Here is a 117,136-nt window from a genome sequence, read left to right as displayed (position 1 = left end):
ATAGTAATCACTAGCTGGAGTACCCGGCGTTGCCCGGGAATTTATGAAGCGTCAGTGGGACTCCACCTGCCTGCCACGTGTGAGTCGGCCTCACACCGAATGCTTTCACAACGCCTGTCTGCGGCCCAGAAATGTAACTAATCACAAAGAAAACAGCCACTTCCTCCATAATCAAAACTGACTCCAGCTCTTTTGATATTCCGTTACGATTTAATTATTGTTTTCCTACTTCTTCTGATTTTAAACATGAAAATAATTAACTGTAATTGCCACTCTTCTGGGTTTTGTTAATGCAAGCACTTGTGTGTCAGAAGCTTTGCGAGCAGTCGCGGCCTCCGCGCTTTAGCGGACCAGCGGTATCGGCTGCACCACTCACTGGGGTGGGTGGCACGGGAGGGAGTCGCCGCAGGTACAGGTGGCAAAATAACGATTAACAACTCTGGAGCAAATGATTAAAAAGACCCGAAAGAAATGCTTACTGTAGGCAATCAATGAACCCGTTAGGTGTGCATGAACTCATGTGAAATCGAACCAACATTTTTCTGATTGACATTTTATTGTAATATAAGTGGTCATTTTAGAGGCATTGGATACAGTATATTTTTTGTGTTCTCGTGGGGTTCTGAAAATGAACAAATTGTGAGGATTGCCCACAGTAGCACTTCAGCCTTAGTAATTCACATAGCAAAATCCAAACGAATAGGAAATTGTAGCCTTTTGAAATCAAAGGTTAAATCATTCGGAATCAGTGGAATTCTTTGTATGAAAACATGTTGACATCTTGCGCAAGGTTTGAGACGGTCTTGAAACAGACTTTTTAGTGGCATCGGAAGTGGACTTTTGAATGCCATGTCTTATTTTTGGTGGCATGGGTCACATGGTATTACGTACGGAATAAGTACCAGAGTGAGATGAATATACGTTATTTACAATACGTTGGAAAGCGAATAAATAGCACCAGTCAGTCAGAAAGACCAAGAGTGAAATCTGACTGTGAGTCGGATGGGTCGTTCATGTTTTACATCCATACGGCAGTTCCCCTTCACGCGATGAAAGCAGTCGGCTTCGCATACTTGGACACTTCCGCAATGTCTTGGCAATTTAAAGAAACATTGGTAAAGAGGGATGCACAGAGACCAACGTGCCGCTAGATGGCGCCGCCGTTAACGTCTGTTGCAACTTGCGGCCATCTTGTCGATGTAAGTACGGGGACTTTTTGCGAACACTGTGTCGGTCAAAAGATGTCCTGCACTTGACAAAGGACATTTTTCCCAACCAAACATATCCCATGACCACCTCCTGGTCACAAGGCAGCCCCATGCCCAGTTTAGTGGCGATCGGACGCCCAGTGCAGATTTTTATAGCGGATAAACATAGACTCTGCTTTATATATTAGATTATGTTGTTGCTATTATTATTATTATTTCACAGGATCTCGTGTTTTCTGACTCTTGGGAGAGCCTTTTAAGGTTCGTTTTGATTGGTGATACTCTACATAGCTAATTCTCTTCCCTTTTAAGGTCCCATTATGCGGTCATCAAGATGCAAAGATTGGTTTGTACTACTCCGTACCAGCCATTAAAGTACAGTATGTGTACCGGTGACAGCTGCAGCTGCAATGACCTGTACACTTTGTTACCAACGTACAACCAAATGGCCAGTCCCAAATGGAGATGAAAGTCTGTGCATGACTGTAGTTTAATAAACAGTATAGCCTAACTTAAAACAACATTCAAAATTTGACTGGATGTTATTTTGGAGGAATTAGGTGGACAGCTTTGTTGAGCTGAATGGTCAGTTCTGGCCTAAATTTTTTATAATGTTGTAATGTACATGACATTGTAAAGTGCTGTTAAAAAGCATGGATTTACTATTCTCTACTAGCTCATGTAATTTCATTCTATTAGTTTTATGTGAGACTCACTGTTACAGAAATATATAATAAATAAAAATGTGTTTCTTTGATCAAGTAACTACAAAACATAAAATGCTTCCAAATCAATTAACCAAGTCCATGAATGCACCTGAATGTTACACCATGCACTTCTAACTTGCTTATCAATAGAACATTACCATTCACAACCCTTTTTCCAGATATTCTGGCTTTTATCATGCACTTGTGTGACTATGAAGCTAGCAATTAAAGACAAATCTGTTGTCACAGGTGGGAAACGCCCTAATAGCCAATTCATACTTGCCAAAATTATGGCTCCTCATTCTGAATTTTGTGCATGCAGACTAAATGGCATCACTTTGATATCAATATGTATGACTACCATCCAAAGACTGATTATGTATGGGCTGCAAATGACAAAGGCGCAGAGGAATCAGTCAAGGTGTTGCTCCCCTTTCCAGCCCCCAATCTCCCAAGTTATATTCTACTCTGGTTATTTAAAGAAGCAAATCTAAAGACACGGTTATATATTAAGAGACCTTATTTCAAAGAATAGTGAAGAATACCCACAAAGTCTTACAACAGAAATTATATTTGATCTTACGTCTACCCAAAATACTAAACAACTCTTACTTAAGACTTAAATATGGAGGAAATGCACACCAAAAATGAGAGGTTAGGTTTTTTGATGTGATTGCATTTATTAATACAATATATTTGATGGATTAAAAACTGTGAAAGCTTAATACATGTGGAAGTTAGCCAAGACTGAATTCCAGCTGCCAGAGGTGCTGCTGGCTACCCAGCTTCTGTCGGCCGCTTGCTTTGGCTTTCCCCGAGATTCAGACTTTGCTGGACTTACTCACCATGCTGAAAGAAGACCTGTGTCTCCTAATCAACCTATTTTTTGACTTATTCTGGTCAGAAATTGGGTCCTTCAAGGAAGGATATTCTAATGGATTTTGTTTTTCTTATATTGCTAGCTTGCTGTCTGATCTTGCTCTGCTGGTTGTATCCAAAGCATAATGGCTAAAAGATGTGTTGTTGGAAACTGGAAAAATAAAGTTTACTTAACAGAGCATGCCTGGGTATACTTTAGAATTCCATGTCCTCCTTGGGTACAGCACCTTTATTAATCCCCAGGAAAACTGGCCTGTTTAAAGCTCATATTTTTTTCGTGTGTGTCTGCCATTCAATAGAAAAAATGGGCTGGATATATGAAAAAGGAAAACAACACAGTTTATCGTATTAATGTATTACTTAGAATTGTAATTATTGTTACAAAAACCTGGAAAAGGAAAGTTTAAATGAATACTGTAGTTGAAGTGTTTTGATGTAATATACTGTACTCAGGTTAGTTTTCCAAACTAGGCAATATGAAAGTCTAAGGTTGCAGCTTCTGATCTTATCAAATTATGTTCACTGGTTTGGAGATGTGCCTCTTAATAAAATCTGTGCCAGGTACTGAGATCAGAGTATTAAAATAAGCATTTGGTAGTAGTGGAAAAGAAGATAAAAAACAGTGAAAAACAACTTTATATATAGTTATCTAATTTCAGTTTTTGTAACAGTGAATGTGAACGGAGTGACTAGAGTATTGAAAATTAATTTGTCGGCCTAATGCCTTGTCCAGTGCTGCTCACAATGTTGCATGGATAGGCCTTTGCTGTCTGTGACTTTAGCTGTATTGAGCAGATTCACTAAATGGATTCAGAAATTCAAGAATTAGACAACAAACAAACAAATAAATAAAGAGATAAGCCCTAATCCTCATCTTCCCTATTTAGTGACGGGTTCTAAAAAACCTTTAAATGGCATATGGCCCTAGCATATTTTTTTTTATTCAGTGTTAATTCAAACTTTAAAAGAGGTTCACCAATTGACTCCAGGTTACATGGTTTGCCAGTCTTCTAGCTGTGAAAAATAATATATTCAACAATAATGTCATTCTTTGGTACTTGTAAAGCATCTTGGAATGGTATTACTAAAAATATGATATATGAAAGAAAGGGCACTCTTAATACATCAATGCTAAAGAAACAGACTTACAAACATGCAAATTCAGGAATTACTTTAATTTGACAATAGCTATCTGCGTATTAAAAAAAGAAAACCATAAACATAAAATACACTTAAAAAGCATATTATACTGTACACATTTTACAGTTATGTATATTACACTCCTAACATGGAAGACATAACATTTAAAGTGGTGCACCCATGACCTCAATACAAAATATGAACACTTGCAAGCACCACTGTTAACATTATCCATAGGCTCAGATGTTTACGGAAACAGAAGATGGCTACAGAAGTAATGAAATCAAAAAATGCAAAGTCAGACCATGACAAAAAAAAAAAAACTTACAAATTAACATTTATTTTTAAAACATGCAAGGGTCTTCCATTTATTAGACCCAATAACTGATTCTTTAAGATGGTTTGGTCTTCTTTCAGAAAGCAGTAGACTCCAATGGCACATGTCAACAAATACCCCAGAATAGAAGCCTGGCACACCAAGCTGATAAGCGGCCCCTGCTTCAGTGTTCCTTCACAGCTTCTAATGGAAAGCCATCACCAGGGAACTGTACAGTGCATTATAGAAGCAAACACAGATGACAACTTTCTTGTATTTAATGTCATGGAATGTCCAGAAATTCATCAAAACGAGGTTTCCAAAAAAAAAGTTGATTAAAGAGGTTAAGGCAGATTTGAAAATATCACACATTATTTTTAAGGTGTAATTGTTTGGGAACTTTAACGTTTTCCAACCTTGATTCTTTAAAGGCCATTTCATTACATGTATTGACAGACACTATTAAAATATATTACAATATCACTGGAAAACGAGTGGGTGGCACGGTGGCGCAGTGGGTAGTGCTGCTGCCTCGCAGTTAGGAGACCCAGGTTCACTTCCCGGGTCCACCCTGCGTGGAGTTTGCATGTTCTCCCCGTGTATGCGTGGGTTTCCTCCCAAAGTCCAAAGACATGCAGGTTAGGTGCACTGGCGATTCTAAATTGTCCCTAGTGTGTGTGTGTGGGTGTGTGCCCTGCAGTGGGTTGGCGCCCTGCCCAGGGTTTGTTTCCTGCCTTGCACCCTGTGTTGGCTGGGATTGGCTCCAGCAGACCCCCGTGACCCTGTAGTTAGGATATAGTGGGTTGGATAATGGATGGATGGATGGAAAACGAGTAGGACCAAAACACTTTGATCCATTTACGCCAAGTGCATCAAGGCATAAATAAACAATAAATAAACAAAACACTTTGGTTTAGCCACAGTGTAATGACATCCTTGCAAATAACTAGCATGATTGAAAACAGTATTTTTACTCCTGGACTTGGTTTGTTAAAGAGTTTTTTTTTTTTTTTTATTAAAAAGCAATACTATCAATGCAAACAGGGTGCTGTAGGAGGCTGGCCCAGCAACCATCTGTGTAGATGTTCTCCTTTTTGTCTGGGAGGGATAAATCTAAATCAACATGATGTGGCTGTGTATGTTTATGTCCTGCGACAGTCTGGCACTTCCTACAAAGGGATGGCTGAAGCTTGCAGCCCAGTGTTGCTACCTGTGAGTTTAAACATGAATTTAGAAGGTTTAGAAAATGGAGGGATGGATGGCTGTTTAATTAATTTTTCAAATAAGTCAGGGTCTATAATCAGGATGTTTTTTGATTGTAACTTACTTTAACCAGTGTTAAAATGCAATTAACTTTTTACAATGGGGAAGAAATAAAGATTGCATTTATTTGGCAACTAAAATCTTATTTTACATCCAAATTGCTTGAATAATGTCTTCTTTTTCTTGTGCATAGTCAAATAGCTCTAGAAACATCAAGCGGCCTGGAAAGTGTTCTTTCCTTGAAAGAAACCAATAAAAGTAATCATGTTAGGGAAAAATAAAATTTCACAATAAATTATTTATATTAATTCTCACAAATCAAAGTAAGCAGCAAAAGATTAAGTCATTTCAACATATAATGGATTTGTGGTTACTATACTGACTATTCTATTTTTGGCACACAATAATGGGATATAATGAAAGACAACTACTTGATCTTTGGTGTCTGGATAAGGCAGGGGTTCCAACAGGTTTTCATTGGCACTCCCTTTCAAAGAGTTTGTGTTCTCCTCTACCCTCTACAGACTATGAGGGGTTGCTCCTTGCTAATATTCTAGCAGCAGTTGTGGGTAAGGCATTAAAAGAATAGAACACAGCCTAATTAAAAACGTTTTCAAAACATGGTTCACATTTATCAAAATATAATTTCCTCCTATCAAAATACCATTTCATGTTCTGTCAGCCCTTTAGTAATGTTGTCATTTTAGAAGGATGGTCAAAAAACAATCTAAATGTAACAAAAATTTTGAACAACTATATTTACAAATAATCAATGAAAAAGACTTTGTAATGCACTATATTATGTACATTTGATGTGTTTTAAACTAAGTTATTGATGTAGAAATGACCACACGATCATCTCATATCTGTTACAAAGAATATTCCTGTACATCACATAAATAAAACACTGAAACTAATAATCAAAATAATAATAAAATAAAAATGTGTCATGCACTACAACACACTTTATATAACTGGATGACCTGTTGACATGTTTTGGTGTTTCACCAATTCTTCATAACTCCAGCTTACTTAAGAGTCTATTCTTCTACACTCACATGCAGATTTGGATAGTTATAATAAACTTTAATATCCCAAATTTTAATTAACCTCCAAACTATGTAAAGCACTAATTTAACAACATATGTAAAAAACTAAAGTACTGAATGTCAGAAACTAAATACTATACAAAAATACAAAGAAACTATTCTTAAGCCAGAATGCTTACAAGAATTTTGGTCGCCTGATTTAATGACTATATTTTCAGCATTAATTGTTCCTGCTTTCTAAAACTGACAGCATCAGACAACATTAAAATTTCTTAAATTGTGCTTGAAAGGCAACTAGTGAGGACAGTGATTCCAGGACCTAAATGACTATCTCAAAAGCTGAAAGTTCATACAATTTTTGGCTTGTTAGCCCCTAACTGAATATTTCATATTAAAGATGGAGAAAGTTGATCTGAAAGAGATGGAGTGCAACTGTGTTAACAGACAAGAGCCTGTTGCAGTCACTCTTCTCCCCAGTGAAGCCACTGTTCCACTGTTTTCTGGCAATTTATATAAAAATGGCTGTATCGCTTCACACCATGTCTTTTTTTTTTAATATCCCATCATGAAAACTGATGTCATTTTTGAGTAATCTAACTATCAAATTGTTATTCAGGATTTACAGGGAATTCATGTGGAGCATTAAACTGACACCATATTTTGGCAGTATTCTGTCTCTCTGTGAATGGCCTACAAAAAAAACTACAGCTGCAATTCATGAGGCCACACTTCATAAAGTTAACTACAAATAAAGTACATTTTCATTACCTAAATTATAAAGTAATTTTTAGATATCAATTAAAAACTTCAATTCACCATGTGATGCCTCAACATTGAGCACCTAGGGCCCTGAATGGTTGGTCACACAGGTCCTGAAATCACATTCTTACAATTTCTTCCAAGGGCAAATATTTACAAGAATCTTCAATAAAATCAAAATGATTAGCTTCAATGTGAGATTGACTTTCATTTACAATAACCTTTAATGTAGCACGGATCATTTCAGAATATTATAGAAATACTAAGTTGACATAAACATTACATTAAAGGATGCATATTCACTGCCTAAGAAACTGAAATAGTTATTTCATCTCTGTAAAAGAAAAAATAATATTACATTACTAAAAAAAATCTGCAAGTTCCAAAATATCAGTAGACTTTAGACATTTACGGTTTTATTTTTAGATTATGACCAATTCCATTTGATGAATTTCTATTAATAAAAATGAGCCACAAATAATATTAATAATGAAAAATGCTGTACAGGGTAGGTTTTTTCCTTTTTCAATGTTTCTAAAAAAATAATGTAACACAATTATGTACTGTATAGACATAAAAGCAGCAATTCAAAAAATGTCTTTAACCAAAAATCTCTTTGTGCACATGAAGCTTCTTTATACACGTCTACAAAATACAGACAGCAATATACACATCACAGTGTGAACGTCGGAAGTTCCAACCAACTTTAGTGTCATTTCAAAATGCTGAACAGCCTTCAATGAGCAATGCCACACTAAGCATTTGGCTGGCTGCGCAGTGAACACAGAGCTTTCCCGTCTCTGGAAAATCGTGCTGAAAGCAGCATGCACGTAAATACAAACATTAATCAATAATTAAACGGTGGACAAATGTGATAATGATTATGCTGGCTCTACCACATTTTAAGTGCTAGGACATCTGTCGCTCTTTATACCATTCCACAAATTCATCCAGCAAGACTGGCCCTAAAAGCAAAGTAAACAAAACAAGAATATTATTTGAAGTAATAACCCATATAAATAAGTCTCCAAGACACCACTAATATTTCAGGAGACTAGAAAATTCAACAAAGCCCTGGATCAGAAAGTTTAAAAATTCAGCTAAAAGAGCAGGTAAAGATTACCCTTCTACAACATGAGAAATAAATCCAGTATATCTGTTGAAGATGCACCTCTGTGGTTACTGGCTACAAATTAAAAATCATAATGAAAGTCTGTTACCAATCAACTATTCACTAGTTTTTCTGAAGAGAGAAAAAAACTAGCTCAAAAGTCATAATCACTTTAACAAACCTAAATTAACTTATATTAAACCAACATCTGTTGAATTTGGTCAGTGGGAATTTACACAACTGTGCAGTAGTTTGGCAAAAAAAAAAAATACTTTTGACCTTGAGGGTAAAAACAAGCAGAATGTGCATCAGTAGTGAAAGATAATGTTCATGCCAGGAAAGTTTAAAAGGAAGTTCACAGCCACATCTTAACAGTTGATACTTTGGCCTGCAGTGCTACAAGGCAGTATACTAAAGTCTGAAGGCAGAAACAAAGGGTACATAAACAACAAAACATAAGTAAAGATTGATATCTGCAGTGTGTCAGACCTTGCTTTCAAGCTTCACAAAACTTCAAGGTCTCAAATTTGCAGTATTTTATTCATTTTTTGTATCCTTAACTTAACATGTAACAATGACAAAAATGAATGTATCATAAAATAAAATAAGTGACTCCTAGACCTAATACTGAGAAAAACATAAATTATGAGCAACAGTCACAAAATGTAACAACTGTCTATGTGGGTCTTTCTTTCTACATTCCAAAAACATTCAGTTTTGACCCTTTATATATGAATGTGTGTAGTGTACATGAGTGTGCCTTATGTTGTACGGTCCCTTACATTTAGAGTTGGTTGTCATCTTGTATGCAGTGCTGTTCCAATATGCTCTAGCTTCCACAAGCTATTAATGGATAAATAGGATTTAAAATGGATGGATGGAATAATATTAAATTTGTATCCCTAGCATGTAGCGAGTGTAGTATAGTTTTGTTTACCTCCTCTCTCTTCCTGTGCAATTGGGATGGAGGAACAACCTGCAACCACTGAAGCCCTATAGGGCTGACTGTGAGAACCCCACCTGAATTAGAGTAAGCAAACACCTTGAACTACAGTATTTTATTGCAATGACCATTTTAGTTTGAATTAAAATATTATGCGACAGGGATGGTCTCTGGCTCCCCATGATCCTGTACAAAAGAAGAAGGCTAAGAAAATTAAGTTAATTTATTTTATATACATTTTGAGACACCTTGTATTTCTTGCTTCCATTTCACAATGGCACTCTAAAGATTAACTGCTGAGATTTAAAGTAAATGTCACATTCTAAGACTGTCACAAAATGTTTCAATGAAACAAATGCTGATAAGCTTTCTCCTTTAAGTTGTGTCTAGCTAATTGGGAGGTACACTACAGCAACACTATTTAAGTAAAGGAAGAAACAAATACATATCCACCCATTCTCTGAATCCAGTTTTTTAAATCCAGAGGTGCAGGAGCCTGGAGCCTATGTGATTCAGAAAGCAACTTATAATAGAATGCCACTGCATCACAGCATGTTTTCACAGACAAACACAGTTATACATGGTAGTTTATATTGAAATGCAAACCATGTTTTCCTACTGGGTGGTATCCACAGCCCCAAGTAAATCTACATAAACATGAGCAGAACATACAAGCTTCACAGACAGAGGGTGGAGTAGAACAGGGCTGCAAAGTGCTGAAGGGTACCACTTGTGCCACCTCAATAATAACCAATATATAGTAAAAATGTGAAGAGCTAAAAATCTTTAAAACTATAAATGTGTTCACTATAATAAAACCAAAAATATTATGAAGTTAATTTTGGATAAAATTGGGTCATTTCTTTTTCAGTTAATTCTTAATTTCAGTGTTAATTCTGTTAGTCAGAGCCTACCCCAGGGGCTTTTAGTAGTATAAAAAGGTAATTGAGACCAAACATTTGTGTGAAATAAATTTTTCTTGTTTGTTCTACTCAAAGCACTAACCCCATGCCAGATATAAGATCTACAGACTATTAGAATCTTCAAAAATGACATGACAAATAAATGGGTGAGCAAAGATTTTTAAACAGATAAGAGACAGAGAGCACACTTGTCGTGGGTATACTAATATCAGAGTGCCCAACCCAAAAGCTTAAAATAAGTTTAGGAAATGTGGACAATCAAAAATATGGTATTCAACAACTTAATCAGTTGCAAGATGGGAAAACTAAAGATGGCAAAGTCTGAGAAAGAAAAACAACTACTGGCAACACACATATTTTAAACAAAAGGTGAAGAAGATTTAAAGTTTAAGGCCATAGCCATTAGCCTGTACTCTTAGAGGTAATCAAGTTTCAAGGATCCAAGACAGGAATCACCAAATAAGTAATACAATTAAGATATAAAAATGTTGATAATCCACAAAATAGAAACATTAAAAGAAGTGATTCATTTTAAAAGAACAGATAATTTAGTTAAAAGGCATAAAAATAAAGCATCATAAAGCTGGTGGCAGGCATAATATTGCACAGAATACTTTTTCTATGTTGATAGGAAAAGAGAAAGGAATAGCTAATTTACCTTCAAACTGTAATAGAGAACATAAATGAAATGTGCTGCATTTGTGCTACAGCTTTTAAATAACTGGAAAAAGGCTGTCTGTTTTGTTTATACTAAACTTCTCAAAAAATTAAAGGAACACTTTGAAAACACATCAGATCTCACTGGGAAAAATCATGCTTGATATCTATACTGATATGGACTGGGTAATGTATTAGGAATGAAAGCATGGCACATCGTTTGATGGAAATGAAAATTACCACCCTACAGAGGGTTGAATTCAAAGAATCCCGAAAATCAAAGTGAAATAATGATGCGGCAGGCTAGTCCATTTTGCTGAAATTTCATTGTAGCAGCTCAAAATCGTACTTAGTATTACTGTTTGTATGGCCCCCACATACTTGTACACATACATTGGCAACGTCGAGGCATGCTCCTAATGAGACGACAGATGGTGTCCTGGGGGATCTCCTCCCAGATCTGGACCAGGGCATCACTGAGCTCCTGGACAGTCTGAGGTGCAACCTGGCGGCGTCAGATGGAGCGAAATATAATATCCCATAGATGTTCTATTGGATTTAGGTCAGGTGAGCGTGAGGCACCAGACAATAGTATCAATTCCTTCATCCTCCAGGAACTGCCTGCATACTCTCGCCACATGAGGCCGGCATTGTTGTGCACCAGCATAGGGTCTGACAATGGGTCCAAGGATTTCATCCCAATACCTAATGGCAGTCAAGGTGCCATTGTCTAGCCTGTAGAGGTCTGTGTGTCCCTCCATGGATATGCCTCCCCAGACCATCACAGACCCACCACCAAACCGGTCGTGCTGAACTCTGTTACAGGCAGCATAATGTTCTCCACAGCTTCTCTAGACCCTTTCATGTCTGTCACATGTGCTCAGGGTGAACCTGCTCTCATCTGTGAAAAGCAAAGGGCGCCAGTGGTGGGCCTGACAATTCTGGTATTCTATGGCAAATGCCAATCGATCTCGACGGTGGTAGGCAGTGAGCACAGGGCCCACTAGAGGACATCAGGCCTTCAGGCCACCCTCATGAAGTCTGTTTCTGAATGTTTGGTCAGAGACATTCACACCTGTGGCCTGCTGGAGGTCATTTTGTAGGGCTCTGGCAGTGCTCATCCTGTTCCTCCTTGCCCAAACGAGCAGATACCGGTCCTGCTGATGGGTCAAGGACCTTCTATGGCCCTGTCCAGCACTCCTAGAGTAACTGCCTGTCTCCTGGAATCTCCTCCATGCACTTGAGACTGTGCTGGGAGACACAGCAAACCTTCTGGCAATGGCACGTATTGATGTGCCATCCTGGAGAAGTTGGTCTACTTGTGCAACCTCTGTAGGGTCCAGGTATCACCTGATGCTACCAGTAGTGACACTGACCGTAGCCAAATGCAAAACTAGTGAAAAAACAGTCAGAAAAGATGAGGAGGGAAAAATATCAGTGGCCTCCACCTGTTAAACCATTCCTGTTTTTAGGGTCATCTCATTGTTGCCCCACTAGTGCACCTGTTGTTAGTTTCATTAACATCAAAGCAGCTGAAACTGATTAACAACCCCCTCTGCTACTTAACTGACCAGATCAATATCCCAGAAGTTTTCCTTTAATTTTTTTGAGCAATATAGTTATAATTAACATGAAACATAATATAAGCTAAGATGTTTACAGCAATACAATAAAGATAAGAAAGTCAGAAAGGATTTGGAAGGTACATAAAAAGGCATCATAAAATTCCACCAATAATAACACTTCGGAAAACACAACTGATCTGTAGATCACAGAAACATTGATTTGTTTAAACTTTTTCACGTTATAAACTTACATTGTATTTATAATATTGAAAAATCTAAATACTATAAACTTAAGTTTCTGCCATTTCAGTAATTGCTCATAAATTGCCAGTGTAATAAGAGTAATACTTACATGCACCATCTTCATCATAGTTACTAAGATCAAGGCTTATTGTTCTACTAAATTCCAACACATTGCACCATTGGTCCTTGTTTATTACTTTGTATTTTGATTGCTAAGGAGAATAAACACATCAAAAGATTAAAAAATCACTTTGCAAGAACATGATATACCTTGTATTACTTACTTATAGATTTTTAAAAACATAAGCATGGGAAAGTTAAGAGACTTGTCCTTGGATAAACAGTGAAACAGTGACTAGGCCTGAACATATAGGCTTCTGTTTTAAAGTGCACAGGCTCAACCACAGAAACCACATTTCTGAGAAGAAAAAACTTCACTAGGGCATTGTGTGAGAACAAATGCAATAATTGACTTAACTGAACTATAGTATTAAACAGAAAATACTGCACGCTAAACTAAATAAGCAAAGGACACTATCCAATAATGAACTAGGAAGAAACCACAATGAAAATACTCCAAATGAAAAGAAAAATCTCTGCTGTTTTAATATGCCATTTACTAATATACTAGCAGCAAATAAAAATGCAGAATTATAGGCTAGTGAATTACTGAATTTAATGTGTTATAATACTAACACATATTTTAAACCTTGTTTCTGCTATACATGCATGTTCAGTCCTATAATTTCTTGAACGTTATCTTCAAAATTTTTTAAACTCTACAAAACTAAAGTATGTCTGCCATAAAACCAGTTTACATCACATTATTTGATGCAGGAAGTTACTATTCTGGGTTGCCACAATGCCACACAAGGTCTTTGGTACAATACTTATTTAATTAGCAGGTTAATTCATTTCTGTTTGCCTAAGTCACCTTTTATTTAATCTAACTGCATTAAAAGATAATTGTCAATATAAGTTTTTAATTATATCTATCTATTATATAAAAAAAATCTTGGGTCGAGACATGATCATCTCGGAGAGACACTTTGAAGTCCCGGAAGACTTCTTGCACGTCATGCCCTTAATACAAACAATTTCTCGGAGACAATTTAATGTCCCGCGACATAAGCAAGTGAGACAAAAGGATAGCTGCTGTACAGGCTTTTAAATGATCAACGTGCAGCACGGCATGCAGATCACGCAGCACGGCACAAGCAGCAGCTGGCTTAAAGGACAGCTGCTGTACAGGCTTTTAAATGATCGTCACGCAGCATGACATGCAGATCACACAGCATGGCAGCAGCAGTTGTACAGGCTTTTAAATGATCGATGCGCAGCGTGACATACAGATCATGAAGCGCGGCAGCAGCAGCAGCTGTTATACAGGCTTTTAAATGATCGTCACGCACAGTGCAACATGCAGACCACGCAGCACGGCAGCAACTACTGTACAGGCTTTTACAAGATTGATGCGCAGCGCGACATGCAGATCACGCAGCTCAGTTGGAGCTAGCAGCAAGCCAGCAGCTGATCCGTCCGCATCTCCTTAGCGTGCGTTCAGCCCCCCTCCCCCCCTTCACAATGCGAGCGGCAGAGATGCAAAGTGGCTAGCGTGAAAAGCGCCCCCAAGGGTGGGGATTGTGGGGTGGGCAATCAAAGCGAGTAGGGGGTACAGCCTAGTTTTATATAATATAAACTGGCTGTGTAATTTTCCTTAAAACAGCATATACTGAAATGCAAGAGGAAGATGATAGACCCAATTTAAATAAACACTTGTTTGAATGATTTTTGAATGCACGGAGTTAAATGGAAAATAGAAGTGATGACTACTTTTGAAGTTAGGCATATAGTGATTAACTGAAAAATGGATGCAGCGTTACAGCATTTCCATTTAAATAAAGAATATCAGAAGTAAATATAACAGAGTCTACAGGTTACTGCCATATATTGCAGATAACATCTCTGTCTCTAAATTGGCCAACAATTCTCCCGATTTTAGTACTCTTAAATGTAGTACCATTACTGCTAGGTCAGACTCTTATTCAGTTGAGAAATACAATTGTTTGATGATGGTTTTAAAAAAAAAAAAAAGTCCAAGAAAAAGGTTTGTTGGAATTACTGAATATAATAGAAATGGCTGCTGATAATTCCATGTATTATCCATCCATCCATTATCCAACCCGCTATATCCTCTAACTACAGGGTCACGGGGGTCTGCTGGAGCCAATCCCAACCAACACAGGGCGCAAGGCAGGAAACAAACCCCAGGCAGGGTGCCAGCCCACCGCAGCATGTATTATTCATATTGTTTTTATTTAGTGTGTAAAGGAATTGCCTTTAATAATTGGCCAGTAAGAACTTAAAATAAAAAACAAAAAATGTTCTTAAATATTTTCCTTGTTGATTGCCCAAATAAAATGATTGCTTTAAATCCTAATTAAATAAGAAAGGGCATTAAGCAAATGCTTACTTACACTAACAAAGAAAGTAGGTACACAAAAAATACATAATAATTGAACCATCCTATGGCTAATGGTGCAGTGCAATTGAGGCTGGCTAGAGGTTTATTAATTCCTGCAATTATGTATATGAAAAACTATTACAGTCAATTAAAAATATGATGGCTGTAAATTGAAGAATACTTAGAATACACTATAAATCTAATTACTGAACCCACTTAATCCACTTCCAGGGTTTCAGGGACCTGCACCCTATGCGGGCAACATTTTTCTACAAAGCAGGAAAAGGCTCACTGTGCCAATTAACTTAAATATCTTCATGTTGAGGATTGCATTCCTGGGAGCTATAATGCATCACAGCAGAATGAAGCAATATAGCCAAATGAAGCAATGGGGAGGATGTCATCTTTTGATCTTCTTATACTTCAGCTCATTTATCTGTCACTTTTGCTTCTACATAAATATAACCACGATTAAACATATGCTAGTACAGTAAGTATTCTTGTTTCATCTCTTTATGAAAGCAAAAAGAGTTTGTCGTGTCATACAGAAACATGACAGAAACCTCAACAAAAAGATGATACAATTTATTCCATCTAGCTCATTTGTCTAGCTAATAGTTCCATTATCTGACAATCACTTTTTAAAATTTAATATAGTATCTACTTCAAAGTCAGTTTTTAAAAGTTGATATAGTATCTACTTCAACTATAAGACCAGGGGCCTCATGTATAACGCCGTGCGTAGAACTCACACTATAACATGGCGTAAGCACAAAAGCGGGAATGTGCATACGCACAGAAAAATCCAGATGCAGGAATCTGTGTGCATGCAAACTTTCACGTTCTTCCACTACATAAATCCCGATCAGCGTGAAAAGTAACACACGTGTACGTGCCTTCTGTCCCGCCCCAACTCCTCCCAGAATTACGCCTCTTTGAATATGCAAATCGATATAAATAGCCTTCTGTGAAAAGACATTGGGTAAAGCACGGGAGAAAATATAAGAATTTCAGCGAATACCAAGTGGAGGCAAAGGAAAAACGTACTATTTGTTGGTTTAAACAGTGGTATAATCAACAAAAGGAAGTTGATCAAGTGACTGAGTGTCGGAGAAACTCGAAAGTTCAAGTTCACAAAGTCACACAGTGCCCGAAATAAAAAAGAAGTCACATATCAAAGTCGGCGTGCAAAGGTGACTCATAGCCCGCCGTCTGAGTGTCATATGAAAGCTTATTAGGGTACAGACAAAAAAAATAGGCACACAGTGGGGAAAAAAGCACGAAATATCAACTTTAATCTCGAAATTTCCACTTTAATCACGTAGTTTATTTTGTCATTAAAGTAGAACATCATAAACTTCATCTTAAAATCGTTTATTTTACTAGTTTCTCAAGTAGCACGTTAAATGCTTTGTTCTGTATTTGATCTTCTATGTGCTCTGTGTGTGTGAATCACTATGTGCTTCCGTTCTTTCTCTTTCTCCGACAGGACACAGAATCCATTGCATTCGTGACATTACAGCTCTCTGAATAATTAAAATACTGAGATGTATACGTGATATGATGATAGTAATGAAAGCATGTTATTAAACATGGGAACACGGTGGCGCAGTGATTGTTCATATCTCATGCAAGAGGCTTGCTGCGCCATGTGCGACCTTTGATGAAATAATTTATTACAGAAGTACTGTCTCTTTCAAATGTACTAACCTCCAATTCCTGTCCTTACTTTTCTTTCTCCAAATACCCAATTGCCACACAATCAGCTCTGTAATTGACGTTAAGCCATCTGTAAGCTTAGAACGCCGATTCTTCAAAACTTTTAAGGAACATTGAAATATCTTCGTAGTACATGTTTAATTATTCTATCCATCTATCCTTCCAGTGTCGCGTCAGCACCAGCAATAATACAGCGCAAGGCAGGAGCTATCTGTGAACTAGCTAGCGCTGCGGCACCGTGTCCTCACATGTTTAATTATTAAAAATACAGATTATTTAAATAAAGTTAAAGTTTTATCTGTATATTATACGCAACATATTTTGCTGCATTTCATCTTAAAAATGATATAGTCATCATATGCGCTTTATAAAGTGGCGCAGGTTGTGCAATATTTTAACTGTAGTGCAAGTTTACAGTGGGGTACTGGTAATTGTACTTATAAGTACAAACAGTTCTACAAGGAGCACTTGATGGACTGATTGAGTGCATTTATAGTTCTTGGGATGAAACTGTTTCTGAAACGCAAGGTCCATACAGGAATGGCTTTGACGCGTTTTGCCGTGGTTGAGGTAGTGTGTGCTTGAAACTGTATACTGATAATTCTCTTTCCGATCAGCTGCTGCTGTGATTCCCCACTCAGATACAGTGATATAAATACTCCCGAGTGGTGCAGTGAGAGTAATATGGAAAAAGATGATCCGCTGTGGCAACCCTTAATGGGAGCAGCTGATAGAAGAAGAAGATGCAGTGAGCATAACAACGCTAAAGCAGTTATGATATTTGGAATACTATGGCTATTCCCTGGACCATTATATTGCTACAGGTTAATTACAATCAGATGCATTACACTAATAAACAATATGCACTTAGTTTCAGTGTATTTATAAAGCCGCTTCAGGAATGTGAGTCTAAGAAAGAAAGGGTGACCACACAGGAACAGTAGCACTGCTTTGACGCTGGGTGCCGCCAATCTGCAAAACGAGCGGAGAAATTGCGTACGCCAAGGTTAGAGGTACCGTGGAAATGTGCATGGCTTTACGCCAAGTTTAGGCTTTATACATCGCGATCTGAGCATGGACACGTTCGTACACAACATTTCTGTGCGTACGCACCGTTTATACATGAGGCCCCAGGTGTTTTGTTCTAAATCAAACTATCCTCTGATTAAAGAATTATTTCCTATTTTTTAATTTATTAAATTTGCTGGTTTTTTTATTGGTGTCCTCAAATGCATTTTTGCTATACTTCTGTAAACATATGGATAATAACTAAGGAAATACATGCAATGCAAAAATTAAAAAGAACCATTTATCTCTTCTTTTCAAACTCAAACCAGCAGGCACCAGTAGTCTTGCCAACAAACACAGTCTGCCTGCCCTTCAAACTAGACCACAGTTTAGTTTTTACTATCTGCTTCTTAGATTCAAGAACATAAAACCAATGCCTACTTTTCAGAAATAGAGCAAATGTTCTAGCAATCTACAGCATTAGACATTGCCTAAAATATTGTGAACGTAATTTACATTTCTAGCACTTTCATTTAATTGGAAATAAACAACACTGATGAAAAAAAATGTCTTTCACTGGTTTTCCATTTGCCCCCACATTCTAAGCCATTCTGACTCTTCAATGCATATTATTTCTTGTGAATCATTACTAAAAGTGTACTGTTTTGAAAATAAATTAATGTACCTGCATATACTGGTATAAAGGAAGTTACTAAAGTCATTACTCTGATTATATACTGCGGGGCTATATACAGTAGCAATACTCTCACTTTTCCATTAATTATCTATAACTAGACCATTCATAAAATAAAATAAAATTTAATAAAACCATATGCAGCAATTAAAAATGCAAAATTCAGCTCTGAAATATATTTTACAAGATGGCATCCCTAAAAACATAAAATCATTACCTCTAGAAATTGATTGAATACAGGAAATAGTGGCCATGTCTTTCCTAAAAGAAGACCCAGCATACATTTGGCAGTGTTAATATCTAAACTTCGTTGATCTTTCTCCTATTTTAAAAAAAGACATACATGTTACGTCATAGTAAATGTAAGGCAGGTCACACAAATGGTAATTTTGAAATCAACTGTTACAAAATAAAACCTCACAGTGAGCTGGGAGCTAAATATATCACATTACAATATATAAAACCTAGTAACACTCTCCAAAAATTACTAACTGAAAACTAAATTATAATACTGTATAAATCTATATATACTGCACAGATATACTATGTATGCACTTGTGGTAGGGGCAAACATTTATAAGGGGGTTCACTGAAAAGAGGCAGAAACAAGAGAGACAAAGAAGAACGAGCCCTGGCAGTCACCTAAAACAATCTGGCAAACCACAGGATTACACAGGAAGGGCAGGCTGGACTTTACCTAGATTGATCTAATACTGACTTTAACTGAGGATTATCATCATGATATGGAAGGAACATTTTGAGGAAGTCATAAACCCAGTGGTTGTAACCTCCTTGTAAAAAGCAGTGCAGTGATGGAAGCATTACTTTGAACAGTGTCTATTTTTATGAGTAAGGTCTTCATAATGTTCATAAAAGTCCCATAGTGACACAGTCATAATAGTCTATAAAATCTGCATGCAACAAGCACTGAACACTGTGGAGATGCATTGATTAACTCACTCCTCTAAATTTCTGTAGTGAAGTCAAGGACAGTTCTATAAGACAGCACATGTCATTATCATTTGTAAAAAGGGAGACAAAATTATGTATTCTTACACTTTTTAGCCTCTATGGAAAATGTATTCTGTGGTACAAGAATGGAGACTCAAGGAAAAATATTTAACTTCTCATATAAAAGAAGCCAACAGAGTTTGCCCTGACTCTGAAAATGCGGGCCAACTATTTGTATTATCACAAGGGTTCATATTGGTCATATTGGTTTGTCAGTTCTGTCTCACATGTGCTCAAAAAATCTGGAGAAGGCTTAGGACTATGTTCTTTATGACATCTTGTGGAAACTATATTAAGAATATGGGGATCTGGGGGTTGCTGACCAATTTCCATGTTCACAGTCTTGGTAATAACTAGAGATTGCTTAAGTTAAGTTAGAGTAGCAGTGTGTCTTATCTCTTCTGTTGTATATATATATTTTCATGGATAGGAAACCAAAGCTAGTTCAGTTTTTATTGCAGAAATGTGAAGACTAAAATTTTACTGCATTTGCAGTATGTTTTTTTTTTGCAGATTTTACCCTAATCTCTGGCAACCACCAGAGCAGTCTGCAGTAGCTGAGTATAATAGGATCAAGATAACATTACTTAAGCCCAATTCAGGTACGCTCAGTGTTGTGAGCAAAGGCATCATTAAGCACAAAGAAGGAATCAACTATGAACAAGGTACCACATTTACTCACACACAATTCCAAACTTACACACACTTAACCAATACAAAATCACCAATTAACCTAACAATCTTTGATATATGGTAGGAATACTAGAGTATTTGATGGAAACGCCTTATAGACTTAGGATGAACGACCAAACTAAATAGAAATAGCAACGAGCAGCATTTGTACTTGTTATGGCATTGCAGGCATATATACAGACATATACAGTATGTACATATAAAATGTGTGCAAATACATTCATCAAGTGTATTACACAGACTGATTTTAAACAAAATATACAGTACATTTGAAAAGGTTATATTTTAAAAGTGTAAAACTATCACTGCAGCACACATGTCAGGTTTCATTTTAATTCCTGTAAAGATACTACAGAAGTAGATGTGATCTCCATTCCTAAAAAGGTTATATGGTTACATTATTTTTTTGTATGGATCTGAGAAACATTAATGACATTTCTTGGTAAAGTCACTGTAGACCCGAGTTGCAAATTAAATTGAAGTACACACTGTAAAAACAACCTGATAATTTTGTCTCCACACTACATAAATTTAAAATGATGCTATATGTAAACATATATTAAAAATTAGAACTCTTACTGCAGTCATACCCCTATACTGATAATACACAACTACAAAAGTATTTTTATGTAAAACATGCTGAATAATTTTCATTAAAGGTAAAAAAGATCAGACATTTGATTTAAATAAAAAAATGTACTGGAACGGTTCCTACTACACGATTTGACAAATGTGTATTTTGGGAGATGACGAGTGGAACAAACCATACATAACTTGGGGTATCCTTACATTATTAGGCTGAACTGACTCAAATCCAATTTTTTGCCTAAATGTGACACAGATCCAATGTTTCAGGGCTGACTGGACATAGAAATCCAATCTTTTCAAATCAGATTTGAGTCACTTTCATATGTAGTTCTACATCATATACGTATCAGATTTGTGGTCATGTGAGATGAATGACAATGGTCAGATCAGAATTCATGTGTTTTTTTTGCCTAGGCACATGGACTAAGGGCTACCACCATCAGTCAGCACCAACAGTGCAGCAAAAACAACAATGAAAGACAGCTACAGCTGTGACAACAGTCACTGTCCCACCATTGCTGGCTCGTTTCTCCTTCCCATACAACTCTTGGTGCAGCAGTAGATGCAAAAACACCAAAAGCTAGCTGCCTGGCCTTTTTTCTCCTTCTCAACCTAATCATGTATGACTGACAAACCGTTTGCTACCCTCCAAAACAAGATGCAATACATACGCTAGCTAGCAGTGTGTTCATTTTGTTGATTTTAATAGCATGAGTTGTCTCATTAATGTGATGCATACTTGTTGTTGGTCACGCAGATGGCTCATGCACAAACTTACCAATTTGCGCATACGTGCTGCTTTGGAGGACTGATGCATATACATTATAATTAGATAAGGGTCACTTGTACTTATGAATATGAGCTGTTAAGGTAGGCAAATCAGAACTTAGCAAAAATAGGAATTGTGCAATGAGGCTTGAAATGAGTATGTAGCCTTTGAATTCTGACACTAAGCTACAAACAGTGCTTTCATATTTATAACGACTGCTGGACTTTAAGTCTGAAACAAATGAAGTATGCTAAAAAAGCAGTATTTCAAAGAATTGTTATCTAGTACTTAAAATCAATTTGACATGTACTACACACTTTATCATGGTAACACAATCAATATAAACACATTTTAAGTTTAACGTCTCAGCTTACCCCCCCCCCCCCCATTTTTTGTAAAGGACAGACAGACAGACAGACAGACAGATAGATAGACAGATAGATAGATAGATAGATAGATAGATAGATAGATAGATAGATAGATAGATAGATAGATAGATAGATAGATAGATAGAGATACTTTATTAATCCCAAGGGGAAATTCACATATATGGCTTTTATAGTCTGTGTCTTTTTTTTCCTTAAAAATGTTAAAAGGATAAAAGGGAGAATGATCAGATGAAAAAACACTTCAAATATTAAATAAAATAAAAGGATGGGGGGTGTCATTTAAATTCTTTGAAGAAATTTATATTGAATAAACTGATGATTGTGTTTTTTTGTAAGAATTTTTAACTTCTTTAAAAACTGAATCCCAGCTCAACAGATAGTAAGGTGTCATATCTGAATTCCAATTTATTGAGACAGGTTTCTTGCCTGTATCACAAAAATGAGCAGACAACACAGACATAGGTTTATGTTGAAAAGCAACTGAAGAACCAAATTTAAAATTAAATAGGGAAAGATAAAGAAATTGCACATATACTGAGAACTGCCTTTAGCTGAGGGTAAAAGAAAAAGGTAGACAAAGATACAGAAAATTTAAAGCAGAAATTGCAGAAAAAAAGAAATCCAGAATCCCCAAAATGATCACCAAGTACATGGACACCTAGAGTAGACCAGCACGGAAAAGAAATGAAGCACTTGCCAATATTAAGGGCGTTATTGTAGGGAGTCTGCATTTACCATCTCTAAACAATACACACACGCATGTACGTACACACAACGTGGATTCAGAAACCATTCAAACTGCTTTACTTTTCACATTCACAAAACCTTGACTTTCTACCCCCTTTATTATGTTGCAGATTTAATTTTAAATAAATAAATTTGACATTCTTGTCCATCAATTTACACTCATTGGCCCATAATAACAAAAGTGCATATAACATCCCACAATTCACAATGCATGTCAGGGCAAAAACCAAACTATGAAGTTCAAGAAACACTCTGTAGACCACATAGATCGAATTGTAATTAGGCACAGATCAAGGCAAGGATATAAAATCATGTCTAAAGCTTTGGGTATTCCCAGGAGTACAGCAGGCTCAGTAATTATGAAACAGATGTTTAGAATCACTAGGACTCTTTCTGGCTATCCAAATTTAGAAAGGCCTTTGAAGAAAATCTTCTCTAGAGTGCTAGCACTGGGATGACAGTTCACCTTTCAGACAATACTGGAGTGGCTTCAGGACAAATCTCTGACTGACCTTGAAATGCCCAGCCAAAGCCCAGACTTAAACTCTACAGAACATGTGTGAAAGACCTGAAGATGGCAGTTTACAGACACATCTCATCCAAACTAACTGAGCCTGAGAGGATCTTCCTGGAAGAATAGGATAAACCGCCCAAATACAGGTGTGTTGAGTTTGTAGAGACTTAGCAAGAAGACACAAACCTGCAATTGCTGCAAAAGGGGCTTCCACAAACTACAGAACTGAGAGTTTGAATAGTTATACAAATGAGAAATTTCTGTTTTTGATTTCCTTTTTATAATAAATTTGCAAATCTCTTTGAGAAGATTTTTTTCACTTTGTTATTATGGGTTATTGAGTGTAGATAGATTGTACTATACAGTGTACAAAGGAGAAAGCATTACATTTTGCATAGCCTAAAAGCTAATAATTTACTTAGTTTGGCATCTAATAAACAATATTTACCATGAGTATGATGAATCTGGAATTCACCTTTCTTTAAAAGTTGTTAAGTTCAGTCCATACCAGAGTTATACAAGTTTCATACTGGGTGTCTGATAACGAAGGATGAGCTGTCTCAAGTTCATTCAAATTAAGATATCACTTTATGAGCCTTGCAGACAGAGTCAACAGCAAACATACTGTCTATAACAGTCGTGAAAGACTACTTGAATAAATATGGCATGGTTTGGTTAGCTAAAAAAAAGTAATTACAAAATTAGCAGCAACCAATACTATCACCAAGTGGAGGCATTAGTACTAGTACTACAGTTCACTTTTACATATAATAAAAATATTATATAGGTGTACATGTTGTCAACAATTAGATATCATATAAATTACTTTAGAAAGTGGGTAATGGGAAATTAATTCATTTTAAAAGTAATATTATAACCTTTTAGCATCAGTCAGCAATGCACATAGTACATTCAGAGAAAAAAAAACATACATTGTAAAGCCAGAGCAACACATTTAACCTGAAGATAGAAAAGTTCTAGTAAAACAATTCAATAAATTAAAAGAAACCCCATGCTGTTAAAAATAAAGAAAATAAACATCAAGGATGCAATATCCACCCAAGTAATTGTTTTTGTGGATATGAAATACCTGTAAACATTTGAAAAAAATAACATTGCTGCAACAATATCACAAACTTCAGCAGCATTGACTAATTATTTCTTCCACTGTGTGAAAAGTAAATGATCACTATACTGCAAACTTACATTTTCATAGAGTATGTTCCACTATAAGTGGAGTAACAAGCATTTTTACTTCATGAAAACACAAACTTTTGTAGGTGATTAATATTCATTACTGTATATTTATGTGTGATAATGTGTTTTATCTTTATATGTTGTGCTGCTCAAACCATCACACAAGGTAAAACTACACAATTTGCAAGGAGCAATGATAACCCCTACCTTTTCTAAACACTTCCACTTCTATTCCTCGTTCAGTTTTTATCATGCTCACCACCGCCAGGCAACAAAGGGCTAGAGGTTTTGTAGATTTTATTTAATGTTCAGATGAAGTAGTGGAGTATCAAATAAAAGTGCTGAATATCAGAATATTAGCTTCTGAAAATATTCTGAAAATTCAATATATTACCCAGGTCTATCTACATCCTGAATCATTATGGTAAAATGCTTTTAAACAGATTAAAATACTGCAGTTATGCTTCAAACATGCCGTTTGTGAAAAAAAAATCAGTTTTTAATCATATCGTTTTTGCTTTGGCAGATATGGTTAATTAATGGAATATAGTACTATATTACATTGTATACTGTGTGCTATGTGTATCTATATTCATGTTGAATATTGATATTCAAAGCCAAAATGCCCTAAATAAGGACTACTTTAATTTTCATAATTTCCTTTTGAAACTGGTGACTAAAAAGGAAAACTATGAAGTATAATGTTTAATTAATATAATCTTATGGAATGGGCATTTTGGATTCTTTATTATACAACTATTGCAACACTTCTTTTAGATAGAAATGTTACATGGGACTGGGAAAAAAAAATAAAAAGAAAAACATTTTTTAACATTGATGTGTTTTGTGAATGAAAGTTGGCATGGCCATATACTTCAGCTGGTGGGTCTCAACAGTTCTGCAAGAAATAAAGGATCACATAAATCCCCACTTTTTTTCAACTGAACTTCAATTAATTTTGATTTAGTGACATCCATTTTATTAATTATGAAAGCAGGAAACTATTTTAAAAATATATGAATACTCACTAACAGTGAGGAATAGGATTACACAATATGGACTTTGTTACTACTTTCAATCAGTTTGTGCTTTCGAACACACGTGTTGACAAATGTAACCAGCTGCATGTGCAGATGTGCAGTAAGAACAGTCACAGGTTAGCAGCTCAATAAACTCTGGCTATTTAACTGGAATAGCAGAACCCACTACTTGTAATTCCCAGTGTCCTAAGTATGCTTCCAGCTGTGCTGTCTCAAGAAGCACAGCTGCAGAAAGGCTGTACTGCTGAGGGATGCTGTAAGATCCCTTAGCCAAGATAGCAAATGTCACTGAATAACCAGCAGTACACACCACTGCACAATAGATTCTGTCACAGGTACAAGGTTGTCTGTTTAAATGAGGAAAAGCAGAACCTGCTGTTTGTAACACCCAGTGTGTCCTAAGTACACAATCCCAGCTGTGCTGACTTGTGGGTTTGGCTGCTGGTACAGTAAAAGACACTTTTAGAAATCCCTCAAGGAAGACAGCACATCTCTGCTGAGGGATCAACTGTCAGTTAGTGGTAGCTTTTCATGTCATCATTATGTCTTTATCCAACTCTATGAGGTACTTCGTTCAAAAACTGTAGGATATTTAAGCTTAAGATCAACATACCACAGATGCTTGTGGTTCACTTTAGTTTAAATTATTTGTACAGTACAGTAATTCTAGTTTATTCTCATTTTACTAGTAAGACTGAAATGTTTTTCTGTAAAATAAGTAATAAAGCATTATGCATTTATGCCGATATTTCCATTAATGGGCATTTTCAGTGCTGGTTCCGACTTACATACAAAATCGGGTTTCGAAAGTATGCAGGAACGGAACTCGTTCATAACCCGGGGGCTGCCTGTATTTCAATTTCATTTGCTGTTGTTGTTAACATGCCATGTAGGCACTGCCCTCTTAAGCAGTATCAGTATCCAATATTCATGGCCCGGTATTTGGAGACAGTAACCCTAAAGACAAGAAAAGCTTCCCATTAAAACAAGTTTCAACTGCACTACACACTTTAAAGATATAATAAACATATAAACTGTACACTACTGAAAAATTATAAAACATCTGTCTCTGCTTATAATACTCCTTACTTCTGCTAAATATGTGAGGGGTACAGATATTAAAATATTTTCATCTGTTTATAATACACATGCAGCAAATTCTAATATACAATAATTACAAGGGATTTAGAAAGTATTCAAACACTTTTACCTTCTGCACAATTTATTGCATTGTAGATTTAATTTTAAAGGGATAAATTTACAGTTTTCTTCCCAATAATCCACACTCAATAACCTGAGAAAATGAAAACATTTCCTCAGAAAGATTTGCAAATTTATTTAAATAATCAAAAATTGAAAATTCTTATTCATAACTATACAGACCCTTAATTCAATAACATTGTAGAAGCCCTTTTGGCAGCAATTACAACCTTGAGTCTTCTTGGACAAGTCTCTACTCAACTTTGCACAACCTAGGTTTGGGCAGTTTTTCTCATTCTTCCGTCTAACTACTGATTGATAGAGTATTGCTTAGATGGTCATCCTTCCAGGAGGTTCTCCCATCTTACCAGAGGACTTCTGAAGCTGTGTGAGAGTCACCTCCCTGACTAAAGCCCTTCTTGTCTGGTTACCCAGATTGGACAGACAGCCAACTCTAGGAAGAGTGCTGGGGGTTCCAAATGTTTTCCATTTAACAATTGTTGAGACCACTGTGCTCTTGGAAACACTAAAAATTTTAGAAAGTTTTATACCCTTGTTCTATGCCTTATCTATCGCAGAGGTCTAAAGAAAGTTCCTGGACTTCATGGCGTGGTTTTTGTCATGACATGCAGTACGACTTATTGGACTTTATATATGCAGGTATGTAAGTTTCCAAACTATGTCAAGTCAATTCAATCAATTCAAGAGTACAATCAAATTCTGACAACAATATGAACTGTAACAACAAAGGGTCAGAATACTTCTACAAAAAGAGAGATTTCAGTTTTTCATTTTTAATAAATTTGATAACCTTGTTGAAAATGATTTCACTTTGTCATTAAGGGTTATTAAGATTAGAATATGAAAAAATGTAAAACATATCAATTTATAATTAACAAATTTAAGTGTGCAGAACGTGAAGGGGTCTGAATACTTTCTGAATCCACTGAATGTCAATTTTAAGGTTTGATTAAGCGATTACTCATGTAGTCAACTCAGCTTTCTAGTTACAGAGCAACAATACCACTTTTTAACAATGAATTCTGATGGCAAATAATTTAACAGTATAGGCCAATACTGAGTAAAGGTACAAGTACTTAAATTAAAAATAATAATAAGTTGTAATGCTAGATTTTCAGTAACATAAATAATAAAACGGTCATAACAACTTCTTCATAATGAAAGTGCATACAATATTAACAAAAATATTTATTAAACTATTAAATATAAATTAAATATTTATTAGCAATAACAAACCGGCAGAGATTTTATTAACTGAGGTTGAATTTTGAAAGGTTTATAGAAAGAATGATATATGAAGATCACAGAATACTTATTTTTTCTTTACAAACACACATACTAAATGCATTAATTACTATCTTTGATGAATCCTACCAAAATAAGAATCTAACATTAACATCAATGCCACAAGAAGCAGTTAACTTTGTCTTGTTAACAAGTCACTTTATCCATCCATCCATTATCCAACCCGCTATATCCTAACTACAAGGTCACAGGGGTCTGCTGGAGCCAATCCCAGCCAACACAGGGCGCAAGGAAGGAAACAAACCCCGGGCAGGGCACCAGCCCACCGCAGAGTCACTTTATCAGGCATCTGATACTTGCAGTTTTGAGATTAAGTTTACATTTTTACATTTAGGAACCAACTGGTTGTCTTTACTAAACAAGCATATCCATCCATCCATTATCCAACCCGCTATATCCTAACTACAGGGTCACGGGGGTCTGCTGGAGCCAATCCCAGCCAACACAGGGCACAAGGCAGGAAACAAACTCCGGGCAGGGTGGGCACACACGCACACACACACACACACACACACACACCCACACACATTAGGGACAATTTTATTTTATTTGTAGTCCACATATAAGACCAACTCAGTATAGAATGACAAGGCATGACTACTGCTGTCATGTGCCTATTCCCAGTGACAGCACACAAACTGTTCTTGCAGTCTCAGAGCATTAAGTACAGCTACACCCCTGTTATGCAGCTGAAGAAATTTACCAAAATCTCTAAGTCCAAATCATATAGTCTTACTTGGAGCAAAAGGAGTAGAATGGAGAAATCTGAACCTTACAACAAAATTCTGAAAACTTAAATCATATAAAACATACAAATATATATTAAATCCAGATTTACAAAACAAAAATGAAGGCCAAAGTGCCAATCAAAATTAACCTGCAAGTAATGTGTATGCATTGGTCACTCCAACCACATACTAGGATAAGTTTCATCATCCTATGCATGCAGATTGCAAGTCTTGTCAAAACAAATACAATTTTTTCATTTTCTATTTCTGCTTACATCTTCTATACAATAAAAATATGTCAGCTAATTCTTAATATTGTAACCTGTTGTATTTTACTTACATCCCCTTTTCTTGTGTTTGAACTTTGATTTACAAAGCATATGTTGTATTCAAGGAAAGCCATAAAGTGAAACTGATACTGAGTATGAATACATGGGGATAGTATATATGGAACAATTGATGCACATCTACTTCCCAATCCTTAGTGTTCATCTTTAATTCTATAATGTAAAAACTTCAGCATTTAGCTGTAATAACATCACAGCATATAAAGAATTAGAGGAAATTATTTTTTGTAAATATTTATTATTTTCATATGTATGGCAAGTATTCCCAAGTAGTATCGATGTAGCCCTATTTCCCAGTCTTCTTGCCCTTCATCTGTAGGTATGTCTTGTAAATATTTTAACATATAATGAAATTATCATGAAACACAAAAGAAAAAAGTACATCTTAGGCATTTTAGACAGTTCACAAAAATATTTGTCTTGGATGGTTATGTTATGTCTTATGGATTACTGTGTCAATAGAAAAAAATGTATTTTACTGTTCCAAACATTACTTTTGCAAAAAGTAAAGCAATAAAATAAAATTTTTAAATGTCTTGAAATAAGAAACTAACAAAGTATTAGATCACTTCACAGTTACAAAAACTGAGATGTTATTCAAATATAGCACAGTGCTTGATTAAGCAAATATAACAAACAGGTGCTAACGATCAATACCATAACGCATAGGCTGAAACTAAGTTATTAACTTAAAGTAAAATAGCGATATACAGTGAATAAAACTAGGAAAAGGATGACCATACTAAACAGGCGAGGTTGTGGTAGGTGTGGAGGTTTAACCTACAAATTAAAACCATGGCAAAAGTGAAAATAACAGTAAGGCACAAGATGTCATCCTATTTCACCAAGGTCTCTCCCAAGCAGATATTGTGATAAGCAGATATTGCACAAGGAAATAGACAATGTTGGGAACTGGAAATGCATTGGTCGGGCAAGGAAACGGAGTGTAGCAAATGAGAAACACATCAAGGTTACCTTCCTACAAAATCAGAACATGTCAACACTATCAGCTCAGAACTATCAGAAACTGCTGCGACTCTGGTACACCCATCTACAGTACAGAGAAGTCTTCTAACAAGTGGTCCTCATGAAACAGTTTTGACTGAAAAACAATTCTTTGAAGGTTGAAATAAAGTCAAATGACTTACCTAGGAAAAAAAAATACACAGACAGGGATGTAGAAAAATGGGGTGCTCTGGACCAATAAGTGAAAATTTGAAATATTTGGCTCTAATAGAACATAGTCTGTCCACCAAAGGACTGGAGAATTGTACATTGATAAATGTCTGCAGGCAACAGCATAGCACGATGAAGGTTCCTGGTAGGTTTGGGGCTGCATTTCCACAAATGGAATTTGTGAGTTGAATAAAATTGAAGACCCCCTTGCTGTTGAGAAGCACAGGCAGATTTTTATTCATCATTCAATGCAATCAGGGAGAGTTTGATTAGTTCCAACTTCATTCTGCAGCATGAAAATGATCCCAGACAGATAGCCAAAATCATAAAAACTATCTGCAGTGAAGAGAGGAACAGGGAAGCCTGCAACAGATAGTATGGCCCCACAGAGCCCTCATCTCAACATCATCAAGCCAATCTGTGATTGCTTAAACAGACAGAAGCAAGTAAGACAGCCAAAGTCTGCAGTGGAGCTGCGGCAAGGTCCAAGAGGCTCAGAACAGCCTACCACATGAAGCAAGTGAACCTAAAAAAACTGCTGTTTTTAAGGCGAATGGTTGTGACTCCAAATATTGATTTTACTTATGTCTTTTTGTTTTGCTTTACTGCACTCTTAAAGAAGATTATTGATTAATAAAAACTATTCACGGCATTACTTTTGAAAGCATTCCTACTTTACACTCTTTTAAAAGTGCCTGAAACTATTGTACACAGAAATGTATTTTATCTCCTTTTTGATCAAACCATTTTAATTGTTGCTATTATGCACAGAACATAGTATGGACAAAAGAGTGGAAATGATCAACTGTTATAAATGTTGACTCCTAGTCTGTTATTCAGTTTGACTCATACTTTTAGAACATGAAACATTATCAGTAATAGCTTCCATTTATCTGTCCCAATTGCCCCTCCCTTTGGCAACAGTATTATTTGTCACAATCCTGTTAATCTTGCAAATAAAAAAATGCTAATATTAAAAAATTAGCAGTTGCTTCAGCATTCAACTTACCCGTGCAAAATCAAAAGCGTATCTGTAAATAAGTTTGAAATTAGTGGGTTCGTTTAGTACAGATCTCAAATAGTCCAATGAATTTCTTAATTTTTCAGTTGTATCACACCTATAGAGAATGGATAGAAATAAATTATCCATTAATAACAGATATGAGTAACAAAACTTTGTTGAATTAAAGAAAACACATTTCTGAATTGTTTACATTACTAATGAACTCTTCCAAAATAAACTCATCTAATAAGAGGTTTCCAGTTCTGTAAAATATCTGTATAATTTTAAAAAATAGAATAACCTGCTAACACAACCATTGTTACTACTTATGAAGTAAATTCACCCATCCATGTAATTTCTGAAACCACTTAATTAAGATTGTAGTTTCATGAGGATTAAATCTAATCCAATGGCATTGTGAAAAATACAGAAATTAAACATGACCAGTCAAGTCAAGTGACATTAATGTCTTACCACCCATACATAGTATTACATCATACAGTGACATGAAATGATTTGAGTGATAAGTCAAAAACTAAAGAGGGTCATGTGATCAGGAAGTCCATCTTTCAAGTGGGACAAGACTAGCCTTTTAAAGTACTTCATGATGACAGATAAGAGTGCTACTTTAATGCTCCAACATAGGTATACCTTTGTTACCCTGTGGGCTACCTTATGACCCTACCTATATGCAGCATTACAGGCTTTTAAAAGTGCACGTACCCCCAATGTCACTCACAGTTAATGATTTGTTCTGTTGGTGTTTAAAACAGTCACATCATCTATGTACTTGTTAATGAAGCCAATGACTGATGATGCATACTACTCTTGATCTGATGGTCATATGTGATTAAAACACTCCTGCAGGGCTGAAGTAGCTCCATCTGGCCAAACTCTTATTTGTTTAAGAATTGGTGTGGACAGTTAACCATTTATGCATTAGGTGTCCTGCCATATTTCAAAGGTGTTTGTATATCTATACATATAAAAGGCAAAGCCCTCACTGACTCATCACTAATTCTCCCGCTTTCCATATAGGTGGGAAGCTGAAATTTCGTATGCTCATTCCTTGTAGTGTACTTACAAAAATTTGGTATGCTTCATGTCCTATTGCAAAACCCAAGGTGGGGGGAAATGGGTGTACCCTCTAAACTGTATATATAGATAGGGGAAACCCTCCTCACCATTTCTGCGACTTCCAATATACATACATATATAGGAAGCCCAAATTTCCCATGCTCATCCTTTACACTGTACTTACAAATGTTAAGTATGTTTCATTTTGCGCCATGCCCCGTAACGAACTTTCAAAAATAACATCTTCTTTTTTGGCTGTTCTCACCATTATGCCATAAGGAACTTTCGGAACTAACCTCTACTTTTGGCAGTTTCATTACCTATTTTCCATTAACAGAGGATTTATTTCAAGGTAGAGACGCACAAGGGCTGCCCCCGGTCCCCCTTCCTTTTTCCACACGGCCACTGTCAGCACATCTACCACGTGGTTGGCTCCCTGCCTATATACAATAAACAACATCCCACGCTCATGTGCATCCTCACTCGCTTCCTTACTTTCCTCAGTTCATCGTGCTCACTGCTCCCTTCTTCTTTGCTCCACCGCCTTCAAGCCTGTTATTGTTCGCCTTCCTTCACGTCTTCCTGCTGGTGACTCCTGCCTTTTCGTTTACTCTACTGCTTCAAGGCTGACGTTGTTGGGTTTCCTTACTTCCTCACATCTCCCTCCTTGTGACTGTTGCCTTTTATTTTACTCTACCGCTTCAAGGCTGTCATTGTTGGGCTTCCTTACTTTCTCACGTACATCTTCCTGGTGCCAACTTCTGCTTTTCATTCCCCACTCCACCGCTTCTCGCCTTCCTTCATACTTTCTTTCTCAACGGGCGCAAGTTTACCCTGAATAATATGTCTATTCCAGTGATCACTGTTGATCACAATTTCACCAACCTGTACCCAGTGGTTTCCATGCCCCTAGATTGTGCCTGCCTCTTCCATTCTCTCTCTTACTTATTGCATGGCCATATCAATCTCAGCCTTGATATCCGCAGAGACATTGTGTCTTATGTACTGAATGACTGGGACAGGTTCAAGGTGTGGAATGATGATGGTACAGGAGACAATTATACTACACAGGACCACTATAGCAGTGAAATGCTTAAGCTCTCAACCTAGGCTTCTGCAAGTGAACTGATAGCTGCTGTGGAATTGTTTTGTTATCCCTTTCAAGTGTATAGAAATGGGGAAATATTTTACACTTTTGGACACCCGGGAATGCCTGTTAAACATCTTAGATTCACAGATAGGGATTTGGGTAGTGGACACTTCAATGTTTATGAATGTTTCAACTCTGACAAAGTGGACACAATGAAATGAAACCTGTTGTTTCTTTACAACAGTTGACAAAGGTGGAATGTAACTTGAACACAACACGTACTCCAAATACGAACTTGATTGAAAGAAATAATGATAATCAAATCCTTGATGACAGCAACGCTCATAACAGTGACAAAACAACACAAACACGACATAAAAGATGTCGTGGTAGATTTTCAGATGAAACTAAACGGAAGCAACTTCATCAGGCAGCTGCTAAATACTCTCGGGCAAATCCACAAGTTCATAGAGACGCCGTTTTTAAATATTCCAAATTGCATCCTCATGTTAACACAGCTTCTGTTTGTAGGTACGATCCGAATAATGACAAACAGCTCATTAGGAAAAAAAAGGTTGCCCTCAACAAAGCAGATTGTGGATTTGCCTACGATCTACACATAGATTATGAAAATGACAAAACCGTACAGATCGGTTCAATGGATGTCTGCAAACATCGTTTACAAAGAGATCCTTACATCCTAAATTAAACTCTTTACAATCATCAAATTCACACTCAATACTAAAATAAGCCTACGTCAATTACATTGACAATCATGTTATGTTATTTTTAAAATGTTTCCTTTTCTTTTTCAGTGTTGCTAGTGTTAAAATAAACCCAAAAACTCCATCAAAAGCAATAATGGTATTTTTACATATCCAAGGGTGTCACCTTTAAAATGAATTCCATGTTCCATGTTGACTGCTCTCAATAGTAGAACATTCAATTTGCATACATAAATGAAGAGGTGAGCAGTGCATCACAGCCAAGTGAATCTGCTTTTGTCCCACTTACATCATGCCACATAAAGTGAAAGACTCAGTATCATTGAATAGCCGAGTTTCAAACCTTTTTAATGAGGTATAGTTTTCTATGACTGGTCACTTCCACTACAAGTTACTGCCATATGAAAAAGACAGGAAATATATTGCATATGCATCAGTTCATCTTTACATATTTTTATGCATTGTTACGCACAACCTTTTGTGAGACTCCATGGAGACTGTTTGGTTGATGTGCAACAAGACTTGAAATTTGTACTAGGGAAATGTCAATCTCTTCAAAGACAAACAAACATATGCTTAAGTAATTCCTAAAAAAGGTACAGAATTCTAGCGATACAGAGTATGAAGGCCTCAAGTCGCAGTTTTGACTCTAGAGAATGACACATTTGCTGAAGGACTTAATGCTATGCTTGATTTAAAAGTTCTGCTTAATATAACTTTAAAGCGATGTGGCATGCACTTTTACAGTTTAAGCATCACGGGTTCAACTACCTTATCCGGAGGCTGTCTAGTGCACATTCTCCTTATGTCATACACACTTGAAGTTTCAATGAGGAGCACTTTGATTAAATGTCACTGGCCGAGCAAACTTCCAAAGGGTCACTTTTTGTTCTAAAGTATTTTCATTGCACTGTGCCATGCTGTGCCCCGCTGCTCCTCCTTGCAGTTTAAAATGAGGACTCCAACTCCCACCCCGCCCCTTTCAAACATCACTAAAACATATTGCTCAAACTTTCATGGGGGAATTGCTCATTGATTGAATGTATATGAATACAGCCATGCCATACTGCTGCTTGAAGCTTGCATTGTTATGACCCCCCACCACTCCACTCAAATAAATGTCATTCTATCATGTTGCTCACGTCTCTGCTATGGGATATGACATCTAAACTTGGTACATTGATAGCTGACAGATTGGGAAACAAAAGAAAATTGATTCCAGGATTGTGCATCATGAATTGTCCTGGTAATGGTACTGTAGAATTCAGTTTTTTGAAAAGAAATCCCTAAAGTGCATTTTTATGTATTTAATTTAGTTGATATTGGTATAAACTAAGGTATTTAATCATATAAATACTTTCTTTTAAAAATGTGGAGTGTTGTACTCACTACTCTTCAACCATCTGCAGCTCCATTATTACATAGGCAGAATAATAGCCCTTTATTTTTTGGCATGGAATTTAGGTGAAATACTGGAAAAAAATCATTGGTGTTAAGCAGTGTTCTGTATGCAGGCAACAGCATAATGGAAACAAGATCACAAAAAACAAGGTTTTGTCAGGGTATGTCTATCCATATCAGTCAAGTCATCCATTTCAAATCATAAGTTTAAATTTGCTAACCTAGCACATTTGTTTGACATGTTAGAAGAAAGCAGGAGAAAACACAGGCAAGGGAGAACACACAATTTTTAAAGTTCCTTTTCAAGGCTGATTTTATCATTTGCTATTATAAACAGGACTACTCAACTACCCATCATTAACAGACTGAAGACTGATGGGTGTGCAGAAAATTTAATTTTAAAGAGAGCACATGCACAGGATTTTGATGGCTCTTATATCATAGTTGCCCTACCACTATGTTTTTTTCCTGTTTAGATGGGCTGGCTTTTGTTCTTCTGTTTTCACCTCTCTATCCATACCATAATAATTTTCTATATAAAAAACGTGTACAAACGTACATGTAACCCCCAAAAATTGTTAACGCAATTTTGAATATTCTTGAATATGAGCATTTTTTTGCTGAATATTCTAACATAATTTTTGGTCTAATCTGATATCCTTAATATAAAGCAACATTTCAATGTATATAAAGCTACACGTGTCTCATTTATTCAATGACTGAGAAGAAATTCTTGGGTATTTGCAGACAACCTGAGAAAAAATGGTTTTCATAAAAGGATTTATCTCATTGGAGACCCGGATTCGCTTCCCAGGTCCTTCCTGCGTGGAGTTTGCATTTTCTCCCCATGTCTGCGTGGGTTTCCTCCGGGTACTCTGGTTTCCTCCCACAGTCCAAAGACATGCAGGTTAGGTGCATTGGCTATCTCAAAGCCCTGAGGCTCAGAAAAACCCAACATCACCAAAAAGTTAAGAAGAAAAAGAAAACATTGCATTTATATAGCGCATAAAGACACTCTAAATACTTTACCTAGAGACTGGGGAGCCACTTCAGTCACCCCCAATGTGCAGCATCCACCCAGATGATGGCACAGCAGTAATTCTGCACCAGTATACTCACCACACATTAGCTATTTGAATCAGAACTAGAATCACATTTATTGGCCAAGTAAGCATGCATACAAGGAATTTGACTCTGGTTTTGGTGATTCTCCAAACATAAGTTACATAATCGAAATACACACAACTGTTAATCACACAACTGAGATAAAAAACAAGACAGAGAATGGAAATACATATATATATATATATATATATATATATATATATATATAAGTGCAGAGTGCAACTCGGTGCAAGAAATGCTGAAATAAACACTGAAAAATAAGAATTAACAACATCTAAACAGTATTGCAAGATTCGGGGGTGGGGGGGTGGTTTGAGGGGGCATGCCCAGCCTGATTAAGATGATTTAACTATATGTGAACTTGATGGCCTGTGGGGAAAAAATGTTCTTATAGATTAATATATGCAAAAACAAACAGATATAACACCTGGCCAATGGTAGAAGTTCAAATAGGTTGTGGCCTGGATGTGAGGGGTCGGTGATGATTTTCCCTGCCTGTTTCATGACTTTAGAATAGCACAGGTCCTGTAAGGTGGGCAGACTGTCACCAATGATATTTTCGGCAGACCTGATTATTTGATGTAGCCTGTTTTTGTCATGTTTAGTCACTGATCCAAAACACATTATGGATAAGCTGAGAACATACTCAATGACTGCTGTGTGGAACTGAATCAGCAGCTCCTGTGGAAGGCTGAACTTCCTCAGCTGTCATAGGAACTACATTCGTTGTTGTGCCATTTTTATAATGGAACTTATGTTGGTCTCCCATTTCAAGTCCCAGAAAATTATGGATGCCAGAAACATGAAGGTTTCCACAGCTGTCATAACAGTATTAAGCATGGAGAGGAGGGATAATATTATGGAATATCTACTAAAGTCCACTGTCATCTCCACAGTTTTGAGAGTGTTTAGCTTCATTTTGTTCTGACTATATCAAAGGGATAGCTGCTCATCACCATTCCGGATGAGCTCAATGATGGTTGTGTCATTCGCATATTCGATAAGTTTGAAAGAGGGGTCCTTAGAGGTGCAGTCATTAATGTGGAGGGAGAAGAGCAGTGATTGTGCATGATCGTGCAATAGCTAGATGTGAGTTTCCCCAGTTTCACCTGCTGTTTCCTATTGGTCTGGAAATTGGTGATCCATTGACAGGTAGGGATAGAAAACTAGGTAAGTTTTGAGTGGATAAGTTCCAGGATTATTGTACTGGATGCAGAGCTGAAGTCCACAAAGAGAACTCTTGCATATGTCTCTGGGTTGTCAAGATGTTACAGGATGTAGTGCAGGCCCATGTTGACTGCATCATTCACTGCACTGACTGGTTCGCTCAATAACCAAACTGCAGGGGGTACAACAAGGGAGCTGTGATGTCCTTCAGGTGAGCTAACATCTGTCTCTCAAACGTTTTCTTGACCACAGATGTCAGAGCAACAGGCCTGAAGTAATTCATTTTTAGTATGATTGTGGCTAGTTTGAAGCATAAGGGAACTTCAGTTAATCAGCCAGTATAAGTGTGTACACTGAGAGGGTTGGAGATAATGTTGTTTATATTCTGGGGCTTATCAAACCTGAAGGTGGTGAAAGGGTGAGAGAGACAGGGGACAGGGGAAGATTAGGGGGCCAGAATGACTAGGCCATAATGGGCAATTTAGCTAGGATATTGGTAAACGCACTACTCTTTATGAAAGATGCCCAGGGATCTTTTATGACCACTAAGAGTCAGGACCTAAGTTTTACATCTCAACCAAAGGACAGTACCATTTTTACAGCACAGTGTTGCTATCACTGCACTGGGGCATTGGGATCCACATACAGGCCACAGGGTAAGCATCCCTGCTGACCTCACCAAAACCTCTTCCAACTGCAACCCAAGCTCTTGATAGAGGGTCTCCAATCCAAACACTAGTGGGGACCAAACACGCTAAGTTTCAGGTGGATTCTAAAGTGCATCTGGTACGGTTGCTGGCAGTTAATCATGAAAAACAAAAAAAACCAGTGTTTTCTAACTATTAAGTGTGAAACATCATTCAATTTTTTCTGTCTTCTTTAAGTTTGCATCAGACGTAGAACAGCATAAATGATGGCATGTCCAACTGCACGTCAGATTGATAATGATAATTCACTTTATTTGCCATGTCAAACTTCTTGCAAAAAAATTTGTATTTTTTCACATACCCCAAATTACTCTCTGGAGACAGAGAGAAGCTTTGGGTTCAGAGCACAGGGTCAGCTATTTGTCCAGCGCCACTGGAGCGATGGCCATGATTCGAACCAGCAGACTTCCAGTTATAAGTTCCAATTTTCAGATTCAGTAAATAGGTCAGGTATTCTGATTTATTAGTGATCAGTGAATCCCACTGAATTTGCTTCACATTAAGTTCAGAGATAATGTGCACAATTCTCTAAGTCCTTTATCTTGCTCTGTGTCTTTCAAGTTGATACCACTATGACTGACACACACTTATAGGGCCTGTGATGCCAAGGAACAGCATTATATACTCAGGGGTTGACCCCTGTAAATATGTGATTTACGCTGCAAAGCGGGGAGTAAAACATGATTAACCCAGCAGTGAAAACACAACAGGCAATAAAACTATGCTATTCTTTTAACCGCATGCAAGGAGCAAATGTAACTGGGGTACCAATGCATACACTATGTATACGCTGAAAATTATTCATGCATACACAAAGCAAATCAGACAACATCATTAAGCATAGATATATACTGAGGCATGTGTGTATACCTGTGGTGCAGACTGGGTAGTAACATCCCCTTTCAAAATTGACATTACAGCTCTTTGATGTCATGCTGGCCTTGAAAAACATCATGGGGTGTTGGGGGAAAAAAGGTTTGTCTAAGCTGGCCATACAGAGAGTTTTCAAGGGAAAATTATTCAAACAATTTCACCAGTGAAAATGCTTTGGCAAAGTTCACCGATCAACATTGTTTCTTATTCATATTTTACTTTTATTCCCCTCGTAATGCATCTGCAAAGCATGGAATGCTTGCTTATGACTTAGGCACAGCTACTTAAAATAAATATAAGCAAGTTGAAAATGACAATCTTCAAACAATGACACTTGAAAACAGAGCCCTTCACAAAAACAGGATTGTCAGTGGGGACAAAGCAATGTGATCCAAAATAAAGCACACTTTATACAAAAAGACAAAATTGGGAATGTTTTCTCAAAAATGTTAAATGCAATAAAAAAAATGCAGTTGCAGGACAACAGACTAGGTGTGCAAGACCATCCATCCATCCATCCATCCATTTTCCAACCCGCTGAATCCGAACACAGGGTCACGGGGGTCTGCTGGAGCCAATCCCAGCCAACAAAAGGCACAAGGCAGGAACCAATCCAGGGCAGGGTGCCAACCCACCGCAGGTGTGCAGGACCAGATTCAACTTAATACTTCTCAGCAAAGGCAATCAATAAATAACAGGTGGGACTAAACTCTATTCCCATTTTTTCCCTCTTTTCAGTCACAGAAAAAATGTAATACAGAGAAGCTTAATATTCTAAGCGCTAGATGTTTTTTATATTTATTATTAATATTTTTACTTTGTTCACAGTGTGTTTGTAAAACATTAAGTGCTTATGAATTATGCACTATAAAAGGTGCATGTGAAGACTCAGAAAACACAGTCCTTCACAAAAATGGAATTCTCAGAGTATACAAATTGACGTGATGAAAGAGAAAGTGGAGCAGAAGACACTTCAGACTGCTTGCAATGCACATTAGAAACCTGGTAAAAATGTGACCTTGTGACTGTTCAAACATGTTAATATTGTTTATGTACCCTATTCTTATTTTTGCTCCTGAACATAAGACTGTCTATATCTCTTTTATTAAATTGAGGCACTGTGAGTCGGTACATATTTCACATATGAAACACTTATATGTATTTAATATTGCACTATAATGTTTTTAAGTACAGTAGTTGATCCACATTATAATTATCAATTTAGTAGATGGCTTTATTCTTAGCAACCAAGGCTCTGGAGTTGGTGTCGGAGTTGTATAGTCAGAACCAATTATTGGGTTACTGGAGTCAGTTTATTCCAGCCCTGATTGTATTAAAATATTAAATTTCACATATATTAATTTGATTAAACTAGTTTTTTTCTTCTAGCCTTGTGATAAAAATATAGCCTCTTTTTTAATTTTGTAAGCTTTGTCTTATATTTAATGCTACTCAATGTATGTAATTTCTTTAGCCACAATGTCTTTAAACCCAAACTTTTAACAGGTTAGGGTGCTAAAAAGTAGCCTGATGATAGACATTGGCAATGATGAAATGCCTTGTACCTTTTACGTTGTGTACTTTCAATCAATATAGCAAAATATTAATCTAACTGCAAACAGAGGACTTAGAGTCAGAATCAATGGTAAAATAAAATTGAGGAGTCGGAATCAAAGGTATCAACCCCACAGCCCTGAAAGCAACTTAAGAAAAATTCTGTAATAATGAATAGTATTTATTGTGAAGCTACTATGTTAACAAACAACACAGATCATCATTTATTAGCAAACCACAAGAACACTAGTGTTAGGTTAGTTGTGTTGGATAATGCCAGGTCAGTGCGTTAAGAAGGAGTAGCTGGTCAATAAACAGTGAACTAAACTGAATGGAGTTTCTCTCTTTTCCCCTTTACAGCTGCCACAAAGAATGTAATACAACAGACCTGAATATATAGTTTTAAATGACACCTATTTTAAAAAAAATTTGTCAAATCAGCAGCTTACACAGGGTAAGCATGAAACAGACTGTGAGCTGAGGTAGATAAATGAGCATTGCTAATACTGAAAAGGAACATTAAAATGTTAACTTTAAAGCTATTATAATGATAAAAGTAAAATCAGAATTATGGCAGTTATCTTCCATTGTCATTGATAATGGAAAACAACTTTTGCTTGGTTCAATTGATGCTTAACAGTTCTATGATAAACCAGCAATAAGTTGAATTGAATCAGAACAGAATCAGCAGGAGCACTATACTTTTAAGGTACTGAGAAGTGTTTAAAAATCTGTTACAGTGAGGCAGAAAAAAGTAATTCCTAAAATATGCTACGAAGGGTGTGTTTAAGAAACAAAATGATGTCTGTTTCACTAATGATAGAACAATAATTCAAAATTGTAAAAAGGTTAATTGTGCCAGTGATTTGCAAAAAACTAAAATACAGCAATATTGAATAGCGTATGTGTCTGAAGTAACATGATGCTCTAATCAGTGGGCAGTAAAGTACATAAATATTTCTTTACATTTGAACATCTTTTGCCTTAGAATAAGACACATTTATAACACATTCACATAATACTTGAACCTCAACCTAGCAGCCCTGACAGTGTACAAAATATAATGAAACCCTTATGCTTGATGAACACTCCTCCACTCTATGGCGGCATAAATCTCACTGTATAGGTTATGATATATACAAAAAACATGTGAGTGTAATAGGCATATAGTAGTTCAGGTCTGTGTGTCCCCCACCAGATTCATCATCCATTCTGTATTTCCATTACTTTCAGCAACCTGGACAAAGTGTTTTTTGCAATTCAACTACATGTGACTTAAAACAGACAAACTACTTTTCCTTTCTAAAAGCTTAAATACAAACATTTGATGACATTCTAAGCAATTAAGAGTCAAATGTCACAGAAATATTGGTGGTATTAACATTATTAAACAATAACTTACTGCAATGTCCCCATTCCTTTCAACCATTCTTGTAAAGTGAAATATCCCATGTTTTGTGCATCTAGCTTCCAAGCTAATACAAGCATGACTACCTGTATAAAAAATGCATTTTGTTTAGTACTTATTAGAACAGCTTTATGCATACTAAGAGTATTAAAATATCAATTTATACAACTGTTTCAGAGAACAGATTCTATTATAAATTAGTTTAAGACAAACAGACAAGTAAATTTTATTGGCATACTTGTTCAGGGGAAGTAAATAGACCTATCCACTAAATATGTTCCTCAGACTTCACTTTGATAATGCTCGAACCATCACCTTCTTTTCAAATTTAACAAATTATGAAATGTTAAGCCTATTTAAATTACTGGGATGAATTTAAATATTACAGTTAACCATTTGGCTGTAATGAAATACAAACAATTAACAATCCAATTATATATTTTAAATCAAATACTGAAATAATGTTCTGTTACCTAAAATCAAAAAAAGATCAAACCTCTCTGATATATATATATATATATATATATATATATATATATATATATATACATACATACATATATATATATATACAGGTGCTGGTCATAAAATTAGAATATCATGACAAAGTTGATTTATTTCAGTAATTCCATTCAAAAAGTGAAACTTGTATATTAGATTCATTCATTACACACAGACTGATGTATTTCAAATGTTTATTTCTTTTAATGTTGATGATTATAACTGACAACTAATGAAAGTCCCAAATTCAGTATCTCGGAATATTAGAATATCAATTAAGACCAACGCAAAAAAAGGATTTTTAGAAATGTTGGCCAACTGAAAGGTATGAGCATGTACAGCACTCAATATTTAGTTGGGGCACCTTTGGCCTGGATTACTGCAGCAATGCGGCGTGGCATGGAGTCGATCAGTCTGTGGCACTGCTCAGGTGTTATGAGAGCCCATGTTGCTCTGATAGTGGCCTTCAGCTCTTCTGAATTGTTGGGTCTGGCATATTGCATCTTCCTCTTCACAATACCCCATAGATTTTCTATGGGGTTAAGGTCAAGCGAGTTTGCTGGCCAATCAAGAACAGGGATACCATGGTCCTTAAACCAGGTACTGGTAGCTTTGGCACTGTGTGCAGGTGCCAGGTCCTGTTGGAAAATGAAATCTGCATCTCCATAAAGTTCGTCGGCAGCAGGAAGCATGAAGTGCTCTAAAACTTCCTGGTAGAAGGCTGCGTTGACCTTGGACCTTAGAAAACACAATGGACCAACACCAGCAGATGACATGGCACCCCAAACCATCACTGACTGTGGAAACTTTACACTGGACCTCACGCAACGTGAATTCTGTGCCTCTCCTCTCTTCCTCCAGACTCTGGGACCTTGATTTCCAAAGGAAATGCAAAATTTACTTTCATCAGAGAACATAACTTTGGACCACTCAGCAGCAGTCCAGTCCTTTTTGTCTTTAGCCCAGGCGAGACGCTTCTGACGCTGTCTCTTGTTCAAGAGTGGCTTGACACAAGGAATGCGACAGCTGAAACCCATGTCTTGCATACGTCTGTGCGTGGTGGTTCTTGAAGCACTGACAGCTGTAGTCCACTCTTTGTGAATCTCCCCCACATTTTTGAATGGGTTTTGTTTCACAATCCTCTCCAGGGTGCGGTTATCCCTATTGTTTGTACACTTTTTTCTACCACATCTTGTCCTTCCCTTCGCCTCTCTATTAATGTGCTTGGACACAGAGCTCTGTGAACAGCCAGCCTCTTTAGCAATGACCTTTTGTGTCTTGCCCTCCTTGTGCAAGGTGTCAATGGTCGTCTTTTGGACAACTGTCAAGTCAGCCGTCTTCCCCATGATTGTGTAGCCTACAGAACTAGACTGATGGACTATTTAAAGGCTTTTGCAGGTGTCTTGAGTTGATTAGCTGATTTGAGTGTGGCACCAGGTATCTTCAATATTGAACCTTTTCACAATATTCTAGTTTTCCGAGATACTGAATTTGGGACTTTCATTAGTTGTCAGCTATAATCATCAACATTAAAAGAAATAAACATTTGAAATACATCAGTCTGTGTGTAATGAATGAATCTAATATACACGTTTCACTTTTTGAATGGAATTACTGAAATAAAATCAACTTTGTCATGATATTCTAATTTTATGACCAGCACCTCCATATATATTCATCCTGAGACCCAACATAACATTTATGTTTACTGAACTTAATTATGAACAAACATGGCAAAGTAATACAAAGATGAATAAAAGGTTACAGGAAATTGAGGAGGAAACAAATGTCTATAGTGAAGCTGTTCCTGTCAGTTCATCATAATACCAAACACTGTTATTCTACAACTGGCTAGAACACATTTGCATTTGCTTCTTGTCCACTTCAGAATTATGAGTTTGTTTTTGTTTTTGCTAACAAAATACTAAAGTAAATACTCTGGAATATACACATAAAATTTAACTGGGATATCCTTAAGAAAAGTGTAACACTACTCCAATCTTCACAGTACTGCCCCACAGAAAACAGTAATTTTCTATTATGAATAATATATAATAAGTGAATGATGAGATTTATAATGCAGAAGAAAAACAGAACAGCTTGCAAGTATCTAAATGTATAAAACACTTTCTGTATCTGTCTTTAAAAATGACATATCATTAACTTATCAAGGATGTAGCAAGTGTGATTAAAGAGCATTAGGACCCTTCTAAGAAACAAAAAAGTACATGAAAATATCATTATAATTACTGATTTCAGAGTAAAAGAAAAAAACTATGTCAAGATAATAGCTTGATAACAATCATTTTACTACAGAAAAATATGTTCTGTACTAATTCATAAACTTTATTTTCTAAACAGAAAACACCAGCTCCTCTCAGAATCTCAATATTTGGACCTCTCTGTTATTAATTCAGATGATAAAAGTTTTACCTGAGGTCTTTACCTGCCAGTTACAGTAAGTTATTCATAAATTGACTTGCCCTTATCTTACTAACCTCAAAAACTCCTGGCTACCTTCAGATAATATTCAGAGGATTCTACATAAATTCGGCCCAGACTTTCAAGACTCCAGCAAGATTCCCTTCAATTAATGCAGTGAGAAAGAGTTTGATAACATACACTACCCTTTCTTGTGGCAGGTGACTGTGAGAATGGGATTCAACAATGGATTTCTAAATATGATCAAAATGTTATACTCCTCCACCTTGCTGTTTTGCCCTTACAACATTTTCAATCTCCCATCTGTTACCCATTAGAAAGGGCCAGATATTTATGTCCATTCTCCCCTCTCCTCATAAATCTATCCCTTGATCCATTGGCGAAAAGTATGTGCAACTCTAACCTGTTCACACTTAACATTCTGTCACCGCTCCTCTCACAGAATTTTCCTTTATGCTGACAAAGTTCTCCTTTACCTAGGCAATGTTTCTTCAGACCTTCCTGTCAGTCCAATCACTCCTGTCTCACTTTTGTCTTCCTTCCTCTTACTTTTTCTTTTATTCATAAATTCATTCATTGTTATGAACATTCAACTAAATGCATAAAGAGCAAGCACCTAGATATGTGACGTATGGATTGTGTTACATGAATGGAGATTTTTTTTCAATTGAAGTTTTGATATTTTTTTCTATTTACTCATTGTTCGTCCCATTGCAGCCTATTGTGTCAAGAACTCTGTTATCTTTGTTCTCCATAAAAACAAAAGAATGCACATCTTTCTTGCTCACAAACTATTTTCAGATCCAGTATTCATTTAATTTAAAAAATATATTTCCTGTCATAATTATTTATTATTAATGGATATCATGATTGCTCATTAATTTTAATTTTACTTTATAAAAAATAACTAATTTATTAAATTATATGATCACCATATTAGCAAATTATTAAATCTACAAAAGTAAAAACTTTCAAGTAAATTTTAGTGGGAGCTTTGCAGCTTAACAAAATAAAAAAAAGCTAAGACCAGCTTGGCAAAAGTATCTCCCATCTACATGATTTGAGCCATAGTCTTATATTCTAATGCAGACAGAATGTACATATCATGAAAAAAAAAATCTGATTTCCATTATAAAGTTTCTACTGGAATGTTCTGCATACAGAATACCAAGCACTCAATCATGAAAATACAGAAAAAGCTACAATATCTAACATCTCTTAAAACTGTCAGTTTAAAATATAGTGACATAGAAATCTCCTGTATATTGGAACATTATACCCCTCTACAGAATCCTTTGGGCTGAAATATTCACTAAAAATAAGACTATGCTCTAAAACAAGCACAAATTATACTACCAATAATGAACAAGAATGCAGGAACTGGCAGTGCACACTTAAGAGAACTGATTGAGCTCCTGCCATCTAGTAGAATGTCTTCACAGCACGGCTGCTTGTTGTCACAAAGAGCTTTTTTCATAACCACAGATATCAAAGCCTAAGGTGGTTTATGTTAGTGAGGAATGAAAAACAGGCCTAAGGGTAAGACATATGCACATTCAGGATGAATGTGACCAAGATGCCATTAATTAAAATCACTAACAGACCACATACCAGTGACACAGTGTTATAATAGGAAATAAGGAAGCAGAGTCCACATTGCATTAAAATGCCTAATTAAAAGCACACAACAATTACAGGTAAGTCTTAGTCTGTAAATGCTTACATTATGACATCTGGTGGATAGCTTCACTTAGTACATTAAACTTGGTGCTATTGCTTAACAATAACTATTTCACCACTAAAGGAGCCCTATAACCAAATTAGCTAAATCACATTACAATATACATAATATGACTCACAACTGTTTTTTATAGTTAAAGATATGTTAAATGACTAGTGTGAGTCACATACAGGAATTTTGTTTTCATATCACGTAACTCAGTCAATACATAATACTAGCTATGAAAAACAAATGTGATAGTGCTTTTGGTATAATAATAATTACATGTATTTCTGCTGCAAATGCAAACAGCAACGTTGGCCCATCTAACTATTTACAACCATATACCTGTGGTTTCACATTCAGGGTAATTTATCAATTTAAATTTAAACTTTAAGCTCAATGCGATGATAATCCTAATTAAGAAACATGAAGTAGTACAAATGTACATGTCCAGCTATGATTAGGTATCATATATTAATCTGAGAAACCTATACCAGAGGGACATACATTAATGTGTTTTAATGTCTACCTGTTTTTGCTTTGAAAAGGTGAGGTAGTTATAGTACTGTGGTTTAAGTCTAAATTAAAGTACAGTAGATGCTGAAACTTAACTTTCCATATGACAATAAATAAATTCAATCTCATTTACTGAAGCAAAAGTTATACAGATTTAAGGAGATAGGGAAAAATGAGACAACACAACACAAGGAGATACAGTGTGGATACTAATGACAAACCTTTAATATACACCAATCTATAGTGAATGTAATCATGTGACAACTTCACAGGTACATAGATATAATACAGTCATCTGTTAAGTGACTTGTTCTAGGTCACACTGTAATATTTGTCTTGAATGAATGCAACTTATAAAACACACAACTCTTGTTGTACAAAGTGGCCTGTAGCCAGATGTATAGACCTGGTGATATTTTTCTTGTGAATATCAATTGTATGTGAACATAACAAAATAACTAAATAATTACATGTCAGGATTATGCATCCATCCACTCATCCATTTATACTATAGGGTTGTACAGAGTTGAATATATCCTAGGTTGGGAGCATGCGCTGATTACAGTGCGTTGCCGCACCTACCACACGACAAACCTAGCAGAAAACAAAATCAAAAATATGCTTCACATACAAAAAACAAACAAGAGATGCCAAAACATCTTACATTTTCAGGTTCCACTCCAATATCTTCACAAAACTTTTCCATGCCCTCAGGGCCTACAACATCATCACTACCTATGAAATACAAATTTAATTAAACTGTTGATGAAAAATTATTTTTCCAATACGACAGCACTAGTACTTTAGCACTACAATGTAGCACACACCATTCACATGCAAAAACAAAAACTCTTAAAAACAAAAGTATTTCAACACGATTTTTCATCCCAGTTCAACACAGCATATATACCAAAACATTTCTACATACTGTACTATATGCTTACCTGCATATTCATAAAACCATTCAAGGCATCTTTTACTGGAAAATTCTTCTTCGGTCTTGATCCTAGATGACTCGTGCTTTCTGAATATTTAGACAGCAGAAATGAAAAGTAAGAATTTAAGCTTCTTATTCATTTACTGACAACATGTGAACTCGAAATATAACTTTAGGAAAAAAATTGCTTAACATTTGGAAACATTTATTTCTAGTCTGTGTCATTCTGTATTGATTAAGAAAAGAAATTTATGGGTGTCTCAAAATCTTGAAGGGCATCACATATTCCATGCAAGGAAACAAGAGGGGATGCTTCACCAAAACTTGCTTTATGTTCTACTAAATTATCTATTTTTGAAATAAGAAGACTATTTTTAAATAACAAATCCTGAAAAATAGCACTGTACGATGTGAAATTCAGAGATGGGTTCAAATACTGATGTGTGTGTACATAGTTTATGCATTTTTCCAGTGTTGCTTTTCCAAAAATATGCAGGTTAGGCTGACTGCTGAATCTAAATCATCCCAGTAAAAATGAGTGTGGTTGGGTAGGTGTGTATGTACATAGCTGTGTTCAATGATGGACTGATGCCCCATCCAGAGTTGGTTTTTCTTTACTAGGCTCCAGACACTGACTCTGCAGTACAATAAGCACGCTAAAAAAATGAAAAAAGTAAATGAATTACAAATACGATTTCACAATAATCACCTTACAAATGTCACCCACATATAGAGGCCAGATCTGTGTATTTGGTTCTTGAAAAGGTATTTGACTGTGGTTTAAAGAATTACTATGTACCTAACAAAATAAGATTGTGAGGGCAGCACAAGGAGACAGGAGACAAACAAAAAAGCTTAAATCTCAAATCTTTTACATAGTCATCATGTTTGAGTGGGCTTTTCTCTGGATACTCTAGTTTTCCTACCACATCCCAAATTTGTATACATTTGGCTAATTAGTGACTTTATTGGTATAAGTGAATGTGGGTGTTTCAGCTATGATAGTCAGGTACATCAACTAGTGTTGGTCCCACGTTTAAGACTGATGCTAGCTGAGACAGATTCTGACTAGCACATGATTATAAACTTGAATTAAGCATGAAGGGATGGATGACATTTTGCTTCATGACCATAATGAACAAGCAAGTGATATCAAAAATCATAGCCGAGAATCGCCAGACGAGATCTAAAACTATTCTGCACTGCTTTATGTGAAACTTCAAGTATATATGTATGAAACCACAATGAAATAAACTTTCAAAAGCAGATTGATACTTCAGCTTGTAACCAAGAGATGCATAAACACCTATTATATTCAAAGAAAGCAGTATACCTGTCATGTCTGCTTTTCTTGGCTGACAGATCATCTCCTGCAGTAGGTCTTCTCTTTTTTCTAGGAGGCATTGCTTTTGAAAAGCAGTCTGAAGAACTGCAAGATCGCAAGTTCCCTGCATTAGAAATAAAAATGCAACTGTCAACTAAAAATGACATTATTAGGTCCAATAACCAAATATCAGAAATATAATCAACTTCTACCAAATAAGAAAACTTATAAAATTAGGAGTTTAGACATTTTTAGATTTTAGACACAAACATACATTATCACAAAAAAAGTAACAAGAATGTCTTGTCTTCTTTAAAACAAGTCAGCGTTTTTTGTGTCCTCACTTAGAATGCAAAACTGAAGGGATTTGCTTTGGTGAACTGCTGCCTAATTTTTTCATGCAGTCCTGTGGTAAACTCCTCAAAGCTTCGTGCAGGGTTTACCACTTCTCTTTTTGTTCGCTTTGTACTCTTTTCCCTACTGAAACAAACCCACACAGTCCAATAATCTCAGTGTTCCATCTACAGTCTTCCACTCGATTGGGTTTGCTTTGTTTTTGGGGTGGTTATCATACTTAAACATTGCATTTTTTATTAATGAATAATTTTCCTGAATACCTTTATGACTCCAGACCAAATTTAACTAGATCCCGTTCACTGCTAGCTGAAATACATCACCAGACAATGTAAGGGCCTCCACCAGAAGACAGACAGGTATCAATGCACTTCTCACAAACTCTTCTTCTAAAATACTTGCAACCTCTGTGAACCAAAAGTATAAAATTTTGACTCATTGCTTTGTAAAACGTTTTCCTACTAGTTGTTGATTTATGGACTTCTGTATACTGCAATCTCTTCTGCTTGCTGCCTTTCAGTTTTCAAGTTTGGACTCATCCCTCTTTAACACTGTTGGTTAGTGCTTTATGTTTTTTCATGTACTGCAGTATTTTCTGCTTGTTACCAAAAGAGTAGTTTATTAACTACAACATTTTGAAAGATGCAAAGTAAGCAATTCATTGGATTTGCTTCTGTCTCTTAGGAAAATAAAATTTAAGTACTGTTCATCAGACAGGGTCATTCTTTTGGGCCTTCCACTTACCCAGTATTTTCAAATTTCAGTATCTGTGGTTACCATTCAGTGCATCTAATTATTTCTTCAACACTTATCACAAATCTATTAAGAGGTCTGATGTTGGTGAAATTTAAGAAATATATAGAATGACTGTTTTTTATGGCTGACACTGCAGTTGTGACCTGCTGGGCTGGCTACTTTGAGTAGGTGTTCAAAGCTGATCCTCCGGCTAGGACGTTGGATATCTCTGGGTTCACGGTTCTTGAGGCTGATCCTCTACTGGTCAACAAGCATTTTGCTACTGGGATTCTTTCATCTGTACTTTAACAAATTGCACTTGCTGACTTCAAATCTGAAAACCATTTTCGTTCAGCACGTCCCATTTTATAGTTATTATGTTCCAGGTCTTGGACAACTAGGGTGACTGGACAGGAAAGGCAATGTGTTTCAGCATTTAAGAAATAAGTTTGGTCTCAAAAAAAGTGACGCCAAAATTAAGGAAGGTGTTTTTGTTGACCCTGAAATCCGTGAACTGATGCTTGACAAGGAGTTCAAAAGGAACTCATCACCCTCATTCATGCAGGTTTTCCAGAATTTTCTTGACAGTCACAGAGCAGAGAATTATACTGAGCTTGTGGAGAATATGCTGAAAGTATATTAGCTTACAGGAGCCAGAATGTCACTGAAGATGCATTTTTTACATTCACATCTCGACATTTTTCCACCAAATCTAAGCGATGTCAGAGATGAGCATGGGGAAAGATTTAATCAAGATATAAAGGTGATAGAAAACTGATATCGGGAAAAATTCACTCCGAGCATGATGGGTGACTACTGTTGGTTCTTGCAAAGAGAGACAGATGTGCAGTACAAGCACAAAACCGAATGCCTCCAACATTTTTGGGCATGCTGACCTCACTTTTATATTGAGGTAAATTGACATAGATATGCTTTAATGTGTCTCTGGTATTGTCTTCTGGTTTGTTTACAGAATAAACACATCAAAACAATTTTGGTGGGACATAGTCCAAACTCCAGATATCGTGTTGATATATTATATTGATATTCAAAAGTGTTAAAACGTCAATGATGTGTATTTCAAAAACCTGACGTGCTAGCTTAATTCTGATTTCATATATGAAATCAGTGTAAAACACTTAATAAAGAGATGCTCTGAAGTTCCCAGAAGCAAACAAAAAATATTTTTTTGTAGACCAGTGAGCTGTGAACTACCCAGTCTCACTGAGATTGCACAGGTGGTGAACTAGCTGAGGAGGAGAAAAGCTGCAGGGATCTGTGGTATTCGGGGTGAACTTCTCCAGGCTGGTGGTAAGGCTGTCCTCCTGGCATTGCAAGCAATATTTGCTTCCATTTAGGAGACTGGCATCATCCTAACTGACTGGAAAATGGGACTTGTTGTCCCTATCTGGAAAGGGAAGGGTGAGTGGCTGGATTGCAGCAACTACAGGGGGATAACACTGCTCTCTGTGTCGGGTAAGGCCCTTGCTAGGGTCGTCCTCAATAGGATCCATGATCACTTGCTCACCTACTAGCAACTGGAACAGTCTGGTTTTACGCCTAAGAAGTCTACCATCAACCACATACTGGCACTGAGGGTTCTCATGGAGTGCAAACGCGAATATCGACAGAGCTCCTTTACAGCCTTTGCCGATATTCGCAAAGCATTTGACTCAGTTGATCGAGCTGCCCTGTGGGACATCCTGAGGGTTCGTGGGATCCCCTCGAGGTTGCTGGATATCATGGCCGGCCTGTACACTGGTACCGTGAGTGCTGTGCAGAGGGGAGGCAGAACCTCTGCGTTTTTACCAATTGATTCTGGGGTTCATCAGGGGTGTGTTCTTGCTCCTACTCTGTTCAATGCTTGTATGGACTGGGAATTGGGCAAGGTAGTGGAGTCCAGTGGCTGTGGGGCATCTGTTGGTGAAGAAAGATTCACGGATCTTGACTTTGCTGACGATGCTGTGATCTTCGCGGAGTCAATGGAGGCTCTGACTGGGGCGCTTGAGAGACTGAGCAAGGAGTCTGAGTGTCTGGGCTTGCGAGTGTCCTGGATACAAACCAAGATGCAGGCTTGTAATGACCTCTTGGACACAGCAATCAGCAGTGTGTCTGTTTGCGGAGAGGGTGTCAACCTTGTCGAGAGGTTTACTTACCTTGGCAATGACAGTCATGTTACTGGTGACTTTTCCTATGAAGTCAGTAGACGGATTGGGAGAGCATGGGGGGTCATGAGGTCACTGGAAAGGGGTGTGTGGCGCTCCCGATATCTATTCAAATGGACGAAGGTCCAAGTCTTTAGAGTCCTGGTGCTTCCTGTCTTGCTATATGGTTGCGAGACATGAACGCTATCCAATTACCTGAGATGAAAACTGGACTCCATTGGTACTGTGTCTCTCCAGAAAATCCTTGGGTACTGTTGGTTTGACGTTTGTGTCGAATGAGCAGTTGCTCATGGAGTCCCGAATGTGGCACATTACCTGCATTGTGAGGGAGCATCAGTTACGGCACTACGGCCATGTGGCGCGTTTCCCCAAGGGTGATCTGGCTCGTAAGATCCTCATTGTTGGGGACCCAAGTGACTGGACCAGGCCAAGGGGTCGCCCACGTAACACCTGACTGCAGCAGATAGAGGGTCATTTCCGGAGGGTGGGACTGGACCGCGTGTCTGCTTTGGGGGTTGCAAACCAAGATACCGAGTTGTTTCGTCGCGTAGTGAGTGTGGCAACGCACTGTACCAGTGCATGCTCCCCAACTATGACTTGATTGGTTTGTATCAAAGAAATCCTTGGGAATATCTATGTTATTCTATCATCTTATAATATGTCAATACATTTTTAGAAAGCATAAGAAATTCTAGTTACTCTTATTTTATCAGTATTGTATTATTTCTGATGTCAGTGTTTGCACCCTCAAACAAACACTTACTATCCAAGCAATTAGCTTTAAAAATTTTCTTGGGTGGACTGTGACTTCAATACAGTACTGTACATAGTATAACTAACTTACATATATAGCCCCTGATCAATGTTTCTTGTAAAATTCATATTTAGAATTTTATAATTAGATAATAAAAATTTAAAAAGTATTATGTATAAACAATGATTTCTTACCTGCCTGGTGCTCGTCTTGACTAATGTCTTCAGTCAAATTCTGAAAATAAAAGAGCAAAAATAATTCAGCCATTTCTTGTACTGCTTTCTCAGTACTGTACTGATAAAGTGTACTGATAAAGTGTAATAAGTCCTTAAAGAGGACAATTTTTTTAAATACAGAAAATAAAAAAAATAAAATAATCACATGCCACGTAAAACAATTAACAAAAACTAATGAATATGTGAATACAGGTTAGATAATCAGAACTATTTAGTTAAAAACTAAAAATGTCTGGATATAATGGCGAAGATTTCACTAACTTAAATATAAATCTAAATTTCTGAAAGTGCAAGAATTAGGCTGATCCATAACTCTGCTGCCATCCTGTTAACTAGTAGTCCACCTGCTATTTCAAATATTTCCAACTCTGCCTTTAATATATCAGCTACATACTTTGCTTTATCATTAAATTTTGACTCTGTCGATCATACTTTCTTTTAGATTACTTTTTAGGATCTGCACACAAACCACGGCAGTTTTCCTTTTTTCTTTTGAAGCTTAACAGCAGTGCCCAATCTAACAATATAAAGGAATACTTCATCTAAAAATTATATTTTGTTTTTCACTTTTTACTTACACAATTTTCTTTGTAGTGATAGCCAAGAAAACTGAACATAAAGAGCATATAAATGGAATCAAACTTTTAAAATGAGGACAGACCTATACCCATCAAGAATCATATCTTCAATTGAAAGGGTTGTGGACTGCTCTGATTTTTCAGAAGTATTTATTTAATAATACTTTAGCAACAAAATGCACACATTTTGCACATTAGCAGCATTCAACCAGGTCATTTACGTTTGGATAATGTGATTCTGGTAAACTCAGATTTTGTTCTTGGACATTTTCATATTGTTTTCTATTGTCCTGTGTTGGTCCCTATAGATACCTATTCTATCAGCAACTTTATCATCTCAGCTCTCAATAAAAACATGACATTAAAATTTTCGCCATCACTTCACAATACTGAGATAATAATGAGATAGAATTTGTGAACTTCTATTCAAAGTCAATCACATGTGACTTCTGGTTTCCTGTTTATGATGTGCAATGATTTTTGTGGAAGTGCTTATTTAAAAATATTTAGCAAAAAAGCATGTTTTGCATGCTTTACGCATATGACCAGATAATTGACATATGGATGGTTTACACATCATTTGCCATATGTAAGTAACATATAAAACATATACCGGTAATTTTTGGGTAGAATATTCATTAAAATGTGTCATTTTAAGATCCTTGTTATTCATACTGTTGTGGAAAATGCTTAAGCAATGGCAAAATGTTTATTGCTAACTAGGGTGTTCCCCCCTGCTCGCTTCACTCGCCAGCCACTTTGTGTCTCTGCTGCTCGCTTTGTGAAGAGGGGGGCTGAACGCACCCCAAAGAGATGCTGTCACTCCTCCGAAACCCCCTCTTAAACGGTGAATCAATGGAAAACAAATAGTTTTTTTTTACTTCCTCTTTGCTCGATCAGCTGCTGGCTTGCTGCTACTGCCGTGCTGTGTGATCTGCATCTAGTGTGGCGCTTTGAACATTTAAAAGCCTGTACAGCAGCTGTCCTACTGCTTGTGTTTTATTTCTGGCCCAAGGCGTGGTTAAATCTTTTGACACAAAGTCCCGTCTCATGAGACGCGAGTTCTTGAAATTTTTTAGTTTTTAATTTAAAAACGTAACGGTGATACAATGAGAAACACGTACAGTTTTTTTTTTACCTCCTCTTTGCGCGATCAGCTGCTGGCTTTCTGCTGCTGCCGTGCTGCGTGATCTGCATTTCGTGCAGCTCTTCAAACTTTTAAAAGCCTGTACAGCAGTTGTCCTAATGCTTGTGTTTTATTTCCGGCCCCAGGTGTGGTTAAATCTTTTGGCACAAAGTCCCATCTCCCGAGACGCAAGTTCTTGGTATTTTTTAGTTTATAATTTAAAAACGGAATAAGAATCTGAAAATCTAACAACATCATATTAAAGTTCGATAAATTCTGAAAAGAATGATACCAAACATATATATGTAGGTTTTAAAATAAACCCAATTTAAAGCGTGACAAAAAACATGAAGCACTTCCGTTGCACTTTTAGGCTTAGGATTTTATATATAGAGAGAGTAGATTTAATAAAAAAAAAAAAAAAAAAGATCACTGAGAGAGCTACAGGAAGATTCATCTGAAAAAGGCCTGTAATAACTATCATTATATGGAGCTTTGAACAAGCTGGGATGCCCTTGCGTCGGAGCGATGAGGTAGGCGCTGGACAGCCGTTGCAACGTTTAACCTTTGCTTGCAACTTCTGAGTGCATACTGCCCGTACCCCTTCACTCAAGTCACTCGACTTCTCATCAGGATAGTGGTGTACAGTATTAAGCAACGCATCTTCATGGTGCAAACCAATTGGGTCACCAATTTGTTTAAGCGATGTCAGAATCAACTGGATGATCGTGAGTTAACGGAAGATTACTGCCAGCAACATGGATGCACTCGATTACATATACATCAAGGTATATAGTGTATTTTTTTGGTTCAGATTGCTTCATTCTAACAGGAGTTACAACCGAATATTTGGGGCCTCTTTCGAGTGAATCTACCTGTATTTTTCATTAAAAAAGGTTATATATTCTAATCACAATTACTACATGTAATTTATGGTCTCACACATACAATATTCCAGAAAAAACTACTAAACACATAAGAATTGAGCAAAATGCATTGCTAAATATTTACTATCTTAGATGCAAATAGCTGAACTATGCACTCATTTTAAATAGCATTATAACACAGTACATCAGTAACTTATTTGTAACTTCATGATTAAAATACAGATATAGAAACAATGCTTGTGTTTTTCTGGACAACTTCAGGATTAACTACACTTTATTTTACTCTGAGCTTATAGAAACAATGCTTGTGTTTTTCTGGACACTTCAGGATTAACTACACTTTATTTTACTCTGAGTAATCAGAGCACATGTAAATATTAAAGACAATTATGGCATTAATAAACAAGAATCTAATGAAGCAGATTGACAGCGCTGAGAAAGTTGGACCAGTGCCTGAAAAAGCAAAAAATTCTCTACAAGTTCAAAAGAAAAATCATAGCCAAAAACAGGCAAAAAGTTTGTACATAGGAAGAGCGAGAAAATAACATGAAAGAAACTGGTAATCTGTGATGACAAGAACATCAATCAAACATCAGTTCATATCATGAGTAAATATTAACATTTGCCAAAATACTGTCCTAATGAAAGACCTGCGCATGCAGATAGATAGATAGATAGATAGATAGATAGATAGATAGATAGATAGATAGATAGATAGATAGATAGATAGATAGATAGATAGATAGATAGATAGATAGATAGATAACTTTATTAATCCCAAGGGGAAATTCACATACTCCAGCAGCAGCATATTGATAAAAAACAATACTAAATTAAAGAGTGACAAAAATGCAGGTATAACAGACAATAACTTTGTATGTTAACGTTTACCCCCCGAGTGGAACTGAAGAGTCGCATAGTGTGGGGGAGGAACGATCTTCTCAGTCTGTCAGTGGAGCAGGACAGTGACAGCAGTCTGTCGCTGAAGCTGCTCCTCTGTCTGGAGATGATGAGATGACACTGTTTAGTGGATGCAGTGGATTCTCCATGATTGACAGGAGCCTGCTCAGCGCCCGTCGCTCTGCCATGGATGTCCAACTGTCCAGCTCCATGCCTACAATACAGCCTGCCTTCCTCACCAGTTTGTCTAGGTGTGAGGCATCCCTCTTCTCTATGCTGCCTCCCCAGCACACCACCGCGTAGAAGAGGGCGCTCCCCACAACCGTCTGATAGCACATCTGTAGCATCTTATTGCAGATATTGAAAGACGCCAGCCTTCTAAGGAAGTATAGTCAGCTCTGTCCTCTCTTGCACAGAGCATCAGTATTGGCAGTCCAGTCCAATTTATCATCCAGTTGCACTCCCGGATATTTATAGGTCTGCACCCTCTGCACACAGTCACCTCTGATGATCACGGGGTCCATGAGGGGCCTGGTCCTCCTAAAATCCACCACCAGCTCCTTGACTTTGTTGGTGTTCAGTTGTAGGTGGTTTGAGTCGCACCATTTAACAAAGTCCTTGATTAGGTTCCTATACTCCTCCTCCTGCCCACTCCTGATGCAGCCCATGATAGAAGTGTCATCAGCGAACTTTTGGATGATGTCACCCGCTATCTCCACGTCTGCCCGAGGAGGGATGTAAACAATAACAACGACGTGTCCAAACTCTTTGGGCAAGTAATAGGGACGCAGACTTACAGCCAACAGTTCAATGTCCCTGCAGTAAGTGGAGATTTTGACGTTTACATGTCCAGAGTTGCACCACCTTGTATTCACATAGAGAGAGAGTCCCCCTCCTTTCTGCTTCCTGCAGGTATTTGCGTCTCTGTCTGCTCTGTGTTAAACCCGGGTAGCTCCACGTTTTCACAAAAACACAACAAACTGCATTCTCTGTAGGTATTATCAAACAACAAAAGTACTCTAGGAAAAGTTAAGTACTTTAGAATGAAATGACACAAAGCATTAAAATCAACAATATAAATTTAAAAAGTGAGAATCAAATTTAAAGTATTATTTTACAATTAATTACTCGACAACAATCAAACCAGCACAAATATTGGCCTGGCAAAGTTTATGCTTACACTAACAGAAGTTTGCACATTGCAAGATTCACATTAATTACATTTTTGGCAAATTCCACTCATTTATTACTACAGATTACAACAAAAGGCTGTTTTACTTCACTTTTAGCAGTCAATATCATAAAAAGATTCTTATGCCGTATTAAATATGTATTATAGCAAATCAAATAGGCATCTTTTGAAAACTGCCAACAGCTACTGAAAACCTTTTTAGTTACTTCAACTACTTACAACAACACATATACCATTAAGAAAAAAAAAGGAAAGACACTTCAAAAATACGTATATTGAAATATAACAGAACCATGAAACAACTTTGAAATTTGAAATACTCGAATACAGGTATTCTAAGACCTAGGCATATTACCATATACAGTATACACTTGTATATAAGCAACAGGTTGCCTGGCTAGTGAATGATGTGCCAGTGACAAAGCCTAGAGGGCTGGAATACCCTGAACTTTAAAAGAGAAATTAAAACTGGAGACCAAGGTACTACTCAAAGCATTAGTGTGGGTAAACTAAAACCACTAAGGAACAAAATACAGTACCTTATTTGATGACATGCCCTGGAAGTAACTGCAAGAAGGCAAAGAGAATTCCACCAAACCATCAGAATGTACCAAAGGGGGCCTCACATGGATCTAGTAGAACCATGATCTCTGTCTGTCTACAAAGGGATCATGTGTCTTTAATTAAGAACTGGGGTTAAGAGATGTTGGAATACTCTTTTGAGGTGGCCAGGGGCCTCATGTATAACGCTCTGCATAGAATTCACACTATAACATGGCTTACGGACAAAAGCAGAAACGTTCGTACACACAAAAAAATCCAGATGCATAAATCTGTGCGAACACCAACTTCCACGTTCTTCCGCTACATAAATCCCAGTCAGCGTGAAAAGTAACGCACGTGCACGTGCCTGCTGTCCCACCCCAACTCCTCTCAGAATTATGCCTCTTTGAATATGCAAATCAATATAAATAGCCCTTAAGCTCAGCCTTCTGTGAAAAGACAATGGCAAAAGCATGGAGGAAAATAGAAGAATTTCAGCAAATACCAAGTGGAGGCAAGAAAAAACTTACTATTTGATTTGTTGGTTTAAACAATGACATAATCAACAAAAGGAAGATGATCGAGTGACAGAGTGTCGGAGAAACTCGAAAGCTCAACTTCACAAAGATGCACAGTGCCCGAAATGAAAAAGATGCTGTCAGATATCAAAGTTGCCGTGAAAAGGCGAGTCATCAGCCCACCGTCTGAGTGTCATATGAAAGCTTATTAGGGTACAGAGAAAAGAAAAAAATAGGGACACAGTGAGAAAAAAGCTCCAAATGCCAACTTTAATCTTGAAATTTCCACTTCAATCATGTAGTTTATTTTGTCATTAAAGTAGAACATCATAAACGGCATCTTTAAATCGTTTAATTTACTAGTTTCTCAAATACCATCGTAACTAAAGTAGCACGTTAAATGCTTTGTTTTGTATGTTTTCTTCTATGTGCTCTATGTGTGAATCACTACGTAGTTCTTAAACGGACTTTCTCTTCCTCAGACAGGACACAGAATCCATTATATTCATGATATTACAGCTATCTAAATAATTAAAATACTGAGATGTATACTTGATATCATTTTCATGATGAAAGGAATTAAAGCATGTTATTAAACATGGGAACACGGTGGTGCAGTGATGGTGACGAGCAGGCGCCTTGTCCACAGATTGTTCCTGCCTCCCACAAGATGCTTGTTGCGCCGTGCGTGACCTTCAATGAAATAATTTATTGCAGCAGTACTGTCTCTTTCAAACGTACTAACCCCCAATTCCTGTCCTTCCTTTTCTTTCTCCAAGTAACCAATCGCCACAGAATCATCTCTGTAATAGATGTTAAGCCATCTGTATGCTTAGAATGCAGATTCTTCAAAACTTTTAAGGAACATTGAAATATCTTCGTAGTACATGTTTAATTATCCTATCCATCTATCTTTCCAGTGTCGCGCCAGCCCCAGCAAGAATACAGCGCGAGGCAGGAACAATCACTGAACTAGCTAGCGCTGCTCCACTGTGTCCTCACATGTTTAATTATTAACAATATAGAATATTTAAATGACATTAACATGTTATCTGTACAATGTAATAAACATACTGTATTTTGCGCATTTCATCTTAAAAATTATATCATCATCATATGCAAATACGCGCTTTATAAAGTGGCGCAGGTTGTGCATTACTGTATTATAACTGTATCACAAGTTTACAGTGAAGTAATTGTACTTATAAGTACAAACAGTTCTATAATGAGCACTTGATTGATTGCGTTTATAATTCTTGGGATGAAACTGTTTCTGAACCGCGAGGTCCGTATAGGAAAGGCTCTGAAGCGTTTGTAGGATGAGAGCAGTTCAAATAGCGAATGGCTGAGGCAGCATGTGCTTGATTCTGTATACTGGTAATTAATTCTCCTGGTGCAGTGAGAGTAATATGGAAAAAGATGATCCACTGTGACAACCCCTAACGGGAACAGCTGAAAGTAGAAGAAGGTGCAGTGAGAGTAACAATGCTAAAGCAGCTATGGTATTTGGAATAGTTTGGCCATTCCGTGGACCATTATATGGTTACAGGTTAATTACAATCAGATGCCTTAAACTAATGAACAATACGCAGTTAATTTCAGTGTATTTGATAAAGCCGGTATTGTGGATGTAAAAAAGAAAGGGAAACCACCCGGGAACGGGCTTATGCAGCATTTTTGTGTGTACGCACCATTTATACATGAGGCCCCAGATGATTTTCAGGCTGCTCCTGACATCTACATGGATCAGGTAGAACCATGATTTCTGTCTCGTCGGATAGGCAGTCTGGGACATACAAAGGGATCATGGGTCTTTAATTAAGAAAGGGGTTAAGAGATGTTGGAATACTCTTTTGAGGTAGCCAGAGGATTTTCAGGTTGCTCCTGACATCTGGATTTGGGGATATTTTGCCATTCTTCTTCTCAGATCCCCCAAGTCCTGTCAGGTTTGATGGAGGCTGTCAGTATACAACTATTTTCAGGACTTTGTATTGTATAAGTGTTTGATTGGTCTCTGGCTGTATTTGCTTTATGTTTAGTTTCATGGTCCTGAAAGAAGAACAGCTCTGGAGCAGGATTTCATTAAGGATACCAGTCCCTTTCTCTATTCAACTTTCCCTCAATCCTGACTAGTCTCCCAGCCAAGGAAACTGAAAAACAACTACACAGCATGATGCTGCAACCAACACAATTCACGGCTGGAATGGTATTGTGCAGGAGATGAATGTTGCTTGGCTTCCTCCAGATATGTTCCGTAGAACGGAGGTCAACAACATAATCTTGTTTCTCCTTGTCCGACAGTCATTTGGGTGCCTTTTTGCAAACTCTAAGTGGGCTTTCATGTGTCACCTAGCCACTCTACCATAAACACCAGATTAACTGAATGATGCAGTTGTTTTTGAGCTTCTTGAAGTTTGTCTCATCTCCAGACAGATTCTCTGGAATCAGCCAGAGTGACCATCAGGTTCTTAATTATCTCTCTTAAAAAGGTCCATCTCTCCAGATTGCTCAGTTGGCCAAGCATCCAGCTCTAACAAGGGTTATGGTTGTTCCAGTCTTATTCTATTGAAGAATTATAGAATCTACTGTAATCTTCACAGCAAATGAAGGACTTAAGGAATTTATTAAACACAAAAAAATATCTCCAGCTTCATGCTTGTGTTTGAATTTACAGCAGCTAATGATGACATTCAGCTCTTTTCTTGTACAGTTCAATGATTGGAGCATTTTTCCAAAGAACTCCAGAAGTGTACTTTCCTTAACCTGGTTACTTACATTACTCTGGTTGTGTGTGTACATGCAAACACACCCACTGCCAACAGTGGGAACTTACACAGACAAATGTGTGCGTTTTCAAATCATGTTCATATGTTCAATTTCCCACAGGTGGACTCCAAACAAGGTGTGGAAACATCTCAATGATGCTCAATAGAATTAATTGTACTGAAGCGAGATTTCAAATGTCATAACAAAGGGTGTGAATACTTGTGCCAATATGATATTTCAGCTTTTTATTTTTAATTCATTTCCAAAAAATTCCTAAATTCTTGTTTTTGCTTTGTTGTTCTGGGGTAGTGTTGTTTAATAAGGGAAACAATTCATTTAAATGATTTTAGCATAGGGATGCATCATAACAAAATGTCAAAAAAAAAAAACCTGAAGGCCAGTTCTTTTTAATGCCAAAAGCAAGAAATCTGCAGTATACAGTATACCATGCAGTGCATGCCCAGCTATATACATGGGACAAATCTATACACTTGCAACACACATACAAAAACACTGCAATGATGTCACCCATGATCTCTGATACAGACACATACAAGTTCAATCGGACACATGTTTAACTGGGACATGGTGTAAGTAAAATTCAGGGCTAATACTAAAAATGTCAGAAAGCTGGCTGATTTGTGGCTATCAAAACGCCATGAACAGACATTTGAACATGAACCCAACATATGCAGACTTAAACATCCTCCAAACCCCACCTTATTGATCTACCATCTCCACACCCCCAACCCCTCATTTGCAATACATTGCCTTAGATTCCTTTATGTCTATATATGTTAGGAAGATTGTAGAGGACTTTGTCTTGTGGTGCAGGGATAACAATTTGCAACTCAACATCAGCAAGAAGAAAGAGCTGGTGGTGGACTTCAGGTGTGTCAAGGAGTCTCTGAGACCAGACACCATCCTGGGGAGGCTGGAGCTACAGGTACCTAAGGCTCCATTTAAACAACAAACTGGACTTGTCTGACAATAGTGGTGCTCTACAAGAAGGGTCAGAGCTGTCTGTACTTGCTAAGAAGGCTCAGATCTTTTGATGTGTGCAGCAAGCTGCTGGAAATGTTCTATCAGTTCACAATAGCCAGTGTGTTGTTCTCTGCCACAGTCTCCTGGGCAAGCAACTTGAGCTCAAAAGAAGCACAATGTCTGAACAAACTTATCAGGAAAGTCTTCTGCATCACTGGGCAAATCCTGGGCACACTTGAAGCTGCTGTAGAAAAGAGGATGGTAGCAAAATTCGATGCCATTGTGAAAAATTCCCTCCATCTCCTCCAGGAGGCTCTCTCTTGGAGCACTTTTAGCCACAGACTCATTCCAGCACAGTGTGCTAAGAAGTGCCTTTGGGGTTCTTTACTGCCCACTGCTATCAGGCACTCTAGTGCTTCCTCCCGGGGTACTTGTTAAGTTAATTTTGAAATACCTGCACAATATACATTTATTTATTTATTTACTAATCAATTGATTGATTGTATTATTTGTCCTTTGAATAAGTATCCTTTTTTATGATTCTGCTGCTGTATGCATCTGAATTTCTTCAAGGGAGTAATAAAGTTCATCTAACCTAATATATACATACACACACACATATATATTGTGGTTTCGCTTCCCGGTTCCTCCATGTGTGGATAGCGCTTTGAGTACCGAGAAAAGCACTATATAAATGTAATGAATTATTATTGTTATATACAGTATATATATATACAGTATATATATATATATATATATATATATATATATATATATATATATATATATATACATACACACACATACACACAAATAAGACATCCGAGGTTTGATCCCCACAAGGGGAAGAAAATGTGCGTACACCTGATGAGCCCCAAATAGGGCAAAACATGTGTTGCGTACTCTTTGTATTATTTGGCAGGTACTATATGACATGTCTATGATCTGCTTCTCGCAATTGACAGGATGTGGCAGATGTCTGTTGGCTGGCCAACCAACCACACATACACATTACCTGATAGGTAACCACCCAAATATCAGATTCTATGCATGTAATACTCTGATCTACACCCTGTCAAATAAGCAAACAATATATTGTTGTTCTACCTGCTATGCCCACAAAATGTATCTTGCGTGTGTAAAATAAAAAAAGCAGATCTGAAAATAGAAGTAATCTGACAACAAATAATTTATGGAACATTAATAATAATTATCACAATAGTTCAGTAATAATATTGAAATGCTATTTAGCATGTAGAATGCACCACAGTCGTAATGTTCAACTTGATCTCTGAGACAAACAAGGGTGAAGTGGCACACGTGTTCTCCTCTAACCCGAGTAGCACTCTTGGTGGATCCCCATGAAGTATCTGACCCTCTCACTACCACCATCTCAAAAGAAGATTTCTTACTGTAGCTCGTTAGAACATTAGAACAATCTAGAGGAGAACAGGCAATTCAGCCAAAATAAAGCTGGCCAATCCTATTCACTTAATTCTTTTAAAAAAAAGTCAAGTCTAGTTTCCAAAGTTCCTAAAGTCTTATTGTCTACCACACTACTTGGTAGCTTACTCCAAGTGTCTATGGTTCTCTGTGTAAAGAAAAACTTCCTAATATTTGTGCAAAATTTACCCTTAACAAGTTTCCAATTGTGTCCCCTTGTTCTTGATAAACTCATTTTAAAATAAGTCTCAATCCACTGTACTAATTCCCTTCATCATTTTAAACACTTCAATCATGTCACATCTTCATCTTCTTTTGCTTAAATTGAAAAGACTCCGCTCTTTTAATCTTTCTTCATAACTCATCCCCTGTAACCCTGGAATGAACCCAGTTGCTCTTCTCTGGACATTTTCTAGTATTGCTATGTACCATATGAGGCCTGGAGACCAAAACTGCACACAGTACTCCAGAAGAGGCCTTACCACTACATTATAAAGCTTGAGAATAACCACTTAGGACCTGCACTCTACACATCATGCCATATAACCTAACATTCTATTTGCCTTCTTAATGGCTTCAGAACACTGGAAGTTAACAGAATAGAGTCCACTATGACTCCTAAATCCTTCTCGTAAGATGTACTCTTGATTTTCAGACCTCCAATTGTGTATTCAAACCTAACCTTTTTACTTCCTGTGTGTAATACTTTACATTTACTGGTTTTAAATTTCACCTGCCACAAATGTGCCCAAACCTGTATGCTGTCCAATTCCTTCTGTAATGATTTGACGGATTCCAAATTATCTGCCAATCCACCTATCTTAGTATCATCTGCAAACTTAACCACCTTGTTACTTATACTCCTATCGAAATCAATTATATGTATTAAAAAGAGCAGCGGACCTAGCATTGACCCCTGTGGAACACCACTCTTAATATCAGCCAATTTTGATAATGTTCCTCGCACCATCACACTCTGTTTCCTGTGTCTGAATCAATTCTGCAACCATCTACAAACAACACCCTGAACTCCCACTTCTTTTAGTTTGATGCCCAACCTCTCATGTGACACCATATGAAGTGCTTTCTGAAAGTCCAAATAAATAATATCATATGGTCCACTTTGATCATATCCCTTTGTTTCCTCCTCATAGAATTCCAGCATGTTAGTAAAACATGACCTCCCTCTTCTGAACCCATGCTGACTGTTCAGAAAAACTCTTGTACTTGCCATGTGCTCCTCAATCTTATTCTTAATAATTCCTTCCACAGGAAGGATCAGATCTAGTCATAGTCACAGATCTAGTCACAAATAGATCATTTGGTTTATTATCATTTGCCCTAGACAAAAACTGGATGAGACCTCTTTTGTTTGTCATAAAATGAGCATTCAGAAAATGAGAAATAGATTTTTGATATGCATCAACCATTTAAGAGTTATTGAGTAGCAAACATAAAAATTCTGTTGTTTTTCAATGTGCTTAAGTGTTTAAAAATTATCAGTAATTATCGTGCTTAAAATAAACATCTGATGCTGCTTTTATTTTGTTACACAATCAATTATAATTCTTTTGAAGTAAAATAATATCAATACCATGCTGTGTTCTGGAGATTTTGAGGTTCAGTGGTAGAAAGGTCCAGTGAAAATGGCAACAACTTTTAGTGAGCTTGTCTCAGTCTCTTTTTTATTTACTAGATATTTAATTAGTGTCTCTAGCAACCTAACAGATAGCCTTAACCATTGTACGGTTCATCCAAACACTCTGTGCTCAGAAATGAATAATGACAATTCTGGAAACCCTGTAGATAAATGTATGCAAGATATTTTTAAGACATGCAAAATAATTGTATACTATTCACAAGTTTCTATTAAAGTAGAGATTTCCACCATTAAAAAGAGATATTACAAACTGGATTTTTAAATCACTGCCTTAATTACTAGTATTGACAAAGCACTGTCAAGGACTAACTACCACTATTTTATCACAAATTGCTTCCATCATCTTCCATCTTTCACTAGATTTTGTCCAATGAAAAAGACCAATCAACATTTTGCCTTTTAAATGCAATCAGGCTTGTTTATCTCTGAAGTGCTGATTACCTGCAAGAACTATATAATTAGAAGGGCGGCACTATCTTTGCTTGCTACCATTCTGATTGTTTCCTTGCAGATTTAAACAACAGGCAGGACTATGTTAAATGAAGCAATTCAAATACACATGCACTCTCAAGACATCTGTCATCTACTGATCACAAAAAAGTTACATGTCAAACTATCAGATTTCAGGGTTTCGCCAATTAGTACTGTACATAACTAGAATGTGTATGCTTATATTGTACTAGCAAAAAAAAACATCAAGACATTAAGTATAATCCTATACTGCAGGATTTTATTTTTCCAAGATGAAATTAAAACCTGTTTTTGTAAAAGTAATAAATATTTTAATCCTGTTTGGAATTGTGTGTGTCTGCCAATCAAAGACTGTTGATTATTAGGGATGGGCAATATATTGAACTTTGGATAGATATGTAATAAAAAAAAATCAATATGCAAAAGCCAATATCATATTGTTCGCCACTTTTATTTAATCTTTCAAAACTTCTACTGAATGTTAATTAAAATCCACAAAATCTCAAGTCTCTAAGTGTCTACATGGACTCTGTAGCCTTGCAGTTTCTGAGCATGAAAAAAACAGCGAAGATCAGAAGGAGAAGCTGTTACAACAGGTATGACTAGCACTGGTGTTTGCAAGTGGTTTCATTTTTCCCAGGATGACAGCTTGAGCAGTACAGCATTTAACATTGAAACATGTTACCACATATGAAATTCTGTTATCATTTGAAAGGGGATAAAACAAAATATGAGGAAGTGTTTAATTACTTTTTTACTGTATAAATAAAAAAATGTGTGTGTGTATGTAGAGTATGTATATCTGACATGGCTTTATAAATCTGTAAAACCAAAAGTTTGTCTTCAGAGAATGGCATTATACTGTGGATTATTAAATTGCACTGAAATCATTTAGCCAGAAGGGTAGTGTCTTCTGGGATAATTTTTGATGCTAAGTAGCAAAAGGTCACTCACAAGAATTAGTTGTTACATATTTTTTTGAGAGGGAAGTGGTGTTTCCAGCTGACACCGAGCAACCAAGGGAGTTATTAAATATTTTGATCCCCAATTTTTTTTCTTTAGACATTGCTATACAAAGTTGTAGTATAAGGTTCTCTTTCAAAGCAGTTTTAAATTTAGGACTAAAGGCTATAATTTACTGAAGTAACATATCTTGAAGGAGGTTTAGCATTCACTTATATTATTTTAAAAACAAAAAACTATGAAGTGGGGGGCATTTAAACACTTCATATGTTCAGGAAAAATTTAAATAAAATTAGAAAATGTATGAAGCACATCAGGCAGCATTACTTCAATCTTAATATAGTATTCACCTCGATGGAATTGCCACCAAGGACTTTACAGGTCCAATTTTTGACAGAATGCCTGTCAAGAAAATAAATCCCAACAGTAAATTCCTTTCATATCCAACACTTCCTCTTTGTGTCTAAAATTATTCTAAATACCCCAGAAAAGTAAAAACATTTTAAAAATCTTCTCAGCCTAAAGAAAATGTTGACATTATTTAGATCTTACTCTATGTTACTGTTAGCTGTTTTTTAGCATGAGTTTTAACCTTGTTGCCATGGCCACACTCACAAGGCAATTTATCTGAAAGAATTCTGAATACTATTAGCTAAGTTTCCAGAAGAAATACTAACAAAGAAAGTCTCCAAGAGCCTGAAAAATTTAGGGATGTGTTACAACTGCTTGTTAGAAGAATGTGTGAATTTCTCCCAGATATAAAGCATTACCAAATAGAATCTTAAATAATTACAGAACTTGACTAAAAAATTAGAAAATGCACTCCACAAGGCAACTGTTTTCTTTGATTCGTTAAAGCAAGGCCATACAATTCAACACCAAGTTTTCATTGCATTCAGTTCTAGAAACTGAATGTGCATATATGACAAAGCATTTTATTACAAACCAGGAATTTTTCTCTATATTTTGTTTAAAGCATGAACACCTGACTCATTAATTCAAATATGATTTTGCTAAGGTAGTCTATGCTTAAAACCCAGGGCATTGTATTTATTTGCAAAAGTGTTACAGTTCAAACAACAACACCACAGTAAAACACAAAACCAGCACACATCAACGAACCCAAATGAACGCTGTAGGGTTGAACAGTTTGCCTCAGGTTACAGGCCATGCTAGGACCTTAGCTTACATGGGAAATCTATAACAGAATATAAGCAGACCCATCGCAGGAAACACACAAACACACCCACACACCAAGCACACACTAGGGCCAGTTTAGAATCGCCAATCCACCTAACCTGCATGTCTTTGGGCTGTGGGAGGAAACCGAAGCGCCCGGAGGAAACCCACGCAGACACAGGGAGAACATGCAAACTCCACACAGGGAGGACCCGGGAAGTGAACCCAGGTCCCCAGGTCTCCCAACTGCGAAGCAGCAGCGCTACCCACTGCGCCACCCACAATACACGATATGCCACATTGAAAACAAATGTATGCTTATTTGGCTAGTTTGTTCATAAATAAAAGTAAGGAATTAACTGAAGCTAGTTTTTAGGTAATGAATGGTACACATGAACAGTGGAGAGTGTGGGTAGATCATGGATCCAGTGTTCTTACTTTAAACCCCACATTCTGATGATGCATATGTGTAGTTTGCATGTTTTCCCCACGTCTATTTTGTTTCTCCCTCCTACATCTCAGTGCCATGTATTTCAATTGGCAATTCTATAGTGCCCTATGCAAGTGTAAGTTGGCCCTAAAATGAACTGGCACTCAATTTCTGCCTTGCCCTTGACACTGTCAGGATAGGCTATGGAAACAGATTCCAGGAAATGTAATTAAGAAAGCACACTTTCTAGGAATTAAAACTTAAAACTAAAGGGCAAAGGGACAGGTGTTTTGCCATTCAGTCCCAGAATTTTAAACTTCTGTGTACTGTACAACATTTATTTTTGTATACTATTTATGCACAATTATTGTTATCTAATTTAAATTTGTTTTTCTTTGCATGTAAGTACATCTTTGGCACATTGAGCTACAGTATTTGTATAAAATCTTACTACAGAAATAAATGTTGTTTCTAACAACTGTTGTCTTATTTTAATTTCTTATTTTGTCTTTTATTTTTCTTTTCTTCATTATGTAAAGCACTTTGAGCTACTTTTTGTATGAAAATGTGCTATATAAATAAATGTTGTTGTTAATGCTGTATATGGATAAACACACTTGTTTAAGGCTTGTTTGGTTCCATTCTCAAATAGTATGTACTCAGAGTTTTTACTTTCTTTCTTTGACAGTAAGGAAACCTTATAGTTTATTTATTGATTTCAATGCTTAAAGAACTCGTTTTCATAAACTTTTAGATATCTAACTCTTTCCAGACTGTGACTATGGACTGTTTTCACAACTACAGACGTGACATATGGTGACCATAATAGTGAGAAGTTGATGACCATAGTATTTATATTTAAAAGCTCTCTCTACTGGGTGCCAGTAGGGAATGTTAATGTAACTTTACGTGCAAAGGTCTTGCTCCAGTTATTATTATATTTTCACATTTTTAACAGCTCAGTTTAGGTGACAGGGCAAAAAGTGATAAACAGCAAAATATAAACTCTCATACATTAGTCCACTTTAAACAAAAACAATTTACTGCACTTTTATTAATATGTTGTGGTACACATAAAACCAACTTATGATGTTAAGGTTCCTCAAGCCTACAAATGTAAAAGTAGTTATTGTACTGATGAATGAATAAGAAAGTTGAAGTTTAACCATCAACATTTTTTTCTCATGGCTATGTTTAGTAATTAAACTAGGATTCAGGATACATTTGAATTGGTTTTCTCTTAATGAAAGTCCCAAAGGAAGTCACTTTCTGTACATTAAAGAGTCTAAAATGCATGATTTAGCAAAACTCTGCTACTCATTACTGAGAATGTTTAATGAAATTTGAAGAAGTGCTTTGCTTTAACAATTGTTTCAAAAATTACTTTCTTAATATTTCAATTGACTGTTAGACTGAAGTGCCAAAGGCTGTTTTATTAAGTTTCACGCCAACTTAATTTCTGAATACAGTAAGCATCTTGTTACCTCCATGGTATTTTGGGTAGCCTCATCTGCTTGGCTCACTACAAGCCACCAATGATATGGCATTTTTCACAGTGATCAACCTCCCAAAGTACCCTGCATGAAAACAGTTCAACAGATGAAATTCTCCAAATGGAGCAGAGAAAAGTTTCATTGATTCTGGCTTGTCTTCAAGTTCACTTCTTTAGACACAAAGTTAAACTGCCCACTTGCTGATGTGAATCTTACAAGGAAAAAGTGAACTGATCCTCTTCTTTACCTTCAGTTAACTTACCTATTATCTGTCATAACAACAAAATACAGTAAGTAAATAACCCCAAGCATTTAATTACCAGCCTGTTGAGTGTGTGGTAAATCTTGTGAATATTTGCCAGAGTGGAGAGATGAGAGTTCAACTGAAAATCTACAAAAGAGAAGAAATGGAAAGAAAACATTACACATGTCAATGCAATACAATGTCTGATCTGTTCTCTAATTTTGAGGTATTAAGAGTTTCTTTTGTTTATTATGGTTACAATTAATAGTTGTTCTTGCCATTTACATTATTTTATTTTAAACCCAAAAGTATGGACCTGTGCTGCACAAGATAAGAAATTTTGATAGGTGAACTCGCCTTTGACCCACCTACTAAATAACGCCTCAAGGATACAGATGTTTTTTGCTGATGGTAGATATTTCTGGTGGACTAGCCTAGCTTCCCCACTCAGTGCCCGTTGTATGTTTTGTCATGATGTCGGGATGTGGGATTAATTCTGTTTTTTGTAGACCCAAAGCTGTGAACCTGAGGCCACAACTGATAACCAAATGGCACTAGGTTAGCTCGCTCTTTCACTCGTCTCTCTTTGATACACTGTACCCCTCTCTCGCTCAAGGTCAATACGGGTGTCAACATTAACTCTTAAACGAAAACAATGTAGCGGCTTCTTCGTCCTTAACAGGTACAAACTTCACACATATAAAGGTCCTCGTGTGTCTGACAGTGGTCTATTTATTGCGCATCATACCCACTCCTGCTAAAACGAGCTTGTGAGATTTCTAGAAAACTAGGTCAGCATCCAACTGTAACAACCGCCTGAATCACATCCCCACAAAAGCTGCATAGACTTCAACACAACGTCCCCTGCCGTATAAGCAACCCTTTCGATTACAAATTTCAGTTCACCCCTCTTCACCCACCCCCCGACGTTCTCTGTTATAACAATCGTCTGAACGTCACCTTTATGTATATCCCATTAACAGAAAAGCTCTGAATAAAAACTACAGATGCAAATATGTTTTAAGCCAACAGAAATAAATTCAACTCGAATAAAAAAAAATGCCAATTGCATTTAAAACGTTTATGTTCTCCTATTTCTTAACCACCCCCCGTCTATACCCAGGCCAAACCTCCAAACGGCAAATGATATAGTCAAGTTGCGCCGAGTTTTACAAAGTATGTTGGGGAGGTGAGGTGCTCGATTGCGACATGGAATTTGTAGTCTTTTATTACACACGACTCTAGAACATTTCGTATACAACTGTAGCGTCTGGAACTACGTTTCCCATGATGCCATTGCAAACCCTTCAATTCAACACCCCCATCTCCTCAAGCTAACCCATAACTAACGTATACATTTTAAAATTGCAGAAGAAATGATATAGTTACCAAATGTCAAATGTAGGATAAACAACAGATTATGCTTCCCTTGCTTATGAACTAGAAGCATATCAAAAGACCATCACAAAAACATATGAAAGCCTCAAGACAACTGCGTCACAATTTTCCCCACAAAAAGGGGTAACGTTTCCGATCGATCTTGCCTTTGCCTATAAAAAATGTCATGCAAAATCCCCTTCCTTGCAGACAAGTTAGCCTATACAAGTATTTTATCGTTTTAAAAGTCGTTTATGCTGAAGTCTCTGCTTTCACTGTCTGATGCAAATAGACAAATATTTTCTTGATTTTTCCTTAAATACTGCAAATTAATTATAGTCTCTGCTATAGTCTTTTGTTACTGAGTACTCAAAGGCAGCATACTGATATTATTTCTTATAGTAAAGAGATATCAAGCAAAATGAGATGTAACAGATTACTGTAGTTGTTATTGATATTTCATCAGCTATAATTTCTCACTCACTTTATGCTAGTAAAAAAGACTTCTCTCCCGTTGGGTACATTTATTCGTATACACAACTTCATTATATGAAATATTAGTAAAGACAGAACACCACTAAGTACTTACTGGCTGCATCTGAGTGCATTTTTATCAAACACACACTGAAAGCTCTCCTGTGCAAATCTGCGGACCGGCCTGGGGGTGGGACATGTCACTCGATGACACGCCCTCCACCAATTTGGATGGTTGACGTGCCGGTAGAGTGAGGCCCCTCCTGCCACTTGATTGGTGAATTTAGACGTCTCTCTTAACAGTAAAAATCTCTCCTCCCTTTGAAGAACGTGACAGGTCAAAGATACAACAAAACTCCTCCTCTTCTTGTTGACAATTGGTCTAGGAGGTTCGCCGCACACTCACGTCACCAAGAATTCCTCGTGCAAACTAAAACTCCGGCCCACGACGAAACTTGATTGGCTAACATTAACCGACGCGAGCCATAGACCTTGTTTTATTATTGGACAGGCTTTCTTTCTATCATTTAAAGACTTGCACACCGCAAAACGATAGGTCCCCGCTGTTAAATTGTTTATTGTGAGGCGTGACGGATTTTCTTGGCTGCGGGAGGCGCTTGAAACTTGAAATAAAGTGCAATTTTCTGAAGGGTTTTACGACAGGTGACAGTGTTGAGGAACTGTAACCACGAAAAAAGCTCAGTTTAAAAAAACATGTTTTTGTTCGTGTATTCTACTGCCCATGCAGTGAGATAAATAAATTGGGATTGTTTCTTCGATTATTGTACTGTTGCATTGATTGCAGGCGATTCTGCCTCTGACTCTGCCTTTTCAAAATGGTTCTCGGTACGACTTAACGTCTTAGACACTGAATTAAATTGTCTTCCAGTTTTTTTCAATGTGTTTTTTTTCCGTAGTCTTCAGTGTTTGTGTGCCAATTATGTTGTCTGTAATGGAAAACATGCATAACACTCAAAATAGAGTTATTTTCAAACACCTCAGTACATGTCGAGATTTTTCTGTAGCCCGCCGTTTCCTAAGTTGTTTCACGACTGTCTTCACAAACGGAAGAATTGCCCTATAGACCCAACATGTCACGCTCAGCTTTCTCCTTTCTGTATAATCACGTTGTAGTTATAAATGTTATAAACTGGCCGACGCCGAGGGTCCGTTCCAGCCTTACGCCCAGTCCTGTCGAGGTAGGCATCTCCACTCCAAGAACCTAAAGCGGATAAGCGGATTGGAAAGTGGATGAATGGATAGATGAATATATGTGACCCACAATTCTTTAAGAACTTCTATTTTTCATTGAGTATTTAGCCAATAGCTGGCATTCCCATTCCTTGTTTTATGTCATGTATTTATTTTAAATGTGGTTAAGTTCACTGCCTCTTTTGAAATACACAACTCCTCTAGACATGTGCTGATGTTAGTAGTAGTTGAGGAATCTTTCATAGTTACTATAAATGCCTATACAGTACTTATTTATGCATTTCTGTTCAGATTGTTCACTAAGTGTAAAATTATCATCACCAGTTTTTATATTAAAGAGGTGAAATTCCACATCCCAAGAGTCACGTGTCTGGGGTAAAGTCCACCAAACCCTCTGCCTTCAACTACCACCCAGATCACATCACATTCCGCCGTTATTCTTCCTGCAGGTGGTGGGCCTACAGGAATACAGTCCCACATCGTGAGTTTGGACTGTATCAGGCCACAGAGGTATATAATTGATGGGATTTATAAAAGCAGCATTAGTGTTTGTGATGCACCATTTGTTGGAATGACAAATACAATGCATTTTATTACTATAGATATTTGTGATGCATCATCTGTTAGAATGACAGAGACATAGAAACTAGATGGATAAACATACACAAAAACATTTTATTAAGGTTGATCTATGCATATAAAAGGCAAAACCCTCACTGACTCATCACTAATTCTCCCAGTTTCCATATAGGTGGGAAGCTGAAATTCCACGTGCTGATTCCTTGCAGTGTACTTACAAAAGTTAGGCATGTTTCATGTCCTATTGCAACACCCAATGGGGGGAAACTGGTGTACTGTACCCCCTAAACTGTATATATAGATAGGGGAAACCCTTCCTCACTATTTCTGCGACTTCCAATATACATAAGAAGACCAAATTTTCCATGCCCATCCTTTACACTGTATTTACAAACGTTAAGTATGTTTCATTTCGTGCCGTGCCCTGTAATGAACTTTCGAAAATAATGTCTTCTTTTTGGCTGTTCTCACCATTCTGCCATAAGGAATATTCGGAACTGACCTCTCCTTTTGGTGGTTTCATTCCTAATCTCCTCACTATTTCTGTGACTTCCAATATACTTAAGAAGAGCAAATTTTCCATGCTCATCCTATACATTGTACTTACAAACGTTAAGTATGTTTCATTTTGTACCGTGCCCCATAATGAACTTTCGAAAATAATGTCTTCTTTTTGGCTGTTCTCACCATTCTGCCATAAGGAATTTTCGAAACTGACCTCTCCTTTTGGCAGTTTCATTCCTTATCTCTGTTAACAGAGGATTTATTTCACGGCAGAGATGCACAAGGGCTACCCCCGGTCCCCCTTCCTTTTTCTGCATGGCCGCTGTCCGCGCACCTGCCATGTGGTTGGCTCCCTGCCTATATACATTAACAACATCCTGCACTCATGTGCCTCCTCACTCGCTTTCTTATTTTCCTCAGCTGTTTGTCGTACTCACTGCTCCCTTCTTCTTTACTCCACTGCTTCAAGCCTGTTATTGTTCGCCTTGCTTCATGTCTTCCTGCTGGTGACTCCTGCCTTTTTACTTAGTTTCTTCACACTCTTAATCCTCCTGGCATGCCTTCACATACTCTAGTTTTGAAGGCTGGCACACCAATTATGCTACTACGAAACTTACAACCACCAAAACTTTGTAACGGCACCAGGCTTCAGATCAAATCTCTGCACAGGAACCTCATTGAGGCAACTGTCTTCACTGGAACTGGCTCAGGGGAGACTGTATTTATTCCTTGCATCCCTCTTATACCCTCTGACCTCCCATTCCAATTCAAACACCTCCAATTTCCAGTAAGGGTCTACTTCGCTATGACAATAAATAAGTCACAGGGCCAGACTCTAAAAATGGTCGGCATTGACTTGACACAAGATTGCTTCTCACATGGCCAATTGTATGTTGCATGCTCAAGAGTAAGCTTAGCAGACAGCTTGGTCATTTTAAAGTCTGTGGGCAGAATTGCAAACGTCGTTTACAAAGAGATCCTTACATCCTAAAAATGTGCATTTCTCATACACAACATTTACAATCATAAATTAAACTCTTTACGATCATCAAATTCACTCTCAATGCTGAAATAAGCCTACAACAATTACATTGACAATCATGTTACGTTCTTTTTAAAATGTTTACTTTTCTTTTTTATAACTTCTTTAACACACTACTTCTCCACTGCGAAGCATGGGTATTTTGCTAGTTCTTTATAAAAGAAAGAAACATTTTACTGCTGTGTGCTGACCCTAATACAATTTGATTTAATTAATGTCCTGCATTTTTTGTAATCATGCTTTTTGCCTGTTTTCATATTCAATTAATTTTTTTAGAGTGTCTTCTGTGGGAACTGCTCAGAGTGCTTTGATAAAGGCAAAATCCGATTAACCAATATCAGACAGCTTTTTACTCTCCTCATAGTCATGCTTTCATGCGGCATGAACATATTATGATCTGATGCTGTCTCTGTATCTATTGATGCTAAAAATTCTCAACTTTTTCAAACTTTTTCTTGATGCACAGGAGCAGCAGCCTAGTAAAGGCAGTTGTGGCACCCATGCAGTAGCAGTTCTTGTGAATCCGTGCTGATGGTAATACCAGGATAAAAGGAAAACACCACAGGTCCACAGATTCATTCTTCTGTCTGGTGATGATGTTGTAAGACAAAAGTTTTGAGGTAAGTTGGTTATTCAAGATAAGAAAGACAAATGTTTTAAGGTAAGTTAGTTACATTCAATGATCATGGTGCCAGAGAATGGTGACATATTGCATATTGATTAGCACATGCAATAAGAATTTCACTGTATTCTGCACATGTAACAAATACTGAACCTATAAACTGGTAAACTCTGCTATTTTTCATAAATGGAATTTATTTTCATGTGTTGCTGCATGCAGAGTGTTAGGATAAAACAATCTTGAAAGACATATGAAAACACTCTGCTGAATTTCTTTTTGAGGCACCCTGTGCATAACACAAGTTATTGGTAGTGCAAAGGACCAAAGGAATACTGCCATTAAGGATTATAAAGTGTGATAACTTTTTTGAGTTATTTGTACATTTTCTCACACTAAGCAGCACCTATTAGCAAACTCTCTCTTGAATGTATTCATTTCCTTGTTCATTTACTTTCTGATATAATTAGTTCAACACAGGGTCACTGAAGGATGAAACCAATCCACTGTAGAGCACAAGAACCACACTCCAAAATTCATTCAGGTGGAGCCCATTTAGAGTCAAGATGAGTATGGTATGAGTGAGTGTGCCCTATAATGGACTGGACTGGTAGCAGGTTTCTGCCCTATGTCCAGTGCTGTTGAGGAAGACTCAAGCACCTTGCAATCCTATGGATAATTATTCAGGTCACAAAATTAATGGATAGCTGGATAGATGAATCAACCCAATGAACATAATAATTATAATAATACATTTTATTTATATAACATTATTGGTATATTGAAGGAATCAAGAGTATGCACACAAAAAGTATGTGAATTTCTCCTTGGGATTAATAAAGTATCTATCTATTGTGACAGTAGGGGGCGCTGTCGCACCTCCAACCCCACAGACAATACGCCAAAACACCAGGTAAAAAGTCCCAATAATGAATTTATTAATATAATATTGTGCACAGAGCACCTCCACCTCCACTATACACAATAATAAATCAATAATCCACAATAATCAATTCCTCCTTTCCACCCAGCAGCTCTGTCACACTTCCTCCCAACTCCGGCTCAGCTTGCTGGGTTTCAACCAGTCCTTTAAATAGTCCTTGACCCGGAAGTGCTCCTGTTCTTCTGTCCATGTGATTCCATAGCACTTCCAGGTCAGACGAAGACTTGTGTTTTTCTTTAGCCTGGAAGTACTTCTATTTCTCCATCCTCGTGACTGGGGAGTACTTCCAGGCTTCTGGGAAAATAGAAATCCCAGCGTCTCCCTGCAGCGTCCCATGATGGTAACCACGGCACCCAGCAGGGCTGTGAAGCCGAACTCCATCTTCCATGGTGCCCTGCGGGAATCTGGGGCACCTCCATGCTGCAGGGATTAGCTGCCGGCCATCGATCACACTATCTATCTATCTATCTATCTATCTATCTATCTATCTATCTATCTATCTATCTATCTATCTATCTATCTATCTATCTATCTATGTGAATACAAGAAGTGCTTTAGAACACATATATTACTCAGACCTTGGTTCCTGGAACAGGAAGGCTGATATATTGTACCATGATGCAGACCTGACATGGTAATGTTGTATATTAATTATCATACAGCATTAATGTAATTATGCTGTATAAACAAAATCATAGACCAGAAGTGTTTACTCAAAATATGTAAGACATTAATTAATCTTCAGAGGTTTTAACATTTGAATTCATGTAATTGTACTTTACTGTGCAATATTAAATTTCATAGCACAGTGCCAAGTTTTGCCATTGCTTCTAGCAAGTGCACAAATGTGGCACATTGTATAAAAGCTAACAAGTGTGATATGCCCAGTATATGCCATACAGTGTTGGGTCTTCAGCCACTACTGAGCACTTGCCCCCATCCTTCACTGGTGTCATTACTTGGAAACAAGGATGTATTCTGATATTACCGGTAAACCCCCGATTCTCTAAAGAATCGCGAATCCAAGAATGGCAATCACTTTCTGTTCCCTCCGATCTTTGAGGGGATGAAAAATGATGGAGGGTGGGAGCGTCCTGGGAAAGTTTTCATTTAATTAAATAAATATATTTGTACTAAAATTAACCAACTTATTAAAAGTAAAATTGAAATGTAATTGTTATAACATTTAAGTCCAAAATGTCTTTGAGTTGCTGTACTTATAAGTAAAAAAAATATCGGAGTGCAAAGGTTTAAATGAAGTAAATTGGAAACAAGAAATTCATAAAATGGTAAAATTCATAATAGTTAATCACAAATTTCTTTATAAACAACATTTTTGGTAAAGATGGTTTCCTGCCCTTGAATTAGCTCTCCCTGGTATGGAGTAGTTAAAACCTTCACTTTAATGTCACACGAACGCCGAACTCTTGAAAAGGCAACATAAAGTTGTCCATGACTAAATACAGGCTCAGACAGGTAAATGCCTACGTTGTCCACGGTTTGTGCTTGGGATTTGTTGATTGTCATGGCAAATGCAGCGTGAATGGGAATTTGGCGTCGTTTACGTTTAAAAGGTAATTCCAGGTCAGAACTTATAAGATGAATTCTAGGAATCAAAATAGTATTGCTAGTATGGGATCCCATAAGCACTTGTGTGTCAATAACATTTATTCTCATGCTGTTCACGACCAACCGTGTACCGTTGCATAAACCTTGTTTAGTATTAAGGTTTCTTAATAGCATGACTATTGTCCCTACTTTAAGGTTAAGATTGTGTTGTGGTAATCCGGCCGGGTTAATAGTGTTTAAATATTCTAATGGGAAATGAAGATGCTCAGTTTCGTCTTCAGAATCAACACTGTCAGTATTTAGAAAGACGCGGCTTTCTCCAGGAAGCAATGCAATCACTTGGTTATTTATCTGGTCAACGTCAATATTCTTTGGACATAATATAGCCCGGTACGTCAAAAGTGGTATCTGGTCTAATGATATTGCATCACCAAAAACCTCTGTTACCAAGTCGTCGCAAATAAAGGCGTGAGGGATTTGAATAATATCTGAGTGAAGTTCAAACACATTGGTAAGGTTTCCATTTCCTAGTTGCAACAACCAATTGGTATATTCTGGATCTGTACACCGCATGTTCTGTACCAAGCGTAGTTTCTCAAAGTAATGCCAATTTTCTGCATAGGCCTATTTCAAACTGGACTGAACAATAGCTGAACGCATGCCGTGCGGAACAACAGCCAAGCACTGTCAAAAATCTCCTCATAATAAAAGTACTTTCCCTCCAAACGGAATATTATTATCCATTAACACTCTGAGAAGTTTATCACTGGTATTGAGTAAATGACTGGATGGCATTGTACATTCGACTAAAATCAACAGTTTTGCCAGACGGATCTCATTTGCACTGTCACTTTGCATTTTCATAGTTGAAACCGATGTTTCCGTGATTGAAACTGGAAGCTTGAATAAAGAGTGACATGTCCGACCATCCATTTTCTAACCCGCTGAATCCGAACACAGGGTCACGGGGGTCTGCCGGAGCCAATCCCAGCCAACACAGCCCAGATAGCAGCCGCAAGTGGGCCACATCTGGTTTAAAACTGGCACCTCTGGTTCACTTCTGGCAGCGGCATGATGGATATGGGCCACATGTGGCGCACAGTTTATGAATCCGCCAAATCAGCTTCCGGTACGGCATATGTGGGCCAGTACTGGGCCATTAGCATAGTTCTGCGATTGGATGCATGACTCAGAATAGGGCAGTGACGGGTCATGGTGAGGTGTCTTTAAAATAAAATGCAATATTTACAGTTAGCATATGTCAATATATATTTTTTTTTCATTTCAAAATCGAAGATGGTGTGGTTAAGAGCCGGCTACAAAATGCATGTAAATATCAGACTGACCACGGAGTTTTTTTATTTATTTATTTGAGAAATCTCGTTTCTTTGTGACAAGTACAAACAAAAACACATCTCAAGGATGAAATATCGTGAACTTTACAAACTTTCTCCAAATTTTAAACACTATAAACGGCGGGCAGAATTTTCAACAAGTATCCAGCATCTGCCATGACTGCTTTCAGCCTTTTTGTGGATTCGAATTTTCTCAATCTGTGCTTAAAAAAAAAAGGTAATTTCTTTGATTGACATTGTGGCCAGCCATTGAGATAATTATCAGACTGCCTTCTGACGTTCACGTTAGCCAATGAGGGAACACCTTGAGTGACGAACAGTTGCCCGTTCAGTCAGACACTAAAGTTTGTAGTTGACTGATGGTGAAACGGTAAGTTAATATTCGATTATTTAATATATTATGTGTTGGTTATTATCGTTCATGTTAAAATGTTTATATTATGAAAAACGTAACCAATTAATTGCATAGTATGCAAGGTGCTGTAACGTGCTTAAACTGTTATATAAGCCATTTTAAATTATTCGGCGGGCTTTTTTTTTTTTACTTAAATACTTATGATATCCAGATATTAAATATAATAAGCGGTGACGAAGGCAAGCAAGTAACGTTAAAATTCGGTATTTATTTTAGCACGTGATATATTAAGTTTTTAACCGCTTAGAAACACCGAGATTTTTCGCTGTTAGTGCGTTTAGTTAGCATGAGCGGAAGTGCAAACGTAAAAACCCGCGAATGTGAGTTTATTTTTATAGAGTGAAAGACGCACAATGGTGGAGGTGGCATCAGACTTAAACTTTGTTAAGGTATGTCTTGACAAATAATGAGTGCTCAATTGGAGCTTTTTACAATGTTCCAATCAGAACGGAGGCAACGTTTATCTCATAATGTAGTTTGTCACTGTATAAGCCTTGAATCGTAGCACTATGTATACGTTATATAAATAATATTTTCTTGTCCCTTTCTTTTCTTTTGCAGCATTGAACAGTAGTTGGGCATTGACAGGTATATTTTGGTATTTCATGGTAATATGGACAGGGCAAAATGGAATGTAAAACGCATTAATCTGAGAAAAAGGGCTATAAAGAGGGTGAATAAGTTGATAGATTCATTGGAGAATGAAAGGCAGGTTAGTGGTGGGATTGAAATCACTCACAGTGAAATACATGTGGATGAGATTCAAACTTCTCAGTTTGGTTGTTCTTGTGATGATTTGGAATCCAGTCAGTCAGAGAGTGACAGTGATGATAACTTTGATTGTGGGCAGAACGATTACCAGGACACCCTCCAGGCAAGTTTGAGAAATTGGGCTGTTCAGTTCAGTATCCCTTTAATTGCCTTATCTGCATTACTAACTATACGCAGAATTAATCATGCTTTTTTGCCAAAAGATGCAAGGTCCTTACTGAAAACTAAGACTGCTTATACAGTTGAAATGCTTGGTGGTGGTTCATTTCATTACTTTGGCATTAAACATTCTCTGAGAGCTTTCTTTGAAAAGGTATGGTCAACTGTTCCAAGTGGACACACTTTTAATTTGCAACTTAATTTTGATGGGCTTCCTATTTTTAAGAGTTCTTCACTTCAGTTTTGGCCAGTTCTTGGAATTGTTAAGAATTATATCAAGATTCCAGTTTTGATTGCATTGTTCTGTGGATGTTCAAAACCAAACTCACTTTCTGAATACTTGAGTGCTCTAGTTAATGAGTTAAAAACAATTGGAAAAGGATTTCCTGTGAAAGGAAAAACATTTTTCATCACTTTATCTTCAGTTGTTTGCGATGCACCTGCTAGAGCCTTTATTAAGGGCATAAAATCACACACTGGATATCACAGTTGTGATAAGTGTGTACAAAAAGGAGTATATGTAAACCACCGTATGACATTTCCAGAAACCACTGCAAGTCTTCGAACAGGTGAATCATTTAAAACATTAGATGATGATGCACACCATGTAGAATCTTCACCTCTCTCAGAAATCATAGATATGATTAAGGGATTCCCGCATGATTACATGCACCTTGTATGCTTAGGAGTAATGAGACGTCTCTTGGATTTGTGAATAGGAAGCAATGGCCCACTACAGTGCCGTGTTTCAGCCAGTCAAGTGTCGTTAATTTCTGATAGGAATGAAACCACGTAACACTACCAACTTAACGAGTTTGCAAGGAAGCCCCGTTCACTTTTTGAAAGATACGGTGGAAAGCAACTGAGTTGAGACAATTCTTATTGTACACGGGTCCAGTTGTTTTGAGAGAGATATTTCACTCTGAGGTGTATCAAAATTTCATGCTGCTCTCTGTGGGTATATACATTTTAGCAAGTCCTGAGTACTGTTCAACTATGAATGATTTTGCTAACTCTTTGCTAGTGGCATTTGTCAAGCATTTTAGTGAGTTATATGGTCCTGAGTTTGTCAGCTATAATGTACATGGGCTAACTCATTTAAGTCAAGATGTTAAAGTCCATGGTAGTTTGGATGTTATATCAGGTTTTCCATTTGAAAATTATCTAAGAAAGCTAAAGAAAATGGTTAGACGACCTCACTGTCCTTTAACACAGGTTATACGTAGGATTTCAGAGCTTGACTTCTTGCATTTAAATTCTGATTTTAGCATACACCCTCAAAAGAGGTTTAAAATGCAACATTCAGATGGTCCAGTTCCATTACACTTTGAGGTAGTACTCCAGTTTAAAGAGGTGGAGTTTAATGGATTTGTCATCAAAGTTTCTACAGGGGATTCCTGTATTAAAATTGATAATAAAATTGTCATAGTTCAAAATATAATTGTGCATGAAGACAGGGAATATGTTGTCTGTCAGGAATACCAACACAAGGCCATATTTTTTGAATATCCAATTGATTCTTCATACCTGGGGATTTTTGTTGTGTCCAAGCTTTCCTCAAATCTTCAGTGTTTACCTATTGGTTCTGGCATGCTGAAATATGTCCGTTTGCCACTAGATGACAAATATCTTGTAATCCCCCTACTTCATATACAGTAAATACAGATTAATTGGTACAGTATTTTTTTTTTGTTTGTTTCTTCCTTCCTGTTGTGTTACAGAGTTCATAAGTGCTTTTTCTAATTAGTTTTTTAAACTCTCATCACCCCACCACTTGCATTCTTTATATTCTGGACTGATTTATGGTGGTGTGTGAAGTTGCTAGGTAAGCAAATTTGATTATTTCAACTGTACAAATGAAATCATGTTTAACTAATATAATTTACTGTATATATTAATCATATGTATTATTATTGTTACTTATATTTGATTAGTAATTGTAAGCATGCATGCATGTTGTAAGTGCATTTATCAAGGACTTTTATAAATGTTTTAAAAAAATCTTTGTTTTTAGTAATTTTTGTAGGCTATGTATCACATTGTGAATTTTTCGGAATGCAATGAAGTTGAGTTGGTGCCATCCAATTGGGTATCCAATGGAGTGTGTGCTTGGCCACCATATAAAACTGGAGATATCCATAAGGCTATAATAAATAAAGAGCAGCCGAAAGAAAACTGAAAATCATTTAAGGTTGAAGTTATGTACACGACAGGTTTGTATTTATAATATTTGGTATAATTGTCATATCATATCATGTCATCTTCCAGCCCACTATATCCAGAAAAGGGTCACGGGGGTCTGCTGGAGCCCATCCCAGCAGGGTGCAAGGCAGGAACAAACCCTAGACAGGGCTCCAGTCCATCGCAGGGTGCACACGCATACACACACTAAGGCCAATTTAGGATCTCCAAATCACCTAACCTGCATGTCTTTGGGAGGAAACCGGAGCACCCGGAGGAAACCCATGCAGACACGGGGAGAACATGCAAACTCCACACAGGGAAGACCCAGGACAGGAACCCAGGTCTCCTTACTGCGAGGCAGCAGTGCTACCACTGTGCCACCCTGGTATAATTGTATTCCTGAGTACTGTATATCCATATTATAGACTAAATGCTCTTACATCTGGAATTTAACAGATAATTACAGAACTGCAAGACTGAAGCTTCCAGTTGCCGAAAGACACTCAGATTTGCAGACAGCAGAAGATGAAGAAGATGATGAAATTCCAAAAAGGACAAAAAGAAGGAAAATGTAAGCCTGAAATAGTTAATATGCTTGAACTGTAGCATCACCTGCCGACTGTTGCTTGTGTTAATACAGTGAATTTTCAAGCTGTAATACTTGATCTTTTAAAGAGAAAACACTAAGTTTAATGATCCAGTTATCTCATTTTATCTATATACTGTAATTTAATTTAGTATAACTACCACAAGGCTAATTCATGAAAATTTGTCTAAATTGGTAAAGCATTTTTTCTCATAATTGTACAGTTGTATGTTGTATAACTGTGTATTTTGTCAATAATTTCTTAATCTTTTCCCAAAGAGCAAACACAAGATTTGATAGTGATAGCGACGGTGATGTCTGTAGCAAACCCAAAAGCCATCTACCTCCACCACCCAAGATAACCCCTCCTCAAAAATTTTCAAAATCAACCACCAAGATATCTGCTGACCTTGGAGAACTTGGACGAAATGCAAAATCAATGTGCAGGATGCATCAACCTGACAGTGTTCAGCTACATTCTGAATGTAGGTACACTGAATGTGGAAGATGCACTCAAGAAATGAAAAGCCTGAGAAATGATTACAAAAGTCAAAGTGCATCTACAGTGGAAGAGCACCTAACCCCAGAGTGTGTGGAAATTGCAAATACTGCATTTAGACACTGGTCTACCTCACAACAAAATGATGGACCAAATCAAGACATTTATGGCCGTAAGTGTTTTATCTCAGTTTCTCTTTAATATAGCTGCCTCTGTGTTTGTCACTTTAAATAAAGCCCTGATAACCAGACTCAACTGTGAAGCACGAAAATAATTACCCTGAATGTTTTACATTTTGAGTAAAAGAATTATGAATCTGTGCAACTTTGTGTGTGTATTTAATGTTTCTCACAGGACCCACTTTTCATTACCTTTATTCATTAATACAGCTAAATTGATTTTACCTTCTCTTTTCATTCCACGTCCCAAGAGCCAGCTTCTGTAGCCGAGGATCGGACCGCTAAGGTCCCCGCCTTCAGCCACCACCCAACTCACACTGCACCCGACCTCCTTGGCCGCTCCCATAGGTGGTGAGCCCATGGGAAGGGGGACTCACGTTGCCTCTTCGGGCTGTGCCCGGCCGAGCCCCATGGGTGCAGGCCTGGCCACCAGGTGCTCGCCTTCGAGCCCCACCTCCAGGCCTGGCTCTAGAGGGGGGCTCCGGTGACCCACGTCCAGGCAAGAGAAAACGCCGTCCCAAGTTTTCATTCATCATAGAAGGTTTTCAGAGTAGAGCCGCTGCTCCTCCACATCGAGAGGAGTCAGATGAGGTGGCTCGGGTATCTGATCAGGATGCCTCCTGGACACCTCCCTGGTGAGGTGTTCCGGGCACGTCTAACCGGGAGGAAGCCCAGGGTAAGACCCAGGACACGCTGTAGGGACTATGTCTCTCGGCTGGCCTGGGAACGCCTTGGGATTCCCCCGGAAGAGCTAGAAGAAGTGGCCGGGGAGAAGGAAGTCTGGGCATATCTGCTCAAGCTGCTGCCCCCGTGACCCGACCTCAGATAAGCGGAAGAGAATGGATGGATTCTCTTTTCATCTGTTTCCTTTATTTTTCCACTTTTCATCATGCCAATTTTTAGTTTACATTTCATCCCCTTTGGTAAATGTCTGTGACAATTATGATCTTATTTTGTTTGATATTAATTTTGTGGTGTTTGTACATTGTTTTAGCCATTCTTCGAAACATTCAGGTTAAGCAGGAAATGATGATGGAGCAAGTCAAAGTGATTTTAAAAACCGTACAAGACCTACATGAGAAATGCTGTAGTGACAGTGGTTCAGATCCAGTGCTGGAAAAAGACATTCTTCCACTTCAAGATCTCACATCCATGCAACAGCTTGAAAGTGACCTAGCGGTTGGTGGAGATTTAAAAAAAAAACTAGTAAGGAAGAACTTTTTTAATAACAACTGAAACATATACCTTCAAACAACGACAGCTTCAAGTTGTATTGTCTTAAATGCCCAAATGGTGCTCATCAGATATGCACAAGCTGTGATGTGTAGTCAAAATCGTAGGCATAGTTAAAAAATAAATATATTGTTAATTATTTAAGTCAGAAAAGCTTTTAACAGTCTACAACATTACATTTTTAAAAGGACTGAAAAAATTCCTATCCGAGCATGGTTGTCAGTTTTTGGGAGTATTGAAGACTGCTACTGTAGTCAAATCTTTGTTGAAAATTAAATGAAGTGCTCATAACTTGACATGTCTGACCACAGATAACATCTGTAAAGGCCGTCAGTATTGGGCATGACAATATGCTAAAGGACTGTCAAAAGCTTTTTTTTATTTGACACTGCTGGCATATCATATCAAATGGTGCTTGGAGTCCCATGTCCAAGTTTACCCCAAAGATTCAGCATGTACATTTTATTATATAGCTCCACCTATATTAGCTTTATTGGAAAGCTACCTAAAAACATAGGTGCTTGAACTTCTAGTATATTTTACTTTGTTGCTTGTTCCGATTCCTCCTAATGTTTCTATTGCATCGAGCATTTTAAGAAGTTATGAACTCCAGTGAATTATTTTTTTTTCTTTCTGTAAACCTTTGGCAGATTACATTGCTTGGGATTCAAGGAGGCATTGATGTGAGAGACACGGTGTGGAGAATCATGAGGCAAACTTTCACCAATTCATTGGCCAAACAACTTAACTGGAGGGGAATAAATGGAAAAACATGTTTTCATTAAGGATATTGTGATTGGTGAGTATTTATAATGATTTCAATATGCATACACTGCCATTTAAAATGAAGTAACCTGTGACTGAAAATTTCTGTGAGATGAGTATCTTTTTGTTGTTTGTTTACAATAAATCAAGCTATTAAAGGTAAACTATATGCATTATGACCAGATAAAAAGTGTACATGTTCTCTGCATTAACCATCTTAAGTTTCACATTGACATGGACAATTGTTCCTTATTAAATGTCACTTTCCTTGTCAGAAACTACTGTTTGAAAAAACCTTAACACACAAACACTTTTTTAATAGCCAGGTCAAGATGTAAACAAACTAAGTGGCTGCTCAGGGCCCTCCGGCCACCAAGGAAACCCCAGTTGAATGGGGGGGGGGGGAAAGATCTAATATTTAACATTCAACATTAAATGAAATATATCAGGCAAAATACTAAATGGTGTTAAAAAATAAAGGGAAATTATAGCCATGTATGATAACTACTTTACTTTATTTTCCATATACAAGTTCTTACATTAGGAATTTGTCATTTTTTGCATACCCCAGCTTGTTCTCCAGAGACACAGAGAGAGGGAAAGAAGCTTTTGCATCAGAGTGCAATCTATTTGTACAGAATAAAATTCTACTTTGGGTCTTAAAGTCTTCAGCCAGCAGTGATGCTAACCTGTAATCGGGTTAAACATTAGTGATAAGCAATTGGTCATGTTTGTGAACTAACTACAGGGAAGTATTTAAAGCCAGTCATTTAGGCAGTAACGAATGCAAATACTGTATTGTACAAATATCTCTAGTTGTAAATATTGTTTCTTGTCAGAATACAACTACATTTTATATAGTCGCTTTGTTTACTGAAAATAAACAACAAAGACATAGCCTGCACTTGCAGCCTGTTTCTTTACCATTATGGTTGGATGCAGTCAATGCTCATGTCTGACAAATAACCAAGTATCAACTGCTGATTGACTCAGACTGTATAATGACTGTTCTTTAGATGCAGTACGAAGAAACTCTGTAACATCAAGAGCCACAACTCAGGAAATAGAAGTGTGGATTAAGAGACGGCTTCATCTGGCTGCAGATAGGGATGGAGGGAGACGAGCAAGAATGGAGCGTCAGAGAAAGAACAGCTATCAAGAATCAGGTGAGCACTATCAACCCTCAAACACGTCTAGTAAGAAGTTAATTAGGAAATTGTATAATTTCAAGTAACTGATCAACTGTTGATTTCTTGGCTGCAGGTGAAATGCATGTTCTTTCAAGTCATCATTAAGACCAGCCTTCTAAACCTTTGCTGAGGACAAGCTGGACAAATGTGATACCTTGATCTGCCACAACCTTCCCAAAGAGATTAGTGCTCATTCAATGCTTTCTGAGTTCTAACATCAGGCACCATCTGGAACTGTGTGTAATAGTGGGTATCCAATCACGGACTTTATAAAATTAATGTTTGTACATTTTGTTGACTGAAATTTTTACCATCACTGTTTGATACATTCTTGTTTTGTGCTTGTTTTAAAGACTTACATTTAGGAAACCTTTCCCTGTTTGTTTATTTAAATAATTCATTGTGCAAGACAACAGTTAAAATTAAGTTCAATATGTAAAGTAAAAATCTATTTTATAATATGTGTATCTCACCTATGTGATGTTTTTTAGGCACATACAGGCTTATTTGTTATTTTTCCATGTGTATGCTCACATGATTCATAAGAAAATGGTAATGTAAAACTGTATAAATTGTAAATGTATTATAGACTATTTTGTCATGGTGGTTTATTTATTTGGATATGTCAGAAACGCAAGGAACTTTGTTTTGTTTGTTTTCTATATAAATAAAACATTTACTTTTATTATTGTCACATCTACAAACTTTACATAATCAGTAACAAAATTACTAATACTAATGCAGATTCAGGATTGTTCTGTTTGTTGAAATGCATTACACTGTATATGACAATAAAATGTAATAAGTTTAAATATGCGTATTTGGGTTTGTTTGTTCATATTAAAGATATGCAGTAGATAATAGTCGGATAGCATATATGGAAAGTAAGAGTAAATAATTGGTATTTAAATAAGTAATAGTGTAACTTAAAATACTATATACTATTATACTATGTAATACTATAGTCATATAGAATATAGAATACAGTGATCCCTCGCTATATCGCGCTTCGCCTTTCGCGGCTTCACTCCATCGCGGATTTTATATGTAAGCATATTTAAATATATATCGCGGATTTTTCGCTGCTTCACGGGTTTCTGCGGACAATGGGTCTTTTAATTTCTGGTACATGCTTCCTCAGTTGGTTTGCCCAGTTGATTTCATACAAGGGACGCTATTGGCAGATGGCTGAGAAGCTACCCAACTTACTTTCTCTCTCTCTCTCTCTCTTGCGCTGACGTAGGGGGGTGTGAGCAGGGGGGCTGTGTGCAGCTGCTTCCTGAAATGACATGCTGCACAGTGCTTCGCATACTTAAAAGCTCAAAGGGCACGTATTGATTTTTGACTTTGTTTTTCTGTGGCTCTTTCTCTGTCTCTTCCTGCTCCTGACAGAGGGGGTGTGAGCTGCCGCCTTCAACAGCTTTGTACCGGTGGTGCTTCGCATACTTAAAAGCCCTATTGATTTTTTTTTTTTGACTGCTTGCTTTGCACTCCTTTGAAAAGGAAGATATGTTTGCATTCTTTTAATTGTGAGACAGAACTGTCATCTCTGTCTTGTCATGGAGCACAGTTTAAACTTTTGAAAAAGAGACAAATGTTTGTTTGCAGTGTTTGAATAACGTTCCTGTCTCTCTACAACCTCCTGTGTTTCTGCGCAAATCTGTGACCCAAGCATGACATTCTAAAAATAACCATATAAACATATGGTTTCTACTTCGCGGATTTTCCTATTTCGCGGGTGGCTCTGGAACGCAACCCCCGCGATGGAGGAGGGATTACTGTAGTATAGAACTATATAGTATAGTATAGTATAGTATATAGTTATAATATTATTTACTCCATATTTACTACTACTTATAATTATATTACTAGGGTGTATAATTATATTTAAATTATAAATTATATTTATAATTTATAAATTATATACAATTATATTAATTATATATTTAAATTATTTTAATTATATTTAAATGAGCAAAGTGAAAATCTGACCTGTGGCCCACATGAGGCCCAGTTAATTTTCATCTGGTTCAGTGCTGGGCAGACTTCGGCAGTTTTGGCTGAGTTTTAATTTTGTTTTGGCTGGGATGCGGCATCCGGATGTGGTCCACTCTCTTGCCATCAATCCATGTGGTAAGTGGGCCAGAAAGTCCTAGCAGAAGTGGACCAGATTTGGGCCAGATGAAATTTGCTATCTGGGAGGGCACAAGGCAGGAACCAATCCTGGGCAGGGTGCCATGTCCGACCATTTATCAACAAATTAGCTGCTACACCGGTTGTAGCTGACGCGAAAAGGTGTTCGCGTTCGGGCGGCGGTTGTATTGTGCACGGCTTGCTTCTGGCCGCTGCAATCCTTGCATATATACAAACATTACTAAATGAAGGTTGTATATGCGGTGGTGTGCGCGTTTGTGTTCGGGCGGCGGTTGTATTGTGACCTGAAGTTTAGTTTACAGGTTGTGTCGTGTTGTTTGGGCGCCACCTACTGACTCTGGGAAGCCGCTGGGTTTGACTCTGGGGCACTGAGGCGCAGTGCGCGTTCGCGTTCAGTGCTTCTGGCCTCTGGCATCCGTGCATACTTTATATACAACCTTCGTTTAGTAATACAGTAATCCCTCCTCCATCGCGGGGGTTGCGTTCCAGAGCCACCCGCGAAGTAGGAAAATCCGCGAAGTAGAAACCATATGTTTATATGGTTATTTTTAGAATGTCATGCTTGGGTCACAGATTTGCACAGAAACACAGGAGGTTGTAGAGAGACAGGAACGTTATTCAAACATTGCAAACAAACATTTGTCTCTTTTTCAAAAGTTTAAACTGTGCTCCATGACAAGACAGAGATGACAGTTCAGTCTCACAATTAAAAGAATGCAAACATATCTTCCTCTTCAAAGGAGCAAATAAATCAATAGGGCTGTTTGCTTTTAAGTATGCGAAGCACCGCGGCACAAAGCTGTTGAAGGCGGCAGCTCACACCCTCTCTGTCAGGAGCAGGAAGAGAGAGAGAGAGAGAGAGAGATAGCGAGAGACAGATAAAAAAAATCAATACGTGCCCTTTGAGCTTTTAAGTATGCGAAGCTCCGTGCAGCCTGTCCTTCAGGAAGCAGCTGCACACAGCCCCCCTGCTCACACCCCCCTACGTCAGCGCAAGAGAGAGAGAGAGAGAGAGAGGAAGAGAGAAAGTAAGCTGGATAGCTTCTCAGCCATCTGCCAATGAAATCAACTGGGCAAACCAACTGAGGAAGCATGTACCAGAAATTAAAAGACCTATTGTCCGCAGAAACCCGCGAAGCAGCGAAAAATCCGCGATATATATTTAAATATGCTTACATATAAAATCCGCGATGGAGTGAAGCCGCGAAAGGCGAAGCGCGATATATCGAGGGATCACTGTATATATTAAATGTTGGATTCAAGTTGGGAGGACTAAGATTTTCAAAATCTTAGTAATCCAAGGTTAGAAACAACTGGACTGCTGCTGTCATGTATTGACAAGTGGGTGGTGTGGTTCAATAAAAGCCAACACAGAAATGAAATTAGACAATTTGTTTAGAGTTGGCCACCAGTGAGTCTGAAAAACTATAGTAGCTCCAATCCTTCAATCCAATCAATTTGTTAGGGTAACATCAATCTTGTTTGTTCATTGTAAGTCCTGTTTAATTACATGCCATGTCCCAACAGTCTGTCTGCAGTCTAAGAAATGAATACTACTGCAGCTTTTACTTCTCTTTAAAATTAACATACTGCTACAATAACCTTCAATGCATGAACTAATTCAGTTTCAATATTTTTGTTTTTAACAATTTAAAATTCTTGACTGGTAATTTCTTCTCAACCAACAGCAAATTAAAATATTAGGACACCAGGGCACACTCATAATAAAGCAGATTTTTTTTACCAACATATTTAAAAATTTCAGGGAGAAAAGAAGTCAATAGTTTAAAGAGTTGTAATTCACTTCTATTTAAAAAGTATTTTATTTTTCAAGCAAATGTAATACATACTGGGATAGTATGTCTATCTACTATATAATAAAACACTAAAGTCTGTGTGTCCAGCCCCTCTAAAGCAATCGGATTGGTCAGTTTCACTTTGGTGGCACGATGAAAGAGGAAGTGCAAGTGTGAGTCACATGAGGAGGAGAAACAGCATGAGAGACATGCGGAGTATCACCTTCAATGACAGCAAGTACAGTCATATGAAAAATTTTGGGAACCCTTCTCAGTCTGCATAATAATTTACTTTCAACAAAAAAGATAACAGTTGGTATGTCTTTCATTTCCTAGGAACATCTGAGTACTGGGGTGTTTTCCGAACAAAGATTTTTAGTAAAGCAGTATTTAGTTGTATGAAATTAAATCAAATGTGAAAAACTGGCTGTGCAAAAATTTGGATACCCATGTAATTTTGCTGATTTGAATACATGTCACTGCTCAATACTGATTACTTGCAACACCAAATTGGTTGGATTAGCTCGTTAAGCCTTGAACTTCATAGACAGGTGTCTCCAATCATGAGAAAAGGTATTTAAGGTGGTCAATTGCAAGTTGTGCTTCCCTATTATAAAACGCTGAGGTCTGTGTATGTGTGCGTCTGGTTCCGCTGACCAATCTGATTGGTCAACTTGGTTTTGATGATGCGATTGAAAGAGGAAGTACAAATGTGAGACGCATAAGGAGGAGTAAAGGCATAGGAGGCATGCCAATAGTTTCCTTCATAGGCATGAAGAATAAAAGCAGACAGGTGATGCTCTAAATGACAGAGTCCAAGAAGCAGTCTTTACAGGAACATGCTTGATGGGGAATGCCGGTTATGAGAGGTTCAGATATATGCAGAAACAGATGATGAAAAATATATGCAGAAAGGTGAAGAAGGTACACATAGGGCAGAAGATAGTAACCATTTTAAAGGCATTGCGTTACCTCTTTTTGATGGGTAATGTGGCTAGGAAACTATAATTCAGAGCAGTCTTTGGCTTATTTTATTAATCTAGTCCAGGAGTGTGAAAAATGAATCCTAAATGACTGCAAAGTTTTGTTAAGCCAGTTTGTCAAACAGCAGAATTTTCTAATTATTGATGTAACCCATCTGGCCTATTTTTACTGTATATATTAATACTTTAGAAGAATCCAGCAAGGTGAATTTTGGCTTTCTGCAAAATATCAAAATTAGTTCTGCTCATTTTTAACTGATAATTTAATTGGTAAAAGGCAGGTAACCTGTGATGAACATTTCTCAATGTAAATCCATTCCTCTATCCATTAATGAGCTAGTTTAGTCTAATTCCGGGTTGAAGCCTAGCCTCGTTAAGTAAGACTGAAACAAACCCTGGACATATAATCATGCAGTGACTAACCTGGGATTCAAGTCCAGAGCTTTGGAGCTGCTTCCGTTCCTCTGTAGCCCTGCAGGACTGCCAGATGTCTCTTAATATTAATACTGCTCTTTCTCCAGATGTTAGATCATCTAACATACAAATGTGCTGTGACGTGTTACCCAGCTGGCAAATAATTGCCAGAGAAATAACTAAAGAAGTGCCCAGTAAAGGGCAAGGAGAAGCAGCTAATGGGCAATTGCCTTAGTTCCATTGCAGACCAAGCTTTGTCCACCATACATTTAACTGACAATGAAGGAACTGTGCATTGAGCCACTTGGGCCCTGTTGCCTATGAGCAATAGCTGGAGCTGTCAGTCCTCTGTTACTAGGCTTTTGATTTGGGATTGGTACAAATATACTGGAGGTAGCCCCAGGATTTTGCAGGACATCACTATGTGTAAGTGGAGTGCAGGTTTCTTAGTGGTACAGTGAGACAGTCAAAACAGGTCAAAGAAATGCATCTTGATCCCCCGGTACAGGCTAACCAGGACCAAACTCAGTGAGGTACATTCAAAAAGTTTCCACACTTTTTTTAACTCTATTTATTAAGAACTTCAAAAATAAATTACATCACTTTTCTATATAGTCACCTTTGTTTGCGATGCAATTTTCACAGCGTCGTACCAACTTTTTAATGCCCAATTACTCCTCCTCCCACCTTCACAGTTTCCAACAACAATATAAAAGTGCAGAAACTTTTTGAACGTCCCTCATACAACAAATTAATATTATCTGACCTGTTTAATTGAAATTATGGTTATGGTGTACTGGAGTCTTTTCCTACCTCACTGAGGGAAAGGCAGGATTCAGCACTGGAGGGTCTTTCAATTCATAATAGGCCATACTTAATCTGACACTTGTGCAGGGTCCTTTAACTTAACATGCCATGGGTATAGTAAAGAATCATCCCCTTCAAAATATTCCATTTTTTTTTGCTTTACAGCCTTAAATGAAAACAAAAAAACCAATATTTTTTCCAGGTTTACTTACTCAATGCAATCTATAACAAGTGAAAGATATCACAGCTACAGTTCAGAAGAATTTTAAAAAATAAAAAACAATACTGAGATGAATAAAGGATCACCCCCACCCCCACCAAACAATATTTGTAAACTCAATCAGGTGTAAATAACTACCATTTCCATTGCAGATCATGGATACTCGCTTCCACCTGTGATCAATTGTAATCAGTGTGATTAGTGAAGCATAAAAACAGCTGTTCCTGGAGCATTCCATTGCTTGATAGTGCAACTGACAGCAAACAACCGACTATGGGTGGCAAGCCACTTTCAAAAGATCTCAGGGATAGAGTTGTAGACAGACATAAGGCAGGAGATGGATACAAAAAAATTCTCAAAGGCTTTATTAATGCCAAGGAGCACAGTAAAGTCCATAATAATGAAGTGGCAAGTGTTTGGCACTACTAGGACCATCCCTGGATCTGGCCGTCCCTCCAAACTGGATGGAAGAGCAAGGAGGAAACTGGTAAGACAGGCTACCAATGACCACTTTGAAGGAGTTACAGGATTTTATGGCAAAGAGTGGTCATTGTGTGCATGTGACAACAATTTCACAAGTGCTCCACAATTGGGCCTTGTTCGGGAGGGTCGCAAGGAAAAAGCCACATCTCAAGAAAGGCCACATTAAGGCTCCTTTCAGCTTTGCCAGAATGCACCTTGAAGATTGTGATGTCAAGTGGAAAAAGGTCTTATGGTCAGATGAGACCAAAATCGAACTGTTTGACCTCAATACCAAACAGTACACCTGGCGGAAATCCAATGAAGCTCACCATCCATAACACACCATACCTTACAGTAAAGCATGGAGATGGCAGTATCCTGTTGTGGGGGTGTTTCTTTGCTGCAGGGCCTGGGGGTTTCGTTAGGGTAGAAGGAAAAATGGATGGGGCAAAATACTATCAAATTGTTGAGGAAAACCTGCTACCCTCTGCCAGAAAGTTGAAGATGGGCAGAATGTTCACCTTTCAACATGACAACGCCCTGAAGCACACAGCAAAATTGACCAAACAGTGGATGAAGGAGAAAAAAAGTGAATGTCCTTGTGTGGCCCAGTCAGAGCCCAGACTTAAATCCCATTGAAAATCTGTGGAAAGATTTGAAGACAGCAGTCCACCAACGCTCACCATCCAATCTGACCAAACTTGAACAGTTCTGTAAAGAAGAGTGGGCAAATATCACTCAGTCTAGATGTGCAAAGCTGATAGAGAAGTATCCCAACAGACTCAAGGCTGTCATTAAAGCAAAAGGTGGTTCAACAAAATATTGACATTGGGGGCTGATCCTTTATTAATCTCTGAATGTCTTGTTTTTTTTTTTTTTTTTTAAATTTTTCTAAACTGTAGCTGTGATATCTTTCACTTGGATGTTATAGGTTGCATTGAGTAAGTAAAGCTGGGAAGAAATATTTTTGTGTGTGTTTTCATTTAAGGTTGTTAAGCAAAAAAAAAAAAAAAAAAAAAAAAAGAATATTTCGAAGCGGGTGATTCTTTTCTATACCCTCTGTATCTTTGAGACATGGGAGAAAAATTGAAGCACCCGGAAAAGAAGAAATATGCAGACATGGGGAGAATGGTCAGATTCCACATACATAACAACTTGGTATTGGCCATGAACCCGGGATACACGACTTTTGAGAAAGTAATGCTGACCACTGCACTAGTGGGCAATACCATGGGAAGATAGTGTTAATACAGTATAGAGTTGGACCAGAGAAGTGGCAGTTGAGTTGGACATTTGAAATGATAAATTGTAATCACACCAAAAAAAGATATCGTGGGATTTAAGTCTAATCTTCTGCTTAAGTAAATATTAAAGATTATTTTGCAAAGGATTTATTTTAGTGTGACCCATGTTACAAGATTTTGGACACTTACTAAAAAAAAAAAACAAACTTTCCTTTGAACTGTTCAATTGGCGTTCAATGGATCTGTCAAGTTTTGTTTTGATAGTGTTATTCATGACTTTCTCTCTCTCTCTATTATATACACAGTACTGTGCAAAAGTTTTAGGCAGGTGTGAAAAAATGCTGTAAACAAAGAATGCTTTCAAAAATGGAAGTGTTAATCATTTATTTTCATCAATCAACAAAATGCAGTGAATGAACAAAAGAGAAATCTAAATCAAATCAATATTTGGTGTGACCACCCTTTGCATCAATTCTTCTAGGTACACTTGCACACAGTTGTTGAAGGAACTCGGCTGGTAGGTTGTTCGGGTTGGGTCACGTGTCCCTCGCCGGAGAACTAACAACAGATCTTCTGTAGATATAAGCTTCCTCACATCCTTCTGTCTCTTCATGTAATCCCAGACACACTCGATGATGTTGAGATCAGGGCTCTGTGGGGGTCATACCATCACTTCCAGGACTTCTTGTTCTTCTTTACGCTGAAGATAGTTCTTAATGACTTTGGCTGTATGTTTGGGGTCGTTGTCCTGCTGCAGAATAAATTTGGGGCCAATCATACACCTCCCTGATGGTATTGCATGATGGATAAGTATCTGCCTGTATTTCTCAGCATTGAGAACACCATTAATCCTGACCAAATCTCCAACTCCATTTGCAGAAATGCAGCCCCAAACGTTCAAGGAACCTCCACCATGCTTCACTGTTGCCTGCAGACACTCATTATTGTACCGCTCTCCAGCCCTTCAACGAACAAACTGCCTTCTGCTATAGCCAAATATTTCCAATTTTGACTCATCAGTCCAGAGCACCTGTTGCCACTTTTCTGCACCCCAGTTCCTATGTTTTCGTGCATACTTGAGTCGCTTGGCCTTGTTTCCACGTCAGAGGTATGGCTTTTTGGCTGCAACTCTTCCACGAAGACCACTTCTGGCCAGACTTCTCTGGACAGTAGATGGGTGTACCTGGGTCTCACTGGTTTCTGCCAGTTCTGAGCTGATGGCACTGCTGGACATCTTCCGATTTCGAAGGGTGATAAGCTTGATGTGTCTTTCATTTGCTGCACTAAGTTTCCTTGGCCGACCACTGCATCTACGATCCTCAACGTTGCCCGTTTCTTTGTGCTTCTTCACAAGAGCTTGAACAGCACATCTTGAAACCCCAGTCTGCTTTGAAATCTTTGTCTGGGAGAGACCTTGCTGATGCAGTAGAACTACCTTGTGTCTTGTTGCTGTGCTCAATCTTGCCATGACATGAAAATGTCTTCCACAACCTCACCTTGGTAGCAGAGTTTGGCTGTTCCTCACCCAGTTTTAAGACTCCTACACAGCTGTTTCTGTTTCAGTTAACGACTGTGTTTCAACCTACGTGTGACATTGATGATCATTAGCATCTGTTTGGTATAATTGGTTGATCATACACCTGACTATAATCCTACAAAATCCCTGACTTTGTGCAAGTGTACCTATAAGAATTGATGCTGGTTTGAAGGCAAAAGGTAGTAACACCAAATATTAATTTGATTTAGATCTTTCTTTTGTTTGCTCACTTTGTATTTTGTAAATTGATAACAATAAACAATTATTATTTATATTTCTGAAAGCATTCTTTGTTTACAGCATTTTTTCACACCTGCCTAAAACTTTTGCACAGTACTGTATATGGTCCATGCCCAGCCGGGAAGCCCCTTCGCTATATGTTCAGGGTGAGCAGCTATGGATGGTGCAATACCTCCCCTTGGATGCTAGTGGGCCACCCCCCTGGGCTGGAGCAGTGCCTCTGTTTGAATTGGAGTTGGGTGCAGCCCTGCAGGAACCGCCAGGGGGTGCTGCAGCTGGGACTCTTCAGCCCGAATGGGCAGCGTATTCACCACACCTGGAAGTGCAGCCAGAACTCGGCATCAACCAACTGCAGCACTTCCGGGTGGACTATACAGTAAAAGGGCCCAGCAACCATCACTCAATGGCCAAAATCGGGAGGAGGAGGACTACGCTTGGAGGAGGAGTGGTGGTGCCAAGAAAGAAGAGTGTTTGTGGTGGTGTTTTGGGATTGTGTTGTGCCTGTGGGGATTACGGGTAAGATGTGTCCCACAGGTGAAGAAAAATAAAACCTGTTTATTTTTATACGTGCCTCCGGTGTGAGTCTGTGTCGGGTCAGGCGCCTATATAGCAGCTTTCTTACAATATATAGTACCAATTCAAACATGGTCTTTTAAAAGAATGGTCAAATAAAACTAAACTTTCATAACTATGTTTTCTAATATATTTCCTTTTAGTTATTATTTAGGACTGCCACTAATTATTCCTGGTTCAGATATGCCTCAAGAGTACTTCTCTCATTCACAGCGCTCAAATCATCCTATCAGCAGTTTTACATATTAGAACAAAACTAAAAGATCATCTGGTCTATATCAAGTCCTAAATTAGATGAATCTAACCCTAGACGAAGACTATAAGTTGTTTATTATTCAGCACAGCATAAGCCAATACAAAACATTGTGTAAAAAAGGAAATAGCTTGAAAAACCAATAATCAGTAATGCGTTTACTTTTTCACGCAACTTACAATACTTCTGCAGGTATATACGGTATGACATAATCCCCGAATTGCTAGTGCAGGTTCTTGAATACCAGAGGGATCATATTTTGATTCCCAGTGCACTCAATGTCTTTGTGGACCCATTCATCAATCATGTAACCAAACTGATTCAGTACAAGCTTGCAAGAACAAATGTGAAAGGATGTCACATAAAAAATAAATTCATAAACATATTAAGAAATAAATGTCTAAATGCCTAACCAAGAAAATGATCAAAAACGTGTTTGAAAACAAAAAATACGCTTAAAAACAAAACTTTCTATTACTTCCCTTATTTGGTAACAAAAAAGTACACCAAAACACAGCTCAATTAAAAAAAAAAAAATGAAAGTAACATAACCAATACAATAATAAGCTTTGAAAAAAATACAAAAAGAAAACAATGTTCAACCCACATTTGACGAATGTAAATAGTCAGCCCTGTCCAAATGGTGTTTTTTTACAGAGAGTGAAACAGCAAAAAGAATAAAAATATTAGGCATGGGCCTGGACGATTACCTGCAGAATTATATTAGCAAGCATTTGCCGAGTTTTGAAAAGGTTTTCAAAAGATCTCTGTAAAGAGAAAATTTTATTTATTTCTTTAACTTAAGATACATGGGGTGGATTAGGGTTTAGCAAAATATGTCTCTGTGCAAGTAGTGTGGTATAGGATTTGACAACTGGTTTTTCACACATTTTTAACCCATCTGGTATTTCTTCACATATTGCTGTGAAGGTATTAGATGTCATCTTCAATCTAAGGAAATCTGAAGGATATATATTTCCCAAAATGGTTAAAGTGAAGTTCATTCCTAAAACATGTGGCTAAGTGATGCCGACACCTGATGACTTTGATCACAGGTTGGCTCTTGCTTTGGGGACATTTTAGACAATATTAAATAAGATCGGCACTGACGAGCCAAAACATAATACCCACTCTCTTATGAAGCAAGACACACACACATGATAAAGTGACATTCAGTATTTGTAGTTGATGTGTTGAATGCTGAAGATACTGGCAGGTGATAAGGGCTAAATTGTTATGGTCAGACAACTGGGTCAGACCACTTCTGAAATGGCAATGCTTGTGGGATGCTCAGGGTTAGCTGTGGCAAGTACCTACTGACAGGAGAGAAAAGCCACAAACTGTTGGCAAGGTGTTGGGCAGGTATGACACACTGATGTAAGAGGTAAACAAAGGCTATCTTGCCCTGCAACGAATCAACAGAATGGCTACTTAGGCACAAATTGTAGAGAATTTTAATGATTATATAAGTAATTTTTCACAACACAAAGTACATCAAACCCTGCTGTGTATTGGACTGTGTTGCCGTTGGCCAGTCAGAGCTTCCATGTCTACCATTAAAAGCATCTATAATGGGCATGTGAGCATCAGAACTGGACCTTGGATCAATGGAGGTGGTTGCCAGGTCCAATGAATCCCATTTTCTTTTGCATCATGCATGTATGTGTGCATTGTTTACAGAGGAAAGAGATGGTGGGAGAATGCAGTGTTGTAAGACAAGCCAGTGGAGGGAGTGCAATGCTTTGGGCAGTGTTCTGCTGTGAAATCCTGGGTCCAAGTGTTTTGGTGCGTACCACCTACCTAAACATTGCTGCAGACCATGTACACTGCTTCATGCTAATGACTTTAATTTGATTTTTAATCCTTTACTATATGTATTAGGAATTTGTCACTGTTTACATATAGCAACTTACTCTCCAGAGAGTTTTGGGGTCAGAGGGCAGTGTCAGCTACTTGTACAGCACTCTTGGAGGAACTGCAGGTTAAGGGACTTGCTGAAGGGCCCAACAGAGTTAGCATTCCTTCGGTCACTGCCAGGATTCAAACCAGCAACCTTCAAGTTACTAAACCAGATCCTTTAATCAGACAACCACCACTCCATAGTATCCCTTGATTGAACTGGCTTCTTTCAGCAGGACAATGTGTCCTGCCACACTGAGCAAACTGTTTGAGAATGGTTTGAAGAACATAAAGAGTTCAAGGTAATTGCCCTGGCTTCCAAATTCCCCACATCTCAATTCAATTCAGAACCTGTGGGATATGTGGGAACATATGTGGAGCTGTTTTAGTGGCACATGGAGGAGCAACAACATATTATGCAAGTGGTCATAATGCTTTGGGTTATCAGTATGGCATGCATGGTACAAGTTGTACCAAAATTAAATTTTAACTGAAAGACATACATTTATTTTCAGCAACACTTTTATTGAAACAAATTACAATAAAATAATTGAAAATCTTAGTTTGCGGTACAACAGTAATGTCTTTGGATTAATTTGTTTGTTTCTGCTAACCACCCAAAGTGGTAGACAAGAATTTATCATTGTTCTATCTAAATAACAAGAGCCAAAATAAAGTTAAAAAAACAACAAAAAAAAAAAACAAAAATAAAAAAACCATAATTGTAACTACATTTGTATTCTGAAAACATTGAAGTTACCATATTATTTTTGAACAGCAAAAATTTTCTTCAGTTTTCAGCTCATTGTTCCAATCCATTGCAAATGTACAAAGAATATTGAAGACTTTGATAAAAGTCTGCATAACACTATGCAAATTTAAAAATGTAGGCCTAGTTAACAACAGCTGTGTTACTCTTCCCATGTATCTCCATACTTGTTTTTCTTCTCTGTAAAACAAAAAAAGACAAAAATACATATATTTAGCAATTATTATCTGTTGTATCTATATTGTTGATAATCTAACAATACAGTAACCATTAAATCTACCTCACGTGCATACCTGAAGGCAGTTCCCTAGACATAATATTGTGTAATTAATATTTGCTCTAAAATAACTTTAGCCCTAAAATACCTTTAATATTTTTGGATGTACAGTACTTATGCTACAGGTGTTTTTTTTTTTATGATGTACAGTATAGTGCACAGTACCTATCTGGTCACTGGTGTTTGTTTAAAGGGAAGAGTAACACTTGTACTTGAATATGATTCCACACTAAATCGGCCAATAAAAATAACCACATGTTTAGCTGTTTATTGACTAAACTAGCAAAATACCCACGCTTTGCAGCGGAGAAGTAGTGTGTTAAAGAGGTTATGTAAACATATATATATACATATACATATATACATATATCTACACATCCACATATACACATATCTACACATCCACATATATATATAAATATATATATATATATATATATATATATATATATACACACACACACACATATCAACATATATATATATATATATATATATATACACACATACATACACACACACATACACATATATACATATACACATACATACATAGTGCATTGTAACACGGGCTGTGATTGTTACATGGGAGGGAGACGACAAATCACAGCTTCCCACTTTCTAATCGGGCCTGTGATTGGTGCTTTGACGGATGCCCAGATCCCACAGTATCTCCCCTTAGGAGAGGCATTAGGTAAGTGTAATTGAATAGCGGTGCTGCAAGTTTAGCTTTACACCTGTTTTTAAGGCTTATTGACTGAAAGGGGCTTTCATGAAAAAACTTAGGGCTTTGCTACAGGATACACCCTCCACAAGTTAAGGAAGTAAAAATAAAGGTATATATTTCTGTTTTATTTAAACCTTTTAAGTTTGTATGCGGGCGGCATGGTGGCGCAGTGAAAGGTGCCAGGTAGGAGACCCGGGTTCGCTTCCCTGCGTGGAGTTTGAATGTTCTCCCCGTGTCTGTCTGGGTTTCCTCCGGGTACTCCGGTTTCCTCCCACAGTCCAAAGACATGCAGGTTAGGTGCATTGGCGATTCTAAATTGTCTGTGGTGTGTGGGTGTGTGTGGGTGTGTGCGCCCCGCGGTGGGCTGGCACCTTGCCCGGGGTTTGTTTCCTGCCTTGTGCCCTGTGTTGGCAGGGATTGGCTCCTGTATTTAGGATATAGCGGGTTGGATAATGGATGGATGGACATTTGTATGCATAGCCCCATTTGCCCGTTTTCATTTTTTTTCTTTCTTCAGTAATATTTCAGCAAACCCGGAGCTTGTCAGTTCAAATCCTGGTACTGACACCACTGTGTGACCCTGAGGAAGTCACTTCACCTGCCTGTGCTGCAAAAAACAAAAGTAATGTAACAAATTGTACCTCAGATGTTGCAAGTTGCTGGAATAAACGCATAAGTCAAATAGATAAATATGTATTATACACATAGGAACTATTCATTTATTTTCAGTTAAGTGATCTGCAGCAAACCTTTATAAATGAGGGTTTCTCCTTTTTAGATAGTGCAAACTGTTTCTTCTTCATTGAGGTTTTCTCTTGGAGAGCTTTTTTCATTTCATTGAAAATTAAAGCAGCAGCTGCCAAAATATGTAGCTTTCTTATTAATTTTTCAACATTGTGTAAAATAACTTTATAAAGTAACATAAAAGGTTTAAATACTGGTTATCCTTTTACAGTAATCCCTCACCTATCGCGGGGGTTACGTTCCAGAGCCCCCCGCGATAGGTGAAAATCCGCGAAGTAGCGACCTATATTTATTTTATTATTTAAACATATTTTAAGGCTTTATAAACCCTTCCCACACTGTTATTAACCTTTCTCACTCTCTTGTTAACCTTTCCCACACTTTTATAAACACTTCCTATGCTCTTAAACACTTTCTACATTCTTAAACACCGCAGGACCAACACTGCACACTGCACGCAGCGATCAGACGTCAATGTGTCTGGACTCGCTTTGTGAAGGGAGGCAGCTGAACTCACGCTGAGCAGAAATGGACTTTGTGCTGCTTCTGCCAAAATGCCTGCTTGCCTCTCTGTGCGTTTGGAAGGAGGAGGAGTGTGTGTGTGTGGTTTTGTGAGGGCTTAACGCACGTTCGCTCAAAGCCCCCCTCCCCGGAGGCGTAGTTCGCATTGTCAAGGGGGTGGGGAGCTTAATGAAAGCTAAGGAGAAGTGGACTTTGTGCTGGCTTTGTGCTGCTTGTCGCTCTGCCTGTCAATAATTTAAAATCCTGTACATCACCAATTTTCCTGTCTCACTGTCTTGTCTTGCGTGAAGTTAAAATGTTTTATAATAGTGAGATGTTACTCATATCCTTAGCCCGACATCCGCATATTATATGTGTTAACAAAGTGTGTTTAATAAGTTTATATGTGTTTAAAGCATGTGGGGTGGGTATTTTAAGGCTTAAAGTATAAAAATGTTTATTTATATGGTCTTTCTATATCGCGGATTTTCTCCTGTTGCTGATGGGTCTGGAACATAACTTCCGCAATAGGCGGGCAATCACTTGTATTTAAAAACCCGCGAAGTCGTGAATCTGCGAAAAGTGAACCGCGAAGTAGCGAGGGATTACTGTACACTAAAATATTACTAAAGAGATACAAAAAAAGTAAAATGCATATGTTGTTTTTCTTTAAGGAGATTAAATATTACTGAAGAAAAAAAAAAACTGAAACAGCCAAATGGGGCTATGCATACGAACTTAAAAGGTTTAAAAAAAACAGAAATATATACCTTTATTTTTACTTCCTTAACTTGTGGAGGGTGTATCCTGTAGCAAAGCCCTAACTTTTTTCGTGAAAGCCCGTTTCAGTCAATAAGTCTTAAAAAGAGGTGTAAAGATATTGACAATAAGCTACGCAAACCCACCAAGACATGCAATCGTTTAAATCAAGGCGCAAGTCGAAAAACACCATCCCATACTATCAGTTAACAATTAATACATTTCTATATGTATTGTAAGCATACAATACAACTGATAATATGTTGTGCTTATTTATCTGGTGTACCGACATTTTTGTGCGTTTAACGGCTGAAATCTAACGTGGTTTGTGCCCTTCAGAATAAAAACAGTTTGCATTTACCTTTTTAATAAAAGGCGAGCTTTTAAGCCTGAGAAATCACCCCGTAAATGCACACGTTTAATTGCACATGTGTTAATATGTATGCTTACACAGTATTAAAAGACACTCAACAATTAACGTCATTTACCTTCGTTCCCACGTTTGAGTCGTGCTGTAAATCTCTTCCTTGTTTTCAGTTCACGTGATTACGTAGGAGGCGTGATGACGCGATACGTGACTCCCCCTCCTCCATTACAGTATATGGACAAAAAAGAGGTTCCAGTTATGACCATTACGCGTAGAATTTCGAAATGAAACCTGCCTAACTTTTGTAAGTAAGCTGTAAGGAATGAGCCTGCCAAATTTCAGCCTTCCACCTACACGGGAAGTTGGACAATTAGTGATGAGTGAGTGAGTGAGTCAGTCAGTCAGTGAGTGAGTGAGTCAGTGAGGGCTTTGCCTTTTATTAGTATAAATATATATATATATATATATATATATATATATATATATATATATATATATATATATATATATATATATATATATATACATATTACGATTGTTATAGTTCTCTTTGTATACCACGTTGTCAGTTCAGCACTACGGTTGTAATATGACCAAGCTGTGCAAGCACACTCTTGAGAATGCAACGTATAGTTGTACAGGAGAAAAGCAATCTTGCCTCAAATCAATGGCAACTTTTTGTAGGTCTATGAACTTAATTTAAACTTTATGTTTACACGGTGCTTTGTTTCTGACGTGCTGCGTTCAGTCAGTTCACGTGAGCCGCTCTCTTGTGTGATTTTGCGATGTCCACGGCTTTATTTAATGTTAGCTAAGACCCGGCACTTCAAAGTTTCTCGCTACAGCAATTTAAACTCCGTTACAAAGTGATCCAAATCTCGTTTATACCTCGTGTCTTCTCATTAAACTTGTATCTCGCGAATATGGTATTGCAAACGGCAGCGGGAGCGTTTCTATAAACTTAATTTAAACTTACGGTTTACACCATGCTTCGCTTCTTATTGTTTCGCTGCCTTCTCAATTGTGTAATGAATGTTTTCTTCAGCACTCTTTGGGTACGTACTGCGTTCACAGTCAGTTCACGTGATTACATGGGAGGCGTGATGACGCGATATGCAACTCCGCCTCCCACGGCCAGCGAGCTGCAGTCCATTACAGTATATGGACAAAAAAGAGGTTCCAGTTATGACCGTTACGCTTTGAATTTCGAAATGAAACCTGCCTAACTTTTGTAAGTAAGCTGTAAGGAATGAGCCTGCCAAATTTCAGCCTTCCACCTGAAGTTGGAGAATTAGTGATGAGTCAGTCAGTCAGTCAGTGAGGGCTTTGCCTTTTATTAGTATAGATTATGTGATTTGAATAGTTAAGGAATTAGAAAGTTTACTAATATATCTTCAATAATAAATGTTAATCCTGTGCTGGCTGACTGGAAAACCTAATGCATTTTCTGAAAAGTTGATTTCTGATTTAAGCACTACTTAGAACATCAGAACAATTTAGAAAAGAACAGGCCATTCAGACCAACAAAGCTCACCAATCATATCCACTTAATTCCTCCAAAATAACATCAAATCTAGTTTTGAAAGTTCTTAAAGTTCTACTGTCCATCACACTACTTGGTTACTTATTCCATGTGTCTATGCTATATGTGAAGAAGATTTCCTAATGTTTGTGTTGAAATGTAACCTTACAACTTTAATCTCCATGATCGTTTTAAAGTAAATTGATAGTGTTTATTCATTTGATGATTTTTAACACTTTCATCATGTCCCCTCCCCTCCATTGTCACCCTACTATAGAAATGGCAGACACGAAAAAACTATAACAGTTAATATTAGAAAAAAAAACTTTACATTTTGCAGCTCTCGATTGTGGCAAAAAGAAATAAGACGTTGCCAGTGAATTCAGAATTTTGCCATCAACACTGTCAACTTTCTTGAAAGGCCGAGCAAAAAAAAAAAAGAAAAAAAAAAAAGAAGAAAAATCTTGGGTTGCAAATGTATGCAAACTGCTGCATTTGAAGACGTCGAAAAAGCCATTTTTATGTGGTTAAGTGATGGTTGTTCAAGAAACATTCCTATTAATGCGGCACTCATTCAAGAAAATGTGAGGTTTCTAAACTCTCTTGAGACCTCTCACAACTGGACAACATGCCAAAGAGCGTCCCGAACTGCGATCACCGCGTCTGTGGAAGACTGTTTATATGTTGCCGGGGCAGGACAACAGCAGTGCAGTTAATGCACCACAGAAGCAAATCCTAAAAGATCAGGGTCGTCTGCTGTTGTCCTGCCCCGGCAACGGACAAACAATCTTCCACAGAAACAGCAATCATGCTTCGGGACGCACTTCAGCGTGACGTTCCTGTTGGGTGGTGGGGGGGATCCCAAGAGAGTTCAGAAACCTCAGAATATGAAGAAGAAGAAAAGGATGACTCAGCTTCTGAATGGTAACTGTGCTGCCCACAACATGCATCCGCATTTAGATAATATTCGCGTTGAATTCCTACCACCCAATTGCACAGCAGTGCTTCAGTCATTGGATTTGGGCATCATTCACACCCTGAAAGTGTATTATCACAAGGAAATGCTGAGAAAAATTCTCGTCAGCATAATTGGTAGACAGGAAAAGATTAAAGATAACGTGAAAGAAACTACTGAAATGATTGCAGACGCCTGGACGCAAGTTAAAGAAAGCACTATAGCTACAAATACAGAATCTCATTACAACTAACTATTTTTTAGGTCCCTGGAAGTTCGTTGTAACGGAATTTTACATATATATATATATATATATACATATACACACACACACACACACACACACACATTATATATATATATATATATATATATATATATATATATATATATATATATATATATATATATATATATATATACAGTGATCCCTTGCTATATCGCGCTTCGCCTTTCGCGGCTTCACTCCATCGCGGATTTTATATGTAAGCATATTTAAATATATATCGCGGATTTTTTTGCTGGTTCGCGGATTTCTGAGGACAATGGGTCTTTTTACTTCTGGTACATGCTTCCTCAGTTGATTTGCCCAGTTGATTTCATACAAGGGACGCTATTGGCAGATGGCTGAGAAGCTACCCAACTTACTTTTCTTTCTCTCTCTCTTGCGCTGACTATCTGTGATCCTGACGTAGGGGGTGTGAGCAGGGGGGCTGTTCGCACACCTAGACGATACGGACGCTCGTCTAAAAATGCTGAAAGATTATCTTCATGTTGCTACCTTCTGTGTGCAGCTTTTAAGTATGCTGCACGGTGCTTCGCATACTTAAAAGCTTAAAGGGCACGTATTGATTTTTGACTCTCTCTCTCTCTCTCCCTGCTCCTGACGGAGGGGGTGTGAGCTGCCGCCTTCAACAGCTTTGTACCGGCGGTGCTTCACATACTTAAAAGCGAAACAGCCCTATTGATTTGTTTGCTTTACTCTCTGTTTCCTTTGAAGAGGAAGATATGTTTGCATTCTTTTAATTGTGAGACAGAACTGTCATCTCTGTCATGTCATGAAGCACAGTTTAAACTTTTGAAAAAGAGACAAATGTTTGTTTGCAGTGTTTGAATAACGTTCCTGTCTCTCTACAACCTCCTGTGTTTCTGTGCAAATCTGTGACCCAAGCATGACAATATAAAAATAACCATATAAACATATGGTTTCTACTTCGCGGATTTTCTTATTTCGCGGGTGGCTCTGGAACGCAACCCCCGCGATGGAGGAGGGATTACTGTATATATATACAGTCCTGATCAAAAGTTTAAGACCACTTGAAAAATGGCAAAAAATCATATTTTGCATGGTTGGATCTTAACAAGGTTCCAAGTAGAGCTTCAACAGGCAACAAGAAGAAATGGGAGTGAGACAAAACATTTGTTGAGCATGCAATTTAATGAAAACAACGATTAAACTGAAACAGGCTGTTTTACAGCTGATCAAAAGTTTAAGACCACACCTCCAAAAAAACCCGTAAACACCCCCAAAACAGAAATCAAACTTCCAAACATGAACTCAGTACTGATTAGCTCCACCGTTATTGTTGATCACTTCAAAATTTTGTTGCGGCATGCTTGATGCAAGCGTTTCCATGAGGTGAGTGGGAACATTTCTCCAAGTGGTAAGAACCACTCGCAGAAAGTTCAAAACGACACATTTCAGACCTAAGCATATGGGCATCATTTATACAGTCCTGATCAAAAGTTTAAGACCACTTGAAAAAGCAGGATGGGCCAAAAGAATGATGTTATTCTCCTGGAAGAAGTCCCTTGTCCTGCGGGCACTGTGTACTGTAGCGTTGTCCTGTTGAAAAACCCAGTCGTTACCACACAGACGAGGGCCCTCAGTCATGAGGAATGCTCTCTGCAACATCTGGACATAGCCAGCGGCCGTTTGACGCCCCTGCACTTCCTGAAGCTCCATTGTTCCACTGAAGGAAAAAGCACCCCAGACCATTATGGCGCCCCCCTCCACTGTGGCGCGTAGAAAACATCTCAGGTGGGATCTGCTTGTCATGCCAGTAACGTTGGAAACCATCAGGACCATCAAGGTTAAACTTTTTCTCATCAGAGAATAAAACTTTCTTCCACCTTTGAATGTCCCATGTTTGGTGCTCTCTTGCAAAGTGCAAACGAGCAGTTCTGTGGCGTTCAAGGAGACGAGGTCTTTGAAGACGTTTTTTGTTTTTGAAGCCCTTCAGTCTCAGATGCCGTCTGATGGTTATGGGGCTGCAGTCAGCACCAGTAATAGCCTTAATTTGGGTCGAGGATCGTCCAGTGTCTTGACGGACAGCCAATTGGATCCTCCGGCTCAGTGCTGGTGAAATTTTTTTGGGTCTTCCACTTGACTTTTTTGTTCCATAACCCTCAGGGTCATTTAAGAAATTCCAAATGACTGTCTTACTGCGTCCCACCTCAGCAGCGATGGCGTGCTGTGAGAAACCCTGCTTATGCAGTTCAACAACCCAACCACGTTCAAAAAGGGAGAGTTTTTTGCCTTTGCCATCAGAACGTGTGACTACCTGACAGAAAATGACAATGAATCCACATCTTTGCACAGATTTGGCCTTTTAAAGGCATGTGGTCCTAAAATTTTGATCAGCTGTAAAACAGCCTGTTTCAGTTTAATCATTGTTTTCATTAAATTGCATGCTCAACAAATGTTTTGTCTCACTCCCATTTCTTCTTGTTGCATGTTGAAGCTCTACTTGGAACCTTGTTAAGATCCAACCATGCAAAATATGATTTTTTGCCATTTTTCAAGTGGTCTTAAACTTTTGATCAGGACTGTATATATACATAAACATATACATAAACATATATATATATATACATAAACATATATATATATATATATATATATATATATATATATATATATATATATATATATATATATATATATACACACATACATAAACATATATATATATATTATATATACACAGTAGTGTGCAAAAGTTTTAGGCAGGTGTGAAAAAATGCTGTAAACAAAGAATGCTTTCAGAAATATAAATAATGATTGTTTATTGTTATCAATTTACAAAATGCAAAGTGAGTGAACAAAAGAAAAATCTAAATCGAATCAATATTTGGTGTTACTACCTTTTGCCTTCAAACCAGCATCAATTCTTATAGGTACACTTGCACAAAGTCAGGGATTTTGTAGGATTATAGTCAGGTGTATGATCAACCAATTATACCAAACAGGTGCTAATGATCATCAATGTCACACGTAGGTTGAAACACGGTCATTAAATGAAACAGAAACAGCTGTGTAGGAGGCTTAAAACTGGGTGAGGAACAGCCAAACTCTGCTACCAAGGTGAGGTTGTGGAAGACAGTTTCATGTCATGGCAAGATTGAGCACAACAAGACACAAGGTAGTTATACTGCATCAGCAAGGTCTCTCCCAGACAAAGATTTCAAAGCAGACTGGGGTTTCAAGTTGTGCTGTTCAAGCTCTTTTGAAGAAGCACAAAGAAACGGGCAACACTGAGGATCGTAGACGCAGTAGTCGGTCAAGGAAACTTAGTGCAGCGGATGAAAGACACATCAAGCTTATTACCCTTCGAAATCGGAAGATGTCCAGCAGTGCCATCAGCTCAGAACTGGCAGAAACCAGTGAGACCCAGGTACACCCATCTACTGTGTGTTTTCATTTAAGGCTGTAAACCAAAAATGGGACTATTTCAAAGGGGGTGATTCTTTTCTATACCCCATATATACACACACACACACACACATACATACATATATATATATATATATATACACAGTGGGTACGGAAAGTATTCAGACCCCCTTCAATTTTTCACTCTTTGTCATATTGCAGCCATTTGCTAAAATCATTTAAATTAATTTTTTCCCTCATTAATGTACACACAGCACCCCATATTGACAGACAAAAAAAAAAGAATTTTTGAAATTGCCTGGTTGTCTCCACACGTACCTCAGTGCAAGACACATGACAGCCCGCATGGAGTTTGCTAAAAGACACCTGAAGGACTCTGAGATGGTGAGAAATAAGATTCTCTGGTCTGATGAGACCAAGATAGAACTTTTTGGCCTTAATTCTAAGCGGTATGTGTGGAGACAACCAGGCACTGCTCATCACTTGTCCAATACAGTCCCCACAGTGAAGCATGGCGGTGGCAGCATCATGCTGTGGGGGTGTTTTTCAGCTGCAGGGACAGGACGACTGGTTGCAATCGAGGGAAAGATGAATGCGGCCAAGTACAGGGATATCCTGGACAAAAACCTTCTCCAGAGTGCTAAGGACCTCAGACTGGGCCGAAGCTAAAATAACGAAGGAGTGGCTTCACAACAACTCTGTGACTGTTCTTGAATGGCCCAGCCAGAGCCCTGACTTAAACCCAATTGAGCATCTCTGGAGAGACCTAAAAATGGCTGTCCACCAACGTTTACCATCCAACCTGACAGAACTGGAGAGGATCTGCAAGGAGGAATGGCAGAGGATCCCCAAATCCAGGTGTGAAAAACTTGTGGCATCTTTCCCAAGAAGACTCATGGCTGTATTAGCTCAAAAGGGTGCTTCTACTAAATACTGAGCAAAGGGTCTGAATACTTAGGACCATGTGATATTTCAGTTTTTCTTTTTTAATAAATCTGCAACAATTTCAAAAATTCTTTTTTTTGTCTGTCAATATGGGGTGCTGTGTGTACATTAATGAGGGAAAAAATTAATTTAAATGATTTTAGCAAATGGCTGCAATATGACAAAGAGTGAAAAATTGAAGGGGGTCTGAATACTTTCCGTACCCACTGTATATACACACACACACACACACACACACACACACACACACACACACACACACACACACACACACACTAGGGGGCTGTGCCTCCTATTCGCTTCGCTCACCCACCCCACAACCTCAAGTAGTATTTTGTTAAAAGTCAATGTTTAAGTTTAAGCTACGCCATTGAAGTGTTTTAAATTCCTTTGTGTTGATTGTACATTATTTTTGTGATTCAGTGTGTATTTACTTCATGATTTAAGCACTTATTTTATGATTACATAATTTATTGTTAGATGCAATGTAATTGTAATTAACTACAAGAGTGTAAAAAAAATAAAATATTACACAGATGACAAAAAAGTTTGTAGGAGGAGGAAAGTTTTCAGTTGAGATTTAAAAGTGCAGAAACAGGAGCAATCTTGGAGAGACTAAGGAAGAGAGTTCCAGAGTTGAGGTGCTATAGCACTGAAGGACCTGCCTCCCAAGGTGGAGAGTCTGGTGTGTGGGACAGTAAGGAGATTACTGCTCGAGGACCTGAGAGAACGACAAGGAATGTGAGGAGCTAGTAGCTGAGTGAGGTAGAGGGGGCAAGGTTATGTAGGGCTTTGAAGGTGAGAAGCAGAATCTTGAATTTAATCCTTGATGGAACCGGTAACCAGTGAAGCTGGGAGAGAACAGGGGAGATGTGAGCAAAACGCTTTGTGTGGGTGAGGACTCTAGCTGCGGAGTTCTGAATATACTATAGCTTCTGTATAGATTTTGCAGGGAGGCCAATGAAGAGGGAATTATAGTAATCAATACGAGACATTATGAAACAATGAATCAGAGTTTGAGCATCAGACAAGGATAGAAATGGACGGAGGCAGGCAATGTTACTGAGATGACAGAATGAAATTTTGAAAAGAGACCTAATGTGTAACTCAAAGTTAAGTGATGTATCAAACAAAACACCAAGATTTCTGACAACAGGAGCAAGTTTGACAAGTGTACCATCAACAGAAATAGAGAAACTGGATGCCTTAGAAAGTTGGGATTTTGGCCCTACCAGTAACACTTCCGTTTTATTGGCATTATGTTTGAGAAAGTTATTTTCCATCCATAGCTTAAGATCAGTGATGCATTCCGTGAGTGGGCTGGGAGGTGAATCTGTAGGGAAGTGTGAACTAAGATATAACTGTATATCGTCTGCATAACAGTGGAAGTTAAGGCCATGTCTGCGAATAATCTGACCCAAAGGAAGAATATAAAGCAGAAAAAGTAATGGCCCAAGGACTGAACCCTGAGGGACACCATGCGACACAGGTGAGGTGGAGGATTTATATCAGCCGTGTGTGACAAACTGTTGCCTATTAGAAAGATATGATGTGAGCCATTGAAGGGCTAAGCCAGAGATGCCTACAGCAGAGAGACGTGACAGGAGCATTTCATGGTTAACAGTGTCAACTGCTGCACTTAAGTCAAGAAGGAGCAGAATATTAAGTGAACTGCAAGCTGCAGCCCGGACAAGATCACTGACTACACGGAGAAGAGCTGTCTCAGTGCTGTGCTGTGTACGAAAGCCAAACTGAGAAGGCCCAGAGTGTATTATCTAGAAGAAAAGCATGGAGTTGTGTAGCAACCACGCGTTCCATCACCTTAGCCAAAAAAGGGAGATTAGAGATAGGCCTGCAACTGGAGAGAAAGGAATGATCCAGGTCAGGTTTTTAAGGATTGGGGTAACTGCAGCAGTTTTGAGGACAGTAGGGACAGAACCTGAAATGAAACATGCATTTACCAATGAGGCAAATAGGAAAACTAGTTATGGATGAGCATTTCTTAAGCAGAGAAGTGGGGGCAGGATCTACCAGACAAGGGGAGGCATTAGACTTATTAATAAGTTCAGAGATGGCAAGAGAGTCAACAGGTGAGAAACAAGAGAGTCTTGATGATGGAGATGGCAGATCAAAATGAGTGAGTGACTGTGGTATGGAGGGGAAACTGTGATAGATTTGATCAATTTTGGTATTAAATAAATGGAAGAAAGCCTGACACTGTTCAGCTGTACTGGGGCATGCTAGAGGAGGGGGTTGGAGGAATTTATTAACAGTTCTAAAAACAGTTCTAGGCCTAGTCTTAGCACCATTTATGAGAGAGGAATAATAGTTGGAGCGAGAAGTGTTAAGTGCATCCCTATATTTAAGTATGTGCTCAATGTAAAGCTGTGAATGAACCGAGTCCTGTTTTCTTATAAAGCCGTTCAAGACGTCGGCTAGTGGCTTTCATAGCTCTGAGCTCATCAGTGTACCAGGGACAGGAGCGGGAGGCTGGAACCTGCCTTATCTAACAGTTGGGAAACACAGCTGTTCTAAAGGGAAACCATCTTTTCAGAAGGGGGAAGACTATACAATTCAGAAAGACAAAGACAGATGGGAAGCAGCAAACAAATCAGAATTAACAGACCTAATCTTGCGATAGGAGATAGACTTTTTCTTGACAGAAGTAGTGGTAATAATGCTAAAGTTACATTCAATAATCTTATGATCAGAAATACCAGAGAGTGAACCTGAGACAGAGACATTATTCCAGCCATTTGAACAAAGCAAGTCAAGAATATGACCCTGAGTTTGAGTAGGGAAATCCACATGCTGTGTCAAGTCAAAACAATCCAAAGTTAAGATAAATTCAGCTGTAAGAGAGCAGTTGATATCAACATGAATATTAAAATCACCAAGTAAAATTAAAGGAGGGCAAAGAGATGAGATTACCGTGAGAAGTTCATTAAATTCAGACAGAAAGTTCACCGCAGATTTGGGAGGGCGATAAACTAACAGCAGTACAGGAGTGGAGGAAACCATTTTAACAGCAATATATTCAGAAGATGTGACAAAAAAAGGAGAGTTCCTTCACTGTCATGGTAGATCTATAAACCACAGCCAGGTATTTGTATACTTTTTATACTTTCTATTAAGAATGTCTTCAGCTCTTATGTGTTTATGTGTTGTTTTTCTTTGTACAGCACTTTGGTCAGCCTTGAGGTTGTTTTTAAAGTGCTTTATAAATAAATAAATAATACTTGTATATCCATCCATCCATTTTTGGCGCAGTGGTAGTGCTGCTGCTTTGCAGTAAGGAGACTGTGGAAGATTGTGGGTTCGCTTCCTGGTTCCTCCCTGTGTGGATAGCGCTTTGAGTACTGAGAAAAGCGCTATATAAATGTAATGAATTATTGGGCGGCACGGTGGCGCAGTGGGTAGCGCTGCTGCCTCGCAGTTGGGAGACCTGAGGACCTAGGTTCACTTCCCGGGTCCTCCCTGCGTGGAGTTTGCATGTTCTTCCCGTGTCTGCGTGGGTTTCCTCCGGGCGCTCCGGTTACCTCCCACAGTCCAAAGACATGCAGGGTAGGTGGATTGGCGATTCTAAATTGGCCCTGGTGTGTGCTTGGTGTGTGGGTGTGTTTGTGTGTGTCCTGCGGTGGGTTGGCACCCTGCCCGGGATTGGTTCCTGCCTTGTGCCCTGTGTTGGCTGGGATTGGCTCCAGCAGACCCCCCGTGACCCTGTGTTCGGATTCAGCGGGTTGGATAATGGATGGATGGATGGATATATCTCCACACATACCGCTTAGAATTAAGGCCAAAAAGTTCTATCTTGGTCTCATCAAACCAGAGAATCTTATTTCTCACCATCTCAGAGTCCTTCAGGTGTCTTTTAGCAAACTCCATGCGGGCTGTCATGTGTCTTGCACTGAGGTACGTGTGGAGACAACCAGGCACTGCTCATCACTTGTCTAATACAGTCCCCACAGTGAAGCATGGCGGTGGCAGCATCATGCTGTTGGGGTGTTTTTCAGCTGCAGGGACAGGACGACTGGTTGCAATTGAGGGAAAGATGAATGTGGCCAAGTACAGGGATATCCTGGACAAAAAC

General features: G+C 37.7%; 3 protein-coding genes across 8 annotated transcripts in view; 1 reads left to right on the top strand and 2 right to left on the bottom strand.

Moving 5' to 3' along the window:
* Window positions 1–3,950: 3,950 nt before the first annotated feature.
* On the bottom strand, window positions 3,951–73,613 carry dcun1d4 (DCN1, defective in cullin neddylation 1, domain containing 4 (S. cerevisiae)). Of its 5 annotated transcripts, XR_003716284.2 has the most exons (12): window positions 73,534–73,613; window positions 71,644–71,714; window positions 54,149–54,188; window positions 49,956–50,070; window positions 48,630–48,709; window positions 48,350–48,420; window positions 42,498–42,589; window positions 31,383–31,491; window positions 18,866–18,970; window positions 12,873–12,975; window positions 5,945–8,286; window positions 3,951–5,751 (listed from the first exon to the last, which is right to left on the bottom strand). XR_003716284.2 is itself a non-coding variant. In XM_028802208.2 (11 exons), exons 1-11 carry the CDS (start codon window positions 73,550–73,552, stop codon window positions 8,231–8,233), a joined length of 861 nt encoding a protein of 286 aa, XP_028658041.1. In that variant the 5' UTR covers window positions 73,553–73,613; the 3' UTR covers window positions 3,951–8,230. The 5 variants fall into 5 exon arrangements, 3 of the variants coding, with proteins under 3 accessions (XP_028658041.1, XP_051783619.1, XP_028658042.1); XM_028802208.2 differs by having other exon boundaries at window positions 3,951–8,286; XM_051927659.1 differs by lacking the exon at window positions 73,534–73,613 and adding an exon at window positions 71,948–72,086 and having other exon boundaries at window positions 3,951–8,286.
* Window positions 73,614–84,732: 11,119 nt separating this feature from the next.
* LOC114652042 (uncharacterized) lies at window positions 84,733–88,052 on the top strand. Its single transcript, XM_051928558.1, has 5 exons — window positions 84,733–84,799; window positions 85,227–85,341; window positions 85,636–86,027; window positions 87,029–87,240; window positions 87,918–88,052. The coding sequence occupies exons 1-5, from the start codon at window positions 84,787–84,789 to the stop codon at window positions 88,050–88,052; spliced, it is 867 nt and encodes a 288-aa protein (XP_051784518.1). The 5' UTR covers window positions 84,733–84,786.
* Window positions 88,053–102,622: 14,570 nt separating this feature from the next.
* Window positions 102,623–117,136, bottom strand: part of LOC114652041 (OCIA domain-containing protein 1-like) — a 78,734-nt gene continuing 64,220 nt past the window's right edge. For both annotated transcript variants that reach the window (XM_028802205.2, XM_028802207.2), the window contains exon 8: window positions 102,623–102,753. In XM_028802205.2, the coding sequence (XP_028658038.1) occupies window positions 102,716–102,753 (38 nt within the window). In that variant the 3' untranslated portion in view covers window positions 102,623–102,715. The remainder of the gene's footprint in view (window positions 102,754–117,136) is intronic.

The sequence above is a fragment of the Erpetoichthys calabaricus genome, chromosome 5 (assembly GCF_900747795.2).
Source record: "Erpetoichthys calabaricus chromosome 5, fErpCal1.3, whole genome shotgun sequence".
Taxonomy (NCBI): Eukaryota; Metazoa; Chordata; class Cladistia; order Polypteriformes; family Polypteridae; genus Erpetoichthys; species Erpetoichthys calabaricus.
The sequence above is the reverse complement of the archived record's forward strand: the minus strand, read 5'-3'. Positions and strand labels throughout refer to the sequence as shown.

Bases quoted from the DNA above. Each gene is read 5' to 3' on its own strand.
- dcun1d4 (XM_028802208.2), bottom strand. The intron at 50,071-54,148 runs GTAAGAAATCAT...TTTCTAATGCAG, and splicing joins TCAAGACGAGCACCAGGCAG to GGAACTTGCGATCTTGCAGT. The intron at 31,492-42,497 runs GTAAGTTATTGT...CATTCTCTATAG, and splicing joins AAAGGAATGGGGACATTGCA to GTGTGATACAACTGAAAAAT.
- LOC114652042 (XM_051928558.1), top strand. The intron at 85,342-85,635 runs GTAAGCCTGAAA...CTTTTCCCAAAG, and splicing joins AGGACAAAAAGAAGGAAAAT to AGCAAACACAAGATTTGATA. The intron at 86,028-87,028 runs GTAAGTGTTTTA...ACATTGTTTTAG, and splicing joins AAATCAAGACATTTATGGCC to CCATTCTTCGAAACATTCAG.